This window comes from Dama dama, chromosome 12, assembly GCF_033118175.1.
Source record: "Dama dama isolate Ldn47 chromosome 12, ASM3311817v1, whole genome shotgun sequence".
NCBI lineage: Eukaryota > Metazoa > Chordata > Mammalia > Artiodactyla > Cervidae > Dama > Dama dama.
The window spans coordinates 95,339,865-95,484,043 of NC_083692.1; the positions used below are offsets into that span (position 1 = coordinate 95,339,865).

At 44.5% G+C, this 144,179-nt stretch overlaps 1 protein-coding gene across 1 annotated transcript; it reads left to right on the top strand.

Moving 5' to 3' along the window:
• Positions 1–5,249: 5,249 nt before the first annotated feature.
• Positions 5,250–64,061, top strand: SFXN1 (sideroflexin 1). The gene is made up of 11 exons (XM_061158166.1): positions 5,250–5,343; positions 20,387–20,559; positions 40,801–40,971; positions 43,672–43,770; positions 45,286–45,361; positions 45,928–46,013; positions 47,217–47,344; positions 50,474–50,523; positions 57,911–57,960; positions 58,347–58,394; positions 61,643–64,061. The coding sequence occupies exons 2-11, from the start codon at positions 20,396–20,398 to the stop codon at positions 61,737–61,739; spliced, it is 969 nt and encodes a 322-aa protein (XP_061014149.1). The 5' UTR covers positions 5,250–5,343; positions 20,387–20,395; the 3' UTR covers positions 61,740–64,061.
• The last annotated feature ends 80,118 nt before the right edge of the window (positions 64,062–144,179 follow it).

The following is a 144,179-nucleotide window of genomic DNA, read 5'->3' on the forward strand; positions in this document are numbered from 1 at the left end:
GAGACCACGCCTCCACAGAGAAGTCTTGATGTTGCGCTGGCACATGACCTCAGCTCAGCCGATCAGATTGACATGCCCAGCCCATGGAGAATTGTTTCCAGCAGTGGCTGCAATGAGCAATTCCAGGAGCAAGAGTGACTCTTGTGCAAGCTGTAGTGTCCAGCATCCAGGGCTGGTGGCTGCGGGGCCCTCACCACGGTGCTGCTGTGGTATGATTTGAGTTGGGGGGTAACTGCAGCAGGCATCATTCAAGGACCTGAGAATACAGTGGTGGGTAGACAGGACCCCTGCCCTTATGGTGGAACATTCTAGTGGAAGAGACAGAGAAGAAACAGATAAGTAAACACAGTGGTTTTGGATAGCAACAATACAGTAACAGAAATAAAAGAGTGATGGACTCCAGTGGGAGTGGGAGGGCCAAGGAAGGCTTCTCTGAGGAAGTGATATTTGACCTGAAAGCATTCCAGGCAGCTGGAACAGCATATGCAAAAGGCCTGAGGTGGGAATAAGTCGGCCTGTTCTGAAGTCAGGACGTTTGGTGATATTAATATGAAACTGCAGAAATGGGACAGGACAGATCATGCAAGTCCGTAGGTCATGATGGAATGTTCAAATTTAATTGTAAGTGTAGCTGGTAGCCATTGAGGATTTTAAAGTAGAGGATGACTTGATCTTATTCACATTTCAAAAGATCAGGGGATGGATTGTTAGAGGCAAGAGTGAGAGGAGATATAAAGTCAGGGGAAGGATAATATGATGGTTAGTTTTATGCATCAGCCAGTCTTGGCTAGAAACCCAGTTATTCAATTAAGCACTAATCTAGGTGCTGTTGCAAAGGTGTTTTGTAGATATAGTTAACATCTGCAATCAGTTGAGTTTGCAGAAAGAATACTGTACTCCATAATATGGGTGGGCCTCACCTAAGCAATTGGCAGCCTTAGGAGCAAGGAATGATTTTCCCAGAGAAGTTCACCTACTCAAGACTGAAACATCAGTGGGAGTTTTCAGCCTGCTGGTCTGTCCTCTAAATTTCAGGCTTGCAAGCCCCCACAATCATTGAGGAAATTCCTTACCAAAACTCTCTAGACAGATAGACAGATAGAGGATGGATGGATGGGTAGCTAGCTAACTGTAGAGATAGAAACTATTGGTTCTATTCGCTCAGTGAACCCTGACTAACACAAGTAGTTAACCTCTCAGAGTTTCACTAAGGACTAGAAAAGATGTTTGTGAAAGTGACTACTATAGGCCCAGCTCATAGTGGATACTCCATGACTGTTATACCCCTATGTCCCTTCTTCTATTAGGCTCAGGATGAAGAAATGCTTGATTAGGTCAGAAAAGAAAATTCTAGAAGAAAACATACTAAAACTCTCTCAGGGAGAGTGCTGGGGAACAGCACGGAGTATGTACACGAACTTTTGCATACCTCTACAAAATCATGATTATGTATTTCCTTTTATCATCATAAATAACTTTGTAACAGAGTCTGGAACTTAAGGTTTTCATTTAAATATTAAGTCTCACTGAATTCCCTGTTCTACAATGCAGAAACTTTCATCTTGTGATATATTCTGCAAGATCTTTGCTCAGCTCATGGAACTTACACTATGCTCAGAAATGTCCCCCTATCTTTGCTGACTTAAGCATTGTTTTGTTTTTGCCATGTCCTGAAGAGTTCAAAGTCCATATTAAAATGTCAGGGTTTTGCAACCTTTGCCAATGCAAGCCCAGCAAGAATCCCCAAGCCCTTGTCAACATCCTTGTCATCAAAGCTGAAAAATACTAGTTTAACTTCCCTGGACGCTGTTTCTGAAAAATGTTTATGTAAAACAATGGTAGGAACACATGTGGACACCTACTTTTTACTCTTTAAACCTTAGCTTATTTCCTCTTCTGTCATCTGCCTTCTTTTCTTTGATTTTCCAAATTTGGTTTCATTCAGCTCAAAGTCACCACTTCTGTGCCAGTCAGCAGAGACAGAACTTTAACTCAAAAGAACTTATGACTTTAAAAAAAAAAATGTGCATGTGGGTTGATATACAGGCTCCTATAACTAGAAGCCCAGGAGGTAGATTGAGCTTCACTACTGACCGAGTCTAGGGCCTGCAATGATGTCATCTGAACTGTCTTTCTTTCTTCTTTCAGCTTAGTTTCAATTCCGCCAATGGGCAAAAACAGCAGCCCTGGCAGCCCCCGATTCATATTCTTCCAGCTTAGCAACCCCAGGAGGGCCAGAGGAGGGAGGTGACTGCTCTTTTTTCCAGTGTCTACATATAAATTTAGGGCAGGATTCTGGTTGACCAAGCTTGTGATATATACCCATGACAGTGGCATGCAAGAGAAGATAAATTCCATGATTGATGATCTGATCAGGATCAAATGAAGTAAGTGTTGGGAGCTCCCCAAAAGAAATTGGGATGCTGAGAAGGTAAAATACACACAAGAAAGAATTTTTGAAAAATAATGTCCCCCCATTTTCACTTGTCTATATATCATAGCTATTTACAGTCACCATGCATCTTCTCCAATTAAGAGATAAAGAATCTGGACTGGTCGTGTGACTTACTTTGACCAATAGGATAAAGCAGAAGTGAAGGCAACCTTGAATTGCTGGAAAAATGAGACTTGGAACAGAGCCCAGTCAGTCCTCTGTACTCAGATAGTGAGAAAGCCCTGTCAAGACCCACAGAGCCACCAATTGAGTAAGTTTTGCAGAGCCCAGCTTTGATTGGCAGAAGTGCCAGCCAACATACAGATGCAGGAACAAAGACAAACCTTTATGAGTGTATACTCCTGAGGTTTTTGTGGTTCTGTTGCAGCATCAATGTGGCAAAAGATAACAGATAAACTTTGTGTCTACCAGACCTCTCTCTTATCCCCATTCTGCAGGCAGAGGTAGGCATCCCTCCTATGTGCTCATAGCACTTACTTACACAGCCCATATTATACTGTGACAGTGTTTATACTGAGTTATAATCATTTATTGTAACTACTTGTTTACACATTTATCTCCTTGCCACTAAGTTATTTTAGGGAGGAATTTAAAAAAAATCTTTTTGAGCCCAACACTCGGCACAATATGTAGTAAAGAAAAGAAACTGGTTAAACGTTCTTAGGAATTACAAGTGACCAAATCACTAGCCAGGTTGAATATCTTTCCTTGGGTATCAGGGTCGTTTGTTTTTCCTTCATGAATGTTTCATAATTTTCTGTATGTGTTTCTACTGGATAGCTTCTCTTTCTTCCTCTTAATTTGTGAATCTTTTAAAATATTGCTTCCATATGTATTCTTTGTCAGATCCATGTATTGAAAACATTTCCTGCCAGCCTGTAAACAAACTCTTTCCCTTTTATTACAGAGTACATGAATTTTTTAATGAGGTTTAGCTTTTTAATCTTCCCTTTATATTACATTCATGTATGTATGCTCAGTCACTCAGCCGTGTCTGACCCTTTGATACCCCATGAACTATAGTCCACCAGATTTCTCTGTCCATGGGATTATCCAGGCAAGCATGCTGGATTGGTTTGCCATTTCCTCCTCCAGGGGATCTTCCAGATCCAGGGATCAAACCCGCATCTCCCACATTGCAGGTGGATTCTTTACCACTACACCACCTGGGAAGCTAACAGTCCATCTATTTTGTGTTTACTTAAGCATGCCCCCTTTATTCCCGGGTCATAAATGTACCCTCTTATATTGTCTGCTAAAATTCTGGGAGTTTTGTTTTTTGTATTTCCGTCTTTAAACTGTGTGGAGCTCACTTTCACAGATGGTGTAAGGTAGGGATTCAATTGCCTCAGCATCATTTAATGGATATTTAAACTTCCCCTTCACCTGAAAGTGAAAGTCGCTCAGTCCTGTCCGAGTCTTTGCGACCCCATGGGCTATACAGTCCACGGAATTCTCCAGGCCAGAGGACTGCAGTGGGTAGCCTATCCCTTCTCCAGAGGATCTTCCCCACCCAGGAACTGAAGCAGCTCTGCTGCGTTGCAGGCAGAGTCTTTACCGAGGCACCAGGGAAGCCCAGACACTGGTTGGCCTTCACCTGGGATGCAGCTAGCAGTGGGTTTCTCTGTGTGCGGGGCTCACGTCTGGCTCCTCTGCTTGGCTGCAGTATTTGTTGTTGCCTGCACAAACACCCAACCTTCTGTGTTCACACAAGTCCCTCCACCTTGCTCTTTTTCTTCAAACGTGCTTTGGCTATTTCTGGCTCTTTATTTTTCCATATTCACTTTTCCAGTCACCTTGTCAAGTTATCCGCCACACCCTTATACCCACTAGAGTTGTCAGAATTTTGTTTGGAAGTACATTCAATTTTTAGGCTGATTTGGGGGAGAATTTACGACTCTAAAAATGGAATCTTCCTATCCGCTAAATAATGTAAATTCACCATTTATTAGATTTCATCTGGCTCCAAAATATACCCAGAATTCAGTAATTCTCACCATAACCAACTTGGTCCAAGCCACGATCATCTCTCCCCTGGCCAGCCAAAGTCGCCTGCCTACGGGCCTCTCTGCCTCCACGTCACTCCTCCACAGCAGCGGGGCGAGTTTTGTGAAGACATAAATCAGGTCATGGCCCTGGCACCATGGCAAATTGATTTGTCTACTCCGTGCCAGATTCCACACTTTGGGAAACAGTGGCTTAAATGAATGACTGAGACGATGCTGGTAACTGGGAAATGATCAAGAAAAGGAGGCGGAGTGGGTAGCCTTTCCCTTCTGCAGGGGACCTTTCCAACCCAGGGATTGAACCCAGGTCTCCCACACTGCGGGTGGATTCTTTACCGAATGAGCCACAAGGGAAGCCCAAGAATACTGGAGCGGGTAGCGTATCCCTTCTCCAGAGGATCTTCCGGATCCAGGAATCCAACAGGGGTTTCCTGCATTGCAGCGGATTCTTTACCAACTGAATGAGAAGATGAGTGAGTGAGTGAGAAGATGAACAAGATGCTGGTAACCGGGAAATGATCAAGTAAAGCAGGCGGTCTCCTGGAAACCAAAATGGGAACCGAGGCACTGGCCTCAACAGAGCCCCCCACCGCCGCGAGGATGAACTTGGGAGTGCCTGACCGAGTCAGAAGCAAACGCGCGGGCACAGCGGTTCCGCTCTTGGACCAGCCGGAGGCTGCGCCCAGAGCGCAGTGACAGCGAGGGCGCGTCCGGGCCTCCTGGCCGCGTGGCCGCGCACGGGGACGCGCTCCGAGGGCGCGCTCCGGGCGGCGGCGGCGGCGGCGCGCGGGGCCGCCGTGGCGGGAGACGCGCTTCCGGTGGCGGCGGAGGCGGCGCCGAGCAGGTTCTGAGAGCCGCGCGGGCGGTGGCCCAGAGGGAACGGTGAGTCGCGGGCCTGGGTGCAGTGGGTGGGAAACGCGCAGGGAGCCGGGCGGACGGGCGCGGGCTGGAGCTGGGGCGCGCGCCCGCGGGCGGCTGCTGGGAGACCCCCCGCCCCCACCCCGGCTGGGAAATCAGAAGCCCCCTCTGCCCGCCCGCGACTCCCCGGGCCAGGGGTCCCGCACCTTGGAGACCCCACCTGCCGTCCCGCTGCCTGCGCTCCGCACTCCGGCGGCCTGACCTCCCGCGAGCTCCGCCCGGAGCCCTGCGGTGCAGCGGGTCCCCCGGCGCGGAAGGGGGTCTGCATCCGCGCCCGCACGCGCCCTGCCACGCTGTCCCCGGGGCCGCGTGCCGAAACCCGCCGCGGGGCGGACGCCAAGATGGCTGCCGCGGGGACGCGTGCGGGCGCGGGCCGGGCGGCCGGGGGCCCCGACCCCCGCGCCCCCGCGCCTGGTCAGAGCCCGCCCGGCCCCGGCCCTGGAACGGGCCGTCTAGTAGGGAATACACAGGCAGGTGATGGAAGCAGTCGTGGTCCCGCTCGGAGCTTGCATCTCACTGCTGACCTCCTGAGCTTTCTCACTTGCCACGGGCCTCTAACCTTCTGAGAACGACAGTAGCCACAATGTCTGCTAAGTGTGTGCAGGCGATCCAGGTCCATGCACTTTTGCATCACATTCCTGCAGCCCCGTGAGGTACTTGGCCTTGCCTTCCTAATCCCGATGAGGAAGGAAACTCTGGATCTCAGAGAGGTTGTGTGTCCTGCCTAAGGTCACACAGTGGGTCCTCTGTAGTCTCAGCTTAAATGTCACTTCTTCAAAGATGCTTTCCCTTGGCTGCCTTGCTTGACATTGTCTCCTCCTGCACATATCCGTTGTTATATTACCCCTTTGATTTTTCAGTAAGAGAATCTGTCACCAGTTGGAATGAACTGCTGACTTCCTTGTTTGAGTCTCTGCTTGTGGTCAGGGCCTCTGCTCGTCTTGCCCATCTATCTGTTCCCTGCACCAGGGCAGCCCTCATTGAATATTTGTTGAGGGCCTGAATGATAAAGCGTAGCATGGGTGACTTCAGAGCTTGGACACTGAATCACTCCATGAGCCACTCACTGCCTTCTGAACCCCCATAGCATTTTGTTTGTACTTATCTCAAAGTTGTAATCTCTCTTCTGCCTCCTCCTCTAGATTTTTCCTTGCATGCCTCTAGCTTGTCTCTTCCTGCGCCCACCCCCAGTTTGTTGAGCTGCTTCCTTGTTTCAGGCCTTGTAATAGGTGTGAGATGGATATGCAAGTGAAACGGAAGCTTTGCCACTCTTGTGGTGCTGAACTTGGACTTGCCATATAAGACTGACTTGCCATATGAGAGCCATATAAGATGAGAGGGAATCTGGGTCAATGAGGCTCTACCAGGAGGCTCTGGGACCTCAAGCAGCTCCTTTATCCCCTGAGGACTGTGGGTGTCTGGTTTGTAAAAAATGATGGTGTTTGGAGAGGTGGATATATCAGTTTCTCTCCAGCTCTAATATATAATTGCTCTAAGTCTGTATTCAAGGGTTCAGTTGAGTGTGCAAGCATTTAAAGTCCCATGGACTTTCAGGAAAGTGTTGATACCTGAGTTGCAGTTGTCAGAGAAAAAGCTGTAGTTATAATTCAGAATCAGGAAAATATTTAGAATGCTTTTAGTAGTCTGTAGAAGTTTTATGAAATCCCATGTGGATGAGTATAGGAGGAAGCGGAGAGGACAGCACCAGCAGCAGTGACCCTTAGAACAGATACATCATACAGCTCCTTTGTTCTCTGATGCCTTGGAATGAAGGATAGCCTCTAACCTACTAAGCAAGCAGTGGTTAGATGCATTCGATTAGAGCATAGATGTGAGTGGGACAAACCTTTTGTTTGAGGTTAAAGGTAAGCAGTCAGCAGGCAGTCGTTTCTTTAAAGGCTGACGATGGCCTCAACATTGAAAAGTTATTGTCAGAATACAAATCAAACCTACAGTTGGTTAACTTAATTATACAAAGTTCAAAATTATTAAGTTTTTGATTACTTATTACTTTGTGAAATAGACAGTATATATAATCTGTGACTTGATTCTTTAAAGTAGGTGGTAAAATGTGCAACTTGGTATGTCCAAAGTACTAGAGTTTGGGAGTATTTTATTATTTTCATAGGCTGATACCACTATCTCAAGTATAAACCAGTAGAATTTTTTTTTTAATGGATAAGAACTTCACTCATCATAAGAAATTGATTAAGAAACTCAAAGGTGATCTTGAGGACCATCGAAATATGAACAATGATTACATTGTCACCTGTGTGTTTTGAAGTTCAGCTAAGAATGGGGTCTTCCTTGTGAACTGGGAGGTGGGGGGTGGGAATGGTGGCAGGGAGACAGACAGAAGGCAGTCATTCCCCCATGGCTTCTTGATTCTACATGGGCCCTATGTCTTCATGCAGACGTCTCCCTGAAACAGAGGAAGGTATGCCACAGAAAGTCCTTGCTGAGATTTGAAAGAATCTGCTTCTCGGCACAGGATTCAACTTTCTGCCCTATAAATTCATCTCCTGGGTGGCCACACCCATAAGAAAGGAATGCTGTGTGCTAATGACTATGTCAAAGCCAAATTAGGAAATGTGCTTCTCGAATAAATGTTATTGCTGTTGCCAGACACATCACATTTGGCCTCACAAGGGTCCGGAGTGAAAGAAAGCGTTAGTTGCTCAGTCGTGTCCGACTGTTTGCAGCCCTATGGACTGTAGCCCTCCAGGCTCCTCTGTCCATGGGAGTCTCCAGGCAGGAATACTGGAATGGGTTGCCATGCACTCCTCCAGGGGATCTTCCCGGCCCAGGGATCCAACCCGGGTCTCCTGCTTTGCTGGCAGATTCTTTACTATCTAAGCCACCAGGGAAGCCAAGCAGGATGTAAAATCAGGTAGAAATGCCATCTTGGGCATGACAGTTGGTTTCACTGAGTAGCTTTACAAAATAGGGGGAAGTTTCTTAGCTGAAGTGAGAGTTTAGCCATCTAGTAACACATGGAAAGTCGGGTGTCTGGTACACAGTGGGGAGCCACGTCCGCCTCCAGGGACTGGGATAGGGTATATCGCACTCTCTGGCCCTAACTGAGTAAACCAAGGCAACCAGATTCCTTCTCAGCTTTTTCAAATGCAGTTATCTTAACCAACAGTGAACTTCCAGTTTAATAATTATCATTGTTAATCTTTAGCCTGGGTTAAAGGCCTTTCCCAAGTCCCTGGGAGAGCGCATTCCCTGATAGTTTGTTTTCTGTGAAGTAAATAATTCTTCTTCTTCTTTTTTTTTTTGTTTCACAATAGTTAAGCATTTTCTTGGCATGTAACTTGAAGTTGAGATAAAGCCTGTCTTAGGAGAAAAGTGTTTTTCTCAGGTGTTCCTGGTCATCCTCAGGAAGTTCAGGCAGCCAAGCACTGTTATTCCCCTCTGGTCCCACCACACCAGCGGCCACTGTGTTTACGGACAAGACTTCAGCAAGTGAGGACAGGAGAGTCCGTGTGTTAGTGACGATCCTACATTTGTCTGTCGCTTCACAGTTTAACTAAAGGTCAATAAAGCCCTCCTGTACATCTGTTTTATAATCCTTTCAACTCTGTTAGCCAGCCCTCATCTCCAGCTTCAAGATGAGACATGCTTGGAAAGGAAGTGACAGAATCAAGACTCTAATGCAGACTGCAGTGGTTCAAGTCCAGTTCTCATTCTGTGGGTTGGTTGTCAGGATAGATGCTCGGGGAGCCAGGACGCAGGGTGAGGGTTCTTCCTCACAGGACCCAGCCAGCATCTAGCGTGGGTGGCCATGGAGGCAGCTAAATGTTTCCCCAGAGAGAGGGTAAAAATCTTCCCTTCATCAGAAGAGCATTTGGTTATTAATGTTTACTCACAAGTTTTATATTCTTTACCACGTAGTGTTTCCCAGACTTAGCTAGTCATAGGATGATGCTGGTTTAGTCACTAACTTATGTCTGACTCTTTGCGACCCCATGGACTGTGGCCCACCAGACTCCTCTGTCCATGAGACTTCCCAGGAAAGAATGCCAGAATGGTTTGCCATTTCCCCTTCCAGGGGATCTTCCCAACCCAGGGATCGAACCTGCATCTCCTACGAGTCATTCATATTGAAGTCATCAGTAAGGTTGATAAGTTAGTTGAAGACTTCAGCAGAGGTAGGTGATGTCCATCTGTAATAAGCTCTATATGGGAAGGGTATCTATACGTACGTTTGGGGAAATTTAGGCTATAGTCATTAGGATGTGTTTGCTTTTCAGTCTGTTCACTGTGTATCAGGTCTCTCCAAATCCAAGGCCAAGCCAGCGGGGTGCAGAAGAGGACTTCAGTCCTTGCTGACAGACGGTGGCAGTGATAGTTAAGTCACTCAGTAGTGTCCGACTCTGCGACCCCGTGGACTATAACCTATCAGGCTCCTCCGACCAGGGATTTTCCAGGCAAGAATGCTGGAGTGGGTTGCCATTTCCTTCTCCAGGGAGTCCATACTGAATGTACAAATTAATTTTGTTCTGGGCTTCCCTTGTAGCTCAGTCAGTAAAGAATCTGCCTGCAATGCAGGAGACCCTGGTTCGATCCCTGGGTTGGGAAGATCTCCTGGAGGAGGGCATGGCAACCCACTCCAGTATTCTTGCCTGGAGAATCCCATGGTCAGAGGGGCCTGGTGGGCTACAGTCCAGGGGGTTGCGAGAGTTGGACACAACTGAGCGACTAAACCACCACCACTGTGGCTCCACCCCTGGGCTCCCCAGGAGGCACCAGTGGTGAAGAACCCACCTGTCAATGCAGGAGGTGTGAGAGACCTGGGCTTGATCCTTGGGTGGGGAAGATCCCCTGAGGAGGGCATGGCAGCATTATTGCCCGGAGAACCCCAGGGACGGAGGAAGCTGGTGGGCTGCGGTCCGTGGGTGGCAGAGTCCGACATGCCTGAGGTGACTCAGTATGCACACAGCGTCACCGTCATCCTCGTGGTGCCTAGCATCCTCCCAAGGGCTGTCCAGCGACATGCCTCCGTCTCCTCTGAGGAAATTCCTACCCGAGAGGCACCTGCTCTGGTGTTGTCACCATCCATTGTCATGACACGCTGTGAGAACCACGTCATCAGCTGTGCTCGGGAACGCTCTGGAAAAGTGTCTGATCTTTGACCAAAGTCAGCGTTGAGGGGGAGAGAGGGAGGAGCGTTCAGGGGTGGTAAGTAGGGGTATGGCTGCGCTCCTCATGCGTACACCGGAAACCGGAAACCTTCCCCGACCACCCCGGGGGCTCCGCTTCCTTTCCACAACGGGGCCCTGGGCGGGCAGCCCAAGTGTGCAGGCCGGATGACCCCTAAGCGCAGACCCCGCCAGTCGGTGGGCGCCCGGGATGCTGCAGGACCAGGTGACCAGACCCGCCAAGCCTCAGCACCGAGACAGGTGGAAAGGTACTCTGCCTAGTGACCCCCACCTAGCAGTCAAGGCCATGGGGTGCTTTGCCCCCAAAGGCGGCTCCTGGTTCAGGAGCCCCCGCCTCGGCCCCCTGCACTTTGGGCAGAGGCTCAGAGCTTCTCCTGGGTCTACAGCTGGGAAGACAAGTGAGCCAGGGCCTTGTCCACTGTGGCACAATTTTATTGTGAAATAAGAAATAAGTTTCGTTTGTTTTGTTTTCAAATTGGACTCTTATTTATAGAAACTGGTGATTTTATTTAGAGTGGGAAAAAAAGTATAAACTGTTCCTGCGCTTGAAGGTTGGTGCAAGAAAATGCTTGTTCAATTAGATCATGGGAGTCCTAGTTAATAATTAAAATTTTATCTGGTTTGAGATCAGCTTGCTTTGTAAGAATGTTCATATGGCATTTCTGATTAGCCTTTATGGTTTTGAAATTGGTGGGGTCAGGGACGGGCTCTCAAGTTTAGTTGGTATGTCTTACGCCAGGACAGAGTTGTATTGAAATCCTTTTTTTTTGTTTTGTTTTTATTTTATTTTATTTTATTTATTTATTTATTTTTTATTATTTTTATTTTTTTTTTTCCAGTGGGTTTTGTCATACATTGATATGAATCAGCCATGGATTTACATGTATTCCCAATCCCGATCCCCCCTCCCACCTCCCTCTCCACCCGATTCCTCTGGGTCTTCCCAGTGCACCAGGCCGGAGCACTTGTCTCGTGCATCCCACCTGGGCTGGTGATCTGTTTCACCATAGATAGTATACATGCTGTTCTTTTGAAATATCCCACCCTCACATTCTCCCACAAAGTTCAAAAGTCTGTTCTGTATTTCTGTGTCTCTTTTTCTGTTCTGCATATAGGGTTATCGTTATCACCTTTCTAAATTCCATATACATGTGTCAGTATGCTGTAATGTTCTTTATCTTTCTGGCTTACTTCACTCTGTATAATGGGCTCCAGCTTCATCCATCTCATTAGGACTGGTTCAAATGAATTCTTTTTAATGGCTGAGTAATATTCCATGGTGTATATGTACCACAGCTTCCTTTTTTAAATAGTTTTATTTGTTTGTTGTTACTGAAGTTTGGTTGATGTACAATGCTGTGTTAGTTTCAGGTGTATAGCAAAACTATTTGAGTATATTTACACACACACACACACACAATAGGTCCTTGCGGTGCGCCTGTTTTATATACGTGTGTGTGCTCAGGTGCCTCAGTCATGTCCATCTCTTTGTGACCCCGTGGACTGTAGCCCACCAGGCTCCTCTGCCCATGGGATTCTCCAGGCAAAAACACTGGAGTGGGTTGCCATGCCCTCCTCCAGAAGATCTTCCCGACCCAGGGATCGAACCTGAGTGTCCTGCATCTCCTGCATTGCAGGCAGGTTCTTTACTGCTGAGCCACTAGGATGTATTTTATACAATGTGTAGATGTTACTCACAAATTCCTGATTTATCCCTCCCCTGACCCCCACCTTTCCCCTTTAGTGACCCTAAGTTTTTTCCTAAATGAACTTATTTACAAAATCACATCCTTTTAAGTAGTAAAAAGAGTGCTGTGTTAGTAGCCTAATGCTACTTAGCATATCGCTACAAATGTAGTACCTTAAAACAACTAAACCTTATCCTAAAACAGCCATGTATTCGCTTATCTTTCTGGAGGTCAGAAGCCTAGACTGGTTCTGTGTTGCCTCTGGAAGCTCCAGGGGAGACTCGGTCGCTGCTCTTGGCAGCTTGCAGAGGCCGTGCCGCTCACTGGGCCCCTGACCCTGCCTCACCCCACGCTCTGCCTGTCCCTTGCCACGGCTGCTTCCCTGACTCTCCTCTCCTACCTCCCTCTTTCTCCCACAAGGACCCTTGTGATCAGGCCCACCTGAATCATCCAAGGGAGTTTCCTAGTCTTAAGACCTTTGACTTGACTATACCAGCAAAGTCCCTTTGCCACATAAGGTAATAGAGTCAGAGTCTGGAGGTTGGGGGGTGGGCATCTCTGGGGGGCCATGGTTCTGCCTGCCGCAGTCTATAGAGTGGTTGGTATGAGCTTTCGATGTTGGGGTTTTGGCAGGCTAGGCCTGGGGTCTGATGATAAGCCTGCTTCCTCCCTTGCTGGATAGCTATGAGTGACTTCTGAGGATCTTACTTTCCTCCTCTGTGAGTTGTGCATACTATGCATAAAGCGCAGGGTTGTGGAAACTGACATAGAATATTCTTCCCATGGCACACGTAGGGGCTTGAACTCTAGGCAGGCGTACAGCCCTGTTCCTTGTATGCAACGGAAACTCCAAAACTGTTGCGGTGCCTTTCCCTATCAGGCTCTTTCTCCTTTGCCTGTTAAAGAAGAGACTTTGTATACACTACTATATATAAAATAAACAGCAAGATCTTACTATACAGCACAGGGAACTGTATTCAATATCTTATAAGAATCTGTATGGAACAGAATCTGAAAAAGAATATACATACATACAAATACATACATATATTGATACATATCTGAGTCACTTTGCAGTACACCAGAATCTAATGCAACATTGTAAATCAACTATACGTCAACTTAAAAAAAGAGAGACTTTGTGAGGCCTCCACAGCAGTCTTCTTCTCATGGATGCTGTGGAGGCACCATAGGGTTAGCATAGCTCGGAGCGTCATGGTGTGAGTATACCTGTTTTTATTTAAGGGAAAAAAGAAGGGCCTTAAAGGCACTAGTTCTGTGCAGACATTAATTGCTGTAATTTGTGGGGTGGGGGGATAGCTGAAAGAGTAATAGAGAAGAAGGAATGGACTGGCTGACCAGCACCTAAGTGTCCAGCCCAGCTTTGGGCCTTTGCCCACTTCCTTCTGCCAGCAGCACCAGGGGCACCTCCTGGGCAGTTGTTTCCCCCTCTGTGCCTCTGTTTCCTGTATGGTGGGCACATTGAGGGCATCATTTTTAAGATCCTCTCTAGCTCTTATCCGATCAGAACATTTTTCTTTTATGAAGTACCATGCTATAAAACCGGATCAGGTTTTCAATAACGTGACCTTAAGTTTGCCCCGTGTTTAACAAGTTAGAGGTTGGTTTGTCATTAAGAACGAGAATTCTCTGAAAGCTATGTTAATTTTTTGTTGTTGTTGCTGTTAGATATATTAAGTGTAGGAAATAGTGACAGTGAGAATTAGACTTTACAGGGAAGAAGGATGACTTGGTACCCAATTTTATGAGAAGACATCAGTGTCAGATACCCATGGGGGAGCATGGCAGACCGCTCAGGGCTGTGAGAAGACATGGCAGATCAGAGAAGGACGTGGGGCAAACAGCTCCCAGCCTCGAGCAGAGTCACAGCCCGGTGCCCGGAGAGCCGGGGGCCCAGGCTCGGAGCACCTGCGGAAACACGTGCCGGGCCTCATGCTGGACCTCCTGGATCTGAGTCTCTGGAAGGCTGATGGTGTTTGTCTTTTTCAGAAGCTCTTCAGGTGATGTCAGTGTGTTCTGTTGGTTAGGAACCACCAGTCTGTACTGGTGGCTTTGCAGGAATAATAGTGTCCCAGGGAGGGGGCATTTAACGTGTTGTGTTTTCACTCCCTGCTTGCCACCACCATTGCTTATCATTTTTAGAATTTGTCAAAATAACCATCTTTGCAGTGTTCTCACTCCCCTGATGGCCCTTTGGGAACTGTCTCCACCTCCTCACTGGCCCAAGGTGGGAACAAACAGGGGGATCTTCCTTTTGGGCAGTGGGACAACCAGTAGACTCACTTCACGTGCCTCCAGGAGAGCACACTCTGCTGAGTTCCTGCCCACTGTCACTCTCTCTCAGCCTCTTTTGCTGTAACTTAGTCTTTCCCGACCTCTTAACACCAGAGGCCTTGGATCCCTTCTCTTTTTACAGGTACATCCCTGTTGATCTCCTCCCATTGCATGAGTTTCCATAGTCTCTGTGCTATAGCGCCCAGATGAATATCTGTAGACAAAACCTCGCCTCTGAACTCCAGACTTATTTTCAGCTGCCTCCTGGACATCTCCACTTAGAAGGCCCCTAGGCATTACAAACTTCATTCATCCAAAGCTGAACTTGCTGTTTTCTCCCTAACATCCGCTCCTCTTCCACCCAGATTACCTTAAGAGTCATGCCTTTTTATTCTGTCCCACCCCTCCATCCAAGTCATCAGGAAATCCTCTTGGCTCCGTCAACAGCATATGCAGAACACCAGTGCTTCTTGACACCTCCCTGCTCCCACCTGCTCCGTCAGCCCTCCTCTGCATGCCTGCAGGAGCCTCAGAGTGACCCTTCCCGCATCTGCTCTTATCACCCCACTGCATTCTCCACACAGCAGCTAGAGAGCCTTTTAAATTATAAGTCAGATCATTTTAGGGCCCTGTTTGGAACCCACCAGTGACTCCTGTTTCCCTCAGGGTAAAACGCAAAGGCCTCACAGTGGCCACATGGCACCAAACAGTCCTATTCCAACTTAAACCCCGCCCCCTGCCTCTCAGACCCCTCATCTGCTGTCTCCCTCTTCCTCTCTCCACCCCAGCTTCCTGCTGTTCTTTGAAGACATCTGCCTCTGGGTCTTTGCAGTGTCTGTTCCTTCTCCCTGGAATGCTGTGCCCCCATTGCCCGCATGCGTCAGTGCATCTCTTCTCTCTCATCTTGCTCCATTGTTACTTTCTCAATGAGGCCCACCCTGCCTGCCCTGGTTAAAAACACGATCTGTCCTCATGGTGTTTCCTATTCTGATTTTCCCCAAAACCGCCTATGACCTTCTTATATATTTGATACTTGATTTACCTTCTGTTTTCATTGTCTAGTTCCCCTTCTATTGCCATCATCCAACATCAGCTCCACCAGGGCTGGGATTTTTGTCTTTGTTCACTGATTTAGCCCAAGAATCTGTGACATGGATGCCCAGTCAGTGAACACTAAAGGTAGCAGCATTTTCTAGACTTTAAAGAAAGAAGAAACCTGTAAGTCTTGTCTTGGCAAGAATTTCTTCTGTATTTAATCTGTGACCTACTGCAGTGTAGAGTATAGGAACTATACCTTATAATGGTCCATTCAGAAATAGGAGTCAGTTTGACCACATTATTTTGTTTAATTATTATAGCATAGAAAGTATAAGTATAGAAACAAACTGTGACCTATATGCATAAGTGGAAATTCAAATTATGATCCTTAGGCAAGGCCAGTGTGAACTGTCTGTTACAGATCCATACTGGAAAAAGTACAGAAATTGGAAGTGCTTAGAAACTTTCATAAGAACATGTTAGAGTTCTATTATATTAATATCTCCTGATCCAATAACAAAAAATTGAGACTTCTTTGTGTCCAGCCTTTTTCAAAATTTATTTTTAATCTAGTTTACAAAAGTACTGATTCATGACAGGGATTGGAAATTAGAACAAACAAACCAGGTTTTTCATCACACGTAGTTTAAGAAGCACTGATCAGATTGACTCCAGGGCTACCTCAGGAAGTTGGAGTGAAAAATAGCTTGAGACCTTCTGTACCTTTATTAGTCATCTCATAGATCTTCAGATTATCGTCTCCTTTAGTGATTTTCAACATTTTTCTTTTTTCCTTTTCTTCCCCCCAAGCAGTAGAACCCTATCTTTAAAAGATTGTTGCCATAAAACACAGCTGTAGAGGGCAGAGGAAAACAGACCTGCTGTGGTTGAATATGAATCCCCTCCACTCCCCTCAGTTCAGTTCAGTCGCTCAGTCATGTCCAACTCTTTGCAACCCCATGAACTGCAGCACGCCAGGCCTCCCTGTCCATCACCAACTCCCAGAGACCACCCAAACCGATGTCCATCAAGTCGGTGATGCCATCCAACCATCTCATCCTCTGTCGTCCCCTTCTCCTCTTGCCTTCAATCTTTCCCAGCATCAGGGTCTTTTCCAATGAATCAGTTCTTTGCATCAGGTTACCAAAGTATTGGAGTTTCAGCTTCAGCATCAGTCCTTCCAATGAATATTCAGGACTGCTCTCCTTTAGGATGGACTGGTTGGATCTTCTTGCAGTCCAAGGGACTCTCAAGAGCCTTCTCCAACACCATAGTTCAAAAGCATCAGTTCTTCAGTGCTCAGCTCTCTTTATAGTCCAACTCTCATGTTCATACATGACTACTGGAAACACCGTAGCTTTGACTAGATGGACCTTTGTTGGCAAAGTAATGTCTCTACTTTTTAATCTGCTATCTCGGGTGATCATAGCTTTTCTTCCAAGGAGCAGGTGTCTTTTAATTTCATGACTGCAGTCACCATCTGCAGTGATTTTGGAGCCCAAGAAAATAAAGCCTGTCACTGTTTCCATTGTTTCCCCAACTGTTTGCCATGAAGCGATGGGACCGGATACCATGATCTTAGTTTTCTGAATGTTGAGCTTTAAGCCAAGTTTTTCACTCTCCTCTTTCACTTTCATCAAGAAGCTCTTTAGTTCTTCTTCGCTTTCTGCCATAAGGGTGGTGTCATCTGCATATCTGAGGTTATTGATATTTCTCCCAGCAATCTTGATTCCAGCTTATGCTTCATCTAGCCTGGCATTTCACATGATGTACTCTGCATATAAGTTAAATAAGCAGGGTGACAACATACAGCTTTGATGTACTCCTTTCTGGATTTGGAACCAGTCTGCTGTTCCGTGTCCAGTTCTAACTGTTGCTTCTTGACCTGCATACAGATTTTCCAGGAGGCAGGTGAGGTGGTCTAGTATTTCCATCTCTTGAAGAATTTTCCACAGTTTGTTGTTATACACACAGTTAAAGGCTTTGGCATAGTCAGTTAAGCAGAAGTAGATTTTTTTTGGAACTCTCTTGCCTTTTTGATGATCTAACGGATGTTGGCAATTTGATCTCTGGTTCCTCTGCCTTTTCTAAATCCAGCTTGAACATCTGAAAGTTCATGGTTCAAATACTGTTGAAGCCTGGCTTGGAGAATTTTGAGTACTACTTTGCTAATGTGTGAGATGAGTGCAGTTGTGCAGTAGTTTTAACATTCTTTGTCATTGCCTTTCTTTGGGATTGGAATGAAAACTGACCTTTTCCAGTCCTGTGGCCACTGCTGAGTTTTCCAAATTTGCTGGCATATTGAGTGCAGCACTCCACTCCCCTAGAGGTCACTAAAGTCCCTCATCAGAGCCCTAAGTCCCTGCACGCAAGTCTGATACCTATTTTCCTGGGTGTGAATTGGAGTTTCTGTTTTGCTTTTTTATGTTTTGTAGATAATACATCTGATACATCTTTTTCTAGTCTCATTTGAAATTTAGACATTTCTTCATACAGTGACCCAGGTCTTTGAAGTGTATCCTCGAATCTCCGGACTTGACATGTATGACTTAAAGGTGCCCAAATTTGACATTTAGACACTTCTTTTATCGTAGCTGAACTGGCTGAAAACTAGCAGGGACAAACCTTAGTTAAACAAAGTTGTGTGTATTTCAGTGAGAGAAATAACAGTGGAGGAATTGGGGCTGTCTCAACAACAGAGGAAGAGATAGATCTTTCAGAGCATCTTGGAGGATGGTGGAATTTTGGAAGCTTAGTGAAGCAACATTATGATTGACTCAGAGCAGGGCTGGCTGTGAAGCTCTGGACCATGAAGTAGCCCCATGACCTTGTTTCCGTGGAAATGGCAAGGTTAAGAAAGATGTGGAATATTGTTTCCAGAAACTCCTTAATCTGAAACTCTCCTCCTGGGCTGGAAATCCAGGCTTCTTTTCTGTGTCAAAAGTGGGATATTTCATTCTTCCAAGTTCTATTTCAAACAACAAAGTTTCTGACAGTCTGTGATTATGGAGAACAAGGTTTCTTATCCACAAATGAGATAAGAAAGTGACCCAAAAAATGGAGTCATTTTGACACCTTTTAGCTGCATTATGAGTTTCAGAGAAATATAAAAGGAAGTGTTCGTTGCTCAGTCATGTCTGACTCTTTGCGACCCCATGGACTGTATGTAGCCCACCAGGCTCCTCTGTTCATGAGATTCCAGAATGGAATTGCCATTCCCTTCTCCAGGGGACCTTCCCAGCCCAGGGATCGAGCCTGGGTCTCCCACGTTGCAGGCAGATGCTTTACTGTCTGAGCCACTGGGAAAGCCCCTGGGAGAAATACAGTTTCCCGTTAACTTCACAGCTGACTTTATCTGTTTGTCATCTCAGCCTGTTTTATGAATAATAGGGCTAATTTTTTACTTTCTCTCTCTCGCTGACCCACTATTTCACATACACTAAATTCCTCACATCTGTGGGCCTAACATGCTTGATTTTGATCCAGTGGGCCATGATACATGTTAATTTGAGATTCTGATAAAGTTTGAGTGACAGGCACTGACATCTTAAAACACCTATGATCTAGTGAAGCACTGAAAAATAACTTAATGAAGAATGACCTGGAAAAGAAAGCTACTAGAAGAACCAATATTAGAAATGTAGGAAGAGACCAGTGTGAGAAAGCAGTGGTTCGAAGCCATAATAGTGACCAAATCCTTCGACCTTCTAAGATCTTATAGAGAGATATAGTTTAAGGAAGTCACTACCTATGAGGGAAAAAATTAGTAGACAATGATACAGCATTACTTCTCGTAGTGAAAAACTGAAAATAACATTAACTTTGAAGGTGTTGCTAAATACCCCAAATGAACATTTAGTGCCATAGGGAGTGCTTATGAAATAAGTGCAAGAAACAGGATATTAAAATACCAGGTATGAGATCAACTTTGTTATTTGGTTTAATTAGATGATAATATGTATAGAAAATATCTGCAAGGAAATATACAAAGAGAGCAACAACAGTTATTTCAGAATGGCTAAATTATAGTAGATTTTGTTTCTTTATTCTTTATTTTCTACCGTAAGCTTATATTATTCAAAATAGTACAATAAGCACATATTATAATAATACAGAGCAGTTCTAACAATAAACATATATTACTCAGAGAAAGAAATTAGTTACTTTAGAAAAAAGTAAGGGTCCTTAGCCAGAAAATAAGTATTTTATAAGGAAAATTATATGCTCCTAAGTTATTACTATTCATGGGGTTGTCAAAATGTGTTTTTCCCATTATGACCCTGTTAGATTGAAGAACATGATTTTTCATTTTTGGTTGGTGGTTTTTACACTGAATAGGGCTGAATGAATCTGAATCTTTTTTTAATTGCAGAATTTTTAGCATGTAACCCTTTTTTGCATAATTAGTCACTTCTACTTGTAGGAATAACAGATTTAGTAAACCATAACGCAGCAGTAGTTTGACGTTGGTTCTTTCACCCAGAAAAAGGATTTCAAACTTCAGTGCCTATTATTCTTGATGTTATTTCTGACTTTTCATATTTTAATTTTTTTCTAAAGGATAGGTTTTCAAAAGTAAGGGATGATGAAATACTATGTCCTTTTAAAAAGAACTGTGTGGGAAATTATTGAAATTTGGTTAGGATCAACTGATATTTGCAAACAAATTTAGCTTTGGACTTAAATTGTCTCTCTGCCATTTATTACAAAGTTATTTTCAAAAACTGAAGTGTCTGTAACTCTTTAGTGTGATTACAGAGTTTCCAAATGTATGGTAACATTGTAAATTTTAAATCAGCTTGTCTTTCTGATCCTCTCCAGTCCAGGAAAATGTCTGGAGAACTTCCACCAAACATTAACATCAAGGAACCTCGATGGGATCAAAGCACTTTCATTGGACGAGCCAAGCATTTCTTCACTGTAACTGATCCCAGGAACATTCTGTTAACCAATGAACAACTGGAGGCGGCGAGGAAAGTAGTCCATGATTACAGGTAACATTAGTGGTATGCTTTTTGACTTAATGTGTTAACAGATCATGCTGGTGGCCTCTTGTCTTAAACCCTCCCTTAGTGAGTTTTCAACGTGTTTTTGCAATTGAATCCTTTTTATCAAAAGAAAAAAAGAAGTGAGAAATAAGAAGACAGGTTTTGTACCCCATTGCTGACCCTTAACAGAAATATCCAAGGTTCATAATAACCTGAATATAAGACAACCATCCTCCAATTCATAAGTGCCAATCTGTGAGGTGCCCTGCCTCCCACTCTCTAATAGAGCTGCCCCTGCATCCACATCCTTCTGTTTCCAGGTGGAGACCACCTCTTCCAAAACCAAGTTGTCAAGAATTAGGGTAGGTGGGTCGCTGCTTCTTAAAGCCTCAATGAGTAAACCCCACGTATAGTAGCTTAGATGGGAAGGATGCTGGTGGCATGGTGTGTAGGTTTGGGATGGATTTTGTCAGTTCAAAGAGCCAGGCATGAGGTAGAGAAGAGGCATGGGCTCTGGGCAATAGTCACAACTTTCGTTTATTTTTAAAATTTTAATACAATTTTAAAAGGCTATACTCAGTTTACAGTTATTAACAAAATATTGCAGTTATATAACAAAATATTGCTATGTTTTGAGCCTGTCTTATACCCAGTGGTTTATAAGTCTTCCACCGGTATATTGCCCCTCCACAACTTATAACCTCTAGTTTGTTCTCTGCATCTGTGTGCCTGATTCTTTTTTGTTATATTCACTAGTTCGTTGTATTTTTTAGATTCCACATATAAGCAATAATACACAGTGTTTGTCTTTCTCTGTCTGCCATATTTCACTTAGTTAGCATAATGCCCTCCAATTCTATCCATGTAGCTGCAAATGGCAAAATTTAATTCTTTTTTATGGTGAGTAGCATTCTGCCACATCTTCTTTATCCACTCATCTGTTGATGGACATGAAGCTTTCTTGATAAATGACCATATAAGAAATATTAATATTTGAAGTTTCGTGGACCACAAAGGTTTCCATCTTATTCTGCATGCTCTGTCTATTCTTGCTAATTTCTTGGCTGTTTGCTTCTTGGTTGGTTGGTTGGTTGTTTTACAATCCTTCAAAAAACAATAGAAAAACCACTCAGCTAGCTAGCCATATAGGCCACAGACAGTAATGCTGACTCCTGCTCTCAGGGAAAGTTAGAAGCTGAGAATTGGATTAGTGGGAGCTAGGAGCCTAAACATGCCATAAATAATGCATGCAGGGTACATACTTGGCTGTAATGTGGGTAGTCGGGGAAGCCAAGGGCAGTCTATAAACTGTCGCCGAGCACTGAGTCTGGTCAGGTCCTCGCATGCGCAGGCTTGCAGAAGGAGGGCTCCCTGGGCAGAGAACATCTTGGAACCCTGTGAGCAAGTCCTGAGAGAAGAGGCAGCGAAAGAGAGCAGAAATGTTATTTTGGGAATTCTGACAAGTAAAATGTTCCATGATTTTGGAACAAAAGCCAAGAAAAGAAGAGAGGAAGAGAGGTAAAGACAGCTAGAGGAGTTGAAATGAAGCCATAAAGGAGTTTGCAAAGCCCCTAAAAAAGAGCAAAATTAAAATCTTCACTGGAGCCAGTGGTGGAGAACTCAGGATGGCAGTGGTACCGAGAAAAAGTGGAAACAGAGATGCTGGGGATAAACCTGAGTCGCTCTCCAAGGGTGAGAATCCAAGGTCAGTATACTTTCTAAGCGAAGGGCCAGATGGTAAACATTTTCACTTTTCGAGCTTTACGGTATTCTTCTGTGTTGTTTTGCATGTTCACCACCCTCTAAAAATGGAAGAACCATTGTTAGCTTATCAGCCATTTAAAAACAGGACGTGACTTGTCAACTTCTGACCCAGGTGAAAAAGTGAGTGTGAAAAGGATTATATTTCAGGGGAGTAGAGGATGGTGCATGAAGACATAATTCACTGATGCTTCTCAAGGAGAAATTAGAAAAATGTGAAGAAAGTAATATTAAGTGAATAAAGAATTTTCCTCTAGTGAGGAAAAATATCTAGAAATTAAACTCACCCAGTTGCAGGCAGAGACCTCTGCAAAATGGAAATTTTTTTCCTTTTCTTTTTCTACAAAGAAACTTTTAAAAATTTTATAAGCAGCCAGAACAGGAAAAAAAGTTATTTAAAAAAAGAACAAATGACAGAGGAATCAACCTTTTCATCTATGCATTGAGCTCGTGAGGACAGCAAAAAATGTGTGCTGAGTTTCCTGGAGAAAGCATGTAACCAAGGAATTCTATACCAGAGAGTCTGTTTAGAGAGGCAACAGAAAAATATACAACATGAAAAATAAACTCCTAGGGACTTCCCAGGCTGTTCAGTGATTAAGACTTCATCCTCCAATTCAAGAGGTGCCTATTCGATCCCTAGTCTGGGAACTAAGATCATGCCTCACAGTCAAAAAGTCAGAAGATAAAACCGAATCAGTATTGTAACAAATTTGATCAAGACTTTAAAAAATGGTCCACATCAAAAAAAAAAAAAAAAGCCTTAAAAAAAAATTTAAAAATAGACTCTTCATCAATCCTTCTTGTGAGGTCAGGAAATAAAGCAAAATTGAGTTCAAGAATAAGAAATCTATGGTATGCAGTGTTTCTGCAAACAATTCAAAATGGAATTACCATATATCCAGCCATACTGCTTCTGGGCACATATCCAAAAGAATAGGCAGCAGGGTCTTAAACAGACATTTGCATACTGGTGTTTATAGGAGCATTACCACAGCAGCCAAAGGTAGAAGCAATACAAGTGTCCACGGAAGGATGAATGAAAAAATAAAACAGTATATTCACACAATAGAATACTATTAGGCCTTGAAAACAAAGGGAATCCTAATACATGCTCGGTTCAGTTCAGTTCAGTTCAGTAGCTCTTTGCAACCCCATGGACTGCAGCATGCCAGGCCTCCCTGTCCATCACCAACTCCTAGAGTTTGCTCAAACTCATGTCCATTGAGTTGGTGATGCCATCCAACCATCTCATCCTCTGTCGTCTCCTTCTCCTCCCGCCTTCAATCTTTCCCAGCATCAGGGTCTTTTCCAGTGAGTCAGTTCTTCGCATCAGGTGACCAAAGTATTGGGGTTTCATCTTCAGCATCAGTCCTTCCAGTGAATATTCAGGACTGATTTCCTTTAGGATGGGCTGGGTGGATCTCCTTGCAGTCCAAGGGACTCTCAAGAGTCTTCTCCAACACCACAGCTCAAAAGCATAAATTTTTCGGAGCTCAGCTTTCCTTATAGTCCAACTCTCACACGCATACATGACTACTTGAAAAAATATAGCTTTGACTAGATGGACCTTTGTTGGCAACATAATGTCTCTGCTTTTTAATATGCTGTCTAGGTTGGTCATAACTTTTCTTCCAAGGAGAAAGCGTCTTTTAATTTCATGACCGCAGTCACCATCTGCAGTGATTTTGGAGCCTAAAAAAATAAAGTCTGTCACCTTTTCCACTGTTTCTCCATCTGTTTGGCATGATGTGATGGGACCAGATGCCATGATCTTAGTTTTCTGAATGTTGAGTTTTAAGCCAACTTTTCCACTCTCCTCTTTCACTTTCATCAAGAGTCTCTTTAGTTCTTCACTTTCTGCCATAAGGGTGGTGTCATCTGCATATCTGAGGTTATTGATATTTCTCCCAGCAATCTTGATTCCAGTTTGTGCTTCATCCAGCCTGATGTTTCTCATGATGTACTCTGCATATAAGTTAAATAAGCAGGGTGACAATATACAGCCTTGACGTACTCCTTTTCCTATTTGGAACCAGTCTGCTGTTCCATGTCCAGATCTAACTGTTGCTTCCTGACCTGCGTACAGGTTTCTCAATAGGCAGGTCAGGTGGTCTGGTATTCCTATCTCTTGAAGAATTTCCCACAGTTTTTTGTGGTCCGCACAGTCAAAGGCTTTGGTGTAGTCCATAAAGCAGAAATAGATGTTTTTCTGGAACTCTCTTGCTTTTTTGATGATCTAACAGCTGTTGGCAGTTTGATCTCTGGTTCCTCTGCCTTTTCTAAATCCAACTTGACTATCTGGAAGTTCATGGTTCATGTACTGTTGAAGCCTGGTTTGGAGAATTTTGAGCATTACTTTGCTATCATGTGAGATGAGTGTAACTGTGCGGTAGTTTGAGCATTCTTTGGCATTGCCTTTCTTTGGGATTGGAATGAAAACTGACCTTTTCCAATTCCATGGCCACTGCTGAGTTTTCCAAATGTAACACAGGCTACAACGTAGATAAACCTTGAAGGCACTGCTCAATGAGATAAAGGGATAAATTGTTGCATAGTTCCACTTAACGAGGTCCCTAAAGTAGCAAATACATAGAAACAGAAAGTAGGATGGTGATGGCCAGGGTCTAGGGAAGGGGAGGATCAGGAGTTATTTAATGAATACAGTCTCAGTTGGGGACAATGAGAAAACTCTGATGATTGATGATGGCGAGAGTTGGACGATAACATGAATATGCTTAGTGTGCTAAAACTATACTCTTAAAAATGGTTAAGATGGTAAATTTTATGTTATGTATATTTTATTACAGTAAAAAAAAGGTAAGGAAGCTATAGTATAGACTGGTGATGGATGCTGAAATAGTTAAAATAGAAATGGTTGTTGCATTTCTAGTTATAAGGGCTTCCCTTGTGGCTCAGCTGGTAAAGAATCCACCTGCAATGTGGGAGACCTGGGTTTGATCCCTGGGTTGGGAAGATCCCCTGGAGAAGGGATAGGCCACCCACTCCAGTATTCTGGCCTGGAGAATTCCATGGACTGTATAGTCCGTTGGGTCGCAGAGTTGGACACGACTGAGCAACTTTCACTTTCACTTTCTAGTTATAAAGCATTGTAAAGGCAAAGAGAAATTTTAAATGTTTTGTAAAAAAAAAAAAAAGTATCTACCTGAATGTAAAGCTCTAGATTGTAGTATCAAGAAAAAAAAAAAAAGAATAGGAATTAAAAGTATACCAAATATTTATCTTAAATAGGTGTGTGCTCAGTTGCTCAGCTGTGTCCGACTCTTTGTGACCCCCTGGACTGTAGCCCACCAGGCTCCTCTGTCCTTGGGATTTCCCAGGCAAGAATACTGGAGTGTGTTGCCAGTATTCCAGGGGATCTTCTCCAGGGGATCTTCACAACCCAGAAATCAAACTCGGATCTCCTGCATTGGCAGGCAGATTCTTTACCACCAAGCCTCCTGGGAAGCCCATTTTAAATAGGAGGTGGTCTCAAAAATATGTATGATTTGGCTCTTCACCATATTAGAGAAATGCACCGTATTGTAGAAAGGTTTCAAGAATCTTAATGGTAAGGTCAAGTTAAGTCTTAGTATGTGTTGGGCTTCCCTGGTGGTCAGACAGTAAAGCATCTGCCTGCAGTACGGGAGACCTGGCTTCGATCCCTGGGTTCAACAGATCCCCTAGAGGAGGGCCTGGGCAACCCCCTCCAGTATTCTTTCCTGGAGAATCCCCATGGACAGAAGAGCCTGGCGGGCTACAGTCCACGGGGTTGCAAAGAGTCAGACAGGACTGAGCGACTAAGCACAGCATAGCATGTCTTCTAAAATCCCAAAGTCATAAAAACAGACTGTGTAATAAGTGTAACAAAGATAAAACCAAAAACCTGACAAAGAAGTTTTTTAAATAACATCAAATAAGATAAAAGAGACCAGAGAGTCCAGTAACAACAGTACACGTAAAAAAGGGCCAAAATCCTCTACTAAAATCAAAGACTTTAAAATAGAGTAAAAATTACCTAAAAAGCTCACCAGTGATGTGGCATCCCAGTAGGAATGCAGGAGGGTTTCCAGCCACATGACTCATCTCTGTAAGAGGTCATCGCAAAGGGAGAAATAGGGTGTCTTCCTCCAAGAACCGCTAAACACTGCACTTTCTCTTTTCATATAAACCCTTAAAGTCTGTGTGTCATAAATTGCCTAGGCCTGCTCCACTGGGGATTAGGGGTAATGCTGCTTTAATCATGTCTGCTTTTATGTGTATTATATGTAATATTATATATAAGACATATATTTTCATCTGTAAAACCAATTGTTGAATTAATGACTAAGAAATACCCCAGAGTTCTCCTTCTTCCACCAAGAGACAGATTATCTGACCTTTCAGGGGAGGATATCTCAAAGGGTTAGTTGACATCAAAGAAGAATCATGTATAGTGTAGCTTCAGAAAGTATGAATACCAATAATCTGTAGTCTTTGAGAGATTCCAGCAATGCCACTTTAACGTAAACCCAACAGAAGGTAATAAAAATGGCTAACATTACAAAGCAGAACAAAGATAACTGCAAAGAAAAAGGAAGTTGTATGAAAATCAGACAAAATTCAATTCAGGGAAAATAGATCAGAAAAAAATTGATATTGAGAAAATGAATATATTTGGTATTCATGAAACAGTTAATGTTGCATCAAATACACAAAGAAAAGACTGTTAGAAATACAGACAGAACTTGATTAAACACAATCATCTAATCACATCAGAATTGTTCAATACTTTCCTTTAATTGTATGAAAAGAAAAACCAAGAGTAAAATCACAAAGTAAAAATAATGAGAAAATTAATATAAAAACTTAGGGGATTGTGCCAAAATTGTACTGTGAAGGGAAGTTTCTAGTTTTACATGTCCCTCTGATTAAACATTAAAGGCTGATGACAAATGAACTGAGACTGCAGCTTAAGAAATTAAAGAGCAACTCAAAATAATAAGAAAATAGCAATACCACATAGCACATGCTGTGGGCTGATACTGCCTGAAGCACTTTACGTGCATTCATTTAAGCATCACAGCAAAAGTAAATGCTAGTCATGTGCCCATTTTTCAGATGAAAGAACTAAGGCAGGAAAGTTTAACTGGCTCTGAGTCCTGCCACTGTTAAGTGACAGAGCCAGCATAGGAACCCAGACAGTCTGACTCCAGAGTACATTTTGTTAACTACTCCATAGACTGCTTTTCAAGGAAAACAGAGGGAAGTTCATATTTGTTTAAAGCCAGGAATTAATAGAAAAATAAATGTAAAGACTAGTTCTTTGATAAACCTGGAGAAAGATAAGCCTCTAGTACATCTGCTGCTGCTAAGTCACTTCAGTCATGTCCGACTCTGTGCAACCCCATAGACGGCCGCCCACCAGGCTCCCCCGCCCCGGGATTCTCCAGGCAAGAACACTGGAGTGGGTTGGCATTTCCTTTTCCAATGCATGAAAGTGAAAAGTGAAAGTGGAGTTGCTGCGACTCTTAGCGACCCCATGGACTGCAGCCTACCAGGCTCCTCCATCCATGGGATTTTCCAGGCAAGAGTAGTGGAGTGGGGTGCCATTGCCTTCTCTGCCAGCACATCTAATCAATATAAAATAAATACATAAAATTCAAACTATATAACAAGAGGATAAGAAAGTTTCCTATGGGGAATATAAATATAAAAATAAAGCCTACTATTTAGCTGTTTGCTATAAATTTCAGAAATCTTAGTAAAATATCTAACCTTCTATGAATATACAAATTACCAAAATTGACTCAATGCAAAAGAAGGCAAGGAAAGAGAAAAAAGGAATAAGGAAGAAATGAGATGAATAAAAAATAAAGAGAAAAATGGAATAAATAAATAAATATAAAACTTTCCCACTAAAATCTCTCAGACCAGTAGCATCACAGGTGAAAGAAATTTCTTCATAGGAAGAAACAATACCAATTCCATCACAAACTTTCCCAGAAAATAGAAGAGGAGGAAAGTCTTCCTCATCCATTTTATGACTCTACTGGCAGCAAAGCCAAAGGGATTGCAAGAAAAAAATTACAGACCAATATCCCTCATTAACATAGACACAAAAATCTTCAACAAAGTTAACAGCTTAAAGCTAGCCATATATAAAAAGGATAATACCCAAAATAAGCAGAACCCAACTGTGGTTTATTACAACAATGCAATTTCATTTTAACATTTGGAAATTACTGTGTTAGTAGACTATGACAGAAAAACTCATGGTCATCTCAATAGATACAGAAAAAGCAGACAGAAGAATACAACATCAATTCATGATAAAACTCTCAGCAAACTAGGCATAGAAGGAATAAAATATATCTAAGAAAACCCTACAACAGACACCGAATTGAATGATGAAAGAATGAAAACTTTTCCCCTGAGATCAAGAACAAAGCCAAGATTTCAACAGTCACTACTTTCATTTAGCATTGTGCTGAGTAGCTAGTAGTCCAATTAGGAAAAATAGCAACATAAAAGATGTATGGATAGGAAAGGAACTAAAACTGTCTTCATCACAGAAAGCATGATCATCTGTATAGGAAAAATCTACCAAAAATGCAAATAGGGTGTGTTTAGCCCAATCATGAGATATAAGATCAATATACAGAAATCAATTGAGTTTCTATATACGAACAATTAATAACTGGAAATAGAAATTTTAAAAATAGTATTTTCAGTAGCAACAAAAATATTACATGCCTGATTTCAAGATTTACTATCAAGCTCAAGTAGTCAAAACAGTATAACATTGGCATAAAGATAGGTATACGGGTCAGTGGAACAGAATAGAGGATCCCAAAATAGGGTTCTCAAGATAATTCGGTGGAGAAAGAATATTCTGTTCGATGAGTGGGTCTGGAAAAATGGATTTTCCTATTAAAAAAAGCATTAGTCCTTAAACAAAACCATAAACATAACTTGAAATGAATAATAAACCTAAATATACAAGCTAAAACTATAAAACTTCTAGAAGATTGATCCTTTGATCATTATGTAGTGTCCTTCTTTGTCTCTTTTCACTTCCTTTATTTGAAAGTCTATTTTATCTGATATGAGTATTGCGACTCCTGCTTTCTTTTGGTCTCCGTTTGCATGAAATATTTTTTTCCAGCCCTTCACTTTTAGTCTGTATGTGTCTCTTGTTTTGAGGTGGGTCTCTTGTAGACAGCATATATAGGGGTCTTGTTTTTGTATCCATTCAGCCAATCTTTGTCTTTTGGTTGGGGCATTCAACCCATTTACATTTAGGGTAATTATTGATAGGTGTGGTCCCGTTGCCATTTACTTTGTTGTTTTGGGTTCACGTTTATACAACCTTTCTGCATTTCCTGTCTAGAGAAGATCCTTTAGCATTTGTTGAAGAGCTGGTTTGGTGGTGCTGAATTCTGTCAGCTTTTGCTTATCTGTAAAGCTTTTGAATTCTCCTTCATATCTGAATGAGATCCTTGCTGGATACAGTAATCTAGGTTGTAGGTTATTCTCTTTCATTACTTTCAGTACGTCCTGCCATTCCCTTCTGGCCTGGAGTGTTTCTATTGATAGATCAGCTGTTATCCTTATGGGAATCCCTTTGTGTGTTATTTGTTGTTTTTCCCTTGCTGCTTTTAATATTTGTTCTTTGTGTTTGATCTTTGTTAATTTGATTAATATGTGTCTTGGGGTGTTTCGCCTTGGGTTTATCCTGTTTGGGACTCTCTGGGTTTCTTGGATTTGGGTGGCTATTTCCTTCCCCATTTTAGGGAAGTTTTCAGCTATTATCTCCTCGAGTATTTTCTCATGGCCTTTCTTTTTGTCTTCTTCTTCTGGAACTCCTATGATTCGAATGTTGGGGCGTTTCACAGTGTCCCAGAGGTCCCTGAGGTTGTTCTCATTTCTTTTGATCCTTTTTTCTTTTTTCCTCTCTGCTTCATTTATTTCCACCATTTTATCTTCTACCTCACTTATCCTATCTTCTGCCTCCGTTATTCTACTCTTGGTTCCCTCCAAAGTGTTTTTGATCTCATTCATTGCATTATTCATTTGTAATTGACTCTTTTTTATTTCTTCTAGGTCTTTATTAAACAGTTCTTGAATCTTTTCAATCTTTGTTTCCAGGCTATTTATCTGTAATTCCATTTTGTTTTCAAGATTTTGGATCATTTTTATTATCATTATTCTAAATTCTTTTTCAGGTAGATTCCCTATCTCCTCCTCTTTTGTTTGACTTGGTGGGCATTTTTCATGTTCCTTTACCTAAATATATATGCACCCAACATAGGAGCACCGCAATATGTACGGCAAACGCTAACGAGTATGAAAGAGGAAATTAATAGTAACACAATAATAGTGGGAGACTTTAATACCCCACTCACAACTATGGATAGATCAACTAAACAGAAAATTAACAAGGAAACACAAACCTTAAATGACACAATGGACCAGCTAGACCTAATTGATATCTATAGGACATTTCACCCCAAAACAATCAACTTCACCTTTTTTCTCCAGTGCACACGGAACATTCTCCAGAATAGATCACATCCTGGGCCATAAATCTGGTCTTGGAAACTTCAAAAAAATTGAAATCATTCCAGTCATCTTTTCTGACCACAGTGCAGTAAGATTAGATCTCAAATACAGGGAAAAAATTGTTAAAACTTCAAACATATGGAGGCTAAATAACACGCTTCTGAATAACCAACAAATCATAGAAGAAATCAAAAAAGAAATCAAAATATGTATAGAAATGAATGAAAATGAAAACACAACAACCCAAAACCTATAGGACACTGTAAAAGCAGTGCTAAGGGGAAGGTTCATAGCATTACAGGCTTACATCAAGAAACAGGAAAAAAACCAATTAAATAACCTAACTCTACACCTAAAGCAATTAGAGAAGGAAGAAATGAAGAACCCCAGAGTTAGCAGAAGGAAAGAAATCTTAAAAATCAGGGCAGAAATAAATGCAAAAGAAACTAAAGAGACCATAGCAAAAATCAACAAAGCTAAAAGCTGGTTTTTTGAAAAAATAAACAAAACTGACAAACCATTAGCAAGACTCATTAAGAAACAAAGAGAGAAAAACCAAATTAACAAAATTAGAAATGAAAATGGAGAGATCACAACAGACAACACTGAAATACAAAGGATCATAAGAGACTACTACCAGCAGCTCTATGCCAATAAAATGGACAACTTGGATGAAATGGACAAATTCTTAGAAAAGTATAACTTTCCAAAACTGAACCAGGAAGAAATAGAAGATCTTAACAGACCCATCACAAGCAAGGAAATCGAAACTGTCATCAAAAATCTTCCAGCAAACAAAAGCCCAGGACCAGATGGCTTCACAGCTGAATTCTACCAAAAATTTAGAGAAGAGCTAACACCTATCTTACTCAAACTCTTCCAGAAAATTGCAGAAGAAGGTAAGCTTCCAAACTCATTCTATGAGGCCACCATCACCCTAATTCCAAAACCAGACAAAGATGCCACAAAAAAAGAAAACTACAGGCCAATATCACTGATGAACATAGATGCAAAAATCCTTAACAAAATTCTAGCAAACAGAATCTAACAACATATTAAAAAAATCATACACCATGACCAAGTGGGCTTTATCCCAGGAATGCAAGGATTCTTTAATATCCGCAAATCAATCAATGTAATACACCACATTAACAAATTGAAAGATAAAAACCATATGATTATCTCAATAGATGCAGAGAAAGCCTTTGACAAAATTCAACACTCATTTATGATTAAAACTCTCCAAAAAGCAGGAATAGAAGGAACATACCTCAACATAATAAAAGCTATATATGACAAACCCACAGCAAGCATCACCCTCAATGGTGAAAAATTGAAGGCATTTCCCCTGAAATCAGGAACAAGACAAGGGTGCCCACTCTCACCACTACTATTCAACATAGTGTTGGAAGTTCTGGCCACAGCAATCAGAGCAGAAAAAGAAGTAAAAGGAATCCAGATAGGAAAAGAAGAAGTAAAACTCTCACTGTTTGCAGATGACATGATCCTCTACATAGAAAACCCTAAAGACTCTACCAGAAAATTACTAGAGCTAATCAATGAATATAGTAAAGTTGCAGGATATAAAATTAACACACAGAAATCCCTTGCATTCCTATATACTAACAATGAAAAAACAGACAGAGAAATTAAGGAAACAATACCATTCACCATTGCAACAAAAAGAATAAAATACTTAGAAGTATATCTACCTAAAGAAACAAAAGACCTATACATAGAAAACTATAAAACACTGATGAAAGAAATCAAAGAGGACACAAACAGATGGAGAAACATACCGTGTTCATGGATTGGAAGAATTAATATTGTCAAAATGGCTATTCTACCCAAAGCAGTCTATAGATTCAATGCAATCCCTATCAAGCTACCAACGGTATTTTTCACAGAACTAGACCAAAGAATTTCACAATTTGTATGGAAATACAAAAAACCTCGAATAGCCAAAGTAATCTTGAGAAAGAAGAATGGAACTGGAGGAATCAACCTGCCTGACTTCAGACTCTACTACAAAGCCACAGTCATCAAGACAGTATGGTACTGGCACAAAGACAGAAATATAGATCAATGGAACAGAATAGAAAGCCCAGAGATAAATCCACGAACCTATGGACACCTTATCTTTGACAAAGGAGGCAAGGATATACAATGGAAAAAAGACAACCTCTTTAACAAGTGGTGCTGGGAAAACTGGTCAACCACTTGTAAAAGAATGAAACTAGAACACTTTCTGACACCATACACAAAAATAAACTCAAAATGGATTAAAGATCTAAATGTAAGACCAGAAACTATAAAACTCCTAGAGGAGAACATAGGCAAAACACTCTCCGACATAAATCACAGCAAGATCCTCTATGACCCACCTCCCAGAATATTGGAAATAAAAGCAAAACTAAACAAATGGGACCTAGTGAAACTTAAAAGCTTTTGTACTACAAAGGAAACTATGGGTAGGGTGAAAAGACAGCCCTCAGATTGGGAGAAAATAATAGCAAATGAAGAAACAGACAAAGGATTAATCTCAGGAATATACGGGCAACTCCTGCAGCTCAATTCCAGAAAAATAAATGACCCAATCAAAAAATGGGCCAAAGAACTAAACAGACATTTCTCCAAAGAAGACATACAGATGGCTGACAAACACATGAAAAGATGCTCAACATCACTCATTATTAGAGAAATGCAAATCAAAACCACAATGAGGTACCATTACACGCCAGTCAGGATGGCTGCTATCCAAAAGTCTACAAGCAATGGATGCTGGGGAGGGTGTGGAGAAAGGGGAACCCTCTTGCACTGTTGGTGGGAATGCAAACTGGTGCAGCCGCTGTGGAAAACAGTGTGGAGATTTCTTGGAAAACTGGAAATAGAGCTGCCATATGACCCAGCGGTCCCACTTCTGGGCATGCACACTGAGGAGACCAGATCTGAAGGAGACACGTGCACCCCAGTGTTCGTCGCAGCACTGTTTATAATAGCCAGGACATGGAGGCAACCTGGATGCCCATCAGCAGATGGATGGATAGGGAAGCTGTGGTGCATATACACCATGGAATGTTGCTCAGCCATGAAAGGGAATTCATTTGAACCAGTCCTAATGAGATGGATGAAGCTGGAGCCCATTATACAGAGTGAAGTAAGCCAGAAAGATAAAGAACATTACAGCATACTGACACATGTATATGGAATTTAGAAAGGTGATAACGATAACCCTATATGCAGAACAGAAAAAGAGACACAGAAATACAGAACAGACTTTTGAACTTTGTGGGAGAATGTGAGGGTGGGATATTTCAAAGGAACGGCATGTATGCTATCTATGGTGAAACAGATCGCCAGCCCAGGTGGGATGCACGAGACAAGTGCTCCGGCCTGGTGCACTGGGAAGACCCAGAGGAGTCGGGTGGAGAGGGAGGTGGGAGGGGGGATCGGGATTGGGAATACATATAGGTCCATGGCTGATTCATATCAATGTATGACAAAACCCACTGGGAAAAGAGAAAATAATAATAAAACAAAACAAAACAAAAAAAAAAAAACTTCTAGAAGAAAGCAAGATAAAATCTGTATGACTTTGGGATAGGCAAAGATTTCTTAGGCTGTAAGCAGGAAGAATAAGGGAAAAGTTTATCTCTACACTTCAGAAGACACTGTTTAGAAAACAAAAATGCAGTTCACGAACTGGAAGAAAATGTTTGCAAAACTTATAGCTCATAAGGGACTTACATCAACAAGAGATAAAGAATTCTTTTAAACCCAATTTTTTAAAATGGGTCCAAAGATTTGAGTAGACTGCTGACACTCAACCAAAGAAAATATGGAAATATCAAGCAAGTATATAGAAATATGCTGAGCATCATTAGTTGTTAGGGAAATGCAATTTAAAACCACAATGAAGTATCATCTCACACCTGTCAGAATCAAAAAGACAACAAATAACAACTTTCCGTGAGGATGTAGAGAAAAGGGAGCCCTCATGTCCTGTTGGTGGGAATGGATAGAATGGAGATTCCTTTAAAAATTAAAACTATTAGGTGGTGCAAACATAATTGCAGTTTCAGATCGTGAATTTTAAGTCATTATAACTAGGCTCAAACACATCTTTATTAATCAAAATAGGAACCATTATAATCAACACATTTTTGCCAATGAGAAATAAGTTTTGTTTATTCCTGTAGCATAAAAATCCATGCCTCAGGATTCATCAAACTCTTGGAAAGCGTTTTCCAAGCCTCCTGCTGGTTGTGGAAGCATTTTCCCTGCAAAAAGTGATTCAGATGCTTGAAGAAGTGGTAGTCGGCTGGTGAGAGGTCAGGTGAACGTGGTGGATGAGGCAAAACTTCATAGCCCAACTCGTTCACCTCTTGAGGTGTTCGGTGTGCAAAGTGTGGTCAGGTGTCGTCATGGAGAAAATCGGGGGCCATTCTGTTGACCAGTGCCGGCTGCAGGTGACAGTTTTTGGTGCATCTCATCAATTTGCTGAGCACACTTCTCAGTTAGAATGGTTTTGCCGGGATTCAGAAAGATGTGGTGGATCAGACCTGCAGCAGACCACCAAACAGTGACCATGACCCTCTGTTTGGGTGCAAGTTGGGCTTTGGGAAGTGCTTCGGAGCCTCTTCTCAGTCCAGCCACTGAGCGGGCCATTGCTGGTTGTCATATAAAATCCACTTGTCGTCACACATCACAGTCTGGTTGAGAAACAGTTCATTGTTGTTGTGTAGAATAAGAGAAGACGATGCTTCAAAACGACAATTTTTTAATCTGCGGTCAGCTTGCGAGGCACCCACTTACCGAGCTTTTTCACCTTTCTGGTTTGTTTCAAATGCCAAACGACAGTAGAAAGGTTGATGTGGAGTTCTTCAGCAACTTCTCGTGTAGTGTAAGAGCATCAGTTTCGATGGTTGCTCTCAATGGTCCTTGTCAACTTCCGATGGCCGGCCGCTGGGCTCCTCGTTTTCAAGGATCTCGTCTCCTTTGCAGAATTTCTTGAAGCACCACTGTGCTGTATGTTCATTAGCAGTTCCTGGGCCAAATGAGTTCTTAATGTTGCAAATTGCCTCTGCTGATTTACAACCCATTTTGAACTTGAAAATCACTCAAATTTGCCTTTTGTTTAACATCATTTCCTAGTCTAAAAAAAATACGAAATATATAGCAGGTAATAAGGCATTTCACAAAAAACTGTGGAAAATTCTTAAAGAGATGGAAATACCAGATGTCCTGACCTGCCTCCTGAGAAATCTGTATGCAGGTCAAGAAGCAATAGTGAGAACTGGACATGGAACAACAGACTAGTTCCAGATCTGGAAAGAAGGACGTCAAAGCTGTATATTGTCACCCTGCTTATTTAACTTCTATGCAGACTACATCATGCAAAATGCCAGGCTGCATGAAGCACAAGCTGGAATCAAGATTGCTGGGAGAAATACTAATAACCTCAGATATCCAGATGACACCACCCTTATGGCAGAAAGCAAAGAAGAACTAAAGAGCCTCTTGAAGAAAGTGAAAGAGAAGAGTGGAAAAGTTGGCTTAAAACTCAACATTCAGAAAACTAAGATCATGGCATCTGGTCCCATCACTTCATGGCAAATGAATGGGGAAACAATGGAAATTGTGAGAAACTTCATTTTCTTGGGCTCCGAAATCACTGCAGATGGTCACTGCAGCCTTGATATTAAAAGACACTTGCTCCTTGGAAGAAAAGTTATGACCAACCTAAACAGCATATTAAAAAGTGGAGACATTACTTTGCCGACAAAGGTCCGCCTAGTCAAAGCTATGATTTTTCTAATAGTCATGTATAGATGTGAGAGTTGGACCATAAAGAAAGCTGAGCACTGAAGAATTGATGCTTTTGAACTGTGGTGTTGGAGAAGACTTTTGAGAGTCCCTTGGACTACAAGGAGATCCAAGTAGTCAATCCTAAAGGAAATCAGTCCTGAATATTCATTGGAAGGACTGATGTTGAAGCTGAAGCTTCAATACTTTGGCCACCTGATGCGAAGAACTGACTCATTTGAAAAGACGCTGATGCTGGGAAAGATTGAAGGTGGGAGGATGAATTGGTTGGATGGCATCACTGACTCGATGGACATGAGTTTGAGTAAGCTCCAGGAGTTGGTGATGGACAGGGGAGCCTGGCGTGCTGCAGTCCATGGGTTCATAAAGAGTCGGACACGACTGAGCCACTGAACTGAACTGAATAAGTCATAGCAAAAAACAATAAAGCAAGGAATGCATATTAAAATGATGTATAACATAACCACATTTATTTAAGAATGTTTTACAGTATCAAATGGCAAAATTCAGCAATGCAAAACCATAATTACTTTTGCACCAACCCAATACATACAGTCCATCAGTTCCACTCCTGGGTATTCAAAAAAAGATATATGTACACCTATGTTTATTGCAGCATTGTTTACAATAGCCAAGATATGGAAGCAATCTAAGTACCAATCAATAGATGAATGGATAAGAAGTTGTGATAAATACAGATATGTAAAAAATATATTACTCAGCCATAAAAGAAAAATGAAATCTTGTCATTTCTGAGAATACAGCTGGACTTGGGTTTGCTATGCTAAATGAAACAAGTCAGAGAAAGACAAATACTGTATGATTCTACTTGTATGTGGAATCTAGAAAATGAAACAAATGAACAAACATGACAAAACAAAAGCAAGCTCACAGATACAGAGAACAGACAGGTGGTTGTCACAGGAGAGGAGGTTGTGGAGAGGATAGAAATAGGTGAAGGGGATTAACTCCCAATTGGTACAGACTCCCAATTACTGAATTGTTGTCATTGTTCAGTCGCTTAGTAGTGTCCCAATTCTTTGTGACCTCAAGGACTGCAGCACACTAGTCTTCCCTGTCCTTCACCACCTCCCAGAGTTTGCTTAAACTCACGTCCATTGAGCTGGTGAGGCCATCCAACCATCTCATCCTCTGTTGCCTCCTCCTCCTCCTGCCCTCAATCTTTCCCAGCATCAGGGTCTTTTTAATTACAAAAGAAATGAGTCACAGGTATGAAATGTACATTGTGGGGATATGTCAAGAATTATAATTTTAATATCTTTGTAAGGTGGCAAATGGCAGCTAGACTTACAATTTTGAAATGTACAGAAGCACTGAATCACTGTGGTGTGTACCAGGAGCCAGCGCAGTGTTGTAGGTCAGTTATCCTGCAAAAACAATCTCATAGAAAAATTGCTCAGATTTTTGGTTACCAGAGGCAGGGGGTAAAGGAGAGGAAGTGGATAAAAGCAGTCAAAAGGTACAAACTTCCAGTTACAAGATAAGTACTTGAGATGTGATATACAACATGATAAATAAAGTGAACACTTCTATACATTATATATGAAAACTGTTAAGAGAGTACATTCTGAGTTCTCATCACAAGGAACAATATCTCTTTCTGTTCCTTTAATTTTGTATCGGTATGATATGAATGTTTGCTAAACTATTATGCTGATCATTTCATGATGTATGTAAGTCAAGTCATTATTTTGAACATCTTAAACTTATATAGTGCTATATGTTACCTATATCTCAACAAAACTGGAAGGGAAAAAGGGTATATACTGGAAAGTCTAAAGTAAAAGACAAAAACAACAAATACCACTTTATGCCTATTGACACTGACATTCACAAGTCGCTCAGTCGCCTCCGACTCCTTGCGACCCTATGGCCTGTAGCCTGCCAGGCTCCTCTGTCCGTGTGATTCTCCAGGCAAGAATACTAGAGTGGGTTGCCATTTCCTTCTCCAGGGGATCTTCCTGACCCAGGGATCAAACCCAGGTCTCCTGCATTGCAGGCAGACGCTTTACCATCTGAGCCACAAGGGAATCCCCTTTATGCCTATAAGAATGGCTAAAAAGAGAATTGATAAATGTGAGGCAAGTGCAAGACCACTGGGTGTCGTCATTAAAAGAAGTCCTTTGAATAACTGGAGGAATATGTGGTAGGCCTGGATATGGTACAGAGGTTTCAGATCTCTCCAGATTAATATAGTTTTGGTCAAAATACAATTGTGATCACCTATAAAATTAAAATAATAGTGGAGGTACTTTCAAAAAAGCAGACAAAGTAACGGAGTGAAGGACCGTGGTCTACGAGATACTAAGTGGACTGTCATACAGTGGCAACTAACGCATCATAAATCAACTATATTCCAATAAAAAATTAATTAAAAAAATAAATCATCGATTAAAATAGTGGCTTTGACACCATCAGATGAGGGGATTACTGTGGAAAGTCCAGAAAGCAAGCTTAACATTCATAAAAGCTCAAGTGATGATAAAGAGAACATTGAAATCCTTGTATTGGAATGGAGGACCAGCCAACTGGAAACAGAAGTTAAGCAATTCCTCATATTTGTATCTTAAGGTGAATCCCAAACAGATTAATGCCTTTAAGTGACCAAAAAACAACTATCAGGAAAATGCAAGAAGTGTCTGTGAGCATACCTGTGATCCTAAAACGGGTCACACCTTTCCAGGCAGAGCCTTCTTCTGTTCCTCTGCTGCGCTGTGCTTGGTCGCTTGGTCGCGTCCAACTCTTTGCAACCCCATGACCTGAATGCATAATAATAAAAATTTTCATGACAGCAGATAACCTAACTAGACAAAATTATCCACATTGTATAAAGGGTACAAAAGGTTACCTAGATAATAATGATGGTACCGCTGCTGAGGATAAGATAAAGGACCTACTCAAGTCGAGAAAAAGGATAAAATATGTACAGTTTTAATATTCCACATAGTTTTCATCTCAGAGAATATACTCATTTCTTTCTAAATAATCTTGGAGGTGGGAAAAGTTTTATTTATAAGGATGTTTACTTCCTCATCCTTTACCAGTGGAGAAGGTTAAATGCAGTTACAATGTCCTACAGCGGGGATTAGGATGATTTCTATGACTGCCTTAACACATTACCACAAACTGAGTGACTTAAAACAGTGGAAATGTATGGTCTGAAATCAAGGTGTTGGCAGGCCTGTTCCCTCTGACAGCCCTAGGGCAGGCCCTTCTTTATCTCTTCCAGCGTCTGGAAGCTCTAGGCTTGTAGCCATGCCACCCAAATCTCTGTCTCCCTCATCACACACCCTTCTTTATGTGACTGCGCTTGGTCTTACAAAGACATCGGCCATTGAACTTGCCCCCACTTTCCCGCAATCCAGCATGACCTCATCTTAACTACATAAGTAACAGCCCTGTTTACAAATAAGGTCATATTCTGAAGTTCCATGTGAATGTGAATTTTTTGGGGGGAAAGTATTTGACCCAGTATAGATGATATAGAAGAATATATAAAGATACAGAGAAAGGTTTACCTTCATTGATAAAAAAGGTGATAAATGCATCATGTATATAGATCTAGAAAAGCCTGAAAGGGTATTCAATAAGCATTACCAGTGACTGTGAATCAGGGAAAGCTTGAACGGTTTTAGTTATGCTAATGAATTTCTGTATTTTCTAAATTTCTTGCAAGGAATATGTGTTTCTTTGATAAGGAAATATAATGAACCTTTCTAGTCTAAGGTTTTCAAAATACAGGTTTAAGAATGATTTCATATTCTTGGTTACCACAGCTTTTGTCTAATGAGGTAAAAATATCTTAGAGTTTACAGAGTTCAAAGTACATTTTAAAATGTCATTTAAAACAATATTTCAAAGTTGAATAGTTCCCTATTATACAACAAACTTGTGTTTTTCCAAATTATAGATAATTTGAATTTGTGGGTTTAAAATGCTTATTTTAAGTGTATACTGTCCTTTGTGTTATTGGAATTTCCCTCACTCTATGAAATAGTTTGATTTTTCCCTCTATCTAGACACAGATGTTCTAGGTAGCACTGCTGAGATACTTGGAATGAACAATTGCTATGTTGTTTGTTGCTGTTTTCCTAGGCAAGGAATTGTTCCTTCAGGTCTCACAGAAAATGAATTATGGAGAGCAAAGTACATCTATGATTCAGCTTTTCATCCTGACACTGGTGAAAAGATGATTTTAATAGGAAGAATGTCAGCTCAAGTTCCAATGAACATGACCATCACAGGTTGTATGATGACATTTTATAGGTAAGTTCTGGCAATGTAACAACAGTTTGTTTTCTATTCCAGGAGCTTAAAGCACATTTTTGTACTTGAATGGTTTTATTGAAATAAATGTCATTTCATGTGGCGTTTCATTTTGTATAAAAGTTACAATCCTAGGGGGTTGTTTTACCTTTTCCTTTGGTTGAAGAGAACTCTCCTTGTTGCCCAAAAGGAGGTCGAATTTCTCCCTAAGTCTTAGACCCAAAAGAAAATGAGAAAGAAAGTTTAGAAAGCCTCTAAGCAGATTCTCTTTGTAATTGATTCATATAATATAGGTGTAAGTATATATGTAGGTGTAAACACCTAGGCTTATACGTAGAATGAGAAGGGATGAGAAATACTTAGCCTACAAGTAGCTTCTTTATGTAAGAGGAGGGACCTGACGTTAGTCACAGTAAGTGAGTGCCTGCTCTTTGCTGGGCTTCCTTATAAGTTTAAGACAAAATTTTTTTTTTTTAATTAATTAATTTATTTATTTTTTCAGTGGGTTTTGTCATACATTGACATGAATCAGCAATAGATTTACATGTATTCCCCATCCCGATCCCTGCTCCCACCTCCCTCTCCACCCGATTCCTCTGGGTCTTCCCAGTGCACCAGGCCCGAGCACTTGTCTCATGCATCCCACCTGGGCTGGTGACCTGTTTCACCATAGATAATATACATGCTGTTCTTTCGAAACATCCCACCCTCGCCTTCTCCCACAGAGTTCAAAAGTGTTCTGTATTTCTGTGTCTCTTTTTCTGTTTTGCATATAGGGTTATCGTTACCATCTTTCTAAATTCCATATATATGTGTTAGTATGCTGTAATGTTCTTTATCTTTCTGGCTTGCTTCACTCTGTTTAATGGGCTCCAGTTTCATCCATCTCATTAGAACTGATTCAAATGAATTCTTTTTAATGGCTGAGTAATATTCCATGGTGTATATGTACCACAGCTTCCTTATCCATCCATCTGCTGATGGGCATCTCGGTTGCTTCCATGTCCTGGCTATTATAAACAGTGCTGCGATGAACATTGGGGTGCACGTGTCTCTTTCAGATCTGGTTTCCTCAGTGTGTATGCCCAGAAGTGGGATTGCTGGGTCATATGGCAGTTCTATTTCCAGTTTTTTAAGGAATCTCCACACTGTTCTCCATAGCGGCTGTACTAGTTTGCATTCCCACCAACAGTGTAAGAGGGTTCCCTTTTCTCCACACCCTCTCCAGCATTTATTGCTTGTAGACTTTTGGATAGCAGCCATCCTGACTGGCGTGTAATGGTACCTCATTGTGGTTTTGATTTGCATTTCTCTGATAATGAGTGATGTTGAGCATCTTTTCATGTGTTTGTTAGCCATCTGTATGTCTTCTTTGGAGAAATGTCTGTTTAGTTCTTTGGCCCATTTTTTGATTGGGTCATTTATTTTTCTGGAATTGAGCTTCAAGAGTTGCTTGTATATTTTTGAGATTAATCCTTTGTCTGTTGCTTCATTTGCTATTATTTTCTCCCAATCTGAGGGCTGTCTTTTCACCTTACTTATAGTTTCCTTTGTTGTGCAAAAGCTTTTAAGTTTCATTAGGTCCCATTTGTTTAGTTTTGCTTTTATTTCCAATATTCTAGGAGGTGGGTCATAGAGGATCTTGCTGTGATTTATGTCGGAGAGTGTTTTGCCTATGTTCTCCTCTAGGAGTTTTATAGTTTCTGGTCTTACATCTAGATCTTTAATCCATTTTGAGTTTATTTTTGTGTATGGTGTTAGAAAGTGTTCTAGTTTCATTCTTTTACAAGTGGTTGACCAGCTTTCCCAGCACCACTTGTTAAAGAGGTTGTCTTTTTTCCATTGTATATCCTTGCCTCCTTTGTCAAAGATAAGGTGTCCATAAGTTCGTGGATTTATCTCTGGGCTTTCTATTCTGTTCCATTGATCTATATTTCTGTCTTCGTGCCAGTACCATACTGTCTTGATGACTGTGGCTTTGTAGTATAGTCTGAAGTCAGGCAGGTTGATTCCTCCAGTTCCATTCTTCTTTCTCAAGATTACTTTGGCTATTCGAGGTTTTTTGTATTTCCATACAAATTGTGAAATTATTTGTTCTAGTTCTGTGAAAAATACCGTTGGTAGCGTGATAGAGATTGCATTGAATCTATAGATTGCTTTGGGTAGAATAGCCATTTTGACAATATTAATTCTTCCAATCCATGAGCATGGTATGTTTCTCCATCTGTTTGTGTAAGACAAAATTTAACTCCATCCTCACCTTAACCCAGCAATCGCCATCCTCCAGGATCTAATGCCTGGTGATCTGAGGTGGAACTAATGTAATAATAATAGGAACACAGTGTGCAATAAATGTAATGAGCTTGAATCATCCGAAACCATCCCCTACTCCAGTCCATAGAAGAATTGTCTTCCATGAAACCGGTCCCTGGTGCCATAAAGGTTAAGGACCACTGCCCTAGCCCTCTTAAGTTTGTTGCATCCATAGTTAATGAATGAGGAAGCTGAGAATCAGAGAGGGTAAAAATCTGCCCAGCTCCACTGGTCCTCAGCCTCTGACCCAGAACATACAGTCCTGGACCCCGCACCCCCCCTGCTCCAGTCTGTCGCCTGTCTGGTTCCTGGCCTTCGCGTTGTTTGTTCTGCGTGACGGCCAGATCCCAAGCGGTGGTGGTGGTGTGATGGATCTCTCTATTTCAGGACCACACCAGCGGTACTCTTCTGGCAATGGATCAACCAGTCCTTCAATGCCGTGGTCAATTACACCAACAGAAGTGGAGATGCTCCCCTCACTGTCAAGTAAGACTGGAAGGTTTCACCGGCCTCTGCATTCTTTTGGTGTTCATTTGATCCAGTGGTGATGCCCTCCTGGTGAAAAAATATATGTGTACCAATTGTGCATGTGGTTCGGAATCGTAGGAGCCTGTGTCTCAGTAGTGTGTCTTTTCCTCCCTCTCTATCTAGATGACAGTTTGCCGCAGGCTGCCTTCTCAGGCATCACCCATGCTGTGAATGGCGCTGGTAGGAAGGCAGGGCTCCCGCACCCGAGGGCACATCCCCTTCACCCCACGGAACACACAGCAGGCAGCTCAGGGCAGGCCTTGAGAAATGACCTGCTCTGTACCCCCATCCACCCTGTGGGTTACACAGAGAGCAACATCAGCAGTGGGGGTCTCTGCAGAAATCCAGGGGGGGGGCAAAAAAAAGAAATCCAGGGGATTCTATATCTGATTTGTCTTTAAAATAGGATGTCTCTGGAGCCCGAAAGAAAGTGAATGGATTTAAAATTTTGCCTCCTGTGAAAAAATGTTCAGGCAAGCTAAAGTGATTAGTTAACCAAAACTTTGAGCCTAACTTATATAACATTTCAAAGAATTTTCGGTTTTGTTTTAACTCTTAAATTGAGTTTGATCACTTATATTCTTCTGTTATCATCCTAGGGAACAAAGAATATTGAAATCTGCAACCCAGCAGTGCTGATCGCACCTTCATTTCATCCAATTCTTGAATTAAAATTTATTTAAAAATAACAGAGAACTGCTGGGGCTTACTTGTATTTTGAGGATAAGACTTTTAGTATCTTTATACAGTAAGATGTCATTTTAAGAATGGCTGCCCTGCATTTTTACTTTCAGTATGTATAGCGATATTTTGAGAAGTATTTTTTATTTAAGTCCATATGCTACAAACCTTTAAGCTAATATGCATTTCTCCACATTTGTAGCTTCCTGCCCAGTCACAGCTTCCTTCCTTCCCCTCCCCTAGACACACATATTCTGCATGTCTACTTGTTCGGCATGATAGTTCGGTTATATGTGCAGAATGCCATTTTTATATGGGTCTGCTTCCTTTTTCTATGCTGCTGGCAGAGCTGAATATATCACTGATGAATCTTTTTTTTTTTTAATTTATTTTATTGAAGTATGCTTGATTTACAGTGTTGTGTTCCTACTGTGCCACCAAGTGATGCGGTTAAAATGCACATTCTTTTTCGTATTCTTTCCCGTTGTTGTCTGTCACGGGATGTTGAATGTGGTTCCCTGTGGTGTGCAGGAGAACACTGTTGCTTATCCATTTTATATACAGTGGTTTGCGTCCGCTAAACCCAAACTCCCAGTCCATCCCTCCCCGCCCCTTTTCTGGCTCGGCCGCCGCAAGGCTGTTCTTGAGCCTGTTCCTGTTTCATCAGCAAGTTCATTTGTGTCATGTTTGATGGAATCTCTGTTCTTAGTCTTCTGCATTTCTTCCCAAAATGCTGGCCTTGGGTTTTCCGACGTACACTCGTTGTTTATGTGCCGTCTTCCTCCTTTTCAGTGAACTGGGAACAGCTTACGTTTCTGCAACGACAGGTGCTGTAGCAACAGCGCTAGGACTCAACGCATTAACCAAGGTACTCAGATTTTTGTCTCCGTAGTAAAGCGGTTTAATTTGTTCTCACCTACCTGGCTCTCAGTCTCTCTGTTATTTCTCAAAATAGTTGAAGTCTGATGACTTTCTTATTATAGTCATCATCTTCAACTGTTTTTTTTTTTTAATTATATCGTCACTAATAACATTTGCCAAGACACTTGTTTGTACCTGACACTGTGTGTTAAGTGCTAAATGCTTCCCCACCACCCGCCACCGAGGCTGGGCGCTGGGCAGGGTGCCTCAGGGCACCCCTCTGAAGAGGTGGAGGAGTCAGCATCTAAACCCAAGACTTTGGGCCTTCAAAAACCCCTACTCTCTCAGCCACATGCAGCCACCAAAATATCATGGGTGCCCTCCTGGTCCCAGGATGCCCAGGCTGGCAATAGAAAAATAACCTCCAGGAAACAAGTTTTGAGCATACTTAAGGCCTGCGTTTCTGTACAAGTAGGACTCTGCATTGGTAATGGTTTTTGAGGAGAAATAAGTATTTGCGTTCAGTACTGTAGAAAAAGTGAGATCTCGCTTTTGGAATTGTCTTTTCCGCAGCACGTCTCTCCGCTCATAGGACGCTTTGTCCCCTTCGCTGCGGTGGCTGCGGCCAACTGCATCAATATCCCGTTAATGAGGCAGAGGTAAGGTCAATGTGCCCCCCAGAGGGGGCTGTGCGTGACAGTAGGAGCTCTTCTAGTAAATTGCTTTGTTGAAACTTTAAAAACTTTTGTTTTATTTTAATATTTACAGGTGAAATTATATGAGATTTGCTTCCATATAATCTGGTAACGGGGTGAGGATGGGTTCGTTGATGAAACAGGGTCCGCTCTGAGTTGCTGATTATTAAAGGGGACTGATGAGCGTATGGGATTTGGACTAGTCTTTCTACTTCTGTATGATACAAAGTTTAAAAAAATAGATCTCAGACTTAGGTCTGTGCCCAGAAAGCTTATTCTATAAAATAGGTTCTTCCCCCACCCAGATTCCCTTTTAGGGTTTAAGATAATATTAACCTGTATCTTTGGAAGTATTTTTTAGTACTGGCAAAAATTAAAGGAGAGGAAGAATGAAAAAAAAAAAGCATTTTGGAATGGATAACGAAAAACAGGGTAACAGAGGAGCTATAATTATAGCATTAGTGACCACAGTTAAATATTCAATAGTGCCTGTACTTGCCTAGTTAGTTTACTTAATGATGCTGTGAATTGTATCTGTCCCATTTTTTTTTTTTTAGAAATTCAAGCAAGGCTTCATTGTTAGGGCAGATCCTGAAGAAAAGACACAAAGAGACCAAAAAATTCAGCTCCCACTTTTGAAGAGCCTGGAGCAAAAGCAGGGGACTGGGGCAGGCCCTTGCACAGGCAACCTAAGGACTTGGCAAAATGCCTAAGCCACCGTCCTGCTGGTCCCCTGGACACACCCCTACCCTCACCCCACATAAGGAGCAAGCTGGCCCCCAACCGAGGGAGCTAGCAAGCCACTAGGGAGCCAGCAGGCTAGAAAAGGGAGCTGGTACTTGTTGTCGCTCCCTCTGCTGCCCAATTAAGCCTTGCCTGCATTTCTTTACGTTACCTATTCATCCTTTGAGTTCTATTGTTATTCAAAATGCTACCTTTTTTTTTTTTTTTTTTACAAAGTTTGCCAGTGTTGTTTCCTTTTTCTATCTATCCCACAAGGATTAAGCTTGTTCACAGCATTTAAAAGTAAGGCTTATTAGGGCCAAAAATGACTCTGGAGTGCATTTTTGGATTAAGTAGGGACTGGATCTTTCACAGCCTAAGTGCTGTTTCCAGCTGTTCCATGAACCGCCTGTGTATGAACTTTGCACGTGTCTTGCTCTCCAGGGAACTCAAAGTTGGCATTCCGGTCACAGACGAGAACGGGAACCGCCTGGGCGAGTCGGCAAACGCTGCCAAACAAGCCATCACGCAAGTAGTTGTCTCCAGGATCCTGATGGCAGCCCCTGGCATGGGTGAGGAGAACCTTGGCATCTGCTCGTGTACTTGGCACGTCTTGCTTGAACAGGCGTTGGTGTGCCAGTGAGCACCAGCCGTGAAGGATCCCTCCCTGAGGCGGCATCTGGTGGGGGAGGCAGAAAACTGGCCAGATAAGTCAAATGTGTAATCTGTGAGATGGTTATCAGGGCTCAGCAGATACCGAGGGTGGGGATCTCGGAGTGGAGGTGTTATCAAACACAAGTCTGTGTGTACAGTGAGGCCAAACAGCACCAAAGGACAGAGTCTGGAGAAGAGGAACACCTACTGCAGGGCTGTGCAAGGGCAACAGCGGCTCAGGCCCTGAAAACCCCAACGCATTAAAAAGCAAAGCATTTTGAAAGGCCACACGGTGGGGAGGGGTGCCGCGGGGCGTGTGGCTGGCTCCCGCACAGTTCCCGGATTGGTTGATGGTAAGGTAGCAAGGGGTTAGCAGCATCAGTCCTTAGGCGCCGGACAGTCTGGGGGCTGTGTGCTCATGATCATCCTGAGATACTGTTATCTGGGTGCTTCAGAGAGGAGCTGCAGCAGAGGATGTGGGGGACGGGGTCTGTCCCAGGAAGACCCCAGAGGTCCTGCTCGGTGACAGAAGTAGATTGGGCAGATAAGGGGGAGGGTGGTTCCAGGGATGCATCTTCTGGGGCAGATGGAACAGCAAGAGATGGCTGAGGCACGCCTGGTGGCTTGGAAGCATCACAGGGCCACGTGGGGGGAGAGAAGGGGGCAGGGCCAGTAGACGGGAACCGGGCTGACATGGGCAGAGCACGGATGGCTCTGCAGGCATTTGGAGCCCTGGCTTTAATCCGAGGGGTGGGAGGCCATGCAGGGTTTTGAGCAGGGAAGTAGTGATAATAACGCAACTCGGGCTTTACCTGCATGGCTCTGGCGCCATGTTGAGAGTCAGCTGAAGAGGAGCCAAGACTGGTGATTGGAGACTGGTCAGGGCGGTGGACGGACCAGGGCAGTTGACAGTACGGGTGATGAGAATTTGAAGAGAAAGAATTTGGTCTTTATCAATCTTGACAAGAAACTTCTAACAGTTCTTGAATAAGAATATTTTATACTGAGGGTTTATTTGTATCAATTGGAAACCATTGGAACACAAACCAAGTTGGGTTAATTCCAACAACTGTGAGTAAAATGGCTGCCAGTATGGACTCAGTTTTGTCCATTAGACTTGGACTCAGCATGACGAAATGCAAAAGATCTCCGTTGTGACTTAGTTCCCTGGAGAATCTCTGATCTACTCCTAAAGCTTCTTCAGCTACACTCAGACCAGGACTCTCAAGAAGGTTCTCAGAAACCACAGGGCCCAAGAGTCTGTTACTCTTTAAAGAAAAAAGAAAATAGAAATGAGTATCTTCAATTTCCTTGTCTAAATTGAATGCAAACAGCCCTTGGCCATTTACTAAGCCCTCAAAGGAAGCATGCTTAATTGATTGCTGTCACGTTTCCCCAGGAATATTTGTTTGTTTCTTGCTTTAAATTCCTTTTGTCACTGAGAATGCTCATCAGCATTCCTCACAAGTAGGAGTGAGCAAACAAAAGTTAAAGAAAGAAAACTTTCTTCCATTCCAACTCCTGGCACTCCAGCTAATTGGTTTTCTGATTAAAAAGCAGAGACATTACTTTGCTGACAAAGGTCCGTCTAGTCAAAGCTGTGGTTTTTCCGGTAGTCATGTATGGATGTGAGAGCTAGACCATAAAGAAAGCTGAACACCAAAGGATTGATGCTTTTCAACTGTGGTATGGAGAAGACTCTTGAGAGTCCCTTGGACTGCAAGGAGATCCAACCAGTCCATCCTAAAGGAAATCAGTCCCGGATATTTATTGGAAGAACTGATGCTGAAGCTGAAACTCCAATACTTTGGTCATCTGATGTGAAGAGCTGCCTCATTGGAAAAGACTCTGATGCTGGGAAAGATTGAGGGCAGGAGGAGAAGGGGACGACAGAGGATGAGATGGTTGGATGGCATCACCGACTCAATGGATATCAGTTTGAGCAAGCTCCAGGAGTTTGTGATGGACAGGGAGGCCTGGCGTGCTGCAGTCCATGGGGTCGCAAAGAATCAGACACGACTGAGCAACTGAACTGAACTGAACTAATTAGCCACCGTTAAGTGATTTAACAAAGACATCATTGTGTAACAGCGGTGTGCACTGTAGGGGTGGGTGAACTGAGGAAACCACAGTCATGAAATGTAGGCCCAGAGTCCGCTGAGTCAGGGGCCAGCACGTTGTCACTGACCTGTGAGGAGGTGGGGAGGCCGCCTGGCACACCTGCTGAGCCCAGGTCTCCAGATTTTATGAGACCGAGGTGGGCCACTCCAGCTTCTGCACTGGGTAGGCTTTTGGTTTTGCTCTTTCCCATTTTGAAATACAAGGCTCCTCTTTGGAGTTTAGTCATCCCAACAGATTTGTTTCCACTGGCTTGGTTATCTTAAACATTATTTAGTCCCAGGAGAAGAGACAGTCTTTCTAACCCAGCAACATCTCTAAAGGTAATTGATGTATTGAAATTGCTGTGACAGTTTAGTCTGATGGATAGTTTAGTCTGAATCATGAGTAAATGAACTATGCTATCTGATGTTTTACATGCATCATTGCAGCTTATCATCCTGGCTAGTTCGATACAGTTATCCCTATTATATAGATGAGGAAACAGAAAACAAGGCTCAGAGCAGTGAGGTAACTTTTTCTGGATCACCCAGCTAACAAGTGGTCTGTGTGACTCAAGGCAGGAATTTTTCTACTGTACTCCACAGGGGTGGACATCCGGGGAAGCCTGCATTTGTATCATTGGTACAGGAGGGGAAAGTTGTTGATGTTTGTATTGTTGCATATTTAATGTTAAAGTTCTCTTCAAGATCACAAAATTTTCTAGCTGGCATAGAGCGTTGTGTTATTTTTCAAAACTTTAACAAATGGAAACAGAGTTTTTTTTAATGCTAAGGTATTTTAAAGAATATTGCAGTTGCTTTTACTCTGCCAGTGTGGAACTAGTCTGCAAGTAATATAAGCCTTTCGTGAAATTCTTGAGGGAAAAAAAAACGTGAGCTGAAAATAGACATTAACCAAGATTTAAGTGGGTCTGTCTTTACTTCCAGCCATCCCTCCATTTATCATGAATACTCTGGAAAAGAAAGCCTTTCTCAAGGTAAGCCCCAGTTCTGTTTATCCTTGTCTCAATCCTTACAATTTGTCTGCAGACCTCAAACTATACAGACTTATTTCCCACGTGGATAGTGAGTAAAGAATTTGAAGGCCAGTGGCAATTGGACACTAATAAATATTTGAAAAAGCTCTCATAAATCTTTCATTTGTTGAATGCTGCCACTCTTGCGCGGCCATAGCCCAAGGACACGCTTATCTTAGTTATCAGTCAGGTCCCTCGCTGAGTAATCGTGAAGAGAGGGTATGAATTTGGAATGATTTGTCTGTAAGTCCCTGAACATACTATCTGAAAAGAAAGAATAATTGGGAGTAGTAGCTTCACAGAATACTGAATTAGTGCCTAGATGTATTTTCCTGTGGTAATCATCTATAATAATCCCTTAATCTGTCAGCCGCCTCCCCTCGGGGTCTGAAAATATTCCAGGATGAAACTGGAACTGAGAAACCGCAGGGCATTGTCTGCATTCTCGCGGTCTCCACGACTCAGACGCAGCTGTATTTATGCTTCACCTCAGCTTTCTAGTTTCTTGTAAGAGGGGATGGGGTAACTCCTCTGGCTCCTGCTGTGCTTGGAATCTGACACCATTACTCCTACCGGAGGAGGAACGATCCAGTTCCTGGCTGGGGGAGCAGGTGTGTTATAAACACTGCAGCTCTCTCAGGGTGAACTGCTTTGGGTTTTAGTGACAGAACCGTCATATCGAGAGAACTACCAGACTTTGAAAGAAGGACATGGTTCATAGGCCTGACGCTTTCTGAATGATTTCTGTGATTAGGAAAATTCTAAATGTCCGACAAGTCAATTGACCTGTATTCACCCTGTGGGCTCCAGAAGGGAAAATTAAGGCCAACACCAAATACTTTCAATACAATCACATTCTCAGACAATAAGCCAAGAAAGTATGCTTTGAAAAAACAATATTATTGAGTGCCTCGTTTGACTGGCATGTCAGATGTACCAACCCCGTGTTAGAACAAGAAAGAGGGCCCTCTCCTCGGTAGCCCGCTCATTCTCTCCCAGGAGCTTCGGAGCTTCTTTCTCTAGCAGTCTCACGCTGCGGTGTGAATGGTGTGATGGGGTGTTTCACTGTCTCTGTAGTGATCCAGCCATTCTCCTCGGAGCATTCCGGACAACCCACAGATCCCTGGACTGCCCCCAGAAGGCAGCTTTCTCACCTGCCTTCTGAGTCTCCATCCATCTCCTGGTGGACTTCTACAGTCTTAATTGTAAGATTAAACAAAAATGTAAGACAGTTTCACTGATTTAACCAGTAAAGTTATTAGTGAAGACCAAAATGTGAAGGTAACCTCATATGACATCTTACCTACTTTGATAAGCTCTTACTTGAGGATTCATGAAAAGGCTTTGCTGAAGTCTCTTTCCTCTGCAGAACTTAGAAACGATGAATTCTTTAAAGCTGCTCAGGGATTAGTGTGTGTGCTGGAACAGGGACTAGATCTTGAAGCTGCCATATTATGTAAACAGATGAACTTTTAAAGCTGCCAAGGAATTAGTGTATGTACTAGAACAGTGACTAGATCTGAAAACTACTAAATTATGTAAACATCTAAAACTCACCAACTTTGATGTCTCAGTGATTTTCAGATAATCTAAAAAAAAAAAAAAATTGACGCTCCTTTCTCTATCTATCCCTGCTTTCCTTATGGGAAGTGATTTAGGCTTTGAAGGAGAAAACCCATCAAATGAACTTAGAGAGGGGCCATCAGCATTATCCTCCAGGATGCTAGTTGGAAGTAGAACATCCAGTGGCTCCTTAACTTTACAGATACGGAATTGATACACTGTGTTCTTCACTGCTAGCTCTTGATCTGATAAGTCGTTAGGATTATAGTCCTTCTGCAAGGGCATATGTTGACCCAGGCAACGTTTGTATTTTCCTGATTGTTACTTTCTTAAGGTATTGGCAGGCCAGCTTCAGGGGCAACAGAGAATCAAAGAACATATTTAATAAATCCAACCTCCCCCTCCTGCAGACTTTAAGCAAAATCAGACTTTTAAAGCAAGATCAGATTTCCGAGTAGATACAAGGCTTGGAGACTGTCATCTCATCCTGTTTGTCTGGCATAAAAATAAACTTTTGCAGGAGAGGAATAATAAGCGTGGGTCATTCCACCAGTAGTGTATGATTGTCGTGAATCAGCAACTGTGAATGCAGTGGGGAGACCACCTTCAGTGGCAGTGTCCCCACCATCAAAGCTTTCCCAGTCCTTTCTCTCTGCCTCTCCAACACCACCCAGCACCCAATTAGCAGAGCGGTGTCAGCAGCCCGACTCTGCAGTGAGGCTCCAAGTCTGGCCATTTGCCACTGCTGCGGGGACATTACTCCCTGGCCGTCTCACTCCTGGCTGTGGGTATTGAGCACACATGGGTGCTCATGTGGGCTTGGGATTCCAGAAATTCTGTGAGAGAGTCTGCATGCAGACCTACATTCATGCTGAAGTTAGGTCACCAGAGGAAACAGTGACGTGAACTTGGTCCTTTCTCCTGACTGTCATGCCCTTGAACTCCCAGGGCTTCAGTGTTGTTGGCAAAGTTGCAGCCGTTACTCTAGTATCTCGGTAACAGACACTGGCCAGGAGACAGAGTTGGGCATATTGCATCGTTTTCCTGCTGGGACAGACAGAAATTGCTACAGATACAGCCTGGCATGTTCTTCCATGAAGCAGCCAGCAAGTGATGCAAGCAGTTAGCCCTACTCCCACGTGGCCCTAGGGTTTTTCACAGGGAAAATGAGTAACTGTTGTGTTTGTCTCCCTTGTCCTTCCTCCATGGGTTTTGGTTTTCGGCTTGCTTGGTGCTGTGTCCTTCAACAATAATTTGGAGGTGGGCCGCCTTGCTTCCCCCTGCCTGCCCCACTCCCCCTCTGCAGGCCTCACATTGGGCGGGAGGAGGCTGCTGGCATCAGAAGCCATGGGGCGATGAGGGCAGGCAGTCAGAGCGGATCATGGATCCGTCTAAGGGCCTCACTAGCTGTCAGGGTCTGGCTGCTGCTCAACTGGTTCAGACCTCTGTGGAGGATGATGCTTTTGGAAAAGCTATGGCTAAATGTTGAGCTCCTCAGACATACATCCCACTCCCACATTCAGGGTTGTTGCATCAGAATACTGCATTTTTGCCCACGTAGCGAGGACTGTAGGACTTCACTGATAGTGTGGCCGTTGTGAAAGCAGACGTGGAAGCAGCTTATTTTCGTGTCCATACATTTCCATCTGCAGAGCACTTTCACACGCTATTCGGAAAGGGAGGCTTTTCTGAGCCCCTTTTACAAAGGCTCAGAGATCGTTTCTCCAGCCATGCATCATGTCCACGTGGGCGGCCACGTCTGCCTGGGTCAGGCGGCCCTCTGCTCCCACAACTCCAGCAGGCAGATGTGCCTCCCTGCAAGGAGGTACTTCTCGGGGCTTTTACCTTGGATGTGACCAAACTCCTCTGCAGACATGAAAGGAATTGAATGTTCTTGGCTTTTTTAAACGGTGAGCTTGGGGAGCATTCGGCGTGACTCATCCTCCCCCCACGCCCTGTCTTTTTCCAAACAGAGTGCTAGCAAAAAGCATCAGCTGTGGGCAGGTGACTCACCGAAATCTTTGCAGTAAACCAAAAGTTCACTGCTTAAAAGCTGGTGCTTTACCCAGCAGTTTTCTTGAAGAATAGCTCCTGTGGTCTCTTTACCTTGCTGGCACTTTTCATTGAGAACAAAGTTGATATGAATTGGGTCAGATAAGAACTCCTCATTCCTGAAGTTCTTGTTCATTTATATTTTCTTTAATAAAGATGGACGGCTCTGTCTACTCCGTCGATTTTCAGGGTTGTCTGCTAATGGACTGTGACTGTAGCATTTATTTGTCCATTCATTTGATGCAGCAGGCCTTGGGTGAATGCCTGTTGCACGCCAAGCAATGTGCTGGGTGCCATTATCATAGGAATAAGGCTTGGGCCCTGCTCTCAGGACCATCCGGTGTGGTGGTGGGGAGGGCACGGGGTACATGGTTCCCATACATGGTGAACAAGAGTGTGGGGCTTGGAGGGCGCATAGGGGAGTTTCTCCCCCAGCTGCAGCAGGTGAGCGGAGACCCCTGCAGATGACAGGCACTGCAGAAGTGCAGAAAGGCACAGAGTTGGGAGGGAGGCCTGTGTCTGGTCAGGTTGCCTGGGCTGTGGACTGTGTGTAGGGAATTGATGGTGTACATACATATACATATCAGCCCCCAGTGGTTCATGGAATCTAAGTGTAAAAGTCTACAGTTGTCACACTTCTAGAAGAAAATAGAACATCTTTGACATCTGGAATTAAGCAAAGATTTCTTAGACTTAACACCAAAAGCACAGTCCATAAAAGAAAAAAATGGACAAATTGGGCTTCATCAAAATGTTAAAATTCTGTTTTTTGAATGCTATAAAGAGAATGAAAAGACAGGGAACAGACTGGAGAAAATTTATGCAAAGTATGTGTCTGATAAAGGACTTGTATCCAAAAGATACACTTATTCAGGAAAACAGCTCTATTTTTTTAAAGGGCAGAAGGTTTGAACAGATATTTCACCAAATATACATAGATATCAAGTAATATCACATGTAAAAATGCTCAGTATCTTTAGTCACTGGGGAAATTCAGGTTAAAAACCACATTAGCTACCTCTAAACACCTATTGGAATGGCTAAAATTAAAAAGACTGACCATAATAAGTGTTGGCAAGGATGTAGATAGACGACCTGAAACTCTTATTCCCTACCGGTGGGAACGTAAAAGATACGACCACTTTGTTGTTCTTGTTCATTCTCTAAGTCGTGTCCAACCCTTTGCAACCCCGGGGATTGCAGCACACCAAGCTTCCCTGTCCTTCACTGTCTCCTGGAGTTTACTCAAACTCATGTCCATTGAGTCAGTGATGCCATCCAACCATCTCATCCTCTGCCACCCTCTTCTCCTCCTGCCCTCAATCTTTCGCAGCATCAGGGTCTTTTCCGGTGAGTAAGCTCTTTGCTTACTCTCAGGTGGCCAAATTATTGGAGCTGCAGCTTCAGCATCAGTCCAGTGAATATTCAAGGTTGATTTCTGATAAGATTGACTGGTTTGATCTCCTTACAATCCAAGGGACTCTGAAGAATCTCTGGAGAATAGTTTGGCAATTTCTTAAGTTAAACATGTGCTTACCATGCAGTCAAGCCATTTCACTCCTAAGTATTTACCTAGAAGAAATGAAAATGTATGTCCATAAAGGACAAGTATTCAAAGCAGCTTTATTTGCAATAGCCCAAAACTGGAAACAGTCCAAATGTTCATAAACAGGAAAATGGATTATCAAATTCCATTCACACAATGGAATACCTAACCCAGCAATAAAAAGCCCTGAGCCATGCATATATACAACAGCATGAGTGAATCTCAAAATAATTATACAAAAGAGTAGATACTGTATATAAAATCCTAGAAAGCATAAACTAGTATGTAATGACAGAAAGTAGATCAGAGGTGGCCAGGGAATGGGTATAGAGTTTAGGAAAGATGGTGGAATGGCCAAGGGCACAAGAAACAAGGATGATAGCTACTAATATTTAATTATCTTGATTGTGGCAATGGCCTCACAGCTGAATACATGTCAAAACTTCTGCATGGTCGGTATGTGCCCTTTACTGTATTTCATATACAGTATGAAGTAAAGAGTAAAGATCATTGGAAAGAGAAAGAATTTACTCATACTAACTTTTTGAGCTTTTACTTCATTGAATATATATCTTTTTAAACTTGTGATTACTGTCTTTAATTCATTTAAAATATCCTGTTTCCACAATTCTGTGCTACGTCCCTCCCTCAAGTTCTGTGATTATTTAGGGGAAAACCAAACATCCTCAGCTCACTTTTAAAATCTCGGACCAAGTTCTGTTTGAAGTCGGGGTGAGTGAGGTGGGAGGGGGTGCTGGAAAGGAGTTGGGAGCGGGGATGACATCCAGGTTGAGCTTCGTGGGAGAGATCAGAATTATCCAGCGTCCTTGTGGTTACTGAGAACCCTTCCAACAAAACCGTGTGCATGAGCCCCCATCAGCCTTTGGTCTCTGCACGCCCGTTGTTGAGATCACACACGGCTCTTCAAGAGTCCACTTGCGAAGCAGAGGCTGCTCTTGTGGGCTCTTGTGGGCCTGTCTTCCAGCAAGATCTTATTCAGTTCTTAGCTTGCCTTCCCATCTCCAAGTCTTTGCTCCCAGACTGATGAAAGAAGGAATGCTAGGAAGACGATTTACCTTCTCCTTATGAAAATCCTGCAGCGTCAGTTGGAGCCAGCTGCCCCGGATGCAGTATTTCCTTCTCCTGCCATCCCTTGAGGGGCGGGGCCCGTCTGCGCGAGCTCTGTGGGCCTGTCTCTGCTTGCTGACATCTCTCCCTTTTTCTCCCTTAACCCACGGGATGTACCTTTTCACCAGAGGAGCCTTCTCGGAGACCAGGGTACGCCTCTCCCACAAGCCCCCTGGGGATCCTGATCTTTTAATTAACCACTCGTGTTAACTCTGGCTGATTTCATTACAACTAGTTGGCAACTTGGTGGCAGCTCTTTCAGTGGCCTTACTTATATAATCTATATATCTCGTTGCTCCTTATATTGCATATTATGCTTTTGTAAAATTCCCTTTTGAAAACTAAAAATCTAATAGCACTTACTCTCCGAAAAACCAACCAACTCACTCATTTCCATTAGTGAAAAAGTGGCAGCCAAGAATTTGTTACGCCAGCAGTTATTTTAACCTTACTGACAGCAACTAAGACCAAGAAAGGAGGGGTGCGGGGTTGGGGCGGGGCAGCAATGCCTTTTGGGTTTCTGAACATTCCAGGCACAGCGCTAGGTGCTTGATAAATGTTATCTGGTGTAGCTTCGCACACAGGCTTTTAGGAAGCTGTTGGGATCTTCATTCTACAGAGAAGGAACCAGAGCTTGGGCTGGGTGGACTCTGCCTCCCTCTCCCCATAGTGGGGGTGAACTGGAAGGGCAGAGATCTGAATACAGGTTTGTTAGTCTTCTGGATTTGGAGCCACACTCCTCCCCAGTCAGGAGACAAATTATAGCTAAGCGAGAACAGTTTCTCCAGCTCCCATTTACACGCAGGCATCTCTCTGATTCTAAGAGCAAGGGAGGAATATGAGAAGCCACCTGCCCCTTGCATGTGCATCGTGGCCAGATCGCCAAGAGCTGCGGGAAGTCAGGACTAACATGCCGTTGCAGTGGTACCCCCACACCTTGCTAATCGCATCCCAGCTGGATCTGTAATGTGGCCACACTCCTTCCAATTAACCAGCAGAAAAAACTGTCCCTGAGAGCCTGTATAAAAAGTATTCAAAATTGCTTATTTCTCTACCCAGAGGTTCCCATGGATGAGCGCACCTGTTCAAGTTGGAATAGTTGGCTTTTGGTGAGTAGAATTACTTCAATGTCATTCTTTTTTTTTTTGTTTAAGATTAATATACAGCGTATGAAAGTGAGGGCTAATATGGGACATGCATTTTGAAAACTGAGACCAGTCATTAGCTAGAAAGAAACTGTCTTTAGAGAAACCTGCAATATTTGGGGCTATTTGTGTGATTCTTTTTTAAAACTCCTTTTATCTCTTTGATTTTTTTTTTTTAAATTACTTTGGCAGACCTTAGTAGTAAAATTACACAAACAGGACATATTTTTGTGTTGGCAGTATAATACTCAAAAGAGAGAAAGGGGACTGTTACCAAAGTAAAATAGAAAAGATCTGAAAACTAGACCATTTCTAAAACACTCTGATGTGTCTTTTCCGTTCTTTTTAAGCTTGGTATTTGCCACACCTCTATGCTGCGCTCTGTTCCCTCAGAAAAGGTATGTATTTGTTGCTGTTCAGAACGATCATATGTTTTAACCCTAAAAACTAGTTGAAGACACGGGTTCATTTCACTAGGAGGGAAGTTGAGTCTCAAAGAGATAATGAAGCCGAGTCTCTAAAAGGAAGAGATAGAGGCAGAAATTAAATGCACGTCTATTTAGCCGAGTCTCTAAAAGGAAGAGATAGAGGCAGAAATGAAATGCACATCTATTTAATATCGAAACTCTTTGCCCAGCTCTTGTCTACCTGCTATGATTACATTTGAAAATGCTTTATTCTTGTGTCAGACCAAGGTTAACTGTGGGGCAGATTTGCTCTTATAAAAATTTAAATATGATTCACTGATGTCCAGTCCATTGGCTCAGGCAGAAATATTAGAATTTAAGTTCTAACCCCCAGGGAGAGCAGCTGTATGCACTTAACTTTGGTGGTTGGTATTTTGGCTTTCCTTCTTCCTACTTGAGTTTTTTTTTTTTTTTCTTTTTGCCTTAAAAGCCTTATTGTGCATATGTCTTTTATCACAAGTTGCCCTTGAATCCTGCCTTTGATGTAAAAACTGGATTAACTGGCATTAAATCAGCATCACATAAATCTGAGGCTTCAGCCTTTTTCTCGTCTAACGTCAAGGCGCGGAGGGGCAGCATTCTGCTGTTTTGCTGTGATTTCTGTTACCAGTCCTGCCTTTATCATGCCCTTCATGGGCTGACAGGCCCCACACAGATGGCCTTTACTGCCCTAGGCTTTCCAGTAGCTTTGGGATGTGGTAGTCTCTTCTAGAACTGATTTCATCAGGTCCCCCTATCTGATAGAGACATCCGTCTTTTATCTGGTCTTTCACTTCTGTCTTTGACCCCCACTGTTCTTAGCTGGGGACTTAAATTTCAAGGAGAGGAAAGCTTTATCACCTTGATGCCCATAGTTAAGCCCCCCTTGGAGAGGTCAGGAGGTTCAGAACCTGTTGTGAAGCCTGATACAGATGAATTTCCTGAAGAGGAGCACTGTTTAATTGTGCAAACCCCAGAATCTCAGGGCTTCAGGTAAGAAAGGTTTGTTTCCTTAGTGTAGGCGCTGGAATATCAGTGTTCAGCGCTTGACCTTGAATCAGTGACTTAGGAGCGGGGCATTTGGGTCGAGAAGGATCTGACTTCAAATCTCAGCTGCACCTCTAGTTTCCTTATCTATACAATTAATATCATACTGACTTTCCAGGGTTTTATAAGGGTTAAAAACACATAATGCCTGACCCAAAAATTGAGCACTAAGTCATAGCCATTATCATTGCCATTAGCAACATTATTTTAAAATTACCCAAGGTCTCCCTATATAGAAGAAAAAAATAGCCACTGTGCCTTTTTCTATATTCATAATTTTTCTTTTTTTGCATTATGTCTATAAATATATACCCTATCTTTCTGCCTCTTAGTTTACCACATCTCAACTATGGTGGTGGTGTAGTCACTAAGTCCTGTCTGAATCTTACTACCCCATGGACCGTAGCTGCCAGGCTCCTCCGTCCATGGGATTTTCCAGGCAAGAATACTGGAGTGGGTTGCCATTTCCTTCTCCAGGGGATCTTCCCAACCCGGAGATCTCCATTGCAGATGGATTCTTTACTGACTGAGCCACCAGGAAAGCCCACTCAAGTAAAGAACAATTCTTTAGAAACTAATTACTAGTGTTACCAAACCCAAGGTCAGCTGCTTGCAGCTCAGAAGCCAGTAATTCAAGACACAAGTGTCAGTAGAAAGGAAAGATGCTTTAATCAGGTAGAAGGTGGACTCATGTCCAGAGACCAACTGCAAAGATTTTGCTCAGTTGTGACAGTTGTTTTTTTTTTTTTTCACGTAATACCTTTTATTTAAATAAAAAAAGAAAAAACTTTTAATTTTTGTACTGGAGTGTAGCCAGTTCACAAAGTTGTGACAGTTTCAGGTGAAGAGCAGAGGGACTCAGCCATAGGCATACATGTATCCACTCTCTCCCAAACTGCCCTCCCATCCAGGCTGCCAGGTAACCTCGAGCAGAGTTCCATGTGCTACACAGTAAGACCTCATTGGTTATCCATTTTAAATATAGCAGAGTGTACGTGTCCATCCCAGACTCCCTAACTCTCCCTTCTCCCCATCCTTCCCCCAGCAACCATAGGTTTGTTCTCTAAGTCTGTGAGTCTGCTCCCATTTTTTAAGCAAGTTCATTTGTATTGTTTCTTTTTAGATTCCAATATAAGGGATGTCATACCATATTTCTCCTTCTCTGACAATCATGACAGTTTTTAAAGGAAAAAAAAGGAAGGGAAAGAACCTCAGTGAACCACCGACTCTGTCTTCAGATGTTGTCTTGCCCGAACGATCTGCCTGCAGATTGCTCGGCAAGGGGCAGAGTGGAGGGGTGGGTGTTGGGGATAGAGAGCTCGTCATTTTTTTAACTGCTTACTTTTTCATTCTTCTTTCTATCTATCTAGGAAAGGAACAGGTTATTCAGGAGAGCGTAAGTCAGGAGTCAGGCTAAACTGCCTGGTGATCTCATTCCTATAATTAGTTTCTTTTAAGATTAGAGGGGAACCAAAATGGGCAAATAGGAAAGGGGCAAGTGACCTTTCCATAACAGACAGTCAACAGTCTTGCTGGCCAGTTTTTCTTCATCCTCTTATATATTAAGTATGCATTCTTAATGAAAAATAAGCTGTAATACATATGCACATATAAAACATTCAGGTACATTTTTTACATGCACAAAGCAAAGACTCACAGGAGTCCTTCTCAGTAGTGTGACTACAAGAGATGTTTTTTCTCATATATTTTCATATTTTCTAAAAGTTTCAGAATATATATCACTATACAGTGGACAGAAGCACAGTAATGCAAGTGAATTTTTAGTGCTAAACATTCCACTGAATGCATGTATCTTTTTCTCATGAATGGTGAACATTTATGTTGTTTTTCTTGGGAAGTGTCCTGACCACAGATTATTTTCCGATACATCAGGGTCCGAGAGTGTCATTACCATACTGCCTTGCCAGCGATAAGTGGGTTTTAAGGCTTTTAGTAAGATGAGAGATTAAAAAGGGATCTGATGGTGGCTTTCTTTCTGATTTAGTGATAGTTTTCTGGAACATGAAGCATTTTTCAAACAGGGCTCTTGCACCAGTCATGGGGGTGGACGGGGGTCCTCACTTTCCTCTCCTCGGGTTCGAGTTTCCACCTCCGTCCCGGGGATGACCCTGTCGTTTTCTCCCTTCTACCAGTTCCATGTCTGTGACAAGCTTGGAGGCCGAGCTGCAAGCCAGGATCCGAGAGACCCACCCTGAACTACGGCGTGTGTACTTTAACAAGGGCTTATAAAGCAGGCTAAGAAGCGTCTTCAGAGGAGCCTGCCAGCCGCGAGCCTGGTGCAGCCGAGTTGGAGAGGCGTAGCCTGGGCGGCCGGGTTCTCTCGGGGACAGAAACCTGTTAAAGACCCATAGAAGCCTTTAGAGTCCAGCTGCTACTTAGGACACAGCCGCTGGGGGTCTGGGTGCCTCACCTGCCAGCCCCCGCCCCTTACATTTGAATCACGGTGTGATTCACAGACCCCCTTCCTGTAGCTTCTATAGTCACTGTTCTTTCAAAGCCAGTGTCCCGACTCACACCCAGAGTTTTCCAGAGCACCGCTAGGCATAGAGTTAGATGTTCAGCGTATTGATTGTCAGTCGGTGAAAAGGAAATCTGTTTAAAATACTGAATTTTTATCCCACTCTTGTTTCAAATCAAGGAGAGCTGACTAGTGAGTTGAGAAAACACAAAAGCCCTGAGGCTAAACTAAAAAAAAAAAAAAATGACTCGTAAATATTAAGGACAGTTTGCTTTTCTGCCCAGGTTGGGCAGGAGGCAACCTGAGTAGATGAATGTTTTGGATTTGTAGGATAAAAGCTCCTTCATATACCTCCTGAAAGTCAAAATAATAGACAGTTGTGATGCATGGAGGCCGCTGTCAACAACTGTAAGCTTTCCTATTGCTGGTGGCTTTCTTTGATTGAATTTTAAATTTATTATGTTTTATATTCTTATGAAGGTATTAATCTTACCTTGCACTTCTTGACTTTATATTCAGTCATTTAAATCAACTATTTAAGTAACTGAAATGCACAACTGTCAACTTTGGAGAGTATATTCAAACCAGCACTATATGACTGGGTTGAATCTGGCTTTATTTTTTTTTTTTAGAATCAAAAGAACAGTCTCATCTACCTACATCTCTTTTCTTGTCATCCTATAAGGTTTCTTTGGCTTTCAGAAAGATACAGAAATAATGTGTATGTGAATTAGTGACTCAGTGGATTTTACTTGAATGTTGTATTTTACATTCCACCCCGTTTGAAAATAACCAGCCCATGGACCACTGTTTACATCACCTGTCCTAGTTTCACATGTAATATATTTAATGTAACAGATTATGCTGTAATTCTATAGAGGTTCAAAGGCATATGTGAGGTGATTATTTCGGTAAGTGTAGACCACTCAATACGATGTGTAATTCAGAGACCTGTAAGTGGAAAAACACGTAGAAACTAATTTGGGCAGATTTTCCTGCCGATGTGAGCAGACTGAATCTCCTCATAAAGAAGGAATGGTGTGTGTGCCTGAGTCTGTGCTTCTCTTTTCTCTAAAGCGGTGTGTGGACCTGAAGCTGCGGGCTGCTCTGAGCCTTCCTCTGTGTGCCCAGAACTTTCTCATGTACATTTTCTGTCCTAAGCCATTTGAAGCAAAAGCGCTTCCCCGTGACTTTCTGACCTTGGATATCTTTTGTTGCCATTTTTGCTTCTCTTTAAAAATTGGTAAAAGCTAGAAATTTGAGGCAGAGCTCCACGAGGTGCTTAAAGGGCACTTTTAACAAGAAACTAAGGCAACTTGAAGGGCTTCCCCAGTGGCTCAGATGGCAGAGAGTCTGTCTGCAGTGCAGGAGACTTGGGTTTGATACCTGGGTCAGGAAGATCCCCTGGAGAAGGAAATGGCAACCCACTCCAGTGTTCTTGCCTGGAAAATCCCATGGACGGAGGAGCCTGGCGGGCTACAGTGCATGGGGTCGCAAAGAGTCAAACACAACTGAGCGACTTCACTTTCACTTTTAAGACCTTGAACCCCCCCGCCCCCCAGCCTCCCGCCCCCAGCTAACCTCAGAATTCTTAGCCCTGGATAATTGGCAGCTCCATGTTAGTCTTAACCTTCTTTGAAAAATGAGTGACTGGTTGGAAGATTGACTAACCAGAAGTTTAGTGCATACCAGAATGAGATGACCAGAGCCTCATGACAAAAGGGATAATGAGCCTCAAGATGTGTCTTTTTAAACGTTATCTGTTGAAGCTTCTGATTTTTGATGCTTTATAGAGAAATATGAACTGTAGAGTTGAATCATGGTTTATCAAAAGGAACAAAATGAATCAAGATTGGCAGTTTGCTGATCTCTTAAGAATACCTTTTCTGGAGAAAAGTTCACATGAAGTGCAATAAGCTTGTAAAGGTAAATAGTTATTAATATTTTGGGTAACATAATGAATTATGATTATAAGTATGAACTGACTGGCAGCTTTTATTTCAGTATTAGCAAGTGTCTGGTCAGTGTTGGAGCCCATGTATTATTTCATTTCAACTGGATGAAATGTTAAATAAACTCAGAATGAAAATAAATCCTCTCTTTTATTTGTATGTAAAGGACGAAGCAGTTTTTATGTTATGTCTGGGTGCCGTCAGCAACGCCTGTATTAATCAGGTGATAATTTCTAGTTTTGGCCAACGGTTTTCCACTTTCTTGAACACCATAGCGGCACCCAGCACCCACCATGAGCCCCACAGTGTAAATTCCAGGAACATTCATCATGACACAGGGAATGAGATTCTGCCTTTGGCCTTGATGACTAACACCCTTGCACACGATGCTGAGGTCAATTTGCTTTTATATTGTTCGTCAGATTTTAACATGGACCTAGCATTTGCCATAGTTCACAGAGAAAATGTAAATTTAACCCAGGGTCTGGGGAGTGCCTTATTAACAGGAGTAATAAAGAACCGAGCATTTCACCCTCCTTGGTCACATCTCTGCACCTGTTTGACTGCCAAAACTCTGTTCATCACTTAAATCATGGAGATATATTTGAGATATATTCTAGGAGTCAGACAGAGCCAGTACAGTCTGGATTGTACCTATTTTTAAAATACATGTATTTGGGCTGCTGACATTCTTTGTGACCTTCAGTTTTATTGGTTTGGATTGTTTGGGCAGAATAAGTGGATCTGCGTCATAGAGCTATTGTAAACAAGATAACTCCCGTATAGCGCTTCACATATTGCCCAGCACACTCAACGGATGATTGTTCATCATGTATTTGTTTAAAGACTCTGGACTTGCATTCAAAATGCCAGTGTATCAATATACTGGTAAGATTTGAGAATCCCAGCAACTTCCCTAGAGACAACCCACAACCTCACTAAAAATAGCAGATTAAAACGGTCACAGGAAGACACTTGCATCAATCCTTTTAAAGTCCCTAACAAGGGTTTGCCTAAATGAAACAGAGGTAGGGAAGGTTTCTGCACATAGATGAGAAAGCTGGGGCTTCGATAATACAAGTTTAAGACTGTCCCCGGTTGCTTGAAAACTATAGTGGCAGCCAAGGTCTGACACCCAAAGCTACAATTGGAATGCTCTACTAAAGTTAGTTTTTCAGAATTTGTGTATTCTCATGCATTCAGAGTTTCACTGAAAGCCAAAGAAAAGGTTTTATTTGGTACAGTGATACAAGGATTGCTTAAACTCTAGATATTCAAAGTGTGGTCCATAGCCCAGCAGCATCCAGGTTTGTTAGAAACGCAAGTTCTTGGGCCTCAGCGTCTGCAGAAAGAGGAGCCGCAGCATTCCTGCACACCTCACAGCTGGAGAAGGTCTGCCGTGCCGCATCCCCGCGCTCCCAGAGACCCAGGTTTCCCTCGGTCAGTTTCAGGTCAACCTCAGATACTCTGAATATGTGTATCCACCCCTCACCAGACTCCAAGGAAGCTTCCAGCCTCAATGTGGACAGTCTTAGGGACACGATCAACACGCTTGCGACCTCTGTTTTGTCCACGGCCACAGCTCCGTCACCTGAAACGCGTGGCCCCAGCCAACCTGTGATTACCTGGTTCATATGGAATTTGAGTTCTTTCCAGGAATCTGAAGAAGGGTCCTCACATTTCCAATTTCCAGTTGTGGAAAAGAATCCACTTGGTGTCACAGAGAGGTCATCCCCAGGAGGTGGGAAGAACAAGGAATCTCAAGGTTTCTAGAACAGCTGGAAGTGAAAGTTACCCCTGGGAGCTGAGCGGCAAGGAGGCTGGGACCAGCCAGGTTGTGGCCATTGTTCCTGAGCCGACCCAGCTGTCACGGAGGCCAGCGCTGCCCCTAGAGCTTCCGGGCAGAGGGAGCGCTCCAGACAATACACAGAGGGCTTGTTGGACCCTGGGGAGCCCGAGATATGCCCAGTCTTCAAGAGAAGGCCTGTGAGGCTCAGAGAAGAGGGCTGATTCATCTAATATCACGTGGGGGCCAAACTGCCACCTCATTCCAGGCCTGTCAAACCCGAGTGTCTGCCACTGGGCTTCCCAGCTTTTCCATCAATAGGCACGCCTAGAACTAGCTCTGGTACCAAAGCTAAATCACAGTCTTCAGCTTGTTTTTTTTTTTTCCCCCTGCATACATTACTCCTTGTAATACCCCCAAGAGGTTCCTGTGAGCGTCACGTCCATTAAAAAGGTGGGAAACCTGTCTTGAAGAGGTGAAATCACTTACCACAAACCAAACATGGTGAATTCAAAGGACTGTAGAAGATGTATTCACGTTCCCACATACACCCCCACAAACAAAAGGTTTGTAAAACATACAAATTCAAATAAGCACCCAGCCAAGGTGAAAGGCGGGTCAACAGGCTCATTTCCAGATGGGATTCCGTATTAGAGTAACGCAAGCAATGGTTCTCAAAGGATGGTGCCTGGGCCAGCAGCGTCAGCGTGGCTAGACATGTGTGTGTTCTGGCCCTTCCTGCTGTCCTGAGTCAGACACTAGGGTGACTTCCAGCGAGCCCCCTGACTGATTGTGACACCGCCCATGCACACTGGAGCACCGTTAGGCAGATGTTAGGATGAATGCTGGAGCTGGACTCAGCTCTGCTCTAGGAACCGAGGAAGCCTAGGCTCTCTGACCCTGTTTCCTCATCTGTAAAGTGAGGTTAATGCTGCTTTCCTTGTTGACTTACTGGGGGGATTCAGTGAGAATTAACAGATGGACAGCCCTGGGACCTCTCTGGTTAAGACTGCTTCCAATGCAGGGGGTGTGGGGGTGAGCCCTAGCCAGGGGACTGAGATCCCACATGCTTTGCAGCACAGACAGAAGATAAAAAATAAAATAAAATAAATGGACAGCATTGGTGTCTGGCACACGGCACACTCAGCAGTGGTAGCTGAATTTCTGTGACCCCAGGGCCGGAAGCCTGACAGCGCTGTTGGTGATCCTGCTGGGAACAAGCACTCTCATGACGGCTGGGGACATCCAAACTTTCCTGTAAGACAGTTTGGCAATATTTATCAAAACTTATAAAAACACATACCCTCCTTAAAGCAATTTCACTTCTAAGAATTAATCCCCCAGGTGAATACACTCGGATTCACAGGAGGCCTGGCTACTCCTGGGAGACTTATGAATGCAGTGGTCGAGGAAGGTGAAGGAAGGGGGAGGTTGGAGAATGTTTTCAGAAACTGCCAGGTAGGAAAAAGAAGTGTATGTCATTATAGGGTAATCCAAAGTATAAGAGTATATGTACCCTTGGGGCAAAATTCTTCTAATTTCTGAATTGGATTTTTGCAAGAGAAATAATAATTGATTATCACAAATATAAAGTAATTTGGAAAGAAATCGTCTCTCTGGATAGTGCGATTTTAAGTAATTAAAAATTTTTTTCCTTTGCCTTTCTAATTTTCCATTTTTTCTTCTGCTTCTGAACTCAGGACATGTTCAATGCTTTAAAAAACAAGAATGTTAACTATGCATATAGACCCAGTTTTGTAATAAAAAAATGCATTGATATGTATAAAAAGATATATTCCACAATGGTGAAAAGCTGGTGTCTATGGATTTACGGGGAAACTTTATTTTCTTTACAATTTTCTGTTTCTCCGATTCTCTGGACTGCTTCTACATTGGTTTTATTTATAAAATCAGAAAGATGTCAAGTTCGGGCCGTTCAGAGGCCCCAGCTCAGACTCGGAAGAGGGTGCCTCTCAGCTCCCAAGCCCTGGGGTTACCGAGCCAGTCATCGACCCTCCCCTTGATTCCGGCTCCCCCGGCTAGCAATGATGGAAACAGAATCTGCCCCCTGAGACCAGCCTGAACCTGGGGTTTCCGCGCTCCAGACCAGAGAGAGCCGCAGCGCCGAGAGATGCCGCCAGGGGGCAGCATAGCCTGCAAGATCGCGCGGTTGGAACCCGCCGATCCCCAGAACGGCAGGCAGAGGACGCGGGGCCGCAAAGGGCGGCCTGGGAACGTGCATCTCTGGATTTCCGAGGCCAGGTCGGGAGGATGACGCAGGAAGCTACGAGAAGGACGTGCTCTCTCAGGCAGCAGGAAGCTGGGAAGATGCGGAGACAGGCAGGAACGGAGTCATCCCCTGGGGCTTATTGTGCAGAGCACCTGATTCCCGACGGGAGGAGTCAGAACTGAACCCAGAACCGCTGTGAGCCGCAGTCTGACCCTGCCCTTAGCCGTCGCGCCTGGCCCTGGACAAGGAGCCTGAAGCCAGCTTGCAGAGGGGAGCTGGGGGGTGGGAGGGCTTTAAGGAATGGTATCCCAGCTGATACTGGGAAGAGGAGGAGAGATTTTTCCCTGGGAGGAGAAAAGGGGCGGGGAGAAAGCGAGGGCTCCTGGTACAGAAAAGGCTTCACCTCACCAAGAAAAGACCTGAAAGCCCGGGAAAGTGTGGCTGAGTGGTGTGTGCAGGGAGGGAACTGTGGGGGAATGCCGCCGGTATCTCGGGGTTGGGAGGGCCCCTCAGCACCCAGTGACGAGAGCCGGCTTCATCCGAAAGCAGGCAGTCCCTATGCAGCGTTTGTCCGAGGGAGGAACAGCAGTCTCACCCTCGCTCGGCCACCGGTGCTGCATCAGCCAGATCCCCTCTCTGAGCCTCAGTGTTCTCATCTGTAAAATGGAACCAATAAAACCTACATTACGGTCTTGCTGTGAAGCTTAACATGGATAAACGGAGAGCCTGAAGTCATGACTTTCCTTCCCTTGTCCTTTTATCTCTCTGCAGTAAAGCTGATAGAAAAGCCCTAATTTACAGAATGTCACAATGGCAGCTCAGCGAGCATTACTAGTCCAGGGGAATCGTCCCAGCTAGTTTCCAGGGACCAGGAAATCATTTCATCCTGTGTGATTGCAATCAAGAACAAGTTCTTTCGTCTTATTCCCATTTATAATGAAAATGTATTTTAATCATGTGCAGTCTCCAAGAAAGATGGTAGCAGGAGGGAAGAGTGTTTTTGATAAGAAAAAGCTAAAAATAGAGATGAGGATGTCGATTCTATTGAAATTCCAAAGGATGCCAACATCGCGATACAAACTCTGAATAATAATTTCGGTCCAGACGGTAGGAGGGGGCACTGCTGGGAGCCCTTTCCCCCCGTGGAACCATCTCAGGTGCAGCCAGAGAAGGGCTGTGCAGCTTTCTGGCTGGGCCGCGTGGGTGCAGATGGCTGAAATGGGAAAGAAAGAAAAAGTTTTCTTCCAGCAGCCTTCTCACCAGCAGGGTGACTCACATCTGTAAATCCAGTGGTGATGACCTGGTGAGGAGGAAGAGGGTGCTGTTACTGACAAAGAAGATGCGAGGGAATTTTGCCTCCAGGGTGAGCCTCCAGCTTCCCCGAGCTCCTTTGCAAGGCAAAATCTGGACAATGGGGAAAACAAAACAAAGAAACCCCAGGCTGCTAAGTAGAGCCTGACAGTAAAAAGGGAGGGAGGGAGAGGGGACGTCTGGACAGAACGCTGCCTGGATCAGCTGTGGGCAGTAGCTCTCAAGTCTGAGAGTTGAAAGCAGGTCGGGGTCGGGGTGGGGGGCGAGGGAAGAGGGGTGAGGGTGGGGTGCAGGTTTGCGGGGAGAGGGTGCCAAGAGGCAGCACATGCGGGGCTCCCGTCCTTGAAACTGCACAATAAGAGGGCGCCCCAGTCTGGGGGGAGGACAGGGTCTCTCCCCTCGCCTTCTGCAGCAGCATCAGAAGAGCCTTTCACAAGTCCCACTGCTCAGGGCCCATCCAAGCCAATCACATCCCCACATGCAGAGGTGGCCTGGGAATCGGCATTTCAGACTCCCCAGGCCTTGCGTTCTGAGTGCAGCCGGGACTGAGGACGGTTGTTCTGAGGACTGAGGAGTACACGGAAGTGTCTTCACGGCTTTGGAGGCGCGGGAGTCGCGGGGGGCGCGGGGGCGGGGGCGAGGCTGATGCCCGGCAGTGAGGTGCGACTCCGCAGGGAGCTCGGAGCTCGGACGCGTTATCATTAAATGCACGCGACTCCCCAGGAGCCGGTGACAGACGGGGATGTGGGGGGCTCACAGTCACTCGGCGGTCGTTTCCCCCTGTCGCCGCCCCGTTTATTCTCACAGCACCCTGTCGGTGAACTGTGACTCCAGGGGCCACCAGCTCACGGGTGAAGCGGCGGCCTTTCGGGCCCTTACCAGGGTCGGCAGGGCGCTCCCGGCCCCAGACCCTCCGCTCGGCCCGCCGGCCGTCGCGGCGAGGGGACGACCAGCCTTCCGACCCCGGGGTAAGAGGGGACCCGGACCGTCGCTGGATGCCCACAGCACACGTCCTCAGGAGCGCAGCAGCGCGGCAGTTATGGAGGCCGTGGGTCTGCAGAGCTTGCAGCCTGAGTGCAGTGATGAAGCTGCGGGAGCCCCGCAGGGCGCTCTATTTCGGGCACGCAGCTGCCTCCTCCAGCCTTTCCCACCCCATCCCCGCTCCCGCAGGTCCCCCCGGCACGCCTCCTCCTTCAGCGGTCTGTTCTGCCTCAACCTCTCCGACCTAAGAAGCTCTTTCTTTTCACTACCAAAATAATACATGCTCACAAGGATAAACGAAGATGACACAGGAGTGTGTAAAGTGATCACTTCCTTCTTTCTAATCCCAGTCCCAGCCCTGCCTTCTTCGGGGGTGGGGGGTAGGGGATGACTGCCTTGTATTCGTCTGTGCTCATCCGGGGCTTCCCTGGCATCTGTTGGTGGATTCCTGGGTGGGGAAGATCCGCTAGGGAAGGGATAGGCTACCCACTCCAGTATTCTTGGGCTTCCCTTGTATGGCTCAGCTGGTAAAGAATCTGCCTGTAATGTGGGAGATCTGGTTTTGATCCCTGGGTTGGGAAGATCCCCTGGAGAAGGGAAAGCCTACCCATTCCAGTATTCTGGCCTGGAGAATTCCATGGACTGTATAGTCCATGGAGTAGCAAAGAGTTGGACACGACTGAGCAACTTTCACTTTCATCTGGACCTTGCATAGTATGCCATTAAGTGTAAGTGTGTTCAGGTTCCACTGTTGGTGCTAGTGTGGAATCCGCCTGCCAATGCAGGAGACATAAGAGATGTGGATTTGATCCCTGAGTTGGGAAGATCCCCAGGAGGTGAGCATGGCAACCCACTCCAGTGTTCTTGCCTGGAGAATCCCATGGACAGAGGAGTTCGGTGGGCTATGGGCCATAAGGTTGCAAAGACTGAGGCACAAAGTGAAGCAGCTTAGCACATAAGTATATTTGGTTTGACTTTGTACAAATGAAATACACATATTCTCCTACAAATTTATTTTTCCCCTTAAAATTTTCTTATTTTTTAGGTAATATTTATAGCTCTTCCTCATTCTTGCTAAGAGCTTCATAGAAGTCTGAAACAGTAATTCCTATAATTTATTAATCATTCCTCTGTTGATAGACATTTCTGTTATTTCCACATTTTTGCTACTACCAAAAAAATAAAAAATTCTGTCCTGAATACCCTTGTGCAAAGATTTATATTGTTATGCAGTTGTTTTTGTAATAGAGGTTCCTATAAGTGAGATGAGTTAGGTCCTAGGAGCATTTAAATTTTTGGTGGTGATGATCAAAGCCAGCTGTTATTAGTGTTTATTTTGATGTGCATGATAAGCACAGTTTATTCATCATCCCATTTTAGCCTCTTATCAACTCTATAAGATAAATTCTATTATTAGCCTCATTTTTCGAATGATAAATTGAGACCTAGAATGGCTGACACCCTTGCCCCAAATCCTACAAAGATCATATGGATTGTCCTCCAAAAGGGTATTTCACTCTAGCAGTAAGGGCCCACACCGTCCCCAACACAGGATATAATTGTCTTTTTAAGAACTAAAAATCTAAAGGTAACTTTTAAAAGCCTTTACCCTGTTCCTCTCCCTGCCTCCTCCCCCTTTGGTCTTTCAAGCGCCTGATGCCTGTCGCTGCCGTCTACACAGCCCTCAGGCGTCTACACAGCACTCAGGCGCCCGTGCCCTGGTTCACTGCTGCTCAGGCCCCACAGCAAACCTGTTCGAGAGGAACCGATCATCCTCCTTTCATAGGAGAGGAAACTGAGGTGCGGAAAGGTCATGTGACTCCCCTGGGGTCAAGGTCAACGGGAGGAGGAGCCGGGCTCAGACTGGGGACAGCGTCTGCGCCTCCTACAGACCAGGTGCAGAGCAGCTTGCCAACGTTTACACTGCTCCGTCACCTGAACGCTTCCAGGCTCTCATTACCTCATTTTAAAAGCACACTTTCCATCCTGGAATTTGTCCAGTTGGGAAGAGATGCTTCCTGGTAATCTGGTCCTAAATTGCTTAGCAAAAGCTGCAATGAAAGGCTTGTCCTCGGTGAAGTCACATCAGAAGTCCCATCTTGGAGATGCCAATCAGATGGTGGAAAGGAGAGTGTCCCATGTACACAGAGCCAGGGGGGAACTGCCTAGGTCTCCCCAAGATCTGCAGCCGTCAGAGACCAGAGACCCAAGTTCTGGAGATGCTACAGTTTAGAGAAAGAGCCAGGTTGGCTGACCCCTTGCATCAGAAATGCACCTCCAACCTACACTGTTGGTGGGAATGTAAATTGGTACAGCCAATGTGAAAAACAGCATGGAGGTTTCTCAAAAAACTAAAAATAGAGTTATCATATGATCCAGCGCTTTCACTCCTAGGCATATATCAGGAAAAAAAAAAAAGAGCTCTAATTTGACTAGATACATGCTTCCCAATGCTCATAGCAGCATTATTTACAGTTGCCAAGATATGGAAGCAACTAAATGTCCATCAACAGGTGAATGGATAAAGATGTGGTGTTCATATACAAGGGAATACTACTCAGCCATAAAAAGAATGAAATTTTGCCATTTGCAACAATGTGGATGGATTTGGAGGGTATTATGCTAAGTGAATAAGACAGACAGAGAAAGACAAATACTGTAAGATCTCACTTATGTATGGAATCTAAAGAATACAACTAGTGAACATAAAAAAATGAAGAAGACTAGAAAGAAAAAGAGAAAGAAAGAAGGAAAGGAAGAATGGCCTCAAAGAATGACATGGTGGCTGCCCCAGTGTAGACATGACACTTTACCTGCCCCTCTTGCTCTAGGACGCCCACCAAGAGTCAATCAGACAGAGGATGGCTGAGAGAACGTACTCCTTTATGACTCTGAAAGTAGTGAAGTGAAAGTGTTGTCTTCAGTCATGTCTAGCTATGCGACCCCATGGATTATAGCCCACCAGGCTCCTCTGTCCAGGGGATTCTCCAGGCAAGAACACTGGAGTGGGTGGCCATGCCATCCTCCAGGGGATCTTCCCCACCCAGGGATTTAACCTGGGTCTCCTGCATTGCAGGCAGATTCTTTACCATCTGAGCCACAGGGAAGCCCCCCTTTATGCCTCTAGTAATAATGAAAACACTGATGACCTTTCCCCAGGGCTTGACTGAGCTCTTCTCTGACTCAGACCCCCACTTTCATCAGTCTCTCATGACCCATAGATCTCTCCCCGCACCTTCACCCCCACCCCCACGGAGGGGGTCTTCAAAATCCCTGCTGAATGAGGCCCTTCACTCCAAATCAATGAAATAGACACAGAACAGAATCAGCCAGGGTGTCTGTCCCAGGGACTCTGCCCTGGACCGTGACTCAGTTGCTGTGTGCCTCTTTGAGCTCTGGCTTTCTTGTTTGTACAAGGAGGCAGTAGTAGGAGCTGCCTGCCGAGGATTGTGCGAGGGGCTTGTGTGGCGATGCTCAGAGAGGAGGAAGCACCGCCTCGGGCACGCATGCCAGCATCTAAGCTGTCCTGTCCCAGTCCGCTGGGGCTGCTCTAACAGAAATACTGCAGACCAACCCGGTGCCTTATAGACAATGGAAATTCAGTTCTCAGACTTCTGGAGGCTGGGGAGTGGGAATCATGGCCCTGGCGGTTCCGTGTCTAGGGGGCACCCGCTTCCTCACTGAGGGGCCATCTCCTCACTATAACCTCACAACCTCCCAGGTTGAACGGGAGAGCTGGCTCTCTCTGTTCGGTAAGGGACCTTATCCCAATGCTGAGGGTCCTGCTCACATGGCCTAATCACCCCCGCAAAGGCCCCACCTCCCTAGCAGCATCGCGTTGGGGATTAGTTTCAAATGTGAGTTTCAGTGGTTGGGGACACAAATGTTCAGCCTGCAGCAGTTAGCATCTCACCCGGGGGGCCTGGTCCTCAGGGAGCAGGACTGGAGTTCACATGTTTTTAGTGAGGTGACACCAGGAAACACGAGGGGGGAGCAGGGGGCGTGACGGGAGCCAGCCAGGGCTGGCTGTGGCTTCAGCCGGCTCCTGTGTAGGCACCTGGGGCTCAGCCCACTGAGGAAGCGTGGACTCACGTCCCTGCCATCTCCCCGCACAACGCGAGGGAGGTGGGGGCGTTCATCCGGACTCTGAGCCCCAAGATGTAAGCGTTGCCCTGGGAGGTGGTGGCCCGCCCCTCTGAACGTCTGGGCACAGCTGCGTGAAGAGACAATCCTGTGGCAGAGAAGAGGGATGCAGACGCTGGAGGAGGGTGGTGCTTGGCCTCAGGCCCGCCCTGGAGGCTCAGGAGCATGGCAGGGGCCTCATGGACTCTGCTCCAGTTACCACATCACCGGTAACAACAAGTGTGCACAGAGAGGAGTTTTTCTGTTCACTGCCCACTTAAGTGTAACAGAGCGCTTTGCCCACCTCGGCACACGTGCACATGACCAGCTAGATCTAGTTTTATTGTTCTCTGAGCTGCTTGATGGCTTCCCAGGGGGCGCTCGTGGTAAAGAACCCAGCTACCGATGCAGGAGATGCCGGAGATGCCGGAGATGCAGGTTCAGTCCCTGAGTCAGGAAGATCCCTGGAGGAGCGCATAGCAACTGACTTCGGTCTTCTAGCCTGGAGAGTTCCAGCGACAGAGAAGCCTGGAGGGCTATGGGCCGCTGGGTCATGAGGAGTCAGACAGGACTGAAACGACTGAACACACGCATGTGACAAATACTTAAACAGCCTCCCCGGTTCGTGCAAAGGTAAGAAGGGAAATGACCAGTCTCGGAGGGCTTCTGTGTGCCAGCAGCCGCGCTAAGCGCCCGATCCTCATACAGCTCAAGCACGTGGGGGTTCATAGCGCTGTTTTGTAGGGAGCAAACCTGAGGCCTAGAGAGGTTATGCATCTTGTCCCCGATCACACAGCTGGTAAGAGATTCAAATACATGATATTTAAACTTCTGGCGTCAGTCATCCCAACTGCTGCTGGAGTGGAATGAAAAGGGCTCTATTTGAAGAAGTCCAGAGATCTGGTGAGTGGGAACGACAGAGCAAGGTATTCAAAGTCAGATGCCTAAAGGGCTGAGTTAATGACCTTAAAGACACTTCCCACAGGTCCTCCTCCCGAAGGGTTTCTCTTTTGTTCTCAGGAAAGCCAGGTGATTAATTGAACACTGAGGTGGAGAATGGTCCCGCATCCCGTTGACTGGGCATCATTGATAACAGCACCCCCTTCTGTTCCCAGTCATCTTGGTTTGGACAGCAAGCTGTCTCCCTCTACACAACGTTGGCTCAGATGGTAAAGAATCTGCCTGCAATGTGGGAGACCCAGGTTCCATCCCTGGGTTGGGAAGATCACTTGGAGAAGGGAATGGCTACCTACTGGAGTATCCTTGCCTGAAGAATCCCATGGACAGAGGAGCCTGATGGGCTACAGTCCATAGGGTCGCAAAGAGTTGCATACAACTGAAGTGAGTCAGCACACACACACACACACAAAAATGATATTAAGTTTAAAGAGCTTCCTATGGTTTATTTTACTTAATGCTCCCCACAATCTTGAGAGTTGGACTGCAGAAAGCTGCACTGAAGAACTGATGCTTTTGAACTGTGGTGTTGGAGAAGACTCTTGAGAGTCCCTTGGAGCAAGGAGATCCAACCAGTCCATCCTAAAGGAAATCAGTCCTGAGTGTCCATTGGAAGGACTGATGCTGAAGCTGAAACTCCAATACTTTGGCCACCTGATGCAAAAAGCTGACTCACTGGAAAAGACCCTGATGCTGGGAAAGATTGAGGGCAGGAGAAGAAGGGGATGACAGAGGATGAGATGGTTGGATGGTATCACCGACTCAATGGACATGAGTTTGGGTGGACTCCAGGAGTTGGTGATGGACAGGGAGGCCTGGCGTGCTGCAGTCCATGGGGTCGCAAAGAGTTGGACACGACTGAGCGACTGAACTGAACAATCTTGAGAGGGAGCTGTTTCTGGTGCCACTTGATGAATGAATTTGAAGAGAGACCCAGAGAGGCAAGATAATTTGCATGAGGCCACGCAGCAAGCCCCCATTATGGCTGAGACTGGATCCCAGATGCTCAATCCCAAAACCCATGTCCTTTTTGCTCTGCCATCCTGCACTGCTCTTAGATTGGAATCCATCCATCCATTCATTCTTTCTTTTTCTTATGGGCACATGAAGCCAGTCCTCGTGTTTGACTCTGCTTCCCAGAAGCTTAGAGTCCAGGACACAAAATCCAGGCTTGCACCTCAGCCCAAAGCCCATGTGGTTCTATGCAGGGCACATGGTGTCACTCTGTGAGCCTGCCTGTGGGCTTCAATCCTGGTTTGGGGGCTAACAAGTTGAGTGACTTCACCTGGGAAACTCTATCTGCAGAATTAGATAATCCAAGCAAGTGCCTGCCTCATACAGCTGTTGGGAGGATGAAAGGAGATAATGGTCAGAGAGAGGGCTTGGCACTGTGCCGGCATACAGGAAGTGCTCAGAAAAAAAAACAGTGAACCATTCTTTTCTCTATCAGGTAGGAAACACCACCCAGATCTGAATCTGGATGATAGAGTCTCTAGGAAGCCAGAAAATTGGGGTTTTGTTTTTGGTTTTAGCGTGCGGCTGGGAACAGTGATTCAAAATTTATCTTTCCCCTGGGAAACATGGACCACTTTCCAAAGAAAACAACAGGGCCTGTGGAGAGGAGAGTTATTTGGCTTCTGAGGGAACGGGACTTGAGAAATGTGGGTCCTTTATTTCTGCATCTGTGCGCCATTTATCCTGAGAGTCTCCATTTAATCACACAGGGAAGGCGGAATCCAAGGGGGAGGGGTATTTGCATAATAAAAGAGGTGATTGAATTTAAACGTGTGCAGTCTCTACCTTTCAGAGCCTGCAATCCTTTTGTTCTCTGTTCTAATCATTTCTGGCAGTTTTTTCAAAGGCTAAAGCATGTGGCAGGGTGAGATATCAGTTCAGAAGGAAAGAAAATATGGTCATAAAAGGGGTTAATTTGAATCGTGGGTAGAAAGCCTTTTTTTCTTTCTCTCTCTTTTTTTTCCTGTGAGGGCCCTGACCCAGAAGGGGAGAAGAGTGACTGCCAGAAGCAGAAGGAAAAGCAACTGATTTCCTGGTTTCTTTTTCCTTTTCTTCTTCCCCACCCTACCCAGCAAGGATGGGGGTGGAGGAGGGGTATTTCTTCAAAGTGGAATTTTAAAGCATTTTGAATACACATCTGTTTTGTTTAAAAAAAAAAAAAAAAAGGGTGTAAAACTATTCCATAAACACAAACAAAACACTGAAAAATATACTTGAGTTTCACTTTTATGACCACCTGGAGAGACTGAAAGGACAGACTTAAGGACAGACCATATCCTTAATCTTCTCAAAGTCTTTTGATGTGTTTATATTATTTCCATTTTACAGATGAGGAAATTGAGGTTTAGATGGTTCAAGAAAGTCTCAGTAAAGTGCTTAAGGAAGGGATTGTCTCTCATTCTTTTTCCTGCAATGAAAGCAATATCGGTTCAGTTCAGTCACTTCTGACTCTTTGCGACCCCATGAACCGCAGCACGCCAGGCCTCCTTGTCCATCACCAACACCCAGAGCCCACCCAAACCCATGTCCATCGAGTCGGTGATGCCATCCAACCATCTCATCCTCTGTCGTCCCCTTCTCCTCCTGCCCCCAATCCCTCCAGCATCAGGGTCTTTTCAAATGAGTCAGCTCTTAGCATCAGGTGGCCAAAGTATTGGAGTCTCAGCTTCAGCATCAGTCCTTCCGATGAACACCCAGGACTGATCTCCATTAGGATGGACTGGTTGGATCTCCTTGCAGTCCAAGGGATTCTCAAGAGTCTTCTCCAACACCACAGTTCAAAAGCATCAATTCTTTGGTGCTCAGCTTTCTTTATAGTCCAACTCTCACATCCGTACATGACCACTGGAAAAACCAAAGCCCTGACTAGACGGACCTTTGTTGTTGCAAAGTAATGTCTCTGCTTTTTAATATGCTGTCTGGGTTGGTCATAACTTTCCTTCCAAGGAGTAAGCGTCTTAATTTCATGTCTGTAATCACCATCCGCAGTGATTTTGGAGCCCAGAAAAATAAAGTCTGACACTGTTTCCACTGTTTCCCCATCTATTTGAGAAAGACAAAAACAGATACCTCCCTCCCACCCCCCAAAAAGAACACATGAACAAAGAAAGAGAGAGAGGAATGACTTCTTGTCATGGTCCATGTTCCTGTTGGAAAAGAATCTCCAGGCATGAGGCAGAATGAGAGGAGAATAAGGTTTTTTTAAGAGTGGGAGACACTGTTAGGGGGCTGGCTCAAAGGAGACCTGAACCCTTTTGCAGGCTAGTAGCCCATTTTTATAGCCTTAAGAGAGAGAAGATTCCTACTGGAATGGTGGCATTAGGTGATTGGTTAGGGTGCTATATAGTTGCTATTGTTCGGTCACTCAGTTCTGTCCTACTCTGTAACCCCAGGGACTGCAGCACACCAGGCTTCCCTCTCCTCCTCCATTTCCCTGAGTTTGCTCAAGCTCATGTCTCTTGAGTTGATGATGCCATCCACCCTCCTCATCCTCTGTTGTCCCCCTCTCCTCCCACCTTCAATCTTTCCCAGCATCAGGGTCTTTTCCAGGGAGTCAGCTCTTCAAATCAGGTGGCCCAAAGTATTGGAGTTTCAGTTTCCGCGTCAGTCCTTCCACTGAATATTCAGGGTTGATTTCCTTTAGGATTTCCTTTCTTTGCTGTTAAAGGTATTCTCAAGTGTATTCTCCAGCAGCACAATTCAAAAGCATCAGTTCTTTGGTGCTCACTCTTCTTTATGGTCCAACTCTCTTATCCATACATGACTACTGGAAGAACCATAGCCTTGACTATAAGGACCTTTTCCAGCAAAGTGATTAAAAAGTGGTGCTTTTTAATACACTATCTAGGTTGGTCATAGCTTTCCTTCCAAAGAGCTAGAGTCTTTTAATTTCATAGCTGCATTCACCATCCACAGTGATTTTGGAGCCCAAGAAAATAAAATCTGTCACTGCTTCCACTTTTTCCCCTTCTGTCTGCCTTGAAGTGTGGGACTGGATATCATGATCTTAGTTTTTTGTATGTTGAATTTCAAGCCAGTTTTTTCACTCTTCTCTTTTGCCCTCATCAAGAGGCTCTTTAGTTCCTCTTCACTTTCTGCCATTGAAGTGGTATATGCATATCTGAGGTTGTTGATATTTCTCCTGACAATCTTGATTCCAGCTTGTGATTCATCCAGCCCGGCATTTCACATGATGTACTCTGCATATAAGTTAAATAAGCAGGGTGACAATATACAGCCTTGACGTACTCCTTTGCCTATTTGAAACCAGTCTATTGTTCCATGTCCTGTTCTAACTATTGCTTCTTGACCTGCATACAGGTTTCTCAGGAGACAAGTAAGGTGGTCTCATTCTCCCATCTCTTTAAGAATTTTCCAGTTTGTTGTAATCCACACAGTCAAAGGCTTTAGTGTAGTAAATGAAGCAGATATTTTTCTGAAATTACTTTGCTTTTGCTATGATCCAATGAATGTTAGCAATTTGATCTCTGATTCCTCTGCTTTTTCTCAATCCAGTTTGTACATCTGGAAGTTCTTGGTTCACATACTATTGAGGCCTAGCATGAAGAATTTTGAGCATTACCTTACTAGCATGTGAAATGAGTGCCACCGTGCAGTAGTTTGAACATTCTTTGGCATTGTCCTTCTTTGGGATTGTAGTGAAAACTGACCTTTTCCAGTCCTGTGGCCACAGATGTACTTTCCAAATTTGCTGACGTATTGAGTGCAACACTTTAACAGCATCATCTCTTAGGATTTGAAATAGCTCAGCTGGAATTCCATCACTTCTAGTAGCTTTGTTCATAGGAGTGCTTCCTAAGGCCCACTTGACTTCACACTCCAGCATGTCTGGATCTAGGTGAGTGACCATACCATATTGGTTATCTGGGTCATTAGACCTTTTTGTGTGTAGTTCTTCTGTGTATTCTTGCCAACGGTTCTTCATGCATACTCCTCATAACTGGTTTGCCAAAGGAACCCAGGGCAGCTACCCATCTGTCTGCCCACTGTTTCTTTGAGAGCATATTCCTGCTTAAGTAAATCCTCACTTAACCTCCCTTTCTCATTTCTGAATTCCATCGATTGTAAGAACCTTTCACCAGGAACAGTCTGTCTGAAGGGCAGAGAACTTGGATGGGCCTATAAGACTGCCCTGCACAGCGATGGAGGCGGTCTAGGATGACCTGGAAACTCGAGGCTCTCCAAAGTGCCAGGAGAGAGACAGAGTCACTGAGGAGGGGAACTGCAGAGAAATAGTGTGTGATGCAGCCAAGGTAGAGTGTATGTGAAAGAAACCCAGCACCAGACACGTGTTAAAGGCAGCAAGACCGATTTTACTCAGACCAGAGCAGTAGGGCAGAAACTCGGGTCCAAAGTGAGCTCAACTTTGAACTGGGAAAAAGGTGACTGAAGTTTTTAAAGGAAGAACAGAAAGGGGACTTTAGGAAATGGAAAATCACGGAAGGGAGTTAAATGAAGAATTACTGAAAATAGTTTGACAATGTGGGTTGGAACAAGGTACATTTTGTGGTTTGGCTTAATTTTTTTTTTTTTTTTTTTGAGTGCCAACTACAATTGGCACTTGCCATCTACCTCTACAAGAATTAAATTATGTGCAGCTGAAGTTGCTGATCTTCAACACCTCCTGAAAGGAGTTTGGGGTGGAGAGCAGAAATGAGGCACTCTGTGCTCTGGGAAAAGTTGGCAGAATGGGTAGATAACTAGATATTTTCAGGAAGAGATTTTATGAGCCAATTCTTGTATCTCCTTGTATCTAGAAAAGCACTAAAGTCCTTCACGGTGACGTCTGCTCCTTGTGACTGACAGCAACCTTCTGCAAAAGTCCTGTGCTTGATTGCATGGTCTTCCCCTTCTCTAGAGTCACGTATATACTGACCTCCCCGCCCACCTCTTTGCAGCAGTTTCTCAGAGCTGTCTGAAATGCTGTCTCCTGGGCTATAGTCCTCATTTTGCACAAAGAATACTTAACTCAGAACTCTCATGTTGTGATTTTTTTTTTTTTCCAGTCGACATGAACACAGACTTAGCACAGGGGCCTGGGGTACCTGTTGAGGCATGAGCTAGTGCAAGGGGAAGCCAGGCTAATATTCAGCCAAGCCACTTTGCATCATGCAGGCAAACTCTTTGTACTAAGGGGGAGTCCGTGGTTCAGAGTAGCCAGGAGAGCTGGCCACCCCATCTTCTGCACAGGGTAGAAAATAATCTCACATTTTAGTGGAAAATTATCCATATTCTCTAGCACACCCTATACCTTATCAGACTCTGATTCTGAGGGAGTCCCCTAAGTAGTTTGTTACATGTAGACACATGGAATCTGTCCTGTCTCATACCCCTCAACAGATCTGCAGAAAGTTTGCCTTCATTTGTAATTCATTTCAACACTCCTTTACCCACATATATTTGTGCTTTTCTGACTCTTTCTTTGAATGGGTTAAAACATCCACCTTGTTCCTTTGTTGAAATGGACTAAAAACTGTAAGATATGTTCATATTTAAATGCTTGTGTATTAGAGCCATTATTTTACCTGTTTCTGAAAATCATCTTTAAACAACAGAAATTCCTTCAAAATGTATGGGAAAACCCATCCCACTTAAATATGAGTAGGTGGAGGAAGATTGTGGTTAAAGAATAAGAAACACAGAATAATTAGCAAAGTAATATATCTGTGAAAAGTGACAACACATTAGAAACATGTAGTTCCAGTGAGAGGAAAACTATAACCTAATATTCAAAATGAGCTAGAAAACTGGGGGAAGAAAGAGCTATTAAGAAAGACCAATATAAAACAGAATTAGAAAAGGTCAGGAATGAATTAGAGATAAAATTGATAGGCACCACAGAAAATTACTGTTAGAGAAATATAGGGGTAAAAGAGAGAGAGAGAAAAAAAGAATGAAACAGAAATGAGGAATTTAAAAAGATTTGAGATAAAGTGATAGATATAGAAAATAGAATAGAATATTCACCTTCAACACATGTATAATAGTTCTGAATGGGGGAAGGGGTGCATCACAAGAAAACAAATAGCAAAAACTGTGATCTAAGAAGCTTTTCTGGGGGAAAAAAAGATACTTGAGTTATATCATCTGGGAAAAGCAACTGGTCAAAGCTAAATGGTCAATGCCAAGCCACACTCCAGTTAAACATTTGGACTTTAAAAGGAAAAGTACATTAGGTGTCCAGCCAAAATGAACAAATTAACTAAGATGGAAAGAATTCGAAGACAAATTGTCATCAGAACAACTTTATGTCAGAATTCTAAAGAGTAACATATTGAAGAAGTTTTGAGAAAGAAACAAGAGCCAGGGATTTTATATTCAGTCAAATGGCTCAAGTGAAAAGATCACAGCACAAGCTGTTATAAATAGCCAAGCAGCAAAATCACACAAAATATACGACATCTCTAAATTCAAAATGATATTTTAAAAATCTCATGGTTTCCTCTAGAAACTGCTAAGTATCAACTCTTTATGCTGAAAACTGATGAATAAAGAATAAGATTAAAGCATTTACTTACCTTGTTTACATGGATTAGATTTCAGGGAAACCAAATAGCAAGCACAAGTTTTTTCCATATAGGAGAATCATAGCCAAGAAATGGTAGCATTAGATAATCACCAATTTGCAATCCCTAATGAAATAATACATCTATGCCAGTGTCTCCCAACCTCCTTTTCATTATCAGCCTCCTCAAGGAGTCTTTTTAGACATTTTTCCCCTAATCAACTCTTCCATGAAATTTTAATACTACAAATGTACTGTATACTACTATGTACTATATGTACTTCTATGCTTTATACACAGGAAAAAAATTTTTTTTTATCCCCCATCCAAGAACAATTTTTTGCCTCCTCTGAGACATTGTCAGCCCAGTAAGAATGCATGATCTAGACAGTGATCATCAATGATATGATGGTGAACTTTATCATGCTGAGATCCACTGACACATCTGAACTTGCTTACCATTCTTTAAAATGTGGAACAACAGATGTTCTGGGTACCTTGATATAAAACAATAGGAAATAAAGAGCACTACTGATTAAGGTTGAAAGAGGAGAGTGGAAAAGCTGGCTTGAAACTCAACATTCAAAAAACTAAGATCATGGCATCTGATCCCATCACTTCATGGCAAATAGAAAGGAAAAAAATGGAAGAAATGATAGATTTTATTTTCTTGGGCTCCAAAATCACTGTGGATGATGACTGCAGCCATGATATTAAAAGACACTTGCTCCTTGGAAGGAAAGCTATGATAAACCTAGACAATGTATTAAAAAGCAGAGACTTCACTTTGCCAACAAATGTCCATATAGTCAAAGCTATAATTTTTCCAGTAGTCATGGGTGGATGTAAGAGATAAAATAGGCTGAGCACCAAATAATTGATGCTTTAGAATTGTGATGCTGGGGAAGATTCTTGAGAATCTCTTCCTTGGACTGCAAGGACATCAATCAATCAATCCTAAAGGAAATCAATCCTGAGTATTCATTGGAAGGACTGATGCTGAAGCTGAAGCTCCAGTATTTTGGCCAGCTGATGTGAAGAGCTGACTCATTTGAAAAGACCCTGATGCTGGGAAAGATTGAGGGCAAGAGGAGAAGGAGGCGGCAGAGGATGAGATGGCTGGATGGCATCATCGACTCAATGGACATGAAACACCAGAAGACACTTCAGGAGAGGGAAGCCTAGGGTGCTGTAGCCCACGGGATCGCAAAGAATCTGACTTGACTTAGTGACTGAACAACAACAAACCAATGAGTAGCACTTGTGAAAAAAGGAAAGAATAAATTTGACTCTAACCAAGCCTCTAACTATAACTCTGACTATAACTGGAGGAAATGCAAAGATAGACAAGAATGTTAAATACAGCAGGAGGAAACAATCAGTTAAACCTAGAATATGCAAAGTTTTACAAGAGAAATGACCCAGTTTCTTCAGCAAATGGAAAAAAATGCAAAAGGGAAAAAAGAAGAAGAGGGAAAAAGAACTGTAGATTAAAAGAAATTTAGGAGACATGTCAACCAAATGCAGTATGTGGGTTTTATGGAACATAATTTGAATATTAGATGATATTAAGGGATTGTTACCAATTTTGTTGAGTGTGATAATGGCATTGTGGTTATGATTTTTAAAGGTCTTCACCTCTTAGAAAGTCAAATTGTTGTATTAATGGGTGGAATCATATGATGTCTTGAATTTAACTTGAAATAGGCCAAACTTCCCCTCCCCTGGACAAAAAGAAAAAAAAAAAAAAAAAAAGCTGAGATAGAAATTGAGAAAACAAGCAAGGCAGATCTTAGTAACTGTCAAATTTCATGATGATATGGCAGTACCTTACATCACTCTCATCTCTATTTCTTAGTGTGTAGAAAATTTTCACTACAAAGGGTTTTTTTAAAAAAAGAATTCCTATTTGTTTAACCAAAGTATTCAAAAGTAAATATGAAAGAAGGCAGCCAACTGATGCTTTCTGGGAATTAGAGACCAGTGTTTTCAGGTATTTTTACTTTTTAAAGAAGCTAGAAACTGGGTTTTTATGGAAACTCTCCAAGTTTTTAAGTGTTAGCAGCAAGTTCTGGATGTGAGAGTTGGACTATAAAGAAAGCTGAGCGCCGAAGAATTGATGCTTTTGAACTGTGGTGTTGGAGAAGACTGTTGAGAGTCCCTTGGGCTGCAAGATCCAGCCAGTCCATCCTAAAGGAGGTCAGTCCTGAGTGTTCATTGGAAGGACTGATGCTGAAGCTGAGACTCCAATACTTTGGCCACCTAATGCAAAGAACTGACTCATTTGAAAAGACCCTGATGCTGGGAAAGATTGAAGGAGAGAGGAAAAGGGGATGACAGAGGATGAGATGGTTGGATGGCCTCACCGACTCAACGAACATGAGTTTGAGTAATCTCTGGGAGTTGGTGATGGACAGGGAGGCCTGGTGTGCTGCAGTCCATGGGGTCGCAAAGAGTCGGACACGACTGAGCTGAGCAAGTTCTGCATTTGGCCCCATTGTGGATCCAATATAACTTGTGAGCCCCTCATCTAGGACTTGGGGGAAAAAGCCAAACTCCATTGCTCTGATTAAAAGTAGTCCACATTGGGAATAACTTGTCTGCTTTTAGTTTTAAGCCTCAGGGTTATTTTTGAAATGTTGGTTTATTTTCCCAAGGCCAGCTGAAACGATTGACTTTAAGAATGTACTTCTGGGTCTCATCTTCCTGCTGTGCCTGAAAGCAGTACTGCCTCCTCCATGTCCCCGCAACACACTTTTAAAAAAAAATATAGTGTGATTAATTCACAATATTGCGTTAGTTTCAAGTGTGCAGCAAACTGATTCAGTTACACATGTTTTTTCATATTTTTTCCTTTAGAGGTTATTACAAGATATTGAATATAATTTTCTGTGATATATAGTAGGTCCTTGTTTTCCTGTTTTATAAACTGAAGCGTGTATCTGTTAATTCCAAACTCCTAATTCATCCCTCCCCCCAACCACTTTCCTTTTTGGTAACCTTAAGTTTGTTTTCTATGTCTGCAAGTCTGTTTGTTTTATAAATAATTTCATTTGTATCATTTTTTAGATTGCATATTTAAGTGATATTATATGATATTTGTTTTTCTCTGTCTGACTTACTTCACTTCATGTAGTAACCTCTAGGTGTATCCATGTTGCCACAAATGGCAGTATGGTATTCTTTTTCATGGCTGAGTAATATTCCATATGGCTAGATAGATGGATCCATTCATTTTTTCATGACACTTAGGCTGCTTGGCTATTATTATATATCATGCTGCTATGAATATTGGGGTACAAGTATATTTCCAGATATATGCCCTGGAATGGGATTGCTGGATCATATATTAACGCTGTTTTTAGTTTTTTAGGGAACCTCCATACTATTCTCCATAGTGACTGCACCAATTTACATTCCCGCCAACAGTGTAGGAGGGTTCCCATTTTTTTCACATTCTTTTCAGCTTTCATTATTTGCAGATATTTTGATGATGGCCACATGGACTGGTATGAGGTAATGCCTCACTGAAACTTTGATTTGCATTTCTGTAATAGCTAGTGATGTTGATTATCTTTTCACATGCCTGTTGGCCAACTGTGTGCCTTCTTGAAGAAGTGTATATTTAGGTCTTTTACTCATCTTTTATTTTTTTTTTAATATTGAGCTATATGAGTTATTTGTATATTTTGGAAACTACAATAGAAAATGATGGCCCCTTCTCAGTTGCATCCCCTGTGATTATTTCTTTTATCTTTCTCCCCCCCCCCACACCTTTTATTGACCTATCTTACTGCTCTTTCTTCACCTCCCTTCACCCCTCCAGTCCACACAAGGCTGGGCCCCCATTTTGTCTTGCACACTCCCATGGCAGGCACCTGTGATTTGTGTCACCATCGTCACACCCATGACCCCTAAGTCCCGCTCTTCAGCCCAGCCGCCCTCCTGATGATTCTCCAAGACACCTCAGTGATGACTCAGCTCAGTGTTCCAGCCAGGTGCACAATCTTTCTTTCCCTGTCACTCCCCTCTCTTGATGTCGCTGCAAACAGGGCCACCCTGTTCAGAAACCATAAATTGGGATATCAAATAGCTGTATGATCTCACACGTGGATCTGCATTCATTCATTCATTTGTTTAACAAACACTCATTGAATGCCTACCATGTGCCAGGCACTGTCTGGACCCTGGGGAAGTGAGACACAGTGGCTCTGCTCTGATGAAGCTGATGCTAGAAAGACAACTCCATGATATAAAGCAGGACAAGGTGACAGACAGTGACTCTGAGCAGGGCCTTTGGAGCAGAGCCCTGGATGAAGTGAGGAGGGAGCCGTGTGGATATTTAGGGAAGAAGGTTCCAGGCAGAGGGAACAGCATGTGAAAAGGCCCTGAGGCAGCAGCACCTTGGCAGATTCCAGAAACAGCAAGTAGGCCAGGAAGACTGGAACTGAGTGAGTGAGAAGAGGGTAGTCCGAGAAGGGGTCAAAGCAGCAGCAAGAAGCTGGATGGTGCAGAATCTTATCAGTCATGGGATGGGCTCTGGGTTTACTTCTAGAGCAGTGGGAGGCCATTGGAGGGCCTTGGGCAAAGGGATGACCTTATTTCATGAACATCTGTGTCATGACTCTCTGGTTTCTGGCTGGAGAATAAACTGTAGGAAGACAAGAGGAGAAGCAAGGAGACTGGTGGACTAGCATTTCCATGAGGCCCTGTTCTCAGAGATTCCTTGCTCACCTGGACTGTTTGTTGCGTTCTAAATTCTGAGGGCCCTGGACGAGCGGTTTAGAACTGGCTACCTGCACTAAGATTCAGAGTTCCTGGTTGTGTGCTGTCCACGATGCACAAGCTAAAGAGGTGAGAAGCTGGGTTCCGCCTGGATTGCAGCCCTTGCCAGGATCTCTCTTCCCTGAGTCCTTCCAGCATCCGGCTCCTTCTCTTCCTTTGGGTCTTTGCCTAAGTGTGAGCCCTTCAGAGGCCCCTTCTCTGACACCCTGTGTAACCAGAGCCCCTCTGTTATTCTCTGCCTCTGTGCTCTGTCCCTTTTCATGGCACTTATCACACGTCACGTTCACACACGTGCGTGCACTCTAGATTACCACCCGTCTTCCCCTACTTGGGGCTTCTCTGGTGCCTCAGACAGTAAAGAACCTGCCTGCAATGCAGGAGACCTGGGTTCATTCCCTGGGTTGGGAAGATCCCCTGGAGAAAGAAATGGCAACACACTCCAGTATTCTGGCCTGGAGAATCCCAAGGACAGAGGAGCCTCGCGGGTTACAGTCCATTGGGTCACAAATAGTTAGACACAGCAGGGCGACTTCACTTTCCTTTTCTTTCTCCTACTAGACTAGAGAACTGCCTGTAAGTTCCAACAAGCAGAGCTGGGTCATCCAGCTTGGAACTGTCAACCTCCAGACTTTGTGTCAAATGAGGACTTAAAAAACCCGCATGTTTAGGCCCCTTTTGTTCGGTATGTTGCTCACATAGCCAATAGCATCTCAGTGGACACACCCCATTTTACAGAAGGGAAAACCGAGTCTGACTAATGATGTCACTAAAGAAGCATCTGCCTTCACTGTACCTGTTCTCTCCACCAATGTGCCTCCTTTGCCCTGCCCCTATATCCTCCTGGCAAGGACAGTCTTGTCCTTGAGGAGCCCCCTCCCAAGCCCTGTTCCCTAGGAAACCTTTGATTCCACCACCCCCCGGCGTCTCCCCCACCTAGAGGATTGTTTGTGAGGGCCCAGTAGCACCAGCGGCACAGAGTTCTTCTAGAGAGAAGGGACTGCCACATTGGCCTTTTTAAAAGCCATCGCAATTGTTTCATGTTGGAATTAGTGATCATTATTTTATTTCCCGCTGAGCTTATGCCAAAGAAGCAGCTCATCCCCCCAGAGTCTTCAAAGGTATCCCTGTGCCCCGGGGACTCTCCAGGTCTGCAGGGGAGGCAGGGCCTCTTCTGCGCTCACTTGGAGATCCATCCTGAGAGTGATGAGGCTGCTCTGGGTCCAGCTACAGCTAACTGGTTGCAACCTTGGGCTAGTCACCTCTCTGACACTTGGATATTTCCTCAGCAAAGGGAGGCTGTTGGACTCAGCAGGTCTTCCTGTCCCAATCTCTGAAGATATTATTCTGAGTCCGGGAAGCATCAAGGAACTGCTCACTGAATTCTGAGCTGATTTCTCTATCAGCTGTGCTCTCTTCCCAGGAACTGAGGAAGATCTGGAGGGCCCAGGACTAGATGGAGCTCTATGAGATGGGCTATCGTGGGGAAACCTTCATCCGTGCAGCATTTTCCCCTACTGTTTTTCATCAGGTCCTCTCGAAGACCCTGGGACGTGGGGAAAGAATGATTTTTTCAGCAAACTGTGCTGGGACAGCTAGATATTCACCTAGAAACGAATGAAGCTGTACCCCTACTTCATACCACATACAAAAATTAAATCAAAGTGGACCAAAGAACTAACTGTAAGTGATAAAGCTATAAAGTTCTTAGAGGCTAACACAAGGATACGTATTTGTGGCACTGGGCTAGGCAATGATTTCCTAGGCATAACACCAAAGGCACAGACAACGATAAACACAAAAAGTAGATAAATTGGACTTCATTAAAACTCTCAACTGTTGGGCTTTAAAAAACACTATCAAGAATGTGAAAAGACAGCCTCTCAAATAGGATAAAATACTTGCAGACTTATATCTCATAAGGAACTCGTGTTTAGAATTTAAAAGAAACCCTTACAATAATATAAGTACAAACAACCCAATTTAAGAATGGGCTGCCGCCACTATTTAGTCTCTGACTGTTTGCAACCTAATGAGCTGTACACGCCAGGCTCCTCCCTCCTCCACCGTCTCCCGGAGCTTGCTCAAATTCATGTTCACTGAGTTAGTGATGCCATCCAACCATCTCATCCTCTGCTGCCCACTTCTCCTCCTGCCCTCAATCTTTCCCAGCATCAGGGTCTTTTCCAATGAACTGGCTCTTCCCATCAGGTGGCCAAAGTATTGTAGCTTCAGCTTCAGCATCAGTCTTTCCAATGAATACTCAGGGTTGATTTTCTTTAGGACTGACGGGTTTGATCTCCTTGCAGTCCAAGGGATTCTCAAGAGTCTTCTCCAGTGCCACAATTCCAAAGCAATTCTTTGGTGCTCAGCCTTCTATGTGATCCAACTCTCACATCTATACATGACTACTGGAAAAACCATAGCTTTGACTATATGGACCTTTGTCAGCAAAGTGATGCCTTTGCTTTTTAATAAACTAAGTTTCTCATAGCTTTCTTTCTAAGGAGCAAGCATCTTTTAATTTCATGGCTACAATCACTGTTCATGGTGATTTTGGAGCCCAAGAAAATAAAATATTCACTGCTTCCACTTTTTTCCCTTTCTATTTGCCATGAAGTGATGGGACCAGATGCCATGATCTTAGTTTTCTGAGTGTTGAGTTTTAAGCCAGCTTTTCCACTCTCCTCTTTCACTTTCATCAAGTGGCTCTTTAGTTCTTCTTCACTTTCTGCCTTTACAGTGGTATCATCTGCATATCTGAGGTTATTGATATTTCTCCTAGCAATCTTGATTCCAGCTTGTGCTTCATCCAGTCTGCATTTTGCATGATGTATTCTGCATATAAGTTAAATAAACAGGGTGACAATACACAGACTTTTCATACTTCTTTCCCAATTTTGAAAAATTGTTGTTCCCTGTCAGGTTGTAACTGTTGTTTCTTGATCTGCATACAGTTTTCTCAGGAGACAGGTAAGGTATTCTGGTCTTCCCATCTTCCCATTTAAGATTTTTCCACAGTTTGTTGTGATCCACACAGTCAAAGGCTTTAGCATAGTCAACGAAGCAGAAGTAAATGTTTTTCTGGAATTCCCTTGCTTTTTCTATGATCCAAGGAAAGTTGACAATTCAATCTCTGGTTTCTCTGCCTTTTCTAAACCCAGCTTGGACATCTGGAAATTCTCTGTCCACATACTGGTGAAGCCTAACTTGAAGGATTTTGAATTATTCATCTTGTTAGCATGTGAAATGAGTGCAATTGTGCCGTAGTTTGAACATTCTTTGGCATTGCACTTCTTTGGGATTGGAATGAAAACTGAACTTATCCAGTCCTGTGGCCACAGCTGAGTTTTCCAGATTTGCTGGCATATTGAGTGCTGTAGTTTAACAGCATCATCTTTTAGAATTTTGAATAGCTCAGCTGAAATTCCATCACCTCCACTAGCTTGGATCCTAGTAATTCTTCCTAAGGCCCACTTGACTTCACATTCCAGAATGTCTGGTTCTAGGTGAATGACCACACCATCATGGTTATCCGGGTCATTAAGACCTTTCTTGCACAGTTCTTCTGTGTATTCTTGCCACCTCTTCTTAAACTCATCTGCTTCTGTTAGATCATTACCATTTCTGTTCTCTATTGTGCCCATTCTTGCATGAAATGTTCCTGTGATATCTCCAATTTTCTTAAAGTTATCTCTAGTCTTTCCCTTTCTATTTTTTTCCTCTTTTTCCTTGCATTGTTCATATAAGAAGGGCTTCTTATCTCTCTTTGCTATTCTCTGGAACTCTGCATTCAGTTGGGTATATTTTTCTCTTTCTTGCCTTTCACTTCTCTTCTTTCCTCAGCTATTTGTAGAGCCTCCTCAGACAACTACTTTGCATTTTTTTTTCCCTTTGGGATGGTTTTGGTCACTGCCTCCTGTTCACTGTTATGAACCTCTGGCCATAGTTCTTCAGACATTCTGTCTACTAGATATAATCCCTTGAATCTATTCATCATCTCCACTGTATAAGGGAGTACATAAGGGGTTGGATTTAGGTGATATCTGAAAGGCATAGTGGTTTTCCCTACTTTCTTCAATTAAGCCTGAATTTTGCAATGAGGAGCTCATGATCTGACCCATAGTCAGCTCCCGGTCTTGTTTTTGCTGTCTATATAGAGGTTCTCCATCTTTGGCTGCAAAGAATATAATCAATCTGATTTCATTATCAACTATTTCATGATATCCATCTGTAGAGTCCTCTTTTGGGTCGTTAGAGAAGGGTGTTTCTTATGATCAGTGTGTTCTCTCCACTAAACTCTTGTTAGGCTTTGCCCTGCTTCATTTTGTACTCCAAGGCCAAACTTGCCTGCTGTTCCAAGTATCTCTTGACTTTCTACTTCTGCATTCCAATCCTCTATGAAGAATAAGACATCTTTTTTTGGTGTTAGTTCTAGAAGGTGTTATAGATCTTCACAGAACCAGTCAACTTCAGCTTCTTCAGCATTACTAGTTGGGCATAGACTTGGATTACTGTGATGTTGAATAGTTTGCAAGATCATTCTGTCATTTTTGAGGTTGCACCCAAGTACTGCATTTCAGGCTTTTTTGTTGGTTATGAGGGCCACTCCATTTCTTCTAAGGGGTTCTTGTCCAAAGTAGTAGACATAATTGTCATCTGAATTAAATGTGCCCATTCCCATCCATTATAGTTCACTGAGTCTTAAGGTGTCAATGTTCACTCTTGCCATTTCCTGCCTGACCACATCCAATTCACCTTGATTCATGGACATAGCATTCCAGGTTCCTATGTAATATGTTCTTTACAGCATCGGACTTTATTTTCACCACCAGATACATATGAAAACCTAATGTCCACACAAAAACTTGAACATAGATGTTCTTCAGAAATTATGCATAGTAGCTAAGTGGAAATAATCCAAATGTTCATCAACTGATGGATAAGCAAGATGTGGTATGTCCTAGAATGGGACATTATTTGTTCAGTCAGAGGAACTGAAGTTCTGATTCATGCTACAATACAGATGAACTAAAACATTATGGTAAGGGATAGAAGCCAGAAACAACAAAAGACCAGTTACTGCATCATTTCATTTACATGAAATGTCCAAACTAGACTGATCCCTAGAGATTAGTGATGTCCATGCATCAGGAAGGAAGAAGAGGGAGGGACTAATAATGGGTATGGGGCATCTTTCAGGGATGATGGAAGTTTTCAAAATTAGACAGTGTTGATAGCTACACAATCTTTGGGTTTTACTAAAAATCACTTGATTGTTAATTTAGAAAGGATAAATTTTATGGGATAAATTATATCTCAACTTTAAAAAAAAAAAAAGACCCTGGGAGATAGAGGGGCTCTATCTCTGCCTCATCTGTCTATACTTGCTCTTCCTGCCCTGTAATGCTGGCTTCACCCTGAACTGAAATCACAGCCCTGGGCCTAGCCTGACACTCCTTCTCGTGCCCCAGTGAGCACCCATAGTGCTACTTGTAAAATGCAGATCACAACCCATCCCTCCCCTAGATAGAGCGCTCACTGCCCTGAAATAAAATCTCCTATCCTTGTGGCCCCTGGGGCCCAGTGAGATTTGCCCCCTGCCTGCCTTGCCCTCACCCTCACCCCACTGCCCCCTCATCAGTCTAGGCCACACACGCTGGCTTCTCTGGGTTCCCCAAGCCCCAGGCTTGCTCCTACCTTGGGGGCCCCCTCTGGCTGTTCTCTCTGCCAAGATGCCCATTTCCACAGATGTCTGCACGGATCTATCACAGCACCTGGCACATAGTATGATCTCAACAGTATGGGTCAAACGAATAAATGAATCATCGTGCATCTGCCAGATATAGAGGTGTGCCCTCGTTGTCAAGGTGCCTAATTGCTTTGCACCTTGGTGCTTTGCACCTCTGTTTTCTAATCTGTAGAATGGGGCTCCATTGGGCCAGTTATAGGAACATGGTGAGATGCTACACACAAAGCCCAAACAATGACTCCTTTTCTTCAGGGATAAAAGTAGGAGGGACATCCTTTGTGATTTGAGGGGAATATTCGAATATTGCCAGGCTTCCCTGGTGGCTCAGATGATAAAGAATCTGCCTGCCGTGCAGGAGAACCGGGTTCAATCCCTGGGTCGGGAAGATCCCCTGGAGAAGTGCATGGCAACCCACTCCAATATTCTTCCCTGGAGAATCCCATGGACAGAGGAGCCTGGAGGGTTACAGTCCTTGGGGAATAGGAAAAATTTTTTGGTTAATATACAAAATGCACAAGCCACAAAGTAAAGGAGTTGGTTTGACTAAAATTTAAAATTGCTGAATGAAAATGACCAACAAGAAAGTGAAACTTGATGAGTCAAAGGCAAGGAAGATGTGTTTGTAATACATCACCAGCAAAAGATTGATGAACAGAGTATGATAAAGAATTCCAATAAATCAAGACGGAAAAAGCAAATAACTGAATGAAAAATGGACAAAATGACTAAGAAATTCACAGGAGAGAAAATAAAAAGAGCCAAAACACAATGAAAAAATGCCTGACTTCATTAGCTTTTCAGTTCAGTTCAGTCGCTAAGTTGTGTTTGACTCTTTGCGACCCCATGAATCGCAGCACGCCAGGCCTCCCTGTCCATCACAATTCCCGGAGTTTACTCAAACTCATGCCCATCGAGTCGGTGATGCCATCCAGCCATCTCATCCTCTGTCGTCCCCTTCTCCTCCTGCCCTCAATCTTTCCCAGCATCAGGGTCTTTTCCAATGAGTCAACTCTTCACATCAGATGGCCAAAGTATTGGAGTTTCAGCTTCAGTCCTTCCAATGAACACCCAGGACTGATCTCCTCTAGGAGGGACTGGTTGGATCTCCTTGCAGTCCAAGGGACTCTCAAGAGTCTTCTCCAACACCACAGTTCAAAAGCATCAATTTTTCGGCGCTCAGCTTTCTTCACAGTCCAACTCTCACATCCATATAAGACCACTGGAAAAATCATAGCCTTGACCAGATGGACCTTTATTGGCAAAGTAATGTCTCTGCTGTTTAATATACTATCTGGGTTTGGTCATAACTTTCCTTCCTAGGAGAAAGCATCCTTTAATTTCCTGGCTGCAGTCACCATCTGCAGTGATTTTGGAGCCCCCAAAATAAAGTCTGACACTGTTTCCACTGTCTCCCCATCTATTTCCCATGAGGTGATGGGATCAGATGCCATGATCTTAGTTTTCTGAATGCTGAGCTTTAAGCCAACTTTTTCACTCTCCTCTTTCACTTTCATCAAGAGGCTTTTTAGTTCCTCTTCACTTTCTGCCATAAGGGTGGTGTCATCTGCATATCTGAGGTTTTTGATATTTCTCCCGGCAATCTTGATTCCAGCTTGTGCTTCTTCCAGCCCAGTGTTTCTCACGATGTACTCTGCATAGAAGTTAAATAAGCAGGGTGACAATATACAGCCTTGACATACTCCTTTTCCTATTTGGAACCAGTCTGTTTTTCCATGTCCATTAGCTATTGGGAAGATGTAAACACTAAGATGTATGTGCACTGCTAAATCGCTTCAGTTGTGTCTGACTCTTTGCAACCCCATGGACTGTAGCCCACCAGGCTCTGTCCATGGGATTCTCAGACAAGAATACTGGAGTGGGTTGCCATGCCCTCCTCCAGGGAATCTTCCTAACCCAGGGATCGAACCCACATCTCTTACATCTCCTGCATTGACAGGAGGGTTCTTTACCACTAGCGCCACCTGGGAAGCCCCAAATACTAAGATATAAAATACTAAATCATACCTATCAGATTGGCAAAAATTAGAAAGTCTGACCAGCATAACAAAGGTGGAGTAAAAACAATGAGGCTATCAACCATAAGACTGTAAAGGCATATCTGGCCCATCGATTTATTTTGAAACACCTCTAATCACAGGTAGTGACCAAAAAAAGCTAAATAATGAGTCTTCCTCTACTATTTCCAGGCAAAACAGAAGCAAAATCCAGAGGTGTTCTTGCTCAATAAATGGGAAGCAACAAAGGAAAGAATTTGAATCCAGAGTGAGCAATTAGCTAATGGCACCTTTATCTAAAAGCAGGAGGCGATCTTATGTTCTCAAGAGGAACTTATCTTGAGTTGTCTTAGAGCACTTTTCCCCTCATCATCTAAATTCTAGAGGCACTAGATCTGACCAACATAAGCTGTATTTGCAATTTCCCAAATGAATAACAAAGTTAGACAGGAGTCACTGTGACAGGAAAGATAACACATATTTTCTGCAAACCTAGTGATAATTGCTCAATGGCTCATCTGCATTAGACTGCAAGGTCCTTAAGAGCAGCAGTAATAATAACTAACAACTGCTCATATTGCATTTTTTAAAAAAAGTCCACCCATACAAGTGTTCAGAGATGTGAAACAACGAGGGCTCTTATACACAAGTGAGGGACAGAAATTAATACAACCATTTTGGAACAGTGCAGTATTATCTAGAAAATTTGAGCATATGACTACTGTGTGAACCAACAATTCTGCTCTTAAGTATATACCTCAGAAAATCTTGGGCACCTACATACCAGGAAAAATGTGCATAAATTGTGATAACCCTAAACTGGAAAAAAAACTGTGCAACTGTAGAAGGGAGGGGTTAGCAAGCTTTTTTTCTTTTTTTCTCTTTTTTTGGCAAAAGGCTATATAGTAAATATTTAGGCTTTGTGGGCCATATACGGGCTTCCCAGGTGGCACTACTGGTAGAGAACCTGCCGGCCAATGTAGGAGACTTAAGAGAAGTGGGTTCAATTCCTTGGTTGGGAAGATCCCCTGGAAGAGGGTATTGCAACCCACTCCAGTATTCTTGCCTGGAGAATCCCCACGGATAGAGGAACCAGAGGGCTACAATCCATAGGATCACAAAGAGTCAGACCTGACTGAAGCAACCCAGCATGCAAGCACACAGCATGGGCCATATACTCTCTGCCACAACTAATCAATTCTCCTTAGGAGAGTGAACGCAGCCGTAGACAATGTGTAAATGAATGGGCTGGGCTGTGTTCTAATAAAACTTTATCTATCAACAACATGCCTTCAGTTGGATTTGGCTCCATGGGCTATAGTTTGCAGACCCCAGGTAGAATGATTATATAAATCATGGTATATTCATTCAGCTCAATAATATTTTCCAACAAAAAATGTTCCAGAACAACATGGATGAATCTTAAAAGAGTATTTTTGAGCTAAAGAAGTCAGACTTAAGAGGAAACATAATTTGCATGCTATTTATAGAAAACTCCAAAGCAGGCAAAATTAAACTGAAGTGTTTAGGAATGCATAGCTAGATAGTAGAAGTATGAAGAATGTTAATGTACTGATTATCATAAAAGTTAGGATGAGGGTTACCTTGGCAGGATGGAGAGGGGTGTCACTGAGAGGGGTAGTCTTCTGCGGCACTGACCAATTTTTATTTCTCAGCAGGGATGTTCAGTTTAGAACAATCCATTAAACTGTACACTTTTATTGCATGTACCTTTATAAACATGCATTATTTTCACCAAATCAAAAAGTTTTTTTAAAATATGAGAACTTCTAATAGCTATTCTCACACCCAGTGTATTTTCCTGCACCCTGAGAGGGATGTTTCCGGGGCAAATCTCCCTGGTGAGGGCAGCTGCCTAGGCCCAGCAGAGGGTTTCCCAGACAAGAGGGCACAGGAGGATAGTGGTCACTTGAGCCCTAAGGAATCTACCCTGGGGAGGGAAAAGAAGGTTTTGGCCTTGGCAGCCACATAGCATTTTAGGGGGAAGCCCCAGAGTTGGAGCTGAAATCTAATGTCTGAGCCAGAATTGGAGAGAGAAATGCCCTGCCCAGCAGATCCTATGTCAGCTTCGTTGGCTTCTTTTAACACTGAGCTGGGGGTGGCAGAGTTTTGAAGGGGTGGCAGAGTTTTGAAGGGTTGTTTCCCAGTTGCATAGACCTATTGATCCTAGTCTACAGGGTCACTCATGACAAATGCTAAACATGTGTGCACATGTATGTTTTTGCATGTGCTCACATTTGTGAACAAGTCAAACATTTAAAACAGATAGCTACAAGATAAAAGATAGCTACAAGATAGCTACAGTGATGAAATTATCTTGAAAAACACATTGGCTACTAAGAACTGAAAACATGTCTCAACTTTCCCCCTGATATTTCTACATCCAAGATTGTTTCCTTATGATATTATCAGAAATACAAAATAAGTTTCTGCGGAAAATTTTTCATCCCTATGTTACTAACACCAGTGAAAACTCAGAAACTACTCAGCGTTCAAAAATAGAAATGATTAAGTCAACCAATTCCAGACACATGATGAAAAATATTACGGTCATTAAAATTCTATTTAGGGAGAGTTGGTAATAACCAAGAGGGGAATAGGATACAAAATTGAAATTACAGGATGATTATGATTTCAACAACAACAAAACCTTATACACAGAAAAGTACCATAGAAGGAAATACAATAAAACAGTGAAGAGTCATCTCCAGGGGGCAGGAGTGAAACTGGATGATTTTTTCTTTGTAATTTTCTAGAAGAAATTTTCCTAAATTATCAAAACAACTTGATTATTTTTTCAAAAATTATAGAAGAGTAAGTAAACACAGCTATGTGTAAGGAAGATAAAAAATCATGTGTCATGGGACAGAGAGTGAAAAGGGAAACTGAGGCACCGAGTGGGCAAGGAGAAGAAGTTACCACTTGTTGAGTCCTTGTTGATGGTTTATATATCTCAACACAAGCTGGAATCAAGATTGCTGGGAGAAATATCAATAACCTCAGGTATGCAGATGACACCACCCTTATGGCAGAAAGTGAAGAACTAAAGAGACTCTTGATGAAAGTGAAAGAGGAGAGTGAAAAAGTTGGCTTAAAACTCAACATTCAGAAAACTAAGATCATGGCATCCAGTCCCATCACTTCATGGCAAATAGATGGGGGAACAGTGGAAACAGTGGCTGACTCTATTTTTCTGGCCTCCAAAATCACTGCAGATGGTGATTGCAGCCATGAAATTAAAAAACACTTACTCCTTGGAAGGAAAGTTATGACCAACCTAGATAGCATATTAAAAAGCAGAGACATTACTTTGCCAATAAAGGTCCGTCTGGTCAAGGCTATGATTTTTCCAGTGTTCATGTATGGATGTGAGAGTTGGACTATAAAGAAAGCTGAGCACCAAAGAATTGATGCTTTTGGACTGTGGTGTTGGAGAAGACTCTTGAGAATCCCTTGGACTGCAAGGAGATCCAACCAGTCCCTCCTAGAGGAGATCAGTCCTGGGTGTTCATTGGAAGGACTGATGCTGAAGCTGAAACTCCAGTACTTTGGCCACCTGATGCGAAGAGCTGACTCATTTGAAAAGACCCTGATGCTGGGAAAGATTGAGGGCAGGAGGAGAAGGGGATGACAGAGGATGAGATGGTTGGATGGCATCACCGACACAATGGACATGGGTTTGGGTGGATTCCGGGAGTTGGTGATGGACAGGGAGGCCTGGCGTGCTGCGGTTCATGGGGTCGCAAAGAGTTGGACACGACTGAGCGACTGAACTGAGCTGATATCTCAACAGCAGGTGACTAGTCAGTGTCCAAATCAGAGTTTGTGTGATCCAAATCTGTTCTCTTAGCTGCTGATCACCTACCCCCAGTCATCATCACTGCCATCACCATCTCCATCATCATCACTGTCCATTTCCTCAATTCAAAGACACTTTTTTTTCAAATTTAACATTTCTGAAATTTCATGCCATTGATATGGCAGTTTTTTTCCTCCCCCACAAGCTATTAAATCAATGATTCATCTATTTTTTCTCTCTCCAAAAGCCTATTAAATCAATGATTCATCTATAATCACTGCTTTCATAGAGCCAAGGAAATATTGTAATTGCTGATTGTTATCGAGTAGTTACTTTGTGCCAGGGACTCTACATAAATTCGTCAGCTCCCTACAGCAGCTCTCTAAAGAAAACATTTCATGTACCACTTGAGCGATGAAGAATGAGGTTCAGAGAAATGAATAACATTCCCACAGCCCCTCACAAAGTAAATGGCTGAGCCAGGACTTGACCCACTAAACATTATGCACTCAAGTTTCTCTCTCCAAAACTTTCATCCTCTGCTACTCTGCCTTCTCCACCTTACACCCTCCCACTCCCTGGTCCTGGTTCCCTGGGCCACAGAGGGGCTTCTACCTCACCCAACACCAACACACAGCTGAAGGGTAGAGCAGTTCTCTGCAGATATTGAATAAATCATTCTAAACTGACTCATCAGATCTCCTTCTGGGGGACCACCCATCCTCCATAGGCAATCCCTGTGTTTCCAGTAGAGTTGACCCTGTCCCTTCCATGGACATGTGACTTGAGCCTGGCCAATCACAATGTTATATTTGCTTTATCTGGTGATTGGGTTAGAGATGGGCACCTGATCCGCTTAGAGCCCGTGAAATGCCCTTAGTCCATTTCTGTGAATTGAAAAAACATGCTGTGCCTCCTCCTGCCTAGAGAAGGATTAGAGAGAAGGTGGAAGGGCTGGAACTGCTATAACCATCTTGTGACAAGAGGTCTGATAATAAAGCATAACCAAGAGAAGGGGAGAGAAAGAAACTGGATACTAGATTGAGCCATGCCAAATAACAATCATATCCCACCAGCACTGGTTTAGGTAAGATGTTCTCTGATAAAAACTCTTCAACAGGTTCCCAGTGTCTGATAATAATGCCCAAACTCCACCATTTTGGCATTCATGGCCTTCCTGACCTGGCTTCAATCTGCAATTTTAGCTTTCAGGCTTTGCACCTCTCCCTGTCATCCAATGCTCCATCTACTTTATACCACCCTTTAGCAATTTTCCTTCTTCTTAAAAGCTTTTGTGTATGCTGTACCTTCTGCTTCACATGGCATGAAATAAAACTTCCTTACAGTCTCAGATGTCCAAAGACAGTGAGCTTCCATCCAGGGTATCACAGGTAGAAAGAAGGGCATCCAAAGGGGATGCTACAGAGAGATTTCAAGACATCAAATAGGGTTAGGTTCAGCTCAGGGTTTCTCTGGCCTGGGGGTTGATGACTTACTATGTAAAAGTCACCAGAGGGTGAATGCCAAAATACAGACTTATAGACTGAAGCTTTAGCCAGATCTACAGAACAAGAATCTCTGGGTATGGGCCCCAGGAATCTTACCCTTTTGCAAAATCTCCATTCTATGATAAAGAAGATATAACATATGTATCTATATGTGAATATATATATATACATATTTATATATATGGTTGAGTAATACTCCACTCTATGTGTATATATATATACAACCATGTTGCTGCAAATGGCATTATATTATATGATATCAATCACTTGTGGAATCTAAAAAAATGATACAAATGAACTTATTTTAAAAACAGAAATAGACTTACAGACATAGAAAACAAACATGCTTCCCAAAGAGGTGTGTGTGTGTGGGTTACGTTGCTCAGTCATGTCTGACCCTGTGACTCCCTGGACTATAGCCCACCAGGCTCCTCTGTCCATGGGGATTCTCCAGGCAAGAACACCGGAGTGGATTTCCATGCCCTCCTCCAGGGGATCTTCCCAACCCAGGGATCGAACCCACGTCTTTTACATCTCCTGCCTTTGTAGGGGGGTTCTTTACCAAAGTGGGGGAAGGATAAACTAGGAGTTTGGGATTAACAGGTACATACCACTATACATAAAATAGATAAGTAACAGGGACCCACTGTATAGCACAGGGAACTATATTCAATATCCTGTAGTAACCTATAATGGAAAAGAATCTAACATATATATATATGTATGTATGTGTGTGTGTGTGTGTGTGTATAACCGAAGCACTTTGCTCTATACTTCAAACGAACACAACATTGTAAATCAACTATGCTTCAATGAAAGAAAGAAAGAGAGAAATTTAGTTATTACCAAAAAAACAAGATCCCCGTTCTAATGTATGCTAACATTTGAGAACTTCTGGCCTAGGTGAACATCAAGTCCCTTTTTACCCATGATCATACAAAGTCTGGATGTTTATCAAAATTTCAACATCCCCTCCTACCACTTTTTTCCCATTTTTTTTTTTTTCCCCTGTGAACTCTGATCCTTGGAAATAATCTCCATCACATTGCTTTAGATGGGAAGGGAGAGTTCATTGTAAAGATTTTATCAGATGAAACTCCATTCCTCACTACTCCCTGAAAGACTGCATGTGTGTGCATGCACACATTCCTGCAGCATGAATAGCTGTGCTGACTGCTTTTCCAAGGAGAGAGCATGTAAATCTTCTTACCATAAACTAAGTAAGCCTCCACATTTCCCCTCTCTTGTTCCCTCTGCTACAAATGCCATTTGCTTCTGCATCCTTTGAACACACATTCATTGAATACCTACCGTGTGCCAGCTATCTTTGGGGTGCTGGGGATACTGAGAGTCAAAACAGACCCAGTCCTTGTCCTCAAGGATGAGCAGGAGAGACAGCGAGTGTGAAGAGAGCACTGAGGCATGGGATGGCACATGTCCATTCTTTGGTTCACTCACTCGCTCCTGTGTTTGCATGGCGCAAATATTTAAGTGCACGCCACGTGCAGAGTTACAATGATGCAGAAGTGGCCAAACAGTCAAGAGATTGCTCTGCGGGGGCCCCCCTTCCAGTGGGGAAGACGGATACCACACAAGTGAACAAAGGAACCAGAAAATATCTGACAGCAGAATGTGCGGTATGAAAAACAAAACTGCATAGATCTGCTTGGAGTCGTCGGTGGTGGGGCAGGGGGCGGGCAATGCCTGGTGTGACCAGCGTGAACTTCACTAAGGAGAGGACCTTTGAGTGGAGACCCTGACCCCTAGAGATGAGATGCTGCCACCAGCTAAAAATGGGGGGTAAACACACCCAGACAGAGAGACCCACCAGCACAAAGCCCCAGAGGGGCTCTGTGGGTACCAGGAACAGGAAGACCAGTCAGCTGCAGGCTGGATATGAGGCAGGAGGAGTAGGAGGTGAGGACAGGGATGCAGGAAGGGGCTTAACTGGAGCAAGATGTGCCAAAAGACCACAGTGGGAGATGTGAATTGTATCTCAACCACAGTAAGATGCCATGGAAGGCAGTTAAGCAGAAGGGCGTATAGGACTGAGGAATCTAAGATTGAATTTAAGAAGCTATTACAGGATCCAGGAGAGAGAATGTCTTGATATCGAAAGGAATCAATATAGAAAGAAAAGGATGGGTTCAAACAGAACTTGTGAGGGAAGGAGTGTAGATCCAAGACGACTGGCAGGTGGATGGGGCTGGGCAGGTAGAGAGGGAACCGAGGAGACAGATGACAACTGGCTGAACTCAGAGGTGGATGTGGTGTCGTTTTCTTAGACGGGGAGGAAGTGGTTGTTTAGGGGCAGGGCAGTGGAGAGTGAGGGATTGGTGCTTTGCGTATTAGGTATCTGAGCGGCCATGTTAGTGGAGCAGTTGGATATTCAAGTTCCCAGCTCAGTGGACAACTCAGAGCTGGAGATAAAAATATGTCGTGGGCACATGGCCCTGACGAGAGGCATGGCTATGGGCTCATGGTCTTGCCAGAAAGGAGGGAGAACTTCTTCCCCAGAGTGAGTGGAGGCAAGGGCCCTTGACGCCGAGTTTGTCACTTAGGGCCTTTTTATTATAGACTGCAGAAGCCAAGCCTGGCTATTGAGCAGCAGAGACTGAGCTTTGAGAAGGAGACAATCCAGGTAGGGCTGGATCTCAGGAGCAGAAATTCAAGGGCCATCTTGGCATGACTTGGTTCCAGCTGCCTTCTGTTCTTGGAAAATACTTTGGGAAATGGAGTTCCAGGAGGATGGTCTGAAGGACCCACATCTTGGCTGTGGGCTGGGGGTGGGCCATACAGCTGGTTCCTCTAGGACCTCACGGGAGGTGGCAGGCAGGAGGTGAGTTCTCAAAGAACACCTGGATGCTATGATCAAAGAAGGCAGGAGGGACGCGGGGCAGGCAGGAGCAGCAGACATCTATTCCACCTGGCGTGTCGGGAAACTCCTGCACGATTTTTAAGAGACAGCTCAAAGATCAAATTCTCTCTGAAGTTGCCCTTGACCTTCACAAGTGAACGTCCTTGCCCCTCCTCTGTGCTCCCACTCTCTAAATTGTAAGCACCCAAAGGCCTACCCCCCACCCCCACCCCATAGAACATAGGCACACCAAGATCAGAAACACACTCCTATTCACCAGTGAGACCCCAGCAGCTCACACAGGGCCTGGCATACAATCAGAACTCAGTCTTAAAAATTGCTGCCCTGAATGTGTTGCCATCCGCTGAAGATAATTGGGATCACAACCCTGGGATTTCATTTAATGTATCATTCTGTACTCATTTTAAAGTCCAGGGCATGTGGAGTGACAAATTGCAGAGATCTCTCCCAAATGCCTTTCAAGTCACACAGCCAAATCAGTTCAGCAAATTATGTGTAATCAACGAGGAAATCAATAAGCACTGCAAGTGCATTAAGGAGTTTAGCAGATTCATTATGCATTTAGCACATCCAGTTTAATTTGCAGGAAGTCCGGAGAAAAACAGGCTCTAGCACGTAAACAGTGACTCTGACGGAGTCTTTGGAGAGTCCTAGCTGCACAGCCTTCGGAGGCGAGGACAGAGGCTTCCCACGCGAGCCCTGGCCAGCACAGGCCAATCCCGTGAGTCAGGAGTTTCTCCTCCCAAAGTGATGACAGTGATCTCACAGGCCCTTTCTTCTTGGAAATTCTAAGGGAGATTCTAAAGGAAAATTCTGAAAAAGGGAGGAGAGGGTGGGAGAAAAATTATAGAAAGTATGTGATTACTGGGGATTCTTGCCTTTCCCTTAATCTCACAGCACCTTCATGCCTCTGAAAAGAGGTCATTTGCTACTTCATTCAACAAACCTTGTCTGAACATTAGCTCTGTGCCAGGTCACAGGCCACGCTCTAGAGCACGAGCTGAAACAGACCCGGACCTGCCTTCAGACTACCCACAGCACAGCAAGCTGAGAAGAGGCTCCAAGACGCTCTGTCCGAGGACAACGAGGAGGAGGAAGGGACATTCGAGCAGGGTGCTGAGGAATGGTGAGGAGTGCGTCAGGGCAGCATTTCACAGAGGGACAGATGTCCTCAAAGGGACAGAGGCCTGTGTTTGGAGAACAACATATAGGTCAATGTCACCAGAGCATTAAGACCGGAGGCAAGATAGCACCAGCAATGCCTCTCGCCCACAAGTCATGAGACATCTGCAGTCCTCCTGGTTCAAATCCCTCTCTCTGCAGGTTCAGTCACTGGTGCTGGGGGAGGGAGTGATGGCCCAGAATCACCCAGCAAGTGGCAAACACTAAATGTGACTTCTGGCCATCTGCCCAGGTCCTTTGCAAGTTCCCTCGGTCACCTCTGGCCATAAATCTTCCCACTCTCCAGTTTCTGAACTGGGCTGAGAAGTGGCCCCAACTTGAGAAATCATGGGGCACAGAACCACTAAAATGCCCTTTTATTGATTTGGAACACCAAATCAAAAAGGACCAAGTCACACCAAAAAAAGGTACAATTCACACATGGTGAGAACGTAGCATGCACACCCACGGTAGAGTGCCGCCTCCGTGGCAGACATCGCTAATCAATTCCTGCACTGTTTCCCACTGATTTCCTAACCCCACACTCTAGGCAGCTGGTTAGGAAAGCGTTGTCACTTACATGAAAGCTTTCTCCTGCATACGCATTTAACTCTGCCAGCTGTTACCATCGGTCGAGCAGTAAGGAGTGAAATAATAAAGAGGAAAAGAGCTAATATCTAGCACAAATTATAAAAAGCCAAAGAAGATCCAGAGCAGGGCCCAAGCACTGATTGTATGGCAGCCGTGCCGCTCTTAGCAGCAAATGCAGGTTTCAGATTTGGCAGCTGCTGATTGTATGGGGCCTTCTATGACTCCCTCCACAATAGGAAATCAGCTCAGGTTAACTTTAGCAGGACACAGGAATCCGTTGGCACACTCACACAGGAGTGGGCCTGGCTTTGAGGCGGGAGCTTGCAGGATGTCATCTGACACTTCCCCAGCCTCTTTTCTCTCAGTCCTGCTTTCCCCCACGCTGGCTCCCTTCCCAGGCAGAGCTGCCCTTTGAAGGGACAAGTTGGCCCAGGCGACATCCCCACAGCTCCCAGCCAGGGAGAAGAATGTTCCTTTTCCCCCACGGTTTCCAATCAAGTCCTCAACTCAGGCTCTCATTGGGCCACCCTGGAGCACTGCGCCTGTGGAGAGCACGCCCAGCAAAGGGAAGTGATGAGGGCAGAAGCAGGAGGGGTAGATACCATGAAAACCGATAGCATTTAGACAGCATGAAACAGGGATCACCCATTACGATAATAACTGCCCACATAAAGGGGAGGAAGCAGCCTCAGAGAGTGAGCTCGGCCCGGGGTGGAAGGGAGGAGGGGAAGCTGGCGTGACCACTCTTCTCCAGGCACGCTGTCTGTGCCTCCCCTTCCCCGCCGCTAAATGGAATAGCCAGTTAGGGGAGGACCCCTCCGTGCAGCCCAGGGTTAACCCTGCAGCGGGAGATGCCCGGCGGCCTCAAACTGCCTTTGATAGAGAGCCCTGCAGGGGCCAGCGCCTCCTGATAAAAGAGCTTCTGCTCACTCCCTGCCTCCCCTGGACAGCCCAGGGGAGCAGACAGGCCCCCCCCCCCCCCCCCCCCCCCGCTCCTAACTGCGGGGCTTGTGTGATGCCCTCACTCCCAAACTGAAGTGCTCAGAATGCACTGGAGAGACTGCTGAAACGCAGAGTCCTTGGTCCCACCAAGAGAGCTTGATGCTGCCGTTCTGAAACCCGGCCTAGAAGTGGATAGTTTAAACCTATTCCCTAGGTGTTGCTGACGCAGGAAGTCTCTGTGCCACACCTTGAGAGAAAGGCTGGTAAAATGGGATTTGGAGTGCAATAGCTGTGGCCTTCAGTAGGGTAGCTGAAGGCTCTGGCAGCTTAAGGCTGTCTGCCAACACTCCCCAGGGTGCCAATGAAGATCACGCCTCACCAAACCTACTGCCCCAAACCTGGCCTGGAGAACCGCCCGGCGGCCATGGCCGCCAACCCCTTCTCCCAGTGGCCGGCATGGCTGGGCCAGGAGTGGATATTATTCCAGGAGATCTGGGCCCATCAACCCCTCCCTCAGAAAAGCTGGAGTTCAAAGTCACAAAGCCTGCAAGTAACCCAAAGGGCTGGAGCAAACTGGGCTTTAAAAAAAGGGGGTTGTCAGACTTTCTGAGTTTGTCTTTTTTTAAGAGAGGCCAGAAATGTCAAATCTTATAATATTTAAATATCTGCTCATGTTTTTTAAACATTCCAAATTGTCAAGAGTAGCCAAACTACATCTACAAACCACAGTGTGAGTATCTAATTTAGGTGTGGTCATTGACTCACTTCTGGCCAATTGAAGTCTTGTGTGGTCAATAGAAGTGTTAAGTGGGTCTTGCTGGAAGTTTTCTTAAAAAGGAATCCTTCCCTTCCTCATTCCAGATGCTTGGAATACAGAAATACTGGCTGGAGCTTCAGCAATCATATTAGACACTGAGGTGACTTTGCAGTTGGAAGTATGCAAAGGATGACAGAGCATAAAAATAGCAGTCTGAGTTTTCCATGACATTGAGAAGCTGTCATGCTAGATCTGAGCTTCTGAATTCTATAATTTTCTTATATTTCTCATGTATTTTTATCTCAGTTATATGCAGCCAAACTTAATCCCCTACCCTCGTGCTAGTTTAGATGAGTCCTGACCACTCTGCTTACCCCCGGGTTTCAAAAAAGGACCCTAGATCTTTCTAGTAAAACTCCCCTTAGTTGGACTAGTTTGGATAGGATCTTATCCCTTGGAAGCCAAACATTCTTTCTTTGCTGTCTCTCTATTCCCACCCCCACTCCTTACTTACCACCACTAGCCATCATTTTCAAATTAAACAAATGTTAAAGGATCACTTTTTAACAGGCAAAATCATGACTTTCATACAAATGCAAAATGAATTTGTGTCAAAAATATGATTTAGTTGATTAATCATGAGGGAACGAGGAAGATATCAAAACAGGTTCAAGGAGAATCCAAGGAGCAGACTTGAATTGGCAATCAGGAACGCTGCCATGAATTTGTTAGTGGATGCAAATCCGCCTTCCCTGTGACAGAAATCAATTGTGTCGCCACAGCAAAATTCACTTGCATGATGTGGACAAGAATCATTTGCTTTACTGTCTGTTTTCTACAGCTTACAGAGATATAAAATAACTCAGCCAAAGACCATGAAGGGCACAGACCCTACAGAATCATAAAACCCCAAAGGGTCTCCCAGACACAGTTTCTAAACCTAACAACAGTCATTTTCCGAGCATCCCTGGCTACTGAAGAATAGAGAATGCCCTGTGGCTTCCCAAGGGGCACCCTCCCCTAACCCCTTCATCTGTGCCCTTGACTTTCCTGCCTCAAAAATGCCTGTAGAAGTTTCTCAGCTGAACTGGACTTTGAAGGAGAAGCAGGAGTTTAGCAGGCAGAGAAGGTTCTAGATTAGTGGGGGTGCTCATAGAATCACCTGAGCCCAGACAATTGTGCTCAGTCATGTCCAGCTGTTTGCAACACCATGGACCTGCCAGGTTCCCCTGTCCATGGAGTTCTCCAGGCAAGAATACTGGAGTGGGTTGCCATTTCCTACTCTAGGGGATCTTCCTAACCCAGGGAAGGAACCTGCATTGCAGGAGGATTCTTTATCCTCTGAGCCATCACCTGAGGCTAGAAGTGGCCATGCCCAGCCTTTGCCCTAAATTTCCTGAATTTGTTGTATTTGCAGAGCTGGCCCAATGTTTTTACTGGGGCTGTGCAGGGGGTATGAGGTGAGGAGACAGTGAGCTGCTGATGGAAATGTGAGAGTGAGCCTCCTCCTTCCTGCCCCGGCCACTCACACACACACCCGCCACGGCGCTTGCCTCCCCAGGGTGCAATTACCACTGACTCTGAATGTCTAGTTTGTAAATACCCACATGATACCTGGATCTCATGGTTTCCCTGAGAGCAGCTGGTAAAGAATCCGCCTGCAAGGCAGTAAACCCTGGTTCGATACCTGGGTGGGGAAGATCCGCTGGAAAAGGGATAAATAGGCTCCCACTCCAGTATACTTGGGCTTTCCTGTTAACTCAGCTGGTAAAGAATCTGCCTGCAATGTGGGAGACCTGGGTTTGATCACTGAGTTGGGAAGATCCCCTGGAGAAGGGGTAGGCTACCCACTCCAGTATTCTGGCCTGGAGAATTCCATGGACTACATAGTCCAGGGGGTCACAAAGAGTCAGACACAACCAAGCAACGTTCACTTTCACTTCCACTTTTCACCCAGATGTCAATGCCTGCACCCTGCCTCGCCACCTCCAACTGCCTCCCTTGTTTCCTCTTTGCTGAGAGGGTCGTGAGGGACCGCTATGTGCATTTGTGGTTTCCAGCCTCCTCTTCACCTTAAACCCAGTGTGGTCAGGTTTTTGTCCCAACCCTCTGCCAACTGTTCTGCCGCGGTAACCACCGTCCACATGGCCAGATCCACACTCCTCCTCCTCCATCTGGCCCTTGACAGATGGGCTCTGTGCACCCCCACCTCCCGCGATGCTCTGCTCTCCTGGTCCCTTTACCCCGGCCTCTCCTCTCAGCCTCCTTTGCTCTCCCTTCCCTCCTTCTGAACGTCCCTGGTTCCCATGGCTCAGCTTCTTTTCTACCAACATTCCTTCCTGTGGAGCTGTCAGCCTGAAGGCTTTAAATATCTCGGTGTCTTTCAACTCCCAAGTTCACATCTTCCAAACACTTTGCTGAACTCTGACCTCTTTTTCTAAACGTCTGCTCAGCAGCTCCACCTGACAACCTAGTAGACAAACTCAATCTGTCTAACCGTAGCTCGGATCTTCCCTCAAAACCCGTTCACAGCCTTCCCTGCCTCCCTTTGCACTCACCCCCATCTTCCATCAGCTCAACCATGACCTTGGAGCCATCCCTGACTTCTGACTGCTTGTCACATTCCTCGGATCCAGCTGTCAGAGAATCCTAGTGCTTTGCCCAAAATTGATCCAGGGTTCCACGGCTTCTGGCCCTAGGGCCGCCGTCTTTGACTTGGATCTTTGCAGTGTCTAAGGCGCCCGCCTGCCACTGTCCTGGAACCTTCACAACACTCGTCCAACACGGTGACCACAGTGAGTCTTTTCAAACACAGGCAGGCCTCGGAGATGGCTCCGGCTGGGTTCCAGATGGCAACAAAGCAAGTGTGTCAATAAAGTGACTCACATGAGCTTTTTAAAAGGTTTCCTGGTGCATATAAAATTTATGTTTACACTATCCTGAAGTCTACAGGGCTTCCCTGGTGGCTCAGACGGTAAAGACTCCACCTGCAACGCAGGAGACCTGGGTTCGATCCCTGGTTGGGAAGATTCCCTGGAGAGGGAAGTGGCAGCCCACCCCAGTATTCTTGCCTGGAGTCTATTAAGTGTGCCCATGTCTAAAAAAGCAAAGTGCTTACCTTAATGAAAAATACCTTATTGCTAAAAAATGCTAACCATCATCTGAGTCTCCAGCGAGTCCTAATCTTTCTGCAATGTGAAATTAAAGATCACAGGTCACCAGAATAAAGATAACAATGAAAAAGTCCAAAATATTTCAAGAATTCCCAAAATGTTACACAGGGTCAGGAAGTAAGCAAAAGCTGTCAGAAAAAATGGTGTCAAGAGACTTGCTCACCGCAGGTTTGCCACAAACCTTCAACTTGTGAAAAACATAACATCTGGGAAGCACAAAAAAAGCAAAGTGCGGTAAAAGGAGGTCTGCCTGTATAAGTCTGATTGATGTCATTTTTCGGCTTAAAACTGAATTCCTGAGAGCTCCCCTTGCACTCAGAGAAAACTCTTAGTTCTAATTGTAGCCCTACCAGGCCCAGGAAGGGCTTCCCAGGTGGCGCTAGTGGTAAAGAGTCCATCTGCCAGTGCAGGAGACACAAGAGAAGCGGATTCCATCCCTGGGTCGGGAAGATCCCCAGGAGCAGGCAATGGCAACCCACTCCAGTATCCGTGCCTGGAGAACCCCATGGACAGAGGAGCCCTGCGGGCTACAGTCCATGGGGTCGCTGAGTCACAAAGAGGACTGGGCATGTGAGCACGCAGGCCCATGAATTCTGGGCCTGTGCCCTTTCTGATGCCCTCTGTGCCAGGCTCCCGCTCCTCACACCCCTTGCTGCAGCAAGCCAGCCGTGCCCCCTGCCCCTTCTGAGGGCCTCTGCCCTCACTCAGGGTCTGCCTCTCAGGGCCGTCCTCCCCGGATATCCACAAGCTGATGCCCTTCCTCCTTCAAGTCCCTGCTCAAGTGTCTCCTTCCCTGACATCCCTGATTTACGGTGGATTTTTCTGCTTATGGTCTTTATTTCCCCAGGGTAGAACATGAGCTCCATGAGGGCAAGGATCTTTGCTTTGTTCATTGATTTACCCCCAGTGACTCAAGCAGCACCTGGCACATAGCAGTCACTCAATGAATAGTGGTCACTGAATTGCTCCGCGTCAGCCCCGAGCCAGCCACATTCCACCGTGATCCCGTGTCAAGGCTAAGCACTCCTGTGAGTAATGGCAGAGGCAGAAAGGCGAGGCTCCAGGAGGCTGGAGGGACTTGCCCAAGGACACAGGGTAAATGCCAGCCCAGAAGCTGCCCCCGAGTCTGGTTGGAGTCCAGGGCAGAGACGCTGCCATGCTGCAGGCAGAGCCAGTGCCAGACCGTAAGGGTCCTGGGTGCTCAGCTGATGAGGCTGGACATTGTCTAGGCCAGGGCTTCTCTCCCTTTAACAAGCATCAGAATCATCTGGGGAGGTTGATAAACAGGTTTTTGAGTACCATCCCTGAGTCTCTGAGTCAGTAGACCTGGAATGGAGTCAAGAATCTGCTTTTTGGGCACTACCCTGGGGTCCAGTGTCTAAGACTCCTCACTTCCAGCACAGGGAACCCGGGCTTGATTCCTGGTCAGGGAACTATATCCCGCGTGCCACAACTGAAGATCTTGTGTCCCACAACTGAGACCCAGCGAAGCCGAAAAAAAAAAAAGAATCTACTTTTTAATCTGTCCCTGACTGATGCTGCAGCTGCTCCGGGGACCTCAACTCAAGAACCGCTGGTTAGGCTATGAAAACCACAGAGGGGCTTTCATCAGGAGAGGCGGAAAGGGCCATGGGCAGGCTGGATAGTAAGGGAAGACCCCTTGCCGGGGGCAAGACCAGGCTGCAGGCAGAAGTGGAGCAGAGGGTGGCCAGGCTGAAGCCCCAAGTCCCCTTAGGCCCTCTTCTTCAGCTGACGACTATATCGCCTAGGAAGAAGAGGCAGGCCTCCTGGCTCCTCGCTCACTTGAAATTTTAATTATCTGCCAGAGCGTGATTTCCACAGCCACCCCCACTAGAGGCGGGTGTGAGACAAGCCAAATAACTCCAAAACACATGATTTCAGCAAAAAAGAATCATAGTCTCCCTGGCAGCGCCTTGGCACGGTGTGGTGGTGAGTGCAGAGGCAGCGGGGGAAGCAGGCAGGGGCCGTGTGCAAGCCCAGGACTGCGCTCAGGTCAGTGACCCGCGATCTCAGGAGTGTTTGCCCCACCTGGGCCCTGTGCAAGCCCAGGACTGCGTTCAGGTCAGTGATCCATGATCACAGGAGTGTTTGCCCCACCTGGGCCCTGCGGGCTGAGGACTCGAAATGGGCCTTCCCTGTGGGCATCAAAGGGACCAGATTGATCTGCCATCCCAGGGTGTGAAGTGAACACTGGCGTCTTCACTGTAATAGTTGTGTGTCTATTCAGCAGTGAAAAGTGTATAACTACACATTCAATCTGTGCTGCTATGGAGAACTACTTCTTACAGTGGAGCTACACAAGCTTTTTTTTTTTTGAAGAGAATTGATCTCAAGAAAATGTTAATTAAGTCATGGGTATCCAGCAATTCTATAATGCTTACTCACTATGCATGGATGAATTCATCAAAGCTTTATAATAATCCTATAAGGTAGGTGCAATGATAATACCTATGTTACAGATGGAGAAAACAGAGCTACAGAGTGATTAGTTTGCCCAGAAGGGAGTAGAGGGGAGCTGAGATCTAGGTTCTGTGCTCCTAACAGCCTCTTGGTGACATAGGCAGGATGTGGTGCTGTTCTCTGGACAAAGTTCCTCCCAACACTGATGGTTGGGAAGCACCCGGCAGTCATCCTTCCTGCCTCAGCCATTCTACGACTTCAGTTCAGTTCAGTTCATTCGCTCAGTCGTGTCCGACTCTTTGCGACCCCATGAATCACAGCACACCAGGCCTCCCTGTCCATCACCAACTCCCGGAGTTCACCCAAACCCATGTCCATCGAGTCAGTGATGCCATCCAACTATCTCATCCTCTGTCATCCCCTTCTCCTCCCGCCTTCAATCTTTCCCAGCATCAGGGTCTTTTCCAATGAGTCAACTCTTCGCATGAGATGGCCAAAGTATTGGAGTTTCAGCTTCAGCATCAGTCCTTCCAATGAACACCCAGGACTGATCTCCTTTAGGATTGACTGGTTGGATCTTCTTGCAGCCCAAGAGACTCTCAAGAGTCTTCTCCAACACCACAGTTCAAAAGCATCAATTCTTCGGCGCTCAGCTTTCTTTACAGTCCAACTCTCACATCCATACACGACTACTGGAAAAACCATAGCTTTGATTAGAAGGATCTTTGTTGGCAAAGTAATGTCTCTGCTTTTTAATATGCTGTCTAAGTTGGTCATAACTTTTCTTCCAAGGAGAAAGCGTCTTTTAATTTCATGGCTGTAGTCGCCATCTGCAGTGATTTTGGAGCCCCCCAAAATAAAGTCTGTCACTGTTTCCACTGTCTCCCCATCTATTTCCCATGAAGTGATGGGACCAGATGAGATGATATTAGTCTTCTGAATGTTGAGTTTTAAACCAACTTTTTCACTCTCCTCTTTCACTTTCATCAAAAAACTCTTTAGTTCTTCTTCACTTTCTGCCATAAGGGTGGTGTTATCTGCAATATCTGAGGTTATTGATATTTCTCCTGGTAATCTTGATTCCAGCTTGTGCTTCATCCAGCCCAGCATTTCACATGATGTACTCCACATATAAGTTAAATAAGCAGGGTGACAATATACAGCCCTGACGTAATCCTTTCTGGATTTGGAACCAGTCTGTTGTTCCATGTCCAGTTCTAACTGATGCTTCCTGACCTGCATACAGATTTCTCAGGAGGCAGGTGAGGTAGTCTGGTATTCCCATCTCTTGAAGAATTTCCCACAGTTTGTTGTTATCCACACAAAGGCTTTGGCATAGTCAATAAAGCAGAAGGAAGTAGATGTTTTTCTGGAACCCTCTCGCTTTTTCAGTGATCCAGTGGATGTTGGCAATTTGATCTCTGGTTCTTCTGCCTTTTCTAAATCCAGCTTGAACATCTGGAAGTTCATGGTTCATGTACTGTTGAAGCCTGGCTGGGAGAATTTTGAGCATTACTTGCTAGTGTGTGAGATGAGTGCAATTGTGCCATAGTTTGCACATCCTTTGGCATTGCGTTTCTTTGGGATTGGACTTCAAAGTGTACCAAAGCAGTGATGCAGGAAGTATGATGTAAAGAGCTGCCTGTAATCCTACCAACCACTCACCAAGGCTCGTGAGAGGACAGAGACGGACTGGACCTGTTTATCCCAAATGTGAAGGGCCCGTGGTCTGTCTCGAAAGCCCCTCCTTTCTGCGGGTGAGCAGAGAGGAGCCTGTCACTGAGGGGCGGGGTGGGCGCTGGAGTGAAGCAGGAGAGGGCAGCAGGCAGAGCCGGGAGGAGACCTGACCTGGGGAGACCTCAGGCCACGACAGGAGTCTTCAGTCCCGCAGAGATGGATGTAATTGGGAACCTTCCAGGTCCTTGGCATCCAACCCTCATACACAAGAGACTTCCCTTTTTATAATAAATATTTAAAGTGAATCAGAAATATGTGTAACTGGCATATCCATGCTGCTATGGAGAGTTCTCTTTTAAGCTAAATTTGTTTGAGTCTTTTTTAAAAAGTGTTCCCTTTACTATCCTGAAGTTTTAGGTAGTAAAACATACCTACATACATGATTTTAATATATATGCACGTATATTTGAAATCTCCCACCCACAGTGTAAAGGAAAATCATTCATAATACAATAGCACAGATTTCAATATGTCAGTGCTCTGGCCTAACAACATTAGATGAGATAATGAAGGGACAGACAGTGAGACACTGGCTCCTATTTATTCATATAATGTGTTAATTTGTCTTAAAGAAGAACAAGGCATGATGCCTGATGCAAAAAGATATAAGAAGCCCAGGAAAATGAAGAGCCAGAGGCTGAGTGGACCCTACATTAAAAATCAGCATCAGGATTAGTATGAATAGATCTACCTTATTCACAGGTGATAAGAGAAAGGGAAATAACCTGAGCTGAAGTTTGGTGACTATGTCAAGACAAATGGAGAACAGCCTCATGGAGAAGCTGGGCCTTCTCTAGAGGAGTAGTGTCCAGATAACTCCTGTGGTGTGGCCTACGGCAGGGCAGCCCAGAGTACCCAGAAAACACATTTCCTGCCTTGAACGTTCAGTACCTCCTGAGGCACAGCCAGGCTCGAGGACCGTGTCCTTGGAGGGAAGACAGGGCGTAGCGTATAGATGGAGAAAACTAATAATAACAACAACACCAGAGGCTTTAGAAAGGCTGTGTGGTCAACTGAAAACTGTATCATCATAAACATGGAAAATAATAAGCAACCCCCAAATAAATACATTTAATGTGTAACTTTCAGAACACGAATCTCTTATCATCAGGACAAAAGAAAATATTAAATTATTTTGAATAGCTAGAATTTTGAATATTTTGGGCAGTTTTAGTTATGAAATTTAGTGAGAGTTCTGCGTGTCACACAGCGCCACTCATTTCATATAGCTTTGTTCTAAGTCTCTGACAAGAAAGATGCGAGGAGTGATTGCTTTCATAGACTGTTGGAAGCCCTTTTTCAACTAGTAAATATGGAGTTGTAAACTCGGCTGTAGAAGATGAGTTGGATGCATGTAAGAGAGAAATTGGTTATAGTCATACCACCCTGAAGGCACCTGATCTCAGAAGCCAAGCTGGAGAGGGCCTGGTTAGTGCTTGAGTGGGAGAATTGGTCAATAATCTCAAGACAGAATGTTTCTTCCATTTAAGCCTCTCCTGCTGTAAAAACCGTTTTTTCCTAAAGTACTGGGATTTCACGCAACATCTTGTAAAAACTTGTCCTTTAAACTACTGAAGCATTCTTGATTGCATTTGTGCTCTTCAGCCCGGGGAGATGTTTCAAAGCCTGGAGAAATGCAGACAGTTCTTCCTTGTGCCTTGCTCTGCAGGACTGCCCCACCCGGAACAGGGCTCAGGCATCCTGGCCCCTTCCCCAACACGCCAGAGGCATGCACGGTCCTTGGGACAATAAAAATCGCTGCTTTACATTTCCAAAATGCCCCTCTAGGGGGTGTTATCAATCAGGGAAGAATCCCAGATCTATACCGCAAAGGAAAACTCCTGATCTCTGGCTTTATTAAGTCCCTACTATGTGCCTGGTTCTCAGGAACTCCTCACAGCAGACTTGGAAGACCATTTTATTATCCCCATTTTTACACATGAAGAAATGAAAGTGCAGGGGGATAAAGGGACGTGGCCAAGGTCACCCAGCTGGTGAGAACTTGGCTGTGTCACACCACTGTCCTCATTTGTCAGATGACTGGGAAGCAAGCACTCAGTAAGTATTTATGAAACGAGAGTACAAAGAACAGACTGGGAGAACTGTCTGGGAAGTTTTCTTCATTCTAGCACCCAATCCAGTATGTTTCTGGAATGCGTCAAATAAAAAATGAACTTCCCGAGTCTGATAAATCATGGAGTAAGAATTCCTACTTAACGATTATAGAAACAGACCCGCATTTTGAAAGCACTTGACACGTAATACTTTTGTCCCTTCCTGCCTTCTTCACTCCACTCTCACCCGTCAAGGTCAAGATAAAAATTAACCTTAAAAACAATCCTGCCCTTGACTACAGCATTTTACAGACGACGAAAGCACTTCCATATATGTGATCTCGATTGATCTTCTGATAATTCCAAGTGTTCAAAGAGTTGGTTTTGAGCCCACGCTAGATATCCAGAGACACCAGCTCAAGGAGGAAGCCAGACCCCAGTTCTTAGCCCCTCTCAGGTTCTCTCACATTTCCTCCTTCCACTCTTCAAGGATTCTGCTTGATTAGCATTACAAGCAGGTCTTTGGCTAAGCCCAGCTCTGCACATTCTGGCCTAGGGTGAAAATTTCACTGCAACCAACTTTGCTGGAATACTTCCCTTCAAGCTTACATTTGCTCTTCAAGGAATTTTTCCTCTCCCCTCCTGAAAATACCTTGAAGACACTCTGAAAGCTCCTCTCTAGAGGGTTTTCTCAGCAGACCCCTTTCCCGCCTCCTCCCCTTGGGGTGGCAGGTGGGAGGCAACTCACATCCCATTTTAAGGAGAAGTGACTGGTGAAACAGGGCAGGAGCTGGGCAGGGCAGGACCAGGGTCAAAGCTGCTCTCTCTCGTCTGGAGCTGAGATGGAGTCCACCTGCTCGCCAGATGTGACTTCCAGCATCTGAGATGGGGGAGGGATGGGAAGTTAGAAATGCTGGAAATAAGGACAAAACACGGTCTCCAGTAGCTGCTTGGCGATCCTTGGGAGAACATTTGCATGGGAGGGACGTAGGCGGACAGAAGCCAGGGACTGCCAGTCCTTCTCACAACCAACCACTGTCCCTAATCCTGCTGAATTCAGCCACAAGGGGGGAGAGGGCAGGAGAGGGGACAGTGAACCGTGTCCAGACCAGCGCCTGCAGACCAGCAGGGGCGGAGGCAAGGTGTGGTTTCCGGAGTCATCGGAGGAGACATGTTTTCCTCCAGAATTCCCAGCCTGGACTCTTCCCAGTGCGTGCCCCAGCACCCCTGGCCCAGCCAAGGCTGTGCTTTTGTTGTTGTTGTTCATGCCACAGAAAAATTCAGGGCAAGAGAAAAGACAATTTGTGACTGAGCTGCAGGGAAGGGGTGGGTCCATTCTGCAAACATGATCTCCCCAGCTCAGTCCTTTCCAAGTGCTGGATTCAAGTGCCTCAGACCAGATCCAGTACCCACAATAGCTGCTTAGAAAGTACTTCTTACAGAGGAAAGAAGGAAAAGAAAACAGAAAGCTGACCCTTTTCTTTTGGTCATCCTTTCCCGTTGTGTTTGTAGCAGACTATGAAATGAGTGAATTTCAAGTATATATTCTCTTACTACTTTGCAAAAGCCACCAGAACTGAACTTTTAACTAGAGATTTTGTGCTTTAAACGAGTTTAAAATATCTTTGCAGAGAGTGCAATGGATAAACCCTTAAGAAATGCTAAAATTTCCTGCCCTTTGAGGCGTTAACTCTTAAAAACCTTTGCTTAAAAGGGAAAGAAATTCCTAATGAATTAATGGATCCAGGCTTCCCGTCAGTGTCTGCTCATTAAAAAAGAGAAGTCATCTTTCAAAAGAAAGGGAAAAGGATCAATTGTCATACTGACTCATCCTCAACTGGATCCAGGCAGCAAGGAACAGGAAATGCAGAAGGCTGAGGACCATGTTTAACCAAGCCAGCAGGCTGCAGTCAGCAATCGGAGTGGGAGACAGGGGTGAGGGGGGGTGGGGGGCGGAGTGGGGAGATGCAACGTGACAAATGAGCGTGTTTCCTCAAAAAAAAAGTTGCTTTTGAAAACAGAGAGAGAGAGAGAGATAGCAGGAAAGCCTTAGACGGGTTCCAGGATAACACATCAGCCGATGGTTACAGTGTGATCTATGCCATACTCGGCCCCATTAGAGCATGTGCGGCTTCTGCTTCGCTGTTGCGTGTGTTTTTGCTTGTTTTGCCACACCATGTGGCTTGTGGGATCTTAGATCCCAAAGCAGGGATCAGAACCAGGTCTGCGACAGTGAAAGCCCAAGTCTTAGCCACGGAACCTCCAGGGAATTCTCATAGCATGAGTTTTTAAAGAAGGAAGAGGTAGGCAGCCACTCACAAAGAGAGCAACACTCATTTCTTTAGAGAGTGGGAAAATCTTAGCTATTACAGTGATACGTGGTCTCTAAAGGCCTGCAGTATGCAAAGAAATACACAGTTCATCTGTGGTATTAAAATTTCATGGAGCGGGATGGGAAGCGTTGTGATTGGTGAGGGGAGGTCTTAAACAAGGGGGCCATGATTTTAAAAAAAGGTTTGGAAACACTAATTGTGAAGTACACTTGTGTGAGGCCACGGGAAATAGTGACAGTGTAGTGAGCATCTGAGGAAGTATTAATTGATATTAAGTATTCAGTGATAATGGTATTGTGGCTACATTTTTAGAGTCCTTATCTTTCAGAGACAACGACTGACAGAGTGAAGGATAAAACAGGACAGACAAGGACAGAGATCAGGCACCCAGATAACCGGAAAGAGTCTCACTGGTGTTTCTCAGAGCAGTAGAACTTCCTTGCGGTGTTTGGGGACCTGCTAACTAGTGGGCTATGGATCAAACTCAGCCCACAGTATGTTTTATTTGACCCTCGCATTGTTTTAAGATTATTTGAGCCAACATTTTCAAATAAGGGATTTCACTTCCCGTTTCCAGCTTCTTTTGAGGAACCAAACTCTCTGGCATTTAGACCTGAGCCCTTAAACAGAGCCTCTGTTCTTCTGGAAAAGCCAGCCCGGATCATACTGGACATACCCATGCTCACAGTCTCTTCCCTTCCCGCCCACCCTCAGTGTACGGAAATTCTATCAGGAGCAATGGCCACTGACCCCTGTTCACCAGTGGCAGGCCAGGCGGAATTTGGCCATATGGTCTCAACCAAAGCAGGAGGTAGGTGCTAGATCATCTCTATTTTACAGATGACGACAAAGGCTCAGAGAGGTTCAGCAACTCACTCAAGGACACACAGCTGTGTAAAACTGCTCCTTTGATTCCAAAGCCTGTGCTTTCATTTGTCATACCAGCTGCTGCCTCTTTCAGGTCACACAACACACCAGCTCAGTCTCCCAGACCCTTGGGCAGTCATGCTTCAAGGTGGGAAGGCGGGAGTCACTCCAGCTCCCCCAGGGACCTGACCCCAGTCTAGTTGGTTCCCTGGCAGGAGTGCACCTACCATATCTGACACCCAGAGTGGATCAGTTTTCGAATTTTTTCCCTCTCTATGAGGGACTTATTCTATTGTAATAATCTGAAATAAAGTAATATTCTAAAGTGAAATTTGAGGAGCCCTATTCTGAGGTCATAGGGCAATATTTCCAGAATCAGCCAAGCTCCATAGCATCCGTGGTCATGAGCCATTTTATTTGTCATGAACCTTCCTGTCCCTAACCAGCCAGCTCCCATCCCCGTATAAGGCAAGCTGGGCACCAAGAGACCTCTGATCAATGACTTAACACCACCCTTCCCCAGAGGAATTTTTTTGTCTCGAGACTATAAAAACTGGCCGCAAGCCCATGAAGGAGGTCAGCTCTCCCTGGGCTGTCAGGAAGTTGGCCTGCTGTCTCTGCAGTGCCCCCTCACTACCTGGGCCCTTTGTTCTCAATAAATTCTTTCTCTTCTAAAATGCTCTGTGTCTGGAAATTCTTTTCCAACTTGAGCTTGGACTGCCTCAACAGAATTGACATATTTCATGTACAAACTGAAATTTGCACTATCAAAAGAAAATATTACACCTCACAGTTGGTATTTCATTCCACTGTTTTAAATTTTAAACATAAATACAAGTTCTAAGTAGCCACTTGGAATGAAGGAATTGAAGAAACTCAAGTTCAGTTTCTTAGTCTTTGGGGTTACTGTGCTTTTACTTATTTCAAATCTAATGCCCAAACATGGGAATACACAGCAACATTAACCCCCCCCAAAGTGAACTTGACCAATTCCAAATCATTATGAACTTATTTTCCAAACAAGAGCTTAAAGCTGAGCCTGAGTGTATGGGGAGTTCTCAGAATTAATTTGCATGTAGAATGATACACTTTTAAAGAATATATAATAAAAATGTGTTAATAGGAAGCTGACGTGTATTATTAAAACTCTCAACAAGGACAAAGCCAAGTACCTAGAACTTACATCAACAAATGTATTTTTAGGGAGTAATATTTTACTGCTAACATTATTTAGAATGACAGCCCTAAGGTGATAATAAGGTCATTGTCCAGTTCTCAGACAATGTAACCCTCATCGCCTGCCTGGTCATCATGTGCTCAGCCCCTCCAGGGCACGCTTTCCTGAGTCCAGGAGGGACCTGGGGGGGCTGCCCCCTGAAGTAACAGAATGGGGAAAAGCCCAAAATGTGCTGTCAAATCTGGTACCTCAAGTGAAAGTTCTTTAAACCGCGAGGCAGTGTGCAAAGCCTGTCAGTATTCTCAGCTTGTGCTTCTGAAAGGTACATGCGTTTCAGAAGATTCTGGCGTAGTTTGAAGGGGCACAGCTGCTGTTTCCTGAATCCTGGGCTCTAAACTCAGGGGACTCCCACAGCCTCCTCCTCGAGTTTAAGCATTTGTCAGAACAACTCATGAGCTCATGCGCTCAGCCATGTTTGACCCTTTGCGACCCCATGCACTATAGCCCGCCAGACTGTGTCCATGGGATTTCCCAGGCAAGAATACTGGAGTGGGTTTCCATTTCCTCCTCTGGGGAATCTTACTGGCCCAGGAATCGAACCCTCATCTCTTGCGCCTCACACATTGGCAGGCGGGTTCTTTACCACTAGCACCAACTGGAAGGCTCATAGACTTCAGGAAACTGCTTTACTGACTAGTTCCAGTTCACTATAAAAAGATACACCATGGATAAAAGCCTGCGGGAGGGGCCAGGGGCTTCCAGGGTCTGTCTGGACACTCTACCTCCCAAGCTCCTCCATGTGTTCACCCATTCAGAACTCTGCTCTTCAGGGGATTTTATGGAGGTCTCATTCCATAGGCATTAAGTTATTGGCCGTTAGTAATTAACTCAGTCTTCAGTCCGTCAGCCTTCCCCAGAGGTTAAGGGAGAAGCTGAATGTTCAAACCCTCTAAATCGTGCCCTAGTCTTTTAGCAACCAGCCTCTTCTTAAAGCTATGTAGGCACCCCAAGACCCCAGTCATTACACATAAAAGACAACCTTTTTAATGAAATAGAGTTGATTTATAACATTGTGTTAGTTTCAGACTTATAGTATGATGACTAGGGTTTTGCTTTTTTTTTTTTTTACATATTATATTCCATTACAGATTATTACAAGGTAACCTCCGGGAGTTGGTGATGGACAGGGAGGCCTGGAATGCTGCAGTCCATGGGGTCACAAAGAGTCGGACACGACTGAGCGACTGAACTGAACTGCATAGCATGGGTATAATCCCCTGTGCTATACAGTGGATCCTTGTTGCTTACCTTTTTTATGTATTGCCGAGACCAGCTCGACAAGCAGGGTTTCCAAAAGCGCAATGCTGCAAGAGAAGGAGAAACGAGATGTAAGAATTCAGAGGAAAGCGAGGATCGGGGGCCAACACCGCCCCAAGGTGATATGCCAAGTCTGAATCCAAGCCAGCTTTACTAGACTTTCAGCCATGAGTGAAAGAATGTGCGGGGAGTTACACTGTAACTCATGTGGCCTTCAGGGCCAAAGAACAAAATGATCATTAACCACTGAGTAATTAGGAAACAGTAATCAAAAACAGATCAGTAACTAAGACTAATATTCTTATCTGTAGATTTTCCACCAGATACGCAAAATATGTGACTCTGAGATGCCAGTTGAGAAACAGTCTGGGGTCGGTTTTCCCAGTTTTCAAGACTATGAACTGCTCCCTCTGGACTTGTTCCAAGAGTCTCATGCCTTATAGCATCCAGTTTATCAATAATTGTAAATTTCTTTTGCAGCCCTTGCCGGAGTCTGTTTTTCTTTTATTCTTCCTGTCTCCTACAATGTATAGTGATTTGTATCTGTTAATCCCATACTCCTGATTTGTCTCTCCCTCGCTTCACTGTCCCCTTTGGTGACCACAAGTTCGTTTTCTCTGTCTGTGAGGCTGTTTCTGTTTTTGCATATAGATTCACTTGTATTATTAAAAACATTCTTGCCACTCTCAAATGTTCCAACTTTTAGGAGCTCTGTGGTGGGAATCAGGGACAAAGTGCAAATATACAGTTGTCACAATCGACCACTTGGCATATACCATCCCATTTAATGTGTTGCTCATTATAATTCTGGCAGGTGGATACCGCCATCTCCATTTAAATGATTAGGAAATGGAGGCTCAGAGAGGTTGGTAAACTGGCCCAAGGCATCACAGCCAAGCCAGGATGCCAATCCAGGCCCTGGACATTTCCAAGTCTTCTGGATCCAAAGAAGGGAGGGCTTTACCCTGTTTGGTGTGTGGTGACAAGGAGACAGGTCCTGTCTGCACATTGCCCTGAAGCCAGGGATGTGGGAACCCAGTCCCACTGATGGAGTTGGGCCTGTTGACCGTCGGGGAGATGTCACCAGGAAACTTGGGCAACACGGAGGGAAGAGGGGTGTGCTTGCCTGTTCTTGCTTATTTAAAGGACGTGTTGGCAGCTGAGTGAAAGAGGGATCAAAGCGACCTTGTGCTTTGGGCCAGGCAGCCACACCGCTTCCAGACCAAGTTAGAATGTGCCTTGGGAGTCCGGCTGGCAAGCTACCAGGGAGATAGACCAAGTAATCAGCCCTGGGGGAGACAGAGCGAGAGGAGGACCGACCTGCATCCCTATTTCAGGCTTTGGAAGCTAAAGTTGAGAGAAGCAAAAATGACTTGACCAAGGTCACATAGGCCCCAGTTACCTGAGTCAGGCGCCAAACCCCCGTCCACATGACCGCGTGGTCAGTGATGTGGCCATAGCCTGGGGCTGCCCCAGGAGGGACGGAACGCTCCGGGGTCCAGATTTCTTCCTCGGAAGCCACAGACTCTTATCTCTCACAGCGAGAAGTTCCCATAGCCGTGAAGGCTCTGTAGCCGCTGCCTACGACTTTTTCTATTCTGAGTGCAGGGTACGCAATTAGCATAAATCTGAATACATCTCTCGTTTTTAACAGGAAATAGAAATACATGAGGAAAGAGATTAAAAAGCTCGTGTTAACTAGTGAAACTCTGTGTCAGCCCTCTTGAGGTTCTACCTTACTTTCTTCCTTCTGCCTGAGGAGCCCATTCTCAACGGTCACCCTGTAACAGACTCCTCTTTACCCTCAAGGCCCAGCTGAAAGGTCCCGTCTGTGGTAGAGCTTTCGTGGGGCCTCCAGGGCAGAGTTGGCTTTTCTCCTCACACCTCCCTGGACTGTGATTGCCTCCTCACACCCTATCTCCCTGTCTTCACCACCTGAGGTTGCCTCAAGTCCATATACCTCAGGGGACTGGCCTGGCGGAAAAGCTCTAGAAAGTTCTCTTAGTTCTCTCAGGTGCCTTGACGCTCTGTCTGCAATGCCCAGCTTCAAACAGAGGGAGCCCACACCCCAAAAGCTGTCAGGCTGACTTCAGTCCTTTTGCACAACTTCCCCCTGACTTTGTGGTGTACTCTGAGAGTGTCAAGCTCAGAGCTGCTCTCTACCAAAGCAGCGAGGACGCGGTTCTGTCTCAACACCAGGCCAGCAGTTCGCTGCAAAGGGCCTGCCACAGAGTCCGATCATCCTGTATGCCCCGAATAATTCAGATGGCAGATCCCTGGAGATCTCTGGGCCTCTGGGGATCTGGGCTGGGCCTACTCTCAGATATTTAAACAAAAATAGCCCGCACCCCGCATCTTAGATAGCTGCATTTCTCCTAGGCAGTCTTTGATCTTATCTCTGATTTCCTCTGCATTTCTCACCCTCCACACTGCCTTTGCCTCCCTGCACCACCCCACGCTGGACTCAGGCCTGATTGCTTCACTGCCCCCAAATTACCACAAACACAGGGTTCTGTGTGTAACAGATTTCCACTCAAAGTTTAGGAGGCGGGAAGTTGGTTATTGCACATCTCTCAGTGCAGGTCACAGCTTTACCTTGAATATCCTCTTAAAACCCCACTGAGAGGAGTCTTTCACTGGCCACTTGGACCCTTTGATACTAGGCGCTTGCTTTTTGATATTTTCCAGGACTTTCCCTTCCAAGGCAGCCCCTCAGCTCCCCGATTTTCCATTTTAATTCTCCCTTCAACTAGAAGACTTCCACTTTCTGCTCCCTACACTGTTAGAGGCTCGGGGAACACTTACAGGCCATCCAAGGGCCCTCCACACCTGGTGGCCGTCCTTGAGCTGCATGGAGAGTCTACAAGGCATTGATTTAACCGTTCCCCTTGCTGTGACCAAATTCCAGGTCAGGGGTCTCATCTAGGAACAAGGGAAATCCCAGGGCTTGTATGTTGCTGTTTTTCTTTCCGGTTGATCTCACCAGTCCAGTTTTTCCCCAGAACCCGGGATGGATGATGAAAGAGAGAAGAAATGAGTGGATGGATGATGACCCAGCACACTAATCAAGAGAAGGGCAGGAGGGAACAAGGGGACATTTTGGAGTAGGAGTTGGCTGTGAATTTACTGATAACCACACATTCCTGGAAGAGTCCAGTCATGTGGAAAAGCACCTGTCTCTCTGGTATGGATCAGATCATCTAAACGGTCCTTGTGGTCAACTGTATTTGCTCCTGTCCTGCCCTGCATGAACGGAATATACATCCTTAATCCATGGAGGTGGACTTGGACTTGGCCATGTGACTTGCTCTGGCCAATGGAGCCCGAGTGGAGTAGACAGTGTTGTCGTCCTAAGCCGAGAATTTAAGATTCATTGCCTGTTTGTGTTCTTGCTCTCATGCTTTCAATGTTGGCTGTGAGAAGAAGTCATTCCAGGAAGACCAGGAATTGGAAACACATGGAGCAGATTTGAATCCAAGCCCAGCTGAGTCACAGCTGACCCAAAGATCAGGGAGTGAAACATAACCATTTATTGATTACAAGCCACTCAGTTTGGGGGGAGGTTGCTTGTTCCCAGTACACACTAACTAACATGGACGTCTAGTTCAACCTCTGCCCCAGTGCCTAGTTCTACCAATTGGAAATCAAGCCCCAGTTTACACACCTCCAGTGATGGGGAGCTCGCTACCTTACAAGGCTACTTAAACCCATCTCTGGATAGTTAGATCTCAACCCACCTCCTCCATTTGAGGTCACCTGTTAGTCCTACCTCCTTCTGTTCTTCCTTCCTGGCCTCACAAAGCAAGACCACCCTGGAACAGCAGAGACAGTGTGGCAGAGACTGAAGCAGTATGGTGTTTCAGCACCACCCCCTACCTCCATAGACCTCCCACTGTTCCTACACAACATGGTCCCCTGTACCTTCCCCCCTCTAGCTGCTTGCTTTGCCTATTGTCCTCCACAAATGCAGAGTCTAGAACTGACCATTGCACAGTAGCCAGTTGGCCAGGCCCTCGTTTCTATTGGTCTAGACAATATTCCTTCCTGGGACCTACCTGGTTAGAAGCAGACTCAAGCTGGACAGACCCAGGGGTAAATCCCAGACCTGCTGTGTCACCTTGAACACGCCACTTCATTCTTGGAACCTCAATTTTCTCATCTGTGAAATGAGGACAATACTTGCCTCTACCTTATAAAAGCAGTAATGTGCGCGGTACACACTCAGCGCAGCACATAGAAAGCTTTCAATCAGGTCGGTAGGTGCCCAAAGTGCTACTGCAGGTCAGTGGAGAAATCACTCCAGAAAGAATGAAGAGACGGAACCAAAGCAAAAGCAACACCCAGTTGTGGATGTGACTGATAATGGAAATAAAGCCTGATGCTGTAAAGAGCAATATTGCATAGGAACCTGGAATGTTAGGTCCATGAATCAAGGCAAATTGGAAGTGGTCAAATGGCAAGAGTGAACATCGACATTTTAGGAAAGGAATCAGCAAACTAAAATGGACTGGAATGGGTGAATTTAACTCAGATGACCATTATATCTACTCCTGTGGGCAAGAATCCCTTAGAAGAAATGGAATAGCCATCATAGTCAACAAAAGAGTCCAAAATGCAGTACCTGGATGCAATCTCAAAAATGACAGAATGATTTCTGTTCATTTCCAAGGCAAACGATTCATTTTCACAGTAATCCAAGTCTATGCCTTGACCAGTAATGCTGAAGAAGCTGAAGCTGAATGGTTCTATGAAGACCTACAAAACCTTCTAGAACCAACACCCGAAACAGATGTCCTTTTCATTATAGGGGACTGGAATGCAAAGTAGAAAGTCAAGAAATACCTGGAGTAACAGGCAAATTTGGCCTTGGAGTACAGAACGAAGGAGGGCAAAGGCTAATAGAATTTTGTCAAGAGAATGCATTGGTCATAGCAAACACCATCTTCCAGCAACACAAGAGAAGACTCTACACATGGACATCACCAGATGGCCAACACTGAAATCAGATTGATTATATGCTTTGCAGCCAAAGATGGAGAGACTCTATACAATCAGCAAAAACAAGACCAGGAGCTGACTGTGGCTCAGATCATGACTCCTTATTGCCAAATTCAGACTTAAATTGAAGTAACTAGGGAAAACCACTAGACCATTCAGGTATGACCTAAATCAAATCCCTTTTGATTATACAGTAGAAGTGACAAATAGATTCAAGGGATTAGATCTGATAGACAGAGTGCCTGAAGAACTATGGACGGAGGTTCATGACATTGCACAGGAGGCAGTGATCAAGACCATCCCCAAGAAAAAGAAATGCAAAAAGGCAAAATGGTTGTCTGAGGAGGCTTACAAATAGCTGTGAAAAGAAGAGAAGCAAAAAAGCAAAGGAGAAAAGGAAAGATATTCCCATTTGAATGCAGAGTTCCAAAGAATAACAAGGAGAGATAGAAAGCCTTCCTCAGTGATCAGTGCAAAGAAATAGAGGAAAACAATAGAACTGGAAAGACTAGAGATCTCTTCAGGAAAATCAGAGATAACAAGGGAACATTTCATGCAAAGATGGGCACAAGAACGGACAGAAATGGTATGGACCCAACAGAAGGAGAAGATATTAAGAAGAGGTGGCAAGAATACACAGAACTAAACAAAAAGATCCTCACAACCCAGATAACCACGATGGTGTGATCACTCACCTAGAGCCAGACATCCTGGAATGTGAAGTCAAGTGAACCTTAGGAAGCATCACTATGAACAAAGCCAGTGGAGGTGATGGAATTCCAGTTGAGCTATTTCAAATCCTCAAAGATGATGCTGTGAAAGTGCTACACTCAATATGCCAGCAAATTTGGAAACTCAACAGTGGCCACAGGACTGGAAAAGGTCAGTTTTCATTCCAATCCCAAAGAGAGGCAATGCCAAAGAATGCTCAAGTTACCACACAATTGCACTCATCTCACACTCTAGCAAAGCAATGCTCAAAATTCTCCAAGCCAGGCTTCAACAATATGTGAACCATGAACTTCCAGATGTTCAAGCTGGATTTAGAAAAGTCAAAGGTACCAGAGATCAAATTCCCAACATCCGCTGGATCATTGAAAAAGCAAAAGAGTTCCAGAAAAACATCTATTTCTGCTTTATGGACTATGCCAAAGCCTTTGACTGTGTGGATCACAACAAACTGTGGAAAATTGTTCAGGAAATGGCAATACCAGACCACCTCACCTGCCTCCTGAAAAATCTGTATGCAAGTCCAGAAGCAACAGTTAAAACTGGGCATGGAACAACAGACTGGCTCCAAATAGGGAAAGGAGTAAGTCAAGGCTGTATATTGTCACCCTGCTTATTTAACTTACATGCAGAGTACATCATGTGAAATGTCAGGCTGGATGAAGCACAAGCTGGAATCAAGATTGCCGGGAGAAATATCAATAAACTCAGATAGGCAGATGACATCACCCTTATGGCAGAAAGTGAAGAAGAACTAAAGAGCCTCTTGATGAAAGTGAAAGAAGAGAGTGAAAAAGTTGGTTTAAAGCTCAACATTCAGAAAACTAAGATCATGGCATCCTGTCCCATCACTTCATGGCAAATAGACGGGGAAACAGTGAAAACAGTGACAGACTTTATTTTGGGGGCGCTCCAAAATCACTGCAGATGGTGACTGCAGCCAGGAAATTAAGACTCTTGCTCCTTGGAAGAAAAGTTATGACCAACCTAGACAGCATATGAAAAAAGCAGAGACGTTACTTTGCCAACAAAGGTCCATCTAGTCAAAGCTATGGTGTTTCCAGTAGTCATGTATGGATGTGAGAGTTGGACTATAAAGAAAGCTGAGCGCCAAAGAATTGATGCTTATGAACTGTGGTGTTGGAGAAGACTCTTGAGAGTCCCTTGGACTGCAACCAGTCCATCCTAAAGAAAATCGGTCCTGAATATTCATTGGAAGGACTGATGTTGAAGCTGAAACTCCAATACTTTGGCCACCTGATGTGAAGAACTGACTCATTGGAAAAGACCCTGATGCTGGGAAAGATTGAAGGTGGGAGGAGAAGGGGACAACAGAGGATGAGATGGTTGGATGGCATCACTGACTTAATGAACATGAGTTTAATTAAACTCTGGGAGTTAGTGATGGACAGGGAAGCCTGGAGTGCTGCAGTCCATGGGGTCACAAAGAGCCTGACACAACTGTGGGACTGAACTGAACTGAACACTCTTTTGTATAGATGTTTAATTTTTCACGAGACAAGTGCTACTTCTCACCTTCCTCACCCCATGGTGAGGGAGGGAGCAGAGGCAAAAGAATGAAAGAGCCTTTGGGGTCATGCAAACCAGTCTTGGATCCCACCCTTGTCTCTCACTGGTGTGCGACCACGGGTCAACAAATTCACCTTCCATCTTGCATCTGTGGGACGTGAAAGGATTTTTTTAAACAACTTTATTGACATATAATTCAAATACCATAGAATTTGCCCGTAAGGTATACCATTCAGTGGCTTCCAGGGTATTCACAGAGCTTCGTATCCATCACCACAATCAATTTTAGAACATCTTCATCAAAACATTACATCAAAAAGAAACCTCACCCTCCTTAGCCATCAAGACCAATCCACCTGGATCTCCTGGCTGCCACTGAGCTACTTTGTGTCTCTGTAGGTTTGCTGTTGACAGAAATGAATGCTGCCTTTTACAACTGGTTCATTTCCTTATATTAATGCTTTCAGGATGCATTCCTGTCATGTGAAGAAATTTTTTTTTTTAATTATCAATCTGGACTTTTTCACATGCCACTTTCACTTCTAGAAATCAATATTAACCCAATCAGCCCCCATGGATACTAAAGGCCATTATCTTCCATCCTTTCACATTCAGTCCTCATAGCAAACCTATGACAGGGCTTGGAATATCTTTCTGATGGGAAAACAGAGGCTCCTCAAGTGAGGATGCAAGGAATTCCTAGAAAGGATGCTCCCTTCTTGCCTACTTTGTACTGCTCTGACCTCAGCAGTCAGCATCTCCAGAATCCCCAGAAGATGCTCCAGAAGTCTCATCTACAAAACCTCCCAGGCCCCGGACTCTGGGTTCTGGACCTCTGGGTCAGGGTTCCAAACCACACTGAGACATTTTGTATGTTAATGTCTTTCATTGGGCTTTTATTGGTATTTTTAAATAGCCCAGGACAATAAAACTCTTAAAATAAAACAGGGGAACGTTCAATGGCATTGGATTTGGAATGATTTCTTGGGTTGTGACACGAAAGGAACACACAACAAATGTAAAAATAGTTCTGTTGGACTATATCAAAATTTAAAATTGCACAGAGTGAAAATGCAACCTAATAGGAGAAAACTATTACACATCTTGTATTGGATAAGAGCTTAATATCAGAATACATGGAGAACTAATAGAACTCCACAACAACAGCAAAAAACCCAGCCCAGTTAAAAAAAAATGGGCAAAGGATTTGAACAAATATTCCTTCAAAGAAGATAATGTAGAATGAAATCTTGCCATTTGCTACAGTATGAATGCACCTTGAGAATATTGTTCTACATGAAATAAGCCAGACAAAGACAAATATTATATTATTTCTCTAAAAAACAAAACAAACAGAAGAAAACAAAACTCATAGATACAGAAAACAGAATGATGGTTGCGGTGGGGAGGGGTGTGAAAGGTAGGGGAAATGACGAGGGTCAGTAGGTATAAACTTCCTCCCGTTATAAAATAAAAAAGTCATGGGGATGTGTTGTATTAATAAAAAAGGAAAAAAGTAGGATTCAGAGCAAATAAAAGGTAAAAAAATATCTTTTTAAAAGAAGGTATACAAATGGCCAGCAAGCATATGAAAAGATGCTCAACATCACTAAAATCCAAATCAAAACCACGATAACACTTCACATCCATTATGATGACTACTATCAAAAATAAACAAATAGGTATTAGCAAAGATGTGGAGAAACTGGAACCTTTGTGCACTGTTGGTAGGAATGTAAAATGGTACAATGGCTGTGGAAAACAGTGTGGGGGTGCCTTAAAGCACTAAAAATAGAATTACCATATGATCTAGCAGTTTCACTTATGAGTATATACCCACAGGAACTGAAAGCAAGATCTCAAAGAGATATTAATACAGCCAAGATCATAGCAGCAATATTGACAGTAACCAAAAGGTGGAAGAAACCCAAATGTTTATTGATGGATAGATAGACAAGCAAAATGCTGTGTATACATACAACAGAATTCAAACCTTAGAAGGAAAGGAAATTCTGACACATGCTGCAACATGGATGAACCTTAAAAACATTACACTAATTGAAATAAGTCGGTGACAAAAAGACAAATACTATATGATTCCACTTACATGAGGAAGAGTGGTCAGATTCTTAAGACAGAAAATAGAATGATGGTTTCTAGGGGCTACAGAAGGGAGAAATGGGGAGTTGTTGTTGACTGGGTACAAAGTTTGTTTTTCAAAACCCTGTGAATGTGCTTAATACTGCCAAACTGTACACTTTAAAATGGTAAGATGTTCAATTTTATGCTATGTGTATTTTAACCACAATTGAAAGCAGAAGTACGTGAATGAATAAATGAATGAATTAAAAGAGCCCAGAGTCTTTTATGTTTTCCTAAAGGCCACAGTCCCGCAAACTCCAAGAAGAACCAAATGGGTTCCCAGTGGGGGAGAAGGAGTCCCTCCCGCCCCCTGGTGGAGGGAAAATTGTTTTTAGGCAGGGAAAGTTTTAGCCACATAAGTTGTTTTTTTTGGGCTTCACTAGTAGTGAAGTGAAAGTCGCTCCGTCATGTCCGACTCTTTGCTACCCCATGGACTGTACTCTCCAGGCCAGAATACTGGAGTGGGTAACCTTTCCCTTCTCCAGGGGATCTTCCCAACCCAGGGATCAAACCTGGGTCTCCCGCATTGCAGGCGGATTCTTTACCAGCTGAGCCACAAGGGAAGCCCAAGAATACTGGAGTGGGTAGCCTATACCTTTTCCAGGGATCTTCCTGACTAGGAATCAACCAACTGAGCTATCAGGGAAGCCCCCAACTGTCAGCTTGATACATGGTTAATATGCTAGATCTTTCATGAAATCAGGCTTCCCTGATAGCTCAGCTGGTAAAGAATCCGCCTGCAATGCGGGAGACCCTGGTTCCATTCCTGGGTCGGGAAGTTCTCCTGGAGAAGGGAAAGGCTACCCACTCCAGTATTCTTGGGCTTGCCTGGTGGCTCAGACGGTAAAGAATCCACCTGCAATGCACGATCCCTGGGTTGGGAAGATCCCCTGGAAGAGGGCATGGCAACCCACTCCAGTATTCTTGCCTGGAGAATCCCATGGACAGAGGAGGCTGGCGGGCTACAATCCAAGGGGTCGCAAAGTGTCAGACATGACTAAGCACAGCACACGTTGTTTTTAGGCAGGTACAGAGTCTGCTATACCTAACATCCTTTGGCCCAGGCCTGGGAAGGCGGCACAGGGCTAGAGACAATAAGAGGGTCTTCACACCTCCATTAGCACACAAAGCACTCACAGTCACTCATCAGATTCATTTTGCAGAATGCTGCTTAGGTGACAATTTTATAGATAAGTAAAGAGGCTTGTTCAAGGTCACACAGCTAGAAAGCCGTAGAGTAAGTCCTTAAGCCCACACACCTTTTCCAAGCCTCTGCTCTTTCCTCAACCTCTCAGCAAAGTGCCCCAGAGCCTGAGTGATGTTACCAGCTCTCTCAAAAAAGTTCTCAATATAACTCCTCCTCCCAGGCCTTTACCCTCCTCTTACAGAAAATGAAAGCTCCAGGGTTAAAATGTCTATGCATGCCGCTCATTCAGCCCTTCAGCAGGCAGCGCTGACAGCATTCTGGGCTCTGGGTACTTCCCTGGCCCCGTGGATGCAGCGGGAATCAGGTGGATCAGGCCCCTGTCTTCATGGAGCTCACAGACAATAAGCACGTAAACAATGGGAGATCCCAGAGTACAAGCGCCCCAAAAGACAAGGTCAAGGGTATCTGGGGAAGACTGCATTTAAGGGCAGCGAGAGAAAGCAGAGCCGCTTCCCTCGTGTGTGTGTGTGTGTGTGTGTGTGTGTGTGTGTGTGTGTAGTCATTGAGTCATGTCTGACTCTTTGCGACCCCATGGACTATAGCCTTGCCAGGCTTCTCTGTCCCTGGGATTCTCCAGGCCAGAATACTGGAGTGGGTTGCCTTTCCCTTCGCCAGGGGAGGACTTCCCTCATAGCTCTGTTGATAAAGAATCCACCCGCAATGCAGGAGATCCCAGTTCGATTCCTGGGTCCGGAAGATCTGCTGGAGAAGGGATAGGCTACCCACTCCAGTATTCTGGCCTGGAGAATTCCATGGACTGCATAGCCCAAGGGGTCGCAAAGAGGAGGACATGACTGAGTGACTTTCACTTTCACTTTCTCCAGGGGATCTTCCAGATCCAGGGATGGAACCTGGGTCTCCTGCATTGCAGGCAGATTCTTCACCATCTGAGCCACTGGGGAAGCCCCTAGTGGCTCAGCTGGAAGCCTCCACTGGCTCAGTGGTAAAAATCTGCCTGCAATGCAGGAGACCCAGGTTCCATCCCTGGGTCTGGAAGATCCCCTGGAGACAGAAATGGCTACCCACTCCAGTATCCTTGCCTGAGAGTAAACAAGAACAACAACAGAGAAAGCAGGCCTCCTAGAAAAAAGTGGCATTCCAGTTGAAAATTAGAAACTCAAAAGGAGCCAGCCACTAAAGAGCAGCAGAGAACACTCCAGGCCTAAATAATACGAAAGGCGTGGGAATAAACGTGGCTTCTCAGAAAAACAGCCAGGAAGCCAGCATCGCTAGAGGGTGGTGAGCGAGAGGCGGCAGGTGGGAGACCGGTGGGGAGGGAGGCAGGAGGCAGGTGCTGAAGCAGGAAGCCAGGAGCAGGGCTCAGAGTCGTTCCGGCCGAGAAGGAGGGCCCCGAGGCAGTGACAAGAAGGAAAAAGCAGCCTGGCCCGGGTGTGCGGTGTGAACTGCAGGGCGCTGCGCCCTTGTGAGCTGGGACACCCTCACTCTGCCGGGTCCCCTTCTGTGCCGGGTGAAGGCTCCGTCTCCCAGGGGCTCGTCTCCTCCCGTCAGGTCTGTCCTGGTGCTCTGGACAAACGGACACACCTAGGAGCTGAGCAGGTGCTGGCTCGCTCCTCTTATTTCCTTCCCTGTTTGCTTTTCCCAGCCCCGATAGGCTCTGGGCCTGGGTTCCCACCCTTCCCAGGAGCTCCGTGTCTGGGCCTCCAGCGGGCGGGCAAGGGTGACCTTCACCGCCTGAGCAGTGCAGCCGGGGCTGAGCGCTAGCGTGGACCAGCCCTGAGGCAGAAAAGGCTTAGGAGGCAGAGATCAGTGGGGAAGCTCCAGAAAAGGGGGAAATTAATGCTAAGTAGGACCTGGAGAGCGCCTGGGGCAACCCCGGCCTGGAGAGAAAAAGCAGCTGAATCTCAGGTCACACCCAGTAATCTGATGGTCCTAGTGCATAGGAATAATAATAATAACAATAATGACCACAGTACAGCTGTTGATAATAATCATTAAGCTCTCACTCTGTGCCAGACGCTGTCTGAAGACATTTACGTGTTTAACTTTTTTGCTTTTCATAGCAACCCTATGAGGTAGGAGCTATTAGACACCTAATTCCTAGAGGACAGAGACAAAGAGATTTAGCCACTGGATCGGGCTCAGACTCACACCTGTTGCCTCCAGAACCCCACTCATACTTTTTACAGAAGTATAGTTGATTTATAAAGTTCTGTTAGTTTCCAGTATACAGCAGAGTGATTCAATTATATATATATGTATGTATATGTATATTCTTTTTCAGATTCTTTTCCATTATAGAGTATTTTAAGATATTGAATGTTAATTCCCTGTGCTATCCAATAGGTCCTTGTTGTTTATCTATCCTATCTGTTAATCCCAAACTCCTAACATATCCCTGCCCGCTCCTTTCCCTTCAGTAACCATAGTTTGTTTTCTGTGTCTGTGAGTCTATTTCTATGCTGTATATAAATGCATTTGTATTAAACAGTCCACATGTAATTGATGTCATATGATAGTTGTCTTTGTCTGACTCACTTCACTCGGTTTGATCACCTCCAGCTCCGTCCACGCTGCTGCAAACAGCCGAGTTTGTTCTTTCTTATGGCTAATATTCTATCATACAGTGTATATGTATGTTTGTGGATGTGGATGCCACATCTTCTTCAACCATTCATCTATTTTTGTGTGTGTGTGTGTGTTTTTTTTTTTATTTTATCTTTTTTTTTTTTTATTAGTTGGAGGCTAATTACTTCACAACATTTCAGTGGGTTTTGTCATACATTGATATGAATCAGCCATAGATTTACACGTATTCCCCATCCCAATCCCCCTTCCCACCTCCCTCTCCACCCAATTCCTCTGGGTCATCTATTCATACCATTCATCTATTGATGACTCTTAGGCTGCTTCCGTATCTTAGCTATTGTAAATAGCACTGCTATGAACTTTGGGATGCATGTATCTTTTCAAATTAGAGTCTTCATTTTTTTCCAGAAAATTACCCAGAAGTGGGACTGCTGGAACATATGGTAGCTCTATCTTTGGTTTTTTAAGGACTCTCCACACTGTTCTCTATAGTGGCTGTACCAACTTACACTCCCACCAACAGGATAGGAGCAGGGCCCCACTCTTAACAACTGTGCTACCAAAGGAAGGCTCAGAGCAGGGAAACCGCTTGCCCATGGTCACTCCGGCTCACTCACACTCACGCCGTAGTCACTGCCGGCCACTGTCCTCCAAAGGGGATGTCATATGCCTTTTTATGTTGATGGCACCAAGCGGAGCACAGGGTTGGCACAGAAAACGCCAGTTGAATTGAAGCTGAATTGTGGTAACAAATTTTGCCTAAGTGTTGCAGATTTATTCAGTACATACAGGGGGAAGAGAAAGAAGTTTCAGGAAGGAGGCAGATGGAACAAGCCCAACTGGTGGTCATAGTACAAAGCACATGGGCTTTCTGAGAAGTCACAGACTGCTCATCTGTGGGATCTTCAGCAAGTCGTTTAGACACTCAGCATCAGTTTCCTTATCTAGAAAAATTAGGATACAATTCACAGCCTCACACAGCGTGGACTAATTCAACCGATGGACATAGAGAAGGATGTGGCCGATTTTTTCTGCAAAGGACCAGGTAATAAATGTTCTCAGCTTTGCGGGCCATAGACTCTCTGTCACAGCTTCTTAATTGCTTTTGTAGTGCAAAAGTAGTCGTGGACAACACATACTCACAAAGACAGGCAGCAGGTTGGTTGGCCCACAGGCCATGGTTTGCTGATACAAAGCGGCTAGCCAAGACGGGGCACACACAGACCTGGGTGTGACTTTCATGGGCCCCAGGAGCTTGTGCCTTTGTGGATCTCTTCCACCATAATAAAATTTTGTGAGGCCTGGAAATTTTCTTTTTAATGTGAAATTTTTTCCCCTTGGGACTTTAAAATAAACTCTTTTCATAGGATAGGATACCAAAATTATTGTCTGCCCTAGGCATTGTGCTTATGTGCCTAATGGGTGTGTCAGCAGTTGGCAGCCAGCAGGCACTCAGGAACTGGGACCTCCCCTCCCAGCCTCTTTTCTTTGCTGGGTGGGACTGTATCTTTGTTGTCTAGAAGTGCATAAGAAAACATCAGAGACTGGGTGGCTTAAATCACACCAATTTATTTTCTCCTGGCTCTGGAGGCTAGACATCTGAGACCAAGGAGTCAGCATGGTCAGGTGCTGGTGAGACCTTTCTTCCTGGCTTGCAGACAGCCGCTGTCTCACTGTGTGCTCACATGACCTCTTTTTAGTGTGAAGGAGAAGGGCTGGGGAGAGAGAGAAGAAGCTCTCTGATGTCTCTTCTTATAAGGAAACTAACTTTATCAGATGAGGGCCTCACCCTTATTACCTGGCTTAACCTTAATTACTTTCTTAGAGGCTGAATCTCCAAATACACCCACACTCTGGGTTAGAGTTTCAACATACAAATGGGAGTGGGGACACAAATGTTTAGTCCTTAAGAGCCTGAAATTGGACAAGAAGGAAGGACGGCCTTTATGAGCTCAGGCTTTGCAGTAAGGTCGACTGGGTGTTAGATCTTGGTAGACCCTCCCTGGTGTTTATCAGAGAAATCATTTCACTTCTTCTGCCCCCAAGTTGTTCTTCTACAAAATGGGGATAATTTCTATGTCATTGGGCTGTCAAGGGATATGTAGCAAGCATTCAACAGAGACTCACACATGGTAAGCACACGATCAACGTTAGTGATAGTGAGCCAAGTACTGACCCATTCATCAGGCACAGCCTATGGGGCCCACAGTACTTTCCGTGTCCGACGACAATAGTTTAATTTACTTTAAAATCATAACACACACCCACATACACACATGCACACACACACACATTTCATATTTAAAAAAGGACATTCCTAGGGCCCACAGAATTCTACTATGCTAGAAAGTGAAATGAAAGTCACTCAGTCATGTCTGACTCTTTGTGACCCCATGGACTGTAACCCGCCAGGCTCCTCTGTCCATGGGGATTTTCCAGGTCAGAATAGTGAGTTGAAGAAGGAATTCATAGGGCCTGGACTCCATCTCAGGCCTGTCTGTGCTGATCGTGCGCGGCCACCTCTCCAGTGGACTCTGAACTCTGTGCTTAGCGCCTGTGGGAATGACAATGGAAGGATAAGACCCCCCTCTGGGCAGGGGAATCTTGAAGAACAGACACTAATCACCCCTGCCTCCGGACACTATCTATCAGAATGTAAGCACAGGCTTATCAGTTATTAACTATTTGGAATGTAACTGCGGGCTTATTGATTATTGACTGTTTGAACACATAACACGTGAATGATGGGGTTATTGTAGTTGTATTTACCCTTCCTTTGTTTATGTAAGTCTCAAGGGAATTGGGGTAGTGGGTTTGGACACATGGGGTATAAAAGATTTTCACAAATGCTGGTCGGGGTCCTGGGCTAAGAGGAGACTCTGCCTTGGGCCCGCCTGTGTAATAAACTGCACTCCACTATCTGCATTGTCCTTCTGAGTGAGTTTGTTTCCCGGAAAGCGTGGCTATAACATTTGCTGCATTGGCCGGGAAACTCCTCACTTTGAGGAGACAGGTCTCATTTGAGGCCACCCCGAGGCTTTGTAGCTTGAATCTCCTAGAGGGGGGAAGGCGCCTCACCCCTCTGGAAGGATTCTGCTTCTCAACGCCCGGACCTTTCACGTCAGCAGGTAGTGGATGGCAGCAGGGGAACTGAGCGCTCAGGTGAGGAGGAGCCCACCCGGCAGGGTGGAAGAGGGGGCCTGATCACCCCCCTGGGAGGGACCAGAAGGAGCGGGGACCCACAGGAGCCTGGAATAGGCAGGCGGCGATTGCTTGGTACACAGGTCGACGAGGTGCTAGGGTTTAGGAAGGAAATTTGTGAAGGTCATTTAGGAGGTGTGTCCACGCCGTCTTGGGGAAAATTATTACCAAGCTATCGCCAGGGGATTCTTAGGATAGGAAACTGGTCCTTGTATGCTCGTATTCTGCCCTCCCCCAGGAGGTGTCCTGTCTGCTGTGAAATTCTTGACCCCCTCGGAATTGTTGGGCTAGAAGGAGGGGGATACAGAAGTGAGTATGAATTGGCTTTTCCGGAGATGGCCTGGGACATGGGGTATTTAACCTATCTTGTGTTTTCATTCGCACCTGATCAAGCCCACCAAGGAAGAATGGACTTTAAGGGAGAAACAGTCTTGGACCATGTGATGTTCTGGTTCAGCTATGCTGACTGGCAGGTGAAGACACGCCGATCCCCCTTCTCCCTCTGGGGTCTGGCAGGTAAGGCTCTTCTCGCCCCAATTAGGAAGGAGGCAGAATGGCAATTTAAGTGTCACTGAGTGGAAATATCAGAAGTACATAGGGTACTGAGAACTTCGTAGACAGAACGAAAAGGAAAAGTAGAAGAAGGTCCGAGAAGGTAAGCAAGATGGGGGAAAGTGAATCTAAGGCAACTGTATTGGAGTGCATGATTAAAAATTTAAAGAAGGGATTAGGAGGAGACTATGGGGTGAAGATGAAGCCTAACTGCCTCCACATACTCTGTGAGGTCGAATGGACCCCTATGGGAGCAGGATGGCCACCAGAGAACACCGTGAACTTAAAAATAGTGGAAGCAGTCTATACGGTAGTCACAGGAGAGCCAGGGCACCTGGATCAATATCCATCTATTGACTCATGGCTAGGGTTAGCTTGAGACCCTCCTACTTGGACAAGGTTCTGTATCCAGAAGGGAAAGGGAAAAATATTAATGGCACAAAAATTGACTGATGATAAAAAAGGAAATTCTACAGGATTTGGACGGGGATGACCTGACCCCTCCCCCATGCTGGATAATGACACGCCTGCCTCCCAGTGCTTCACCAGGACCGGAGGCCGCCTTAATGCCCGATCCAGGGCCAGGTGAAGTTTCTGCAACAGCCACTGCTCCTCTGCCAGCTTTCCCGGAGTTCGTAGAGCCGCCGTTTGGGCAGGCTCTGATCCCGGTGACAGAAGCCTCTGGGCAACACTTCCAGGATCCGGCTCCAACCGAACTGCCCAAGCTATACCCGCCTCTCCCGGTGAGTACTGACAAGAAGGGGAGGGAGATGTTGGAATTAAGCAGAGACTGCGCTCTGCCAGAGAGCCGGAGGGAATAAAAGAGAACAGACAAGAGACTTACAGTGCTAGCTGCTGCTCGGGAAAAGTCTATCTCGGGCCCTCCGGAAAACCTCATCTGCCCCAGGGACAGGACAGTCCTTCAGCCTCCCCAAGGGAGGCCCTGGGCCTGTTACAGCCAAACCAGTGTGCCTGGCGCCGAGCTTTTGGCCACTGGAAGAATGAATGCCCTGAGGCAAGGAAGAGGAAGCTCCCGCAGTTGTGGGGCTTGCTGACCTGGAAATTAACTAGGGCTGCTAGGGCTCAGAGATATCAGGTCCCTGAGAGCCCATGGTAACCGTAAAAGTGGGGGACCAAAACATTGACTTCATGGTGGATACAGGAGCAGAACTGTCGGTAGTAACAAAACCTGTGGCACCTCTGTCCACAAAGACTACCGCTGTAACTGGGGTATCGGAAGAAGAGATGATTAAATCGTTTTGCCAGCCCAGAAAATGTCAGATGGGGGGGGGGGGCACCAAGTGATTCATGAATTCCTCTACATTCCTGAGTGCCCAGTACCCCTGTTGGGAAGAGACTTGCTCTCCAAACTAGGAGCACAAGTGACTTTCTCCCCTGAGAGAGGCCCACCTTCTGGACAGACTCTATGACTTATTTGCCCTCTCTCTCAATACCAACCCAAGATGAGTGGAGGTTGCATGAGCCTCTGAAGGCAGAACCGGGTGGGCCGGAAGAACATGAGGGAGCTAACTCAATTATTCCCTGAGGTATGGGTGGAAGACAACCCCCCCCTCCCCCCAGGCTGGCTAAACATCATGCCCCAGTGATAATGGAACTCAAACCAGGCACCATCCTGGTTAGAGGGCGCCAGTACCCGCTATGGATGGAAGCCTGAGCCGGCATATTGCCCCACATCAATAGACTGAAACAAGCAGGCATTCTAGTAGAGTGCCAGTCGGCTTGGAATACGCCAATCCTGCCAGTCAAAATGGAAGGAGGACAGGACTATAGGCCTGTACAAGATCTCAGGCTAGTCAACCAGGCTACTGTGACTTTACATCCCACTGTTCCAAACCCCTATACCTTACTTAGCCTCCTCCCACCGAGGACTAAAGTTTACACTTGCCTAGATCTCAAGGATGCCTTCTTCTGCATACGCCTCGCCCCAGCGTCACAGCCCATCTTTGCCTTTGAATGGGAAGATCCAGTGGGGAGCACCAAACAACAGCTCATCTGGACTCCCCCACAAGGGTTTAAAAACTTCCCAGCCATCTTTGGGGAAGCCTTGGCTTCTGATCTGGACTCATTCCATCCGGAAGAGTATGGATGTCAGCTCCTACAATAGGGGGATGACCTGCTGGTGGCTGCCTGAGACCAAGAAAAAATGCTGGAAAGGGACAGATGCACTGCTCCAGCTGTTGATGGAAGCAGGTTACCGGGTGTCGAAGAAGAAGGCACAGATCTACAAAGAGGAGGTAAGGTATCTGGGGTTTGTTTTAAAGGGCTCAAGGTTCCAGACCCTAATTGGGTCCTATATACTGATGGCACTAGCCTGATAAAACAGGGACAACAGCTCTCAGGTATTCCAAAGCGGAAGGGGCCATCAAGACTTAAAAGGGATGGTGGGAATTGCCAAGTGGCAAATTATTGGTACTGGAGGAGCTGGCACACACTCTGGTAAGCCAAACACACCAAGCGACCCACCTAGGCTATGCTGCCTGCTCACAGGTTAATGCTGCCTCTTTGGTATTCAGACAAAAACCTCCGGGTATTCAACTGAAAGGCACACTGCCCCTTGAACACCTGGGAGTGGACTTCACTGAAATGAAACCTCACCGACACTACCGTTACCTGCTGGTCATGGTATGTGCATTCTTGAGATGGGTAAAAGCTTTTCCTACCTGGACTGAAAGAGAATCAGAAGTATCCCGGTGCCTGATTAGGGAAATGGTTCCTAGATTTGGATTTCCTACCAGCATTGGATCAGGCAATGGCCCGGCTTTTGTAGCTGATTTAGTATAACAAGTAAGCAAAACTTTAAACTGTACACTGCATATAGGCCCAGAGTTCTGAGATGGTCGAATGAACCAACCGGACACTTAAAGAGACTCTCCAAGTGGATCAGAGAGACTGACTGCTCCTGAGTGGACTTGCTCCCAATGGCTCTGCTCAGACTCAGGATGACCCCACAGTCCCAAGGCTATTCTCCACACGAAATTGTGTATGGGAGGCCTCCTCCCATAAGAAAACAGGTGTCAACAAATTTGCCTCAGGTAAGGGGGGATAGGATTTCACAGCAGATGGAACTGGGTAAGGTAATAAATCGGGTAACTAAGTTTGTACAGGAAAGGGTGCCGTTCCCCCTTGGGGAAGAGATTCATGAGTTTACACTTGGTGACCAAGTATGGGTCAAAGATTGGAAACATGATTTGCTAGCCCTTTGGTGAAAGGGCCCTTATTAACATAACTACCCCTTATTCTAACTACCCCTACTGCAGTTAAAGTTGCAGGTATTGTCCCTTGATCCATCACACCAGAGCAAAGAAGGCATACCACGCTGACCCGGAGGACGCCGAGTGGACCACGCAGAAGGACCCCACCGACCCACGGGAAACCAAGATCATTCTGAGGAGGAAGAAGAAAACTAGGTCCCAGACGAGCCCTCTACAGGATGGAGCTGGGTAAACGACTCCTGCTGCTCGGCCTCACCAATGCAATTCTGAACTTGGGTATGTGGGGCTATGCCCCTGTCAGTAATAGACAGACTCCCCTGGTGGGTATCGTCACTCCGTTATGGGGACTTTAACAACAGAAAGGAACTTTCCTCTCTCTCACCAACCATAACCTTTCTTTGCCCTCTGGTGTTAGAAGAAGCCATCAATGGGCCAGGGACATAGGGTTACATTTAACATGAACACCAGCCTTATGGAGATAACAAAGGCTTATACCTCATATATGAGAATTAAAGAGGAACAGGGCTCCCTTACAAAAGGGGGACAGGCCTCCCGGTGCCTTGAGCAATACTGCCAGGTCTGGGATGAATATTTCTGGATGACTCCTGAGAAAGGACAGTTGATTGCCCCTGCTACTATTTGCTGGGAACAAAAAGAACAGAAAGTTGGATTTGGAGACCATCCCCTAGACACAAAAGAATTGTTATTTGTCCCCTGAACAAAGTAAACAAATCTTGGAAGTTACCTATCACCCCAATCAGTCTGCTCAGTGGCCCAGTTCCGACTGGAAATATAATCCTGGAATCTGCTGGGTAGCCCCCAATGGGACCCAGTGGCTCTGTGGGCTTAACTTATGGCCATGGTTACCAGTTGGCTGGGTGCGGCATTGCACATTAGGATTTGCTTTCGCCCATGGCAGAATTAAGCCTAGCCTACACCAGCCTCCAGTAAACCTGCCTTATCTGCATGCAAGATGGACACGATCTGTGTTCCAATGGTATGACTATGTTGCTGCCTTGTTTATACCCTCTGTAGGGACAACGGATGTCATGGTTAAGGTAGAGGCCTTAACTAATTTCATTAAACAGGCCCTCTTAGACAGTACTAAAGCCATTCAAGCTTTGAACGAAGAACAGATTCAGATGAGGAAGGCAGTAATTCAAAATAGGATGGCATTAGACATACTCACAGCAGCCCAAGGAGGGACTTTGGCGAATGGTGTGCACATCCCTGACCTGTCTGAAGATGTATCTGCTGCCTTGGAGGATATGCAAAATCAAGTGAAAGCCATGTCTAATGAACTGTTGTTATAGTAATCTTGATCATACTGCTTTGTGGACCCTGCTTCCTACAATGCCTTGTGAATTTTGTAACCCAGAGGTTGATAGCATTCTCTCATGTGGGTGGCAGGAGGGCTAAGGTACAATATATCTCAATAAATGATGCTCGTTATGGAAACTAAGAGCATCAAGAGGGGAGAATGAAGAAGGAATTCATAGGGCCTGGACTCCATCTCAGGCCTGTCTGTGCTGATCGTGCGCGGCCACCTCTCCAGTGGACTCTGAACTCTGTGCTTAGCGCCTGTGGGAATGACAATGGAAGGATAAGACCCCCCCTCTGGGCAGGGGAATCTTGAAGAACAGACACTAATCACCCCTGCCTCCGGACACTATCTATCAGAATGTAAGCACAGGCTTATCGGTTATTAACTATTTGGAATGTAACTGCGGGCTTATTGATTATTGACTGTTTGAACACATAACACGTGAATGATGGGGTTATTGTAGTTGTATTTACCCTTCCTTTGTTTATGTAAGTCTCAAGGGAATTGGGGTAGTGGGTTTGGACACATGGGGTATAAAAGATTTTCACAAATGCTGGTCGGGGTCCTGGGCTAAGAGGAGACTC

Bases quoted from the DNA above. Each gene is read 5' to 3' on its own strand.
- SFXN1 (XM_061158166.1), top strand. From the start codon at position 20,396: ATGTCTGGAGAACTTCCACCAAACATTAACATCAAGGAACCTCGATGG. The intron at 45,362-45,927 runs GTACTCAGATTT...TCTTTTCCGCAG, and splicing joins GACTCAACGCATTAACCAAG to CACGTCTCTCCGCTCATAGG. The intron at 50,524-57,910 runs GTAAGCCCCAGT...TTCTCTACCCAG, and splicing joins AAAAGAAAGCCTTTCTCAAG to AGGTTCCCATGGATGAGCGC.